Source organism: Xenopus laevis, chromosome 6L (assembly GCF_017654675.1).
Source record: "Xenopus laevis strain J_2021 chromosome 6L, Xenopus_laevis_v10.1, whole genome shotgun sequence".
Taxonomy (NCBI): domain Eukaryota; kingdom Metazoa; phylum Chordata; class Amphibia; order Anura; family Pipidae; genus Xenopus; species Xenopus laevis.
Window position 1 is genome coordinate 93773405 of NC_054381.1, and position 144179 is coordinate 93917583.

The 144179-nt window shown below is 40.5% G+C and overlaps 3 protein-coding genes across 20 annotated transcripts; 2 read left to right on the forward strand and 1 right to left on the reverse strand.

The window, feature by feature from the left end:
- The first annotated feature begins 22486 nt into the window (after nt 1–22486).
- rreb1.L (ras responsive element binding protein 1 L homeolog) lies at nt 22487–91109 on the forward strand. Of its 16 annotated transcripts, none has more exons than XM_041566279.1 (15): nt 22487–22873; nt 23778–23830; nt 34329–34388; nt 58636–58756; nt 63498–63608; nt 64178–64380; nt 66975–67064; nt 68093–68256; nt 75971–76115; nt 76299–76435; nt 79063–79252; nt 80145–82848; nt 83798–83962; nt 85662–86417; nt 87598–91109. In XM_041566279.1, the coding sequence occupies exons 3-15, from the start codon at nt 34377–34379 to the stop codon at nt 87858–87860; spliced, it is 5061 nt and encodes a 1686-aa protein (XP_041422213.1). In that variant the 5' UTR covers nt 22487–22873; nt 23778–23830; nt 34329–34376; the 3' UTR covers nt 87861–91109. The 16 variants fall into 16 exon arrangements, with proteins under 16 accessions (XP_041422213.1, XP_018123254.1, XP_041422217.1 ...); XM_018267765.2 differs by lacking the exon at nt 22487–22873 and adding an exon at nt 22907–23267; XM_041566280.1 differs by lacking the exon at nt 22487–22873 and adding an exon at nt 57659–57828 and having other exon boundaries at nt 23450–23830.
- Nucleotides 91110–101530: 10421 nt separating this feature from the next.
- ssr1.L (signal sequence receptor, alpha (translocon-associated protein alpha) L homeolog) lies at nt 101531–111923 on the reverse strand. Of its 2 annotated transcripts, XM_018266239.2 has the most exons (9): nt 111591–111923; nt 110234–110346; nt 109583–109676; nt 107687–107949; nt 107311–107387; nt 105813–105891; nt 103896–103989; nt 103569–103583; nt 101531–102486 (listed from the first exon to the last, which is right to left on the reverse strand). In XM_018266239.2, the coding sequence occupies exons 1-9, from the start codon at nt 111661–111663 to the stop codon at nt 102419–102421; spliced, it is 876 nt and encodes a 291-aa protein (XP_018121728.1). In that variant the 5' UTR covers nt 111664–111923; the 3' UTR covers nt 101531–102418.
- A 9319-nt stretch (nt 111924–121242) lies between these two features.
- On the forward strand, nt 121243–128018 carry LOC121394689. Of its 2 annotated transcripts, none has more exons than XM_041566289.1 (2): nt 121243–122718; nt 127455–128018. In XM_041566289.1, the coding sequence occupies exons 1-2, from the start codon at nt 122184–122186 to the stop codon at nt 127562–127564; spliced, it is 645 nt and encodes a 214-aa protein (XP_041422223.1). In that variant the 5' UTR covers nt 121243–122183; the 3' UTR covers nt 127565–128018. The 2 variants fall into 2 exon arrangements, with proteins under 2 accessions (XP_041422223.1, XP_041422222.1); XM_041566288.1 differs by having other exon boundaries at nt 121249–122718; nt 126132–128018.
- The last annotated feature ends 16161 nt before the right edge of the window (nt 128019–144179 follow it).

Sequence of the window (144179 nt, forward strand, 5' to 3'; positions counted from 1 at the left end):
TTTAACCTGCACCCAGGTGTTTGTTTGCTGGCTTTGAGTGCACCCTGCCTGGACTTTTCTAAAACAATGCAAAACAACAGCACTCCAAGGATTTTAAACAAGGTATGATGTCAAAAAAAGGTAGGTTTTCTTGAATCCTTATAAATGGTGCTTTCCTCAATTACGATTGTTGCTTTGTGATATCATTTCTGTTACATGACTCCCTGTAACTTGTGCATTATAACCCCCATTATAAACAATGAAGATATCAAAAGCACTCTGCCTTTTTCTCATGCTTTCATATGGTCATGTACTGTCAAACATCTTTCTTTTTGTCACTCATTAATGTCAGAGTTACACACAGTAAGGACAGTGCTTCACAACACAGACAGTGCTGTATTTATTGGGGCAGCCACAGGTCTTTGTGTTTTGAAATAGACCTGGGGCACTACAGAACCAGACAAAGGCATTGTTTAAAGGTGTTGTTTAAAGGTGTTTAACCTTTAGTATGGTGTAGAGAAGTGATCCCCAACCAGTAGCTCACAAGTAACATGTTCTCCAACCCCTTGGATGTTGCTCCCAGTGGCCTCAAAGCAGGTGCTTATATTTGAATTCCTGGCTTGGAGGCAAGTTTTAATTGTATAAAAAACAGGTGTACTGCCAAACAAAGCCTCAATGTAGGTTGACAATCCACATAGGGGCTATTAAATGGCCAATCACAACCCTTAGTTGGCACCCCAGGAACATTCATGCTAGTGTTTTGATAGAGTGAGCTCTAAAACATCTTCTATGTAAAATGAGCCCCCTATCAGATATATTGGATCTAACTGTCAATGATTATCTGACACCCAATTCCCAACACCCAACATAAAGAGAGAAAATGAAGAGAAACAGATGCTTAGAGGAACAGTGAAGATAAACGTGAGAATCTTATATTAGATTTTTATGTTTGCAATAGTTCCCCTTTACATAGTTTCCAGTTTGTAATAGCAGCAATCTGGTTGCTAAGGTCCAAATTACCCTGGCAATGATCCATTGATTTGAATAAGAGAGTTGAAAATGAATAGGAGAGGAAATGAGTAGAAAGATAAGTAATAAAAATTAGCTGTAACAATAAATTTGTATCCTTACAGGGCATGCTTTTTAGATGGGGCAAGTGACCCCCTTTTGAAAGCTGGAAATAGTCAGAAGAGGAAGGCAAATAAATCAAAACTATAAAAAAGAAAAAAATTAAGTCCACTTGAAAAGTGCAACAAGTTAACTTAAAGGTGAACCCAGGTCCGAAATTGCGGCGAGGCCACAAAGGCCCAGGCCTAGGGCGGTGAAATTATATGGGAGGCATGCTGCCCCGCTGCATCCTAAACTGCATTGGGAACTCAGAGTTCACCCACGCTAGGGTGCATGTGCATGCTTGGGGGGTGGGTGCGAGCTCGCTCATGAGGGGGTGTGCGCGGCTGGCGGATGCTAGAAGGCCCTGAGGCCTCAGGGCGTGGAGGAGGGAAATCCGGCCCTGGGTGAACCCCCCCTTTAAGATACAAAAAATGGCAAATTCCACAGATTTACACTTTGCAAACTTTTAGACTGGTCTAGTCACCTGTTGTAAACAATCAGGAGGTGGCAAAAAACAGCAAATAGCTCTTTGGTTGCTGGGGTTACTACACCTGGGCAAATTGTGTCTTTTATTACACATAGTGGTATGTATAATAAAGCATAATGCACCCCAATGTTTTTAAAAAAAATAAACATATTAGACATAACTGGGAATTAAATGACCTGTAAAAAATTGATGCTAATGTCAGTATATAGTCTGGTCCATAAATATTTGGATATTCATAATGTTCATAATGTTATTGTTGAATTGTAGTCTTCTCCTTTTCAAGGCTAAAAGTAACTGGTATGACAAGCTGACCAAGTGTGGATAGTTCCCTTATTATTTAATTAACAATTAAGCAGGTAAAATGTCTGGACTTGATTCCAAATCGATTCCAACCATACTGGATATTATTTTTAACATAACCCTGACATTGTGTAAAGAACTGGTCATGTTTTAGGATGCTCAGTGGAAGGCAGAGTCCAGCAACAGGTTGGTTACCTGTGGAATAAAGTTATTTTTAGAATGTACAACGATCAGAGTGTGATGTCACTTCTAGTTTGAGTGACATCACTTCCAGTTGGCTCGACACTTACTGAGTGGGTCAGGTGCAACTACATGGATATAAGAAATCAGGTACAGGTCAGGCGTAGGGTAAGCAGGTACGGGTTGGGTCTTAGTCAGGTACGGGTTGGGTCTTAGTCGGGTACGGGTTGGGTCCCTATCTACTCTATTGCGCTTCGCCAGGTCTGAGGTGGCGAAGGAAGTCTAGCGTAAAAGGTAGCATTCAGTACACTGCGCAAGTTAGTGAATTTGCGTAGTTACGTCGCTAGCGGAAATTCGCCTGGCGTAAGGGTGCGAATTAACACTAGCGAAACTACGCCAGCGTTCGTGAATTTGCGCAGTAACGAAAATGACAAACGCTAGCGAATTATCGCTAGCGTTCGGTGCTTCGGCGCTTAGTGAATTTGCCCAGAAGTCTCTAATGCTGGACTCCTGCTGCACAAATATGGCAGCCCCCTCATACAGGAATATGGGGCATCAGACAGGTAATGTAAAAGCATTGTGCAAATACTTTATGGCAAAGTTATAAGTTGCTTTCAAAGGCAATATTATGATAGATGTAAAAAAGAGTTTAATTTCTGGTGTCAGTATCTCTTTAACAGAGCTTTATAAATAAAGTTAAACATACATACATACAAGAGATATAGAAAATTGGGAGAAGCAGCTGGTATCATAGGAATCTAGGATTCGTATGATTTTCGGAACATGTGTGGAGAGTCCCGACATTTTTCATCCGGCGGAGATTGGTCGGTCGGACAGGTTAAAAGATTTCGGCTGCGGGTAATATCTCTGCATGTATTGCCGATCGTACGATTTTCAGAGGGAGACTGTCACTAGCTTTTGTCGGACATAACTTTCGTACGATTGCTGTCAGGGACAGAACATCGGCTGATCTGTTCTTTTGTACCTTATTTGATCGGAAAGGTTAGTGGCTGGTCGGGAGATGGGGAAGTACGATCGTACGTTGATTCGTACGATCTGAGGTTTTCCTCATGAGGCAACTTCGGGCGACTTCGGAAAACGAACCGCCACGTGTGATTAGCGCCTGCTTTTTTTTTTTCATTTTAGCCGGTGCAGAGTGAGGAAAGGCGTTTGGGTAGGTTGGTCGCCGCAAAGACGAGGCGATTAGTCGCCAGGCGACCAAATCTCCCCAAAACGCCCAGTGTGGCCTTACCCTTAACTGAAATATCATCCAGTTATTTTATTTAAAAGTTCATATTTTGGGGGAAATTTACTAAAGGGTGAAGTGACTAACGCTGGCGAAAATTTGCCGGCGTGGTGTTATTTCAGAACTTCGCCGATTTACTAAAGGGCGCTGGTGTAACTTCGCTAGCGAAGGAGATAGACTGTAGCGGTACTTCGCACCCTAACGCCAGGTGAAGTTGCACTCTGGCGAACAAACGTAACTACGCAAATTCACTAAGATTGAGATTTGACTGAACGTTACCTCTTGCGCAAGACTTGACTTTGCCAGCTGAGACCAGGCAAAGTGCAATAGAGTAGAAAGGACTTGGTCAAAAAATAGTTTACATTTTTTCTAAGTCCCAAAAAATGCTGGCGTCTTTTACTTTTTGCAAAAGATCGTTTTTTGTTTTTTTTTGGGTACCCGGCTTCCCCCCTACTTTCTTATGGCACATAAACTATACAGTCGGCACATGTGTAGGGCAATATAACAACTCTAGTTTCTTTTATTAAGGTTCCCTGGGCTTGTGTAGTGTAATGTATTTGCTGCAACATATATGTCCATTTAACTTTAACTTCCCTCCTTATGCAAATTAGCCAACGCTAGCGTAACTTTGCTTTGCTTGCTGCAGTAACACAAGCGCAACATCACAAGCCTTCGGCCCCCTGGACGCAACTTCGGATTTTCGTGAATTAGCGTTGTCCTGGAGAATCTACTGGGGGTAGTGGTAGATGGTATATGGTTTCTGGGTTAGTGTTGGTAGCATGTCTCACAGAAGCAGGAAGGGGCTCCCTGGGGGGAGGGGAACTAGCGATAGGGGTATGAAGTGTGGAACATGGCAAGGGTCAGGCCAAGGGCCATGGAAGTGATACAAGGAACTCAGTGGAAGGGGCGTGAGTTATGGAGGAAAGTCGTGCCTGGGGGTAACAACAGGTGGGCACCTCACTCCTTGTTATAATCATTTGCAGCCTTCAGCAGATACCAGGGGTTACAGAAATGTTATTGGTTAAATCTTGCATGTAGGGTTTACATTGGCCTTACTGATATTTGATGTTCCTATATCGGATGTTTATTTACACAAATGTATTAATAAACAAGCTGTAGTTTTGTCTACCTAAAGCAATTCATGTGGTCCAGCATGTTATTTTAATAAAAGGAGTGAGGTTGTATTAACGGGAAGGGCCTGTGAGATTGATGCTGCCCTTATTGTAGAATTTATGCAGTGGTACATTAAAAATATATGAAACGCTAGCCTCACATGAAATCATATACATAAACAAGTAAGACATGATTACAGGTTTGAGGACAATAGGATTGTGATAATAAGAAGGCAGCAAAAGCATTATCTGCTGCTGTTCCAACTAATTTAATGTATCAATGTGGTGGAGAGGATTGCAGAAGGATTAAGCCTGAAACAAAGGATTGAACACTGGATAAGAAGATTGGGGACCATGTGGACTAATATGATGAATTAGGAATATGGATTATGCAATTATCTAATTTTTACAATATGGTCCTGTTTCAACCTAATTTGCAAGAAATCCCTACAGTCCTCTTTGTTTTGTGCTTTCAGGGATCAAGGAACAAAAAGATGGCTATATATAGACAAGTACTTATAAGCTATATATAGACAAGTACTTATAAGCTATATATAGACAAGTACTTATAAGCAGTTATACTGTACAGGTATGGTATTATCTATGAACAATTTACGTTTATTTGTCAAAATTTTTCCCAGATTATACTTAAATCATCTCCATGAAAATATTATAAGAAACATGGACTTCAGAATGCTGGGGAGGTATTTTTTATACTATACTATATATGTGTAGAACAACTTATGATGACACCCTAGATTTTCCTCACAGATAGATCCAATACTGTGATTCTGTGACATACATCATGCAAAGTCGCAGTCACAAATTTGCATGTGTTACCTAATCCATATACAGCTGTAGTCAAGGCCAGGAAGGTTGGATTTTAGGAATGGGGAGCCTTTGTAGCTAAAAAGTTACAGAGGCTTCCAATTCCTAAGATCCAAGCCTCCTGATTGTCACTGTGGTTTAGTATCTATGCTGACACAAGCAAAGCAGGCAGTAGGGTGCTTGATTAAGTACTAAAGGGCACTACACCCACACCTTTTCCAAATTCCCCAATAATTAATAAAGTAGGCCAATAGCAAGAATACAGCAAACCCCCAGACTCAGGTGGTAATTTATTGTAATAATTCATTATTTGAAATCTGTTTTTAACATAATAATGATGATTGCTTATAAAGCATTCAGTAGTCATTCTTGTTTTTTTTTATCCTGGATATATTAAACTGAATCACTGAGCACTAGTGATGGCTGTTTCTGTGGGTTTATTTTGCTTTCCTGAGCCCTTATCTTTGTGAAATATAAACTGATCTTTTGGTTTTGAAAGAAATAAATTAATGACACTTGTCCCAGTCAAAAAGCAAAGTTTATATGGATTTTGAAATTTGATCAAATTTGCGGAATATGTCTGACAGAATCAAACCAATAAATGAGCAAGCCATCATTATTCTCTTACACCCCTCCCCCAATTACGCAATTACGCATTTAAAGATATTTTTATAAAAAAAGAATTGTGTGTTCTATATGTCTTAAAATCAAAACAGATGACATTTGGTTCATTCCTATTGTTCAGTGAGCAAGATAAGACCTATTTATAAACAAGGTATTAATTAGAATCCTAAGAGGTCTCTGAACTATCATCTTTGGGTGTGATATTAGCAGCACAGAATCCAGACGTCATGAGAAATGTGGTACAAGGTAACATAGCCTGTCTCCAGGCAGTCATATTGTTACACCTGCTAGCAGCTTATTGGGATATTCAGGAAAGGCTGGGTTACAAATTAGTCTGTTTCTGAAGCAGCCTGACATCTGAAACTGAATTGGTGTACATGCATCCAACTGAACACTGCAGCATAATAATCCAGCAAGCCATCTACAAAACCCAGATAAAGAAATGGCAATTCTATGTTATGTGTGTATAATTCCTATAATTCCTACATTTATTATAGCATATTAAATATGCACATAATCTGCATCTAAAGTCCTGAGAAATTCTGCATATTATATTATATCTCTCAGTCTGAAATCAGCAATAATGATACACCAAGTCTGCAGTCACAGGGCTGACCTTTAGATCTTCTAATACAGAGAAACATATCCAGTAAAACCTGTAAGAGACTCTCCTGCAAAACTTGAAGTCCAGGGGCAACATGAACAACAAATCATGCAATCAGCAGAAAAGTACATCATTCTGGCATCACTGTGTTAATGACAGACAAATAAATAAATAAATAGTGCAACTGCGTTCCCTGCACAAGTGACGCAGACCCCCCCCCCGAACCCTTCTGGTGCTGAAAAGGTGAGTGTGGGGGGCTGCAGCAGGAAATCCACCTCAGGGTGGCAGAGGGGGCAGAATCCCCCCTGTATAGGGCCAATGAAGTAATACCAGAAATCAATTATTTTCACATTATATTAATTATTCTTAATTAATGCAATAATAATACATTTATAAGTATTATTCTTCCCCACCGCAATCACAAATTTTCCCTGCTCGTGTTAAAAACTGACTTTATATCGCTCACTAAACAATTTCTGCCTTTGTTTCAAATAAAGCCACTGTCCAGGTGGCGATAAAAATTGGCAAAATTTTCTCTTTATTTGCTGACAATTCTGGCAATAATCTTTAGTAAACCTTGCAAGACAACTTACGTAACATGAATGAAAAAAAATCCACAATGACAGTGCTCGCGCTTTAGTAAACCTGCTCTTCCCTTTTTTCTGTCTCAGGTCATTATCTCTATCTATTGCACCTTAGTAAACACCCAAGAAGTCTGATCAAGAAGCTTTGTTCGGACTAGTTCAATAGGAATCTAGATTGTTACCCATAAATATTCAGACTGTCAGATGAGCAAAATGGGGAAAAAATAAGGAGAAATGGCATCCTGTGCCACTTTTGAGAACAAAAACAGGAAAAACAAAAATGTGTTGAATAGGGGTTAATACCCATAAAGAATTAAACAGGTACCCACAAAAGTCTTTGAAAAAATTGCCACGTCATGTAGTCAAGTCTTGGATTAGATTGTTTATCTAACTCCCTAAAAAATGGCCTCCAATACTTAGTACACTCTACGTATGTAAATATGTCACAGTAACTGCCCGAAACACCGGGGAAAAAATGACATACTTTTGACAAGTTAAGAGCTATGTTTATAACAAATCCCTTAACATCCCAAATGGACAAGCTATGTGTACACTGTGTATACCATTAAATATTTATATTATATAGTTGCCACCTGGCCTAGATGCGAAAATGGTGCCGATTGCCAATATTATTAATAGGAAAAGAAGTAAAAAAAAATATATATATATATATATATATATATATATATATATATATATATATATATAGGAAGGCTGGAATTTTTTTCCAGAAAAGGCAGAAACACTAGTTTAAGCAGTAAAAAAGATTTGGTACTGATCATGTGGTGGGCAGTATTTTTGCTTCAGCATGCTCCCCTGAGCCAGAATATATCTACATGTCTGGAATGTAAGTCTATATATTACGCTCTTTATGTAAAAGTATAAAAGGATATGCTGGATAGTTAGATTCCAATAATATAAACTAGCCTTTAGACTGCAGTGGCTACTGGAACCTCAGCCTATCACCAGAGGCAAATACATCTTGGGCCAAAGTTGTCTGCAGTAACTGATTTGCTTCTTCAATGTCTATCTTCCCCAAAGTTTAGGAAATGAGGTTAAGGGAAAACTTTTTTGTAGGTAGTTATAAGTATTATATGTTGTCTGTTTTAAAGTTGGCTAAAAGGGTTTGTTAAAAAACAGCTTTACTGATGCTCCTCTTAAACCAGGGGTGGGTATCATTATGCTACTTCCCCAAAAAATACAGTTGGATACGGGTAGCCAATCATTGCTCTGCTTTCACACAAGGGAATATAAACTGCAGTTTCCTGTCAGGTTTAGCTTAGTTGCTGAATGCTCTCCCACCTAATGGGAATTGGCTGACATTCTACAGGGCAAAGTTCTGAGTGTCACTGCTTGAAAAACAACCAGCTGGAATTGGAACGTCTAGCCGAGGCTAAAAAGGCTTTTGGGGATGTTTTCAGGAAATCAACACAGAGGAAACTTGCACAGGCATATTCCTTACATCTTTAGAGGTGTATAGTGCAATGGCAAAAACGTATAAATGTCCCATATAATCAAGCAATTACATATCATAACTTTATATTTACTCTCTGAGGCAGATTTAATTTTAAAGGTTATATTTTTGCTGTTATTTAAAAATATCAAGAGATAAAAACAAGATCTTGACTGTATCCATGATCAACTTCATTGAAAATTCATAGAAAAATGCTATTTTATTTTGTGATTTTTTTAACTGTGACTTTTTAGGATTTTCGTTAACCTATCATATTTTTGTTATGAACAGGTCCTGCCTTATAAGTATAGCAGCATGTGATTGTCACTTTGAAATTGTGGCTGTTATGAGATAAATTAATCTGACCCTACCCTACAGATTCCTATAGAGGCCCTAAGAAAGCTCACTCCTATTGGTTGCTGAATCTTAACTACTTTTACTTGTCTGAGTACTGCAGACAATAGAATCCCAGAAAAAGAACCCTTTATCTTGCCCTGGTAGCTATGTGATAAAACAAGTTTGGTGACTATGTCATATAACATGACTATACAGAAGTAAAATACTCCAGCAAAGAATTGGTACACTCAGATCCTGTGTCAATATATACATTATTATTATTATTATAAACAAACTGCTTTGGTTAAATATGTAAAATCACATGCCATGTCAAGGTCCCTCGCTGTACACAAATCATATACTCCCTATTGTATAAATTCTTATGTAGCCCCTATCAATGAGCTCTGTTTCCTATAAAGTGAATCATATGTAAACTATAGCTGTATTTACATTGGTACCAATATACATTTAGCGTGTATTGTCGTGTATACATTTCTGCATGTATTGTCTGACTTAGTTTACAGTATTGTATTTATTTTTATGAATGCCTTTTTGACATGTTCCACTCTGGCACTGTCATGTATATTATTACAGCAAGTGTACTTTAAGCAACTGAAAACAAATCTAATGGAGGGAAATATGGAGAAGCCAACACTCATGTTTTCTGCAGTTTCCCATACTTTCGAAATGTAAAGACCAGGGGCCACAGTGGTGATACTGGAGCTACAGGTTATAGTGTTAGAGCAGGCAACAAGACCGAAGCAAAGTTGAGACTGAGGCAGGACTAATGCTTGAAATAAGCTTTATAGTAGTACAAGTAGATAATAAGGCTGGTAGGTAGGCAGGGCAAACAAAGTAAACAAGTTAAAGGCAGGATAAGCAAGCTTGAGTGCACAGTAAAGCACACATAGGGTTAAGCAGTCTCTGAATCCAGTTCCAGGCAAGGTAAACTGACAAGAGTCCAGGTAAACTATAGAAGATATCTTTTTGGCTGGGGGGCCCACTGCAGGTCAGGGGAAAGTCCAGGCAGCACAACAACCCATTGGAAGAAATATCAGCTGGGGGGGGAATACACACTAGCATGAGCAGCAAGTATCAACAGACAACCAGGCAATGGAGGGTGTAGACAGAGGTTCTTTGGAATAGTAACACCAAAAATGAAAATGCTTTAAAGTAATGAAAATAGAATGTACTGTTGTCCTGCACTGGTAAAACTGATCTGTTTGCTTAAGAAACATTACTATAGTTCATATAAACAAGCTGATATGTAGCAATAGCGGATATTGAAAAAAGAGCTTTATGGCACAGGTTAAATAGTGGATAACAGATAACACCATTATGTTGTACAGAGCTTGTCTTCTATCTCCTGGCTGCCCTCCAATAGTAATGTTTCTAAAGCAAACAGCAGTTTTTCCAGTGCAGGACAACACTGCATTATATTTTTATTACTTTAAAACACTTTCATTTTTTGATGTTACTGTTCCTTCACAAGTTCCATGAACAGGGCTTGTGCTGAACATATTTATTGTTTTCAGTTTTCGTTTTTGTTATGTCTTAAGCTAAATAGGGCAAACAGGGAAAATGAATCTACTCCATGTTGGGACCTTGCAAGGTAGATAATAGATGCAGCGCAGTTTTGGGCCCCAGTTAGGGTTGCCACCTGGCCGGTATTTTACAGGCCTGGACAGTAAAAATGATGGTTGATCCCAATGTTATTAATAGGGAAAAAATACAAATATATAGGAAGGCCAGAATTATTTTTCCGGAAAAGGTGGCAACCCTAGCCCCAGTCCTTAACAAGGATAAAAACGGTAATATGGTGCAAAAACTGGTAAAAGGAATGGAGCAACTATGAGTTATGACTGTTGATGTTGCAATTGTTTTCTCTGGAGAAAACGTGCGTACAAGGGGACATGCATTAAAGGGGAAGATTTATCAAAGTGTGAAATTAAAGCTCACCACAGAAAAAATCACTCACTTTCTATTCGTTCTTATGGGATTTTTAGAAGCATATTTATCAATGGGTAAAGTCAGAGTTCACCAATTGTTCAATTCTCTTCTACAAATCTCATAGGAATAAATAGAAAGTGGGTGAATTTTTATGTGGTGTGCTCTTATTTTACACTTAAAATAAATCTGCCCCATAGAAAAGAATAAATAACCAGAAGAGATCCCTTTTGATGAGAGGAATAGGACGTTCATTTAAAGCGGGGTTGGTGATTTTTCACGTTGTGGGTAGTGAGGTTGTGGAATGCTCTGCTGGCTGATGTTGTGATGGCTGATTCTGTTAATGCCTTTAAAGGAGAAGGAAAGGTTAAAACTAAGTAAGCCTTATTAGAAAGGTCCCCCTAAATATAGCAGTAAACCCTCAAAGTAGTACTGTTCTGAGTCCTCTGTCAAAAGATACACTGCATTTATTTCCTTCTATTGTGTACACATGGACTTCTGTATCAGACTTCCTATTTTTATAACTATATAAAAATAAATAACGAAAACCAATTGAAAAGTTGAGTAGAATTGGTCTTCTTTAAGGGTGCTTCAAAGGAGAACTAAACCCTAACAATGAATATGGCTAAAAATGCCATGTTTCATATACTGGACTATATTGCACCAGCCTAAAGTTTCAGCATCTCAACAGCAGCAATGATCCAGGACTTCAAACTTGTCACAGGGGGTCACCATCTCGGAAAGTGTCTGTGACACTTACATGCTCAGTGGGCTCCGAGCAGCTGTTGAGAAGCTAAGCTTAAGGGTCGTCGCAAATTATCAAGCAGAAAATGTGATTGGCCTGCAATATAAACTTATGCTACAGGGCTGATTATTAAATTCCGATGCTTAATGCACTGGTTTCTGTGCTGTCATGTAGTAATTATCGGTATTAATTACTAATCAGTTTTATATTGTGACATTTATATTCTATGTGTACTGTATATTGTGAGTGGGTCCCTAAGCTCAGTAAGTGACAGCAGCACAGAGCATGTGCAGTGAATCAGCAGAAAAGAAGATGGGGAGTTACTGGGGCATCTTTTGGAGACACAGATCTTCCCTGCTAAAGGGCTGTGGTATTCCTGGTTTGGTACAGAAGCCCAAAACATAATGTACAATATTTCTAGCTGACTTCTTTAGTTAAGCTTTAGTTCTCCTTTAAGATGCCTTCTTGGACAAGCAAATATGCAAGCCTACAGGCTCATAGACATACACTATTTAGTGAGCTGGTGGGAGGGGGGAAATTTGTGTCTTTTTTTCAGCCCATATTAACAATGTAACTATGTAACCTTAAGATTGTATGTTTATTAAACAAAATATTTATATTTTAACAATATTTTACTATGTATCTCTTTCTTGTTCTGTTAAATTAATTGTACATATGGGCAGGTTATAATATTTAGTGGTCATGTCATGTTAAACAAAATTGTCCAAAATCTGGATCATAGATGGATGAGGTCCTAAGAGAACAGGAGTCAAAAAACTCTTTTTGGCCCCATATACAAGACAGTGATAAAAGATTGTATAATCGCCCAATATCTGCCTTTGTGTGGGCACCCTTAAATACAATGCACTTGCACTAGTTCACTCTATCATTGTTTCCTTTTATAGCTGTGCTCGGACTGGGATACCAGAGGCCCGAACCAATCTCAACACTTTAGAAATATACAGTACAGGTATGGGATTGGTTATCCTTTTACCTGATCCCAACTAACATATAGTTCATCTTTATTGAAGGCAAAACAATCCTAGTGGGTATGATTAATCTTTAAATGATTTTTAGTGGACTTAAGGTATGGTTATCCAAATTACAGCCCCCTTATCCGGAAAACCCCAGGTTCTGAGCATTCTGGATAATAGGTCCCATACTTGTTTTACATGTTCTCTCACTCTCCTTCTGTTTCTTCAATTCTCTGCTAAAGTTTCTTTGGCATTAGTCAAATGGATAATGCTCAGAGTCTATCTACCTTTGCTAATATGGCATATTGACATTTACATGGCCTTGACAGATTTTAGCTGGAGTATTTTTGGATTCAGATTTTTAGCAGCTTTGGAGTATAATAAATCTCTTTTCCTCTAAAAATTCAAGTTTTCCACTTTAAAAATTCGACCAGAAAAAAATGAGGTTGAAACAGGTCTTCTGAATTCAAATTCATTTTGCAGCACTAGTCCTTATGGAAATATAACAAGATTCCCCTGTTTTAGTGTGAACACTATGCTGAATTTACATTCAGGCTGCTCAAAGTTATTTCTGGCTTGGAACGGCACTGCATTTCTCTTTGTACAACCATAAAACTCGTGACACACTACTTTGGGACTGACGAAACAAACTGATGTTTGAGAAAGTATGTTTTAACACACAGAAAAGTAGTAGAATTTTCTATGTTTGCAGCATCAGAACAGTTTCGTTTGAAAACTTCTTCCAAGTGTGATTTTGTTTCTGCAGTATGAGTTTCTTTAAAAATATTTAGAGCCACATTAAAGCAAGAATGAGGGAAGCTTAGTTCCTGGTTACATTTTAACCTTTTACATAATCACAAAACAGAATCCACCTTACAATAAAATGGGATATAAACTAGAATTAGGGTCCAGGCAAGGCTGGTGGCATACAATGTATAAAATGGTATGTAAGTGCAGAATGTTGCTACAGACAAGAAGCCATGCGATATGGCAATACAGATACTATATCAAAAAATAACTTTTCCAGATCTGATCCATACAGGATCTACTTTGTTTAGCAAAAGGGAAATATTCCCTTATAACATGTTGGATGTCAGTTTATAACTTGAAGAGATGCAGCACAGCAGTCCTCGGACAAAGTATCTCTAGGAAGCACTAACATTGATGCTCACAGCAGTACCGAAGGAAGCACTGACATCATTGCCAAACAGAATAGATTGCAAAAAAAAGCTATGGAAAAAAACACTGTAACTGTCAGTGCTGGTCTTGACACTGCTGTGATAGAGCAACCACAGAAAAGCCTTCAGTGAGTTCTCACCTTTAACACTGCTGTGCTGTGATAGCATTTTTGTGAGTTTTTCTCTTAGCACCGGTGTGACAAGCTTCTCATATTAGTGCCTGTCACCACTGCTGTTGCAACTGTTCAGGGGCTGGTCAAATGAGGCAGGGTCAGGATAGCCCCTGCCTAGGACAATTCCCATCACAACATTCAGAACATTCTATTTCCACCATGAGCTTAAATACAAAACCATCAAAGTACCTTTACTCTCATGCAAATAAGAATGTAGGTACAGAGAGGTGTGTATGAAAGGCAAGATGCAGAAGGGGAAGCTAGTCGTACTGAGAATGAGGGCAGAGCAAGTGAGAAAACATTTTGGAAATAAGGTGAGGTTTCTGGTTCCAAAATTTAGGCAGAAGATTCATGAATTATATGTGTATTCACCTATCTATCAATCCTCTTTTATATAATATTTGCCATATAAATCAGTTTCTAGCATTTTATAAGATATTACATTATTTCAAATTATGCAGATAAAGGAGGAACAGGATTATCTTTTTGGCTTTGGGTTTTTTCATGTGATTAATGAAGCTCTGGCAGCAAAAGGTGCAGATGTATTGTTTATGTATCAGTCATTCAGAACTGTGTTCAGTTTTAGTTAACACAGCAGATAATTCTTCTAATGTCAATGTCCAGCCATAATCCAGTTACTGTATCTACTCAAAGAACATTGGTCCTTGGCCTTTTTATGGGCACAACCAAAATCTGAACTCACTGGTACTGTACCAGCTCATACAGTCATGCCAAAATGTAAGCACATTGGTACTGTACCCTATTCTAGGAGTTATCCCACATTTCAGCTGACTGGTATTGCATCATCTTTTAGGGTACAATGTAAATCAAAGTGTATGCATAGTATCAAGCCAAAATCAAATTCACTGATACTATACTTTCTTAGGGTTTATACAAAATCAAATCTCACTGGGTTTGTAAATCCACATTTATTCCAGTCAAAGTTCACTGATACTGTACCTTCTGGGGTCCAGTTAATGTCAAAGCTCACAGGTATCATACACAGTATATGTATGTATACCTGTATTTTTATAGTGCTTGTTATATTTGCACCCCTGTATATGTTTAATTTAAAAATAACAGATAAAAATATATGCAGTTATCAGACACAAGAAGAATGAAGTATTTAACCTCCAAATAGTATATCTTCTCATGAGATCAAGAATCAAATACCATTATTAATTTAAGGTGATGGCAAATAGGGTAGATTTGGTATTTTTAGCACTTAATTTTTAAAATCCCTGAAACAGCCCTCCATAGACTTGTAGGTAACAATCATCTCCCAAAAACTTGTTTGCAATATTTGTCTATTCTATGGGCAGTTTGGGGGTTATGTTAATGCTCTGTGACCTGGTGGTTAGGACTGATATGGGATGACTTTGACGTAGTTGGCCAGCTTAAATATATTGCAATATATGGACAAACAATCCCTGTTTTGTTTAAAGGGTAAGGCATTTTTTAGTAGCAGTATGCACAAAATGTCTCTGTCTTAAATATATTGATAATGGGTTGAGTGCAGAGGACTCTTGTATTTGACTATATGTATTTTGTGGTCACAGCCTCATTGCACCCCCGCCTAATGGTTTTAAAAAAAATAGTGGTGAGCACAACTTTCCCTTGTTTGTGGTTAGGACTGTTGCCTTGCATCAATGGGATCCTGAACCCAATGCTGACCTGCTCTGCAAGGGTTTTTTACCTCCTTCATGTCTGCCTAGGTTTCCTCCATGCAGGTAACTTGGCTCCTGATAAAATTTACTCTAGCGTTTGTGTTTTTGCGATTTGAACCCTAGATTGTTCCACTGGGACTGATGTGAATTACATTATTTGTAAAGTGCTGTGTATTATTTTAATGCTATATAAAGAAAAATCAATTTCCAAAGCATACATCAGGGAGTTTGCTGCAAACTATATTATAAAAGCAGGAGTGATGCAGGTTAGATACCCTTGATTTATGTAATTTACCCTCACGTTGGGGCATTAGCTTTACTTTGAAAATAAATATTAAAATATTTGCCGCCAATACATATAGCAAATTGGAGAAGCAAGTTTCTCAGCACTCCTTCTACAGTTGACTGGATCCGTTTGGCTCAAGTTCGTAATGAGTGGCAATGGCAATACAAAATGCTAACATGATTCTAGCCAAAATAGCCTTTGTATGCATGTAAACCATTTGCATTGTATTCAGCAACAAACAATGGAAAAGCTTAATGGACAGTCACATATTATTCTTTGGACCTTCTGCAGAAACCCATGCAACCAGTCTTATATAGTGGTCAGACGTCTAAACTTAATATATCACACTTATTGTTTGTAAGGTAAAAGATGGATTGAAGAGCTACAATCAGTGAAGTTTACTGAAAACAATAGCTTCTGTTATTATTTACCTGTAAATGTTTACACCATTGTTTTAAATCTTGGTGTGGTCATTTGTATTATTGTCTCTTACTGTGATAAACGAGTGCTACCAATAGACAAGAAGCTGGGCAATACTTATGTGCTACCATGGAAGGCAATATCAATGCCATGTATTTCAAGATGTATGGGTATAGTCAGATGACTGAGTGAAAGGAGAAGTAGCACTATAAAACTTTACCTTTGATCCAGTTATTTAGCTGTTGGCTGATACAAATGGAAGAGTGCTGTTTGACTATCCACATGGATGGCCAAATCACACAATTTCTGATTGTTTTGCTATGGAGGATATTATGTAACGGATGCCATGAGCCTAAGGTCAGGCTGGGTATGGATACCTCTCCAAAAGTTTACAAAATGAGCTAACAGAGTAACAAGGATTGTGTTTGGACTCCTTTGAACAGCATCAATATTTGCAACAACTGTGTCCATGTATGGCAACTGCACTTGTGACTGTGATAATAGAGCATTAATGAATCATTTATATAAAATTTAGGTTATGATTATGTACTTCCCTGGGTTCAATTAAGACTCACAGATGGGCAGCAGAAAGAGAAATCAATGGGCACAAGTTACAGTTGCCCACATTTATTTGTATAGTGTTAATCGTATGTATAGTTAAAAGTATGTATAGTGTTAATCGTATGAGTTAATTGTATGGAACTGAGGAGAAAGAGACTGACCATGCAAAGAAGTGATTTTCTGATTACCTTCTGCCCACTGGCAATTTTCTGAGTAGAGAAGGAAGAGCACATACTCAGGGATGTGGTAGGCATATACTTTATTTATAAAAGTTTACATTATAATTAGGGTTGTCACCTGGCCGGTATTTTATCGGCCTGGCCGGAAAAATGATGGGCCTATGGGCTTATTAATAGGGAAAAAAGATAAATATATAAGAAGGCCGGTATTCTTTTCCAGAAAAGGTGGCAACCCTGATTATAATAATAATGCAAATAATAATGATTATATAGAGAAATATTTCCTTTGTAAAGTCCAACATTGCAAAAGGTGGACATCCCCTTAAAATGATTGGAAGATAACCCTCAACTTTTAAATATGGTATATTTTCCTTGAAGCTATGTGTGAATTGGTGGACACACTTGGTAAATAGCTTCCATATGTAAAACAGGGTGATGCTGTCTCCCTTTGTAGTTCAGTGGAAGCTAGGGCGTGTAGAGTGGACAACTGCTCTGAAGTCTACAGAAACTGTTTGGTGTGTGTGTGTATATATGCATTGCATTCCTAGTAAAAGCAAAAGCAGCATCTAGCCTATTAATGGCACTTTCTAAGACTGTACTAGGCTCTGAAAAGAGCAATCAGTGCCAAACCTTTTCAGGTTAAACAGAGATGTTTACTTGCAGCAAGATATTTCATTTAATGCCAAATATATTACACATTTTTTATGTCTCTTTTTTTTATGTCTCTGAGAGTTATTAAAGGGTAAATTTTAGAAATGCTAGGCCACACAACCTAAACTTTCTTTACGACTGTTATACCATTTGCAGAGTGAAGGGCCTGTCTGTTTTTACCAAAGTTCTCTGTATTTTAGGAACAAAAAGAAATTGTACATACCAGAGCAGCTTCTGAACTTCACTGAGTTTAAAAGTGTTAATGGTGAAAATTTAGTTTAATTTCACAGATAGGGTTACCACCTGGCCAGTGTTTTTCTGGAAAAGGTGGCAACCCTAGTCACAGATGGGATTAAAATTTAAGCTTGGTTCTCTTAAACATTAGTCTACTTAATTTCCCCACATTATAAAGGATAATGAACATGGCTAGAGTATTTTACTTAATTTTCTTCCGTTAACTACATGCATCCAAATGAAGGGGTTGGGAAGGCATGTGAAACCTGCCCTGAGGCGCTTTTTAACTACAACATCCCATCATCCTTAGGCAGTCTCTGCTTGACAACGTGTGATGGAAGCTGTTGTTCAGAAGAAGAGCTGGAGGCAGGCATGTTAACATCCCCATTATAAAGAGAGTGTTGGATGGAATGTAACTCTGCATTTTGTGGGATGACCTTTAAGTGATTGGAGCAACTGTAACCTAACTACACACTACTGCTGCTACTACATACAAAGTCAGAGACAGTAGTTAAGAAATGTCTCTATCAAGTTTAAAGGAGGAAATATATTAATTTTGAATTAGACTGCAGGATCTGCTATACAGTTTGTCTCTGTATAAACGCCATGTCCTATTAGTGGGGACTAAGTACAGTCCTCTTATTCCTGATTTGCAGTTCATGGCCACTCTGAAATCATGTCCCCAAGGTTTTAAAGATGTTTTGTCTCACCTTTTTAAGTAGGCTAAAATATAAAACATAAATCATAAAAAAATATTCACTAACCATTTAAGGGGGTGGTTCACCTTTAAGTTAACTTTTAGTATATTAGAGGATGGCCAATTCTAAGCAAATATTCAATTGGTCTTAATTATTTCATTGTCTTATATTTTTTTTATTATTTGCCTTCTTCTTCTGAATCTTTCAAATGGGGGTCATTGCTCCCAGTAACAGAACAAGTGGTTCCTGGGCCCGGGTGTAGGCTGTGCACCCGGGCTCCCCACCCTCTGGATGCAATTTTCATAGTGGCCAGCATGTTGCATTCCACCTGCGTGCTTACATGCGTGCTTGGTGCTTACATGCGTCATTGTGAGGATAGGACCATACAGAAGAATTGAGTGCGTCTGGGCCGGTGCATCTCTGTGGTTGAACGGATTAAAACGGAACATAGGGGACCGCAGCCCAAAATGCCTGTGTGTAAGAGCATTTAAAGACTAAGTTCTTTGTACGCAGTATATCGCATTTAGTATAGAAAATGCTATGTTAAGGGAGAGAAATTTATTGTGGGTAAACAGTGCCATTTTCCCCCACACAGCAGCAGTTTTTCATAGTTTTTCAGTATAATATCAGGCAGGACCGCCATCAGAAATCGCAGGGCCCCATACGACAAAATTTCCTGGGCCCCCTGGGCTGCACAAACCGCAAGCCCCACCTACAGGTCCGCCCTCCCCACCCCCACAGGTCCGCCCTCCACCACACAGTAAAAAAACAATATTGGTTTTGGTGGCTAGGGTTCCCACATGTTAATAAAAAATAAAAAGATATTGGTGGTCAGGGCCCCCCATAAAAAAACATTTGTGGCCATGGCCCCCCCATTAAAAAATATTGGTGGCTAGGACCCCACATGAGAAATTGGTGGCCAGGGCCCCCCCCCCACATTATGAGAAAATTGGTGGCCAGGGCCCCTTAAACGTCCATGCCTTCCCGAAGTCAGCAGCTCTCAGAAAGATGGGGGGCCCGGCTAATCAAGTAAGTGTGGCGTGGCAGGGCCCCCTTACCCTCGGGGCCCCCTACAACTCTCCCCCCTGATGGCTGCCCTGATATCAGGCCCCCACTGAATGGCATGTGCTGTAACATGTGTGTAAATTGCCAATGCTAATTGGCATCAAAGTTGCATTTCCATACTCAGTGTCCATGTGGATGTTATAATGTCCATTGCCAGAATGGTGTTAGTGTGCAATTCATTACAACCATGTCAGTTGCATGAGTAGGTGGAACATAAAAAAGGGAAACCTGGATGATGGGGCATAACTTTGTGGCCCCAGGCAAAAAAAAAACTTTTGAGCCCCACTCATGTTTAGGGTAATGCCACACATGGCTGAAACACATTGTGTTGAAAAAAAGCAGGCTGAGTATCAGTCCCTAAGCTGCAATCAGTCCTTTACCTTGCCTGCACCCAGATCCATCACTTTTCATCCACCCACCTCATCTTTACTAGGTCCCTGTTGCTCCTCCTGTAGTTATGGCACTGCATTTCCTCAATGTTACATGCATATTGGTACTAGGCCCACGTTTCAAGGAGAATGTAAAGATGCAAGTAGCTTTATGGACAGTGTTTATATGCACACAATTACATCGTAAATGATCCCTCATTTGCTATACCTCTAAACTTTATGTCTATTTAAGGGAACATAAATGAGCTAAAATCTAATAATCCAATTCTCAGACCACACAAATCTATCTATCTTAGTAAATGCTGTTGTAATAACCCACAATAGTGAGCCATGAACCAAACAAATACAATCTATTCACACAAACTGAGACTTGATAAAGGGCCTCTGAAGCCTGAAACAGGTTGTGTTAAGTATCAAACTGCTTTGTCCTTGTCTCCCTATTATGCATTGTTGTCCATAATTGTATTTACATAGCGGTAGCTGCCATACTGCTTGATTGTGCTTTTTCCATAGATTTCTTTATAACTGCACCCAATTAATAATTAAATAGATAGTGCTGTCCTACTAAATTCTACAGTTAATGGAAGCATAGGAGTCCTCACAACAGAGCAAGAGTAAAATCAGATTTATTTAAAACAGTAGGGGGCAGATTAACTAAAGAGCGAAGTGGCTGACGCTAGCGACTTTTCGCCAGCGTTGCCACCTGCAGGGACATCGGCAATTAACTAACAGGCGCAGGCACCAATCCACTAGCAAACGGGGCCGCCACTAGCACTCGTTACTCTGCAAATTCACTAAAGTGCAAATTTTACTGAACGTTACCTCTTTCACCAGAGTTGACTTCACCACCTCAGACCAGGTGAAGTGCTAAAAAGAAACTAAATCTTCCTCAATCTTATCTCACTTACATCATATCCTGTGTGCTGAAAATGCATTAAAGTTCCAAAAACGCTGGCGACTTTTCCTTTTCTGAAGCGGAATTGCCTGCAAAAGTCCTGACAAACTTTTTTTTGGATAATCGGTTTTCTCCAGACATTTCCTAACATATGATTATATGAAACATTCATTTTACAGTGGGCTCGTGTGTAGGGCATTATATTACCTCTCTTGTCTTTATTAAGGTTCCCTGGACATTTGTAATAAAAAGTGGTAACTTCAAGCATTTGCACCATTTATAATAAAGACCTCCATACAACTTTAAATTACCCGCCGTATGCAAATTGACCTAAGTGCAAGACCACTAGCATATTTTCGCTAGGCACAAACGAACGCTAGCGCATCTTCGATATGAAATGCTTACACTGCTGAAGTAACGCTAGCGAAAAGTCACCAGCATTTGGCGCCCAGGGCGCAACTTCGCATATTAGTGAATTAGCGTGGTGGTAGCGAATTTGCGCCTGGAGAAGTGGTGCAATGTGTGCGAAGGGGTTGCTGCCGACAATTCGCTCTATAGTAAATCTGCCCCTAGGTATTTGCTCCTTTTGTGATCATTACAAGATGCCAGACTCACCATTAGATTTACAGTAATGTCAAACAATTAAATAGTTGTAAAACTACATTACCCAGCATCCTTTGTGGCAGTTCTCTGGTATATGACAAAAAAATGCAGTTCATAAGTAACTTTGGATTTAAGACCTTAAAGATCATTGGTTTTGGCACTCTTTGAACCAGTAAAGGCAATTGCAGAAAGGTGGGACATGGACTGCCTTGTCAAAAGGTAGGAGCTTCCTGACATAGTTGTGTTTAACCCGTTCCCTTTCACGCAGTTGTTGTATTTGCACTTTAAGGACAACTGTGCTTTGCATTTTGGCCCTGCAGAGGATGATGGGATGTAAAGTTCACATAAGAATGAAGGCTGCAGGTTAGTATTAAATATTCCAGTACATACATTATCACAAGTTATATATATATATATTTATATATAATCCCATTCATATTCAATGTAGCTGTAACTGATTTGTATACTTGGGCGTGAGCGCTGCACCTTGTGACATTTATTAAGAATATCAAAGTCATACTCCCTGAAGAATTAAAGTGGATATAAAAGAGTACGGTTCTAAACCACTGGTGTGTGTAAAGCCAATCTCCTTTCCTTGGAGATGTTAAAACATATTGTTCCAGTTGATGCATCTTCAGAACTTCCAGAAAAGAACCACAGGCTCAGTAGTAACACGTCCCCAGAAGATGAAGCACGTGATGCTTTCTTTATCAGGCCGGGAGGGAGATGACATAGGAGGGAGGGGGGTAATAAAGGAGCAAGTCAAGTTTTGTTTTTTTTTTCAGTCCTGGTGGCAACCTTTGGCACTTGGACCTACAACTTTAACAAACGCTTAACGAGATGCTGGGAACTGAATCCCAAGGTTGCTCGTCTCTGCCTCAACTTGCTCTACCTGTCTGTGCAGCTCCCCCTTCCTGCAGAAAACTTGAGAGAGGTCAGTGCATTTGTAGCCTCTTGCTTGTTGCTTCACTGAAGGAGCAATTGTGGCAGAGATAACACGAGCTGTAGCAGGCTGAACTTTGCACATCCCCGGCGCATTCCTGCGTTTACACAGCTCAGCAACATCCCCGCCCTTCCCAGCCTCACCTGCTCGGCCGCCTCCAAACTCCAACTCAGGAGGAGGTGCGACTCATTGACTTCCCACACTGTATCCCGCAGCCCCATCATTCTGGGACCACAGACTCCCCTCCCTCCTGCGCACTTGGACAGGACATTTGTTTTCTCTCGTGCTCTGCCTCGACCTTTAGAGCTGTGACATTTTACACACAGACTGCAGTAGGGAAGGACCGGGCTAGAGTTGTAGTGAGAGGAGGTTGACATGAAGGGCGTCCATCTTGCGCACACGGTGTAATACTTCACTTCCCGGTAACTTTTTTGTTAAAGGGAAAACACCCCCTACGAGCACGACTTTCTTATCAAAACATATGGGCAGCAGAGATAGCCTTTCTCCACACGCTTATCTGCCTATAGTTAAGGTATAGCTTTTCATCCTCTGTTGAGGTAAAAAAAACTCTCCTCCTCAGACTCCCAATGCAACACCGCCCCCACTGGGCAAATTGTCATGTAAATGAGACGAGGCTTTTTCTTTAAGCATCCCTCAGACTTTCCAGCGCCCTCGTTATAGCGAGGACTGAGGGCTGCGTGTTGCACATCAGTATCTACTCAGTAAACTTCCTCCTTTAGCAGAATTCTCAGCGAGCACCTACTATTACCATCAGGTATCGGCGGATGGATATCAATTACTCCTCATATATTAGTGGTAGGTAATGTCTTTTTAACAAGGTGCCCCCTTTGGAGGATGCAAAACAATGGCGTTAAGTGATAGGAGAAAACTTTTTCTAAAGTTGTGACCCAGGGCTGGAGGAGATGATGTTGCCTTTTTTCCCTCCCTCCCTTCCCCCCCTCCGCTCTCTCCCCGCCCTCTTAACTCTCCTTCCCCTTCCTTGTTAAAGTCTCTCTACCAACCAGCATTGAGCAGCAGCAACAGCAGCAGTACCAAGAGCAGCATTTTGCCTGCAGGACCTGATGCTCATCCATATTAAACCGTCTGAGCTCAGGAATCCAGCCAGATCATCTCCTCCTAGTGCAAAGTTTATTTTTAACTAGCAGATCCTGGATGGTGGTGCTGCTGCTGCTCTTAGCACTCTGGCCTCGCAGAGGAAGGACTAGCCAACTTTCTCACTGCCACACAAACTTTTATTTCTTTCGCTAGATCACTTTTTTTTTTTTTTTTTTGAGTGTAAACTTTTTTTTTTTAAATCCTGATTAGCAACTCGGTTATAGCAGGCAGCCAGGAGCTGTGATGAAGGAGTCTTTTTTAAGGTAAGGGGTGGGGGGATGGTTGTAAGTACTTTATGTGTGTGTGTTTTACTTTATAAAGATGGGTTTTATTTATGTTTTTAAAAGTTTCACTAAACTGAAATATAATAGTATTACAGTGTCATGCAATGCTTTACTGCTGCCTCTGGCAGAAAAAGGGGTTAAAGTGCAATGCAGGGGTCGAAGCTTCTCTTTCTGATAGTTGATCTCCCCTCCCTGTCCTTCTACGTGTGCTTGTTGCATCCACCATGTATCTCTCGTCGTTCGCTGATACCACTTGCTGTGTGGGAGAGAGGTGGGGGTGAGTGCCTGTTGTTGGCCTTGACAAACTTTCCAAACCTTGTATGTTGAGAAAGACTAGAGCAACCGAGCTTTCCCCTAATATATATGTATTACAGGTAAATAGGAAAACCGCAGTGTGTATTTATAATGATGGTTAGCTAGCATCTGTTCCTTGTGCTAAGTGGGGATCAGAGCTGGGATCACACGTAGCAGAACTAGAACTACTGTCGTCATGAGTACAGGAAGGAGTCTGGCATCGGAGTAGAGATGGGGGGTGGTATACTGAAACTTTTAGGGGCAAGCTGGAAGGACAGGTTTTTTTATGTCAACAGTGTCATGTCTGACAAAATTACAAACAAGCAAAGCATTTGCTTGCATCATGTCATAACGTGCCACATTTGCTATCCTTTACAGTATAGAATACTTTTTGTATATTCCAATAGACCTATATAAATTCCCTTTCACACAGTTGGGCATAATCTGTTGCATTGTCCAGTCCTTTTTGGGCTGTGGGGTGGTGCCTTCTAAACCTTTTCAGCTGCTCTCAGCATCCACCTCTTCCCGTAGACGCTCATTTATGTTATATGCTGGTCTTCCTTGGCTGATTTGTGTTGTTTAATTTAAGGGAGTCTAACTTGCGGCCGTCCACCAGTTGTTGAACAGCAGCTCGAGGACCGCTCGTTGGTCTGAAGTTATTTCATAACTTGATTGTATGGCTTCTGTATGCTCGTTTTTTTTGCACTGCGTATTGTTGCGAGTGTTTTAGGATTTCTTGTTTATATATTAATCTTTGGGTTTTTCATGATCAGCTTTTTGTGTTTTTTTAAAGGATTTCCTCCCTTAATGTATTATTTTAACTTAAGTTGTTAAAACTAGTTGAGACTCGTCTCTTAGGAGACTGCGACCTTAATGGTTGCTAAGAGGCAGAGTATTTTATTCCACTCCTCTGCCTCTCCTCCTTGATGCCTCAGCTTTCTGGGAGGGAGATGGAGACAGCACTCCTTTTTTTTTTTCCCTCTTTTCTTTTTGCTTGTGTGTAAACTCTTACTCATCCTAGTCATCATGCAGATTAGGATACGTCACAATCCTAACAATTCAGTTTGCCTTTGATGATTAGAATTGAAGAACTTTTGAAAAGCTTGAGGTGCTTCCTCCTCACACCCAGAAAGACAATGTGCTGTAGTTTGACTTCCTTGCATCTGTTACACTCATCACTTTGTTTGGGATCTATTTTGTGTGTCTGCGTGTGCTGTTAATTATTTAATGCGTTCACAATTTGCCTGTGCTCACTTCGCCTCTGTAAGGCATCCTTGATGGGTTATAAAAGGAGGAGGAGAAAGCATTTCTCCTGTCTCAGCAGATCTGTCCTCCCCTGCTCCTTACTGGTTAGGAGATAGAACTAGCCCAGATCCGGATGAGCAGTTCACATTCCATTACGAAATTCTACACGGCTTAATAGCCAGCACAGCAGCACCAACATACAACTCTATACTAACTTAGGGGAGGGAAGTGCTTCTGATGTAGGGTATTCACTACACTCTACAGCTTAACATCTCTTTTCTCCAAGAGTTTATAGGCATGTGATAAACCCTAAGTACCCCATACTGGCACCTATTAGGACGCGGTGTAACAAGAAAGGGATGCTAGCTTTCTCTTCAGTTATGGGTAAACAGATAAGGATGTTTCTGGAGTTTTCCTTAACAGATAGAAATAACCAAAAGTAAAACGAGTTGGAAATTTTAATTGTAAGATCATTTAAAAGATGTAAATTATAAGCTACATTTGTAAAATGTTGTCCAAGGTAGAGCTTGGTTGTGTTTAGTTCTGTACGGTTTGGGCATTTTCTATAACACTTTCTCCACTGCAGAAATAAGTTGCTCAGTTATAAATATAAGGCACTACAGGGCTCATTTAACAGCCAGAATAGAACATTGCATCAGTGCTTTCATATTCTAACGTGCAGTTGACTAATTAAATCTAAATGCTGATTGTTTTCTGTGCATTACAGTTACAGCAGTGGGTGCAGTTTTGGATATTTATTAGTAAACAAGCACCTCTGTATGCAAGTTGTATTCATGTAGTTTGCTGTTACAGTATAATGGTAACTATAATACTATGAAAGGATTTGCAGTATATATTTATATAATTAAGTGTTGGCTTACAAAAATATTGATTTTCCAGATAATAATAGTGGAGTTTTAATGTTGCTTTCTCTGGTTCAGCTGACACACTTTCTTCTTTTCGTGAATAAGGTACATCCTTGTTGCTACAGTTCCTCTGTTAGTACACACATTGGCCAAAGAATGAGGAATCAGAATGTAAACATTCCCTCAATTTCTTTTTCACTGCAATCCAGAATCACTAGTTATTTCATCAATCTGAATTGCAAAGTAGTTGAGCAACTTTCTGTTTGCAACTGTCTGAATGGAGTCGGACAGTCTGCAACTTTGGATGTAACTCTTGCTACCAAGGAAGTAACAGTAACTGTCATATAGTGAAATGCATATATGTTTTTATTTGTACCTCTTGTATACACAACAATGTACATTAAAACAATACAATACATTTAAAACGAAGTGGTAAAAACTTACAATCTAGACACAAATGAAGTTGGTGTATTTGGAACTACAGTTTTTTTATTGTTGTTTTTTGGGTCTTTTTTTGTAACTTATAGTTTTTGAATTATTTGTCTTCTTCTTCCGACACTTTCCAGCTTTCAAATGGGTCATCTAAAAAACAAATGCTCTCTAAGGCTACAACTGTATAGTTATTGCTACTTTTTTGCTCATCTTTTTATTCAGGCCTCTCCTCTTTATATTCCAGTCTCTTATTAAATGAATGCATGGTTGCTAGGGTCATTTGAATGCTAGCAACCAGATTGCTGAAGTTGCAAACTTGAGAGCTGCTGAATAAAAAGCTAAATAACTCTCAAACCACAAAAAAAAAAGAAAAATAAATTGCAAATTGTCTCAGAATGTCGCTCTCTACGTCATAGTAAAAGTTCATTTAAAGGTGAACAACCCCTTTAATGAATAAAGCTAAGCAAAGTCAAGTTTTTTGGGTGGTTGTATTTATTATCCCCCTTTAAAACAAAGGTGGTGCTTTGAAGGTCATAGGATACGTGTTGCTAAGCAGCTAGTCAGATGTATGCTAAAATTAACCCTGATATCTCTGCATAGAGTGAGGATGGAGTGGGCTCATATTAGACTAGAAAATGTTCTGGTCCATATCCCTGCCCTCTGGTCTTCAAACATCATTTTTGTATTTGCAAACTAAAAACTTGCTGTTTTTCCAGATGTTTATAATCCACTTCCTAGGTGTACCAGTTTAATATTAAAGCAAATATTTTTTTTCTCCCTTATTATATTTTTAATTTTCTTCTTTAATGCTACCCTTTATAATATACCCAATCATTATTTCTTGCCTTTCTCTAGAATTATTTACAGATTTTATAAATGGAAAACATGAAAAAAAATGTGTGATGAGGCCTATTGAATAAGGTGGTATGACCTCCCATTTAATACAGGATCCTTAACTGATATGTTGCCATGTATTGCCTCACTTTCGCCCTGCATTCCTAGTTTGTGCTTTGAAGCTAATTGGTTACATTGTAAAAAAAAAAACAAAAAAAAAAGCAAAAACTGATTTCCTTTTGCCTGGTTAATAATGCAGAGTACAGCATTTGCAGTTCTTCTTTGGAGCAAACTAAATGTCTGTTTTCAGCAAATTGCAACTCTTTTGGCAGAGAAAGAGTTAATTATTCAGTACCATCACTTTCATGGTGCTTGCATAGAGCTAAAAGAGAAGACTTTGCCCATCAGGTTTATTACCCAACAGTCTGAGACAAAAACTAGGAGAGTAAATCATTGTTCTGACATGTTAAGCAGTAAAAGGTGGGACAAAGGGTGGGACCTCTCCCTGATCCTGTTATCAGCCATCAGGTAAAGGATGTCTGTTGCACACAATAAGATGGAGGTGTGAGTAGAATTGTTCTCTGCGTAAACCACTCTTAATCAACACTTATATTCTATGGAGTTTATCAGATTTCCAAGAAAATATTTCTGATACCGACATGTTTAGCAGGGACTCATCATTGTCTCATAGTGATAAAGCAAAGCATCCAACTTTGATTTGTGTTCTTTTTTTTCTCCCCCATTTTCTTAAGATATCTTTGAATGAGTTCCAGTGACGGTGCACTTTAACAGTGTCACCTTGTTTATGCACATATTTGTTTCTTTTTATTTTGTTCTCATCACATGAGGAGCATGTTAGTATGAATTTGGCAAAGGTGCAAGAGACTTTTTGCCAAGATCATGCAAATATGCCTGAGATAGGTTATAAACAAAGAGGGTCAAAGTTGCTCTTTTCCCTTTTTTTACACCTGCAAATTATAAGACCCGTGAATTATAACACCCCATATCCCCCAACAAGTGAACAGCTGTCTAAGAATTCTGGGAGTAGCAATGCACACACACCATCTGGAGGGTGACAAACTTAACATCACTTATGTAGCCTACTGTTCAGGAGTTTGCAGTGAGTTTTTCCTGCTGCCTAATAGACAGCAGCATTTGTAGTATAATGGATTACCATGGTATGGTACCAGGAATGCAAAAACTCGTTATCCAGAAACCCCCATTTACGGGAAAGCCACCTCTCCATCTATAAGGGGTGGTTCACCTTCAAACAACTAGTTGTTTTCAGATAGATCACCAGAAGTGATTTTCTATTTTACATGTGTGACAGTTTTTCTAATATTGAAGTGTGATGTGTAATTTTTCACCTTCTGAAGCCGCTCTGGGGGGGGGGTCGCCGACCCTGTAAACTGTTCTAAATGGATACATTTAGTTGGTACATTTCTTATCTTTGTCCCTGCTTAGCAGAATCCCTGGGTTTCGCTACAGGCAGCTGTGAATTTGATACAATAGTTGCTAATACTCCTGAGATGCTGTTGAGAAATGTATCAACTCAATGTTGCAAAATTGTAACAGTTTATAGTCTGCATCTGCATTACTGAGCTACCAGACTCAACCAGAGACAGGGACATTAAAATTGGATTTTGGAAAAACAGTAAAAAATAAATAATGGAAAGTAATTGAAAAAAGTCTTTATTTCTGGGGAACAATCTAAAAACAACTGAATTGAAAAAAGTGTTTGGAAGGTGAACAACCCCTTTAAGCAAATAATTCTAATTGTGTTTTTTTTCAGTACCTTGCACTTGAGCCTAACTAAGCTGCATGAATCCATATTGGAAAACAATCTTTTATTATTATAATGTTTATATCATTTTTAGAAGACTAAGGAGTGGTTTACCTTTAAGACAACTTTTAAGTATGTTCTAGAATGGACACTTCTAAGCAGCTTTTCAGTTGGTCTTCATTATTTATATTTTATAGTTTTATAATAATTTGCATTTTTTCTGACTCTTTCCACATTTCATATGGGGGTCACTGACCCCATCTACAAACCAATGCTCTGTAAGGCTACATATATAATGTTATTGCTGCTTTTTATTACTCATCTTTATATTTAGGTCCTCCCCTATTAATATTCCAGTGTCTTATTCTAATAAAAGCATGGTTTCTAGGGTAATTTGGAGTTTGCAAACAAAAAACTTCCAGATGTTTATAGTCCACTTCCTAGGTGTACCAGTTTAATATTAAAGCAAACTATTATATTTTTAATATTAATTTTTAATCATCTGTAATGCTACCCTTTATAATGCTCTGTAAGGCTACATATATATTATTGCTATTGTAATTTGGACCCTAGCAACCAGATTGCCTAAAATGCAAACTGAAGTGCCGCTGAAAAAGTTAAATAGCTAATAAAAAATGCAGACCAATTACAAATTATTTTAGAATATCGCTTTCTACATCATACTAAAAGTTAACTCAAAGAGCCTTTATCTGGAAAAACCCAGGTGCCAAGCATTCTTGATAATAGATACTATACCAGTCCCATGAAGGCGCAGAATCTTTCATGTTAATATGTTTATTTTGTAGGTTCAATTAGGTGTTTTTTTGGCAGAATAATGTTTCTGAAACCCCCATTTTAGTGTGCCATGCACATAGGGTTTTTTTTAATTAGGAATATGGATGTTTTGATTGATTTGTTCAGCTGTCATTTTATGAGTTATATGAGATATGCTGACATATGAGCTAGAATATTTCTTACACCTTTCTTCTAGTATTTTGAGAGATTCAGCTGCAATGTTCTACTGGTTTTTCAACCTGTTAGCAGAAGTAAACTTTGGGCTGAAAAGGTATTTGATCAAACTGTGCTTCATTAAGTACTGTGAATGGGAGGGGAAATAAACTGCAGGTCATGCTGAGTTTGGGTTAATTGGTTATGGCTTCATCTACATTAATAAGCTGATGTAGAGGATAAGGATGGGGACAGCAGATATGATGTAATTGAAGATTAACAGTGGGTTGTATTATTGGTCTACGGCTTTCTATATTTTGCTTGCTGACTGGTTAAATAAAAATATAAAGCAGTTTTATTTTTTATGGGGGAAGAGCAGTGTCACATTTGGTGTGCATCCGAATAGAATGTGCACATCCCATCTATAGTTAATCTAGTCGCATCAGCTGTAACGCACACATATCTGTGCATATGTGTTTTCCTTGGCAGGATAGAAGCATTCCTGTGTACCTTGTTTTCAGTGGTGCATTAGCTTTCAGGTTAGGAGTTCTGCCATTAAACAAAGGTAGATTTCAGTGAAAAGGTGCTTCAGATAAAAGCAGTGGGTGACGGGTGGAGACTGTTTGCTCAGTGTGATTCACACAAGAAAAGCTGTAAGAGCCTATGTAGAGTTCCAGGGACCAGGTATTTGAATAACCTGACAGGGATTCACCTGCAGACTCCAGACTTTCATGGTTATTTTGCAGGTGGGGGAGGAGAAGCTCCACTGAAACCCCCCACAGGCATTGTGTGGCTTTCCTAAAAAAACATTGCAGATGGGGGGGGGGGGAATAGAACTGCTTAATGACTGATATTGCTGAGTGTTGTTTTCAATTTCCCAGTAGTTGGATTTTATATCAATTATATGTACAAAAATAGTTAAATCTTTAGATTATTTTAACGAATAGAATAGAAGTCCTCTGCAAGTTCTGTCTAGATTCTTTTTTCGGTTTAAAAATAAATTCTATATTAGCTTTAGATGGAGCACAGTCCTGCATCCTTTGCAGCCTGCTGCAGGCCACATGGTAACATTTAGAGCTATGAGTTTCCATAGCAAACAGAGCAGCTGAAAAGCATACTGTGAATGTACCTGCTTTCTGGTTGCCCAGGCTAATGATGCCTTGGGAGCCTTTTGTTCATGAAATTGAGTTTACATACTAAATGAAAGGCATAGAATATTATATCATTTTTGAATTACAAAATTTCAGAATTAATTGTTTGGTACCTGCATAGTTTTGGGCTTGTAGCTGTTTGCCTGTCTAAGCTAAAACAAGTTGCTTAGCTGTTGCTACACTACAGCTTTCAGCATTTTCATCCGTTACTGGCAGTCAAAGCTTGTGAGCAGACTGTATCATCACGAGTCCTTCCTAAAGTGTACGTGTTCTAATTTCTAAAGTTTATCAGGGGAAATAGTGTATACATATATAACTACATAAACCGCTGTTTAACATTTTTCGTAACAGTCTCTGTACAAAAGAAAAGTAGTAGTCATTCTGCTTTATAATAAAAAATAAAAACAAATATTTGAAGCCAGTCTGGACTAGCTGCCCAGAGCTCTTCTTTAAAGGGGGGGGGGGGTGAATATTTTATAAAAAGGTGTTGGAGACACCTTTATATCAGTGCTGCTCTATAGAGGCATTTTGCATAATTGTCCCTGGCTACCCTTCAATTTACAAACAATCCCCTCCATCTTCTATTGAAGCACAAGCTAGCTTCTAAAGTTGCAGTACTTTTGTGCAAGCCTAATTTGTTTTCTTTCTTTCTTTCTTTCTTTCTTTCTTTCTTTCTTTCTTTCGTTTTTTTTTTTTTTTTTTTAAGCTACCTTGGTAGGTTTAAACATATTAATGGAGATGGGTCGTATGGAGTTGTAAGATCAACAAAAAGTGCATGGGCAAGATAAAATCTAAATGCATTCAAGGAAGACATATAAGAATATTAACTGTATTTATTGATTTGATATCTTTTAATCCTATAGGTAGTATCACACGAGATTGTGCAAGTAGGAAATAAATGACGTGTTTATATGCACTGATGTTTGAAGGTTACACTCTTTGCCCTTGAAGTGAGATTGTCATAAAGTCTGAATGAAATTCACTTGTCACTGTAGTCCTTTCTAATGCTTGTCTTTGGGGAAAGGATGTCAGATAGTAGCGAATGATTTGTACCGCCTGCCTTTCTTCCTGTTTGGGAACTCATTTCCCTCTTTGAGGGGTGTTCTTTTTGGACTAATATCTTCATCCTGCGACAACACATCCTCAGTCCTGAGAGGAGGGCCCTTGCTCTGTGTATTTATTAACAATGCTAATTTCATGTGGCCTTATAACAAGGTTTTATCAGCTACCAGTGTATATCCTTGCACATATGTCTGTGTGAATGAACAAGGAGTAGTAATGAACCTGATGTTGGATGCAAAAAAGAATGTATTATTTATAATGTAAATAAAAGTAGTTTTTTTCTGCAATGCCTATGCATATGCTTACAAGTGATGTGTTTTTAAAAATGATGTTCACCTTCCAGGCACAATTTTGATTGTAGGTTTTTTGAGCTAGTACTCTAGGAAAGAATATGAGGATTGAAGTTGGACATTTGTGATTGTGTAATTTAGTAGCATCTTCTGTGTAAGTGACTTTGGTGCCTTTTTATACTAATGCTTTACATTTAATCAGAAAAGCTTATGTTGTGCTGGGTTGAAACTTGTTTGTTTCCATGACTACACTGGGGTTAACAGACCTGAACCTGTTTGCCTACCATAAGGGCAATACCTGAGCACACATTCCAACACAGAGATGTGTTTTGTAAATGTAATGGGCTTGGTTGAAAACTGATTTGCCTGCAAACCTTTTCCTTTACCATGTTCCAAATCTTTTTGTAGTTTTATTTTTGGGCAATCTGGGGGTAATTACCTGCCAGTAAGATGTGTGGGAGTGTTACTTTGCAAGCTTTCACTGCTTCATGTAAAATCCTCTGTGCAATACTGCAAGCCCCCCCCCCCCATCAGGAGCAGAGAGGTACAGTCCCTTCATGGGATAGTAGTGAGATGCTGGAAAGGCAACATACTCATTAGAGCAGTGATCCCCAACCAGTAGCTCGCGAGCAACATGTTGCTCTCCAACCCCTTGGATGTTGCTCCCAGTGGCCTTAAAGCAGGTGCTAATTTTTCAATTCCAGGCTTGGAGGCAAGTTTTAGTTGCATAAAAACCAGATGTACTGCCAAACAGAGTCTCAATATAGGTTGACAATCCACATAGGGGCTACTAAATGGCCAATCACAGCCCTTATTTTGGCACCCAGGAACATTTTTCATGCTAGTGTTGCTCCCCAACTACTTTTACTTCTGAATGTTGCTCACGGCTTCTAAAGGTTGGGGATCCCTGCATTAGAGCTAGGCTAGGGGACTCTCCTGCACACACTTTTTCTTGTGTGGCTCCTTTGAATCTGCCTGTTGGAGTTTTTTGTCTGATCCTAGGAAGGGAGGATTTGTGTGTATAAATATGCACGTAATTTACAGCATGGGGGTTCTTTTGTACACGCAACGCTCTGTTAAGGGTTGAGCAATGGTAAAATTTCAAGTCCCCCTCACAATTAAACTGCAAATGTTTGCACGCAAAATGGGCAGCAGGTAGACACTACTTACATTTCTAAATTACTTCACAGATGATATTTATTATTTTGACATTATAAATGCATGATATCAAAATGAAATGTTCTGTAAACGGGACCAATGCCATTGTGCTTTTCCATGTACAGTAGTTCTGTAAGGAGGAGCATGCAGACTGTTTCTCTGCAAACTTTGAAGTTCTTATGTTAGATATGTATCATTGTATTTGACAATATAGTTATGGCTATGCATAAACACTACTGCAAACAATATTAATTCAATAGAATGTCTGTTATTCTATTATTAATTTGTTTTTGTGAAAAAACAGTAAGCAAAGGCAATATGAAGACATGGCCTGGTGTATTAATTTTGAAAGTGTATCTATTGTGGGGATAATGAAATGACTGCTGGCTGCTAATGGAAACTAATGAATTGCAGAAATCTAACGTGACCCCCTCCGCTGATTGGAAAAGAAGGCTTTCACCGATGGAAAATCAGGTAAGGATTGACTGTCTTATTCTTTGGCTTCCCTCAGCCCCCATGTCAAATTTCTACTCTTACCAGACACGAAGAACTAGTGATAAGATAACGTTCCTGCTAGTAATTACCATTTCAAAGAAGTTTAGACAAAAGCCTTTTTTGATTAACATCTTTATTGTAGTTAAATTATCATGTCTGCTTGCTTTGGAGATGCTGCTAATCTATCCAACAGTAATTTAACTCATGATAATTTCCCCATCCCTTATGACAATATTTAGTTTCTCCTAGTTTTCTTTCACCTTTTAGTGCAGAGACAGATGCCAAGATTCAGGGAGGTTTAGTTGCCCGGCGACTAATCGCCTCTTCTTCGGCCGACTAATCTCCTCGAAAAGCCTTCCTGCCGGCTACAGTCTATATCACCGGTGGGATGGCACTCAGAGCGCTTCGTTTTTCCGAAGTTGCCTGAACTTGCCTTGTGGGGCGACTTCAGAAAACAAAGCGCTCCGAGTGACATCCAGCCGGCGATTTATATTCTAGCGGGGGGGAGGCAGTTCAGGGAGAGTAGTTGCCTGAAGGAGAAGCGATTTTTGTCGCTGGGCAACTAATCTCCCCCAGTAGCTTTGTGTGCCCCTGCCCTTAAACACTATTTCATTTCTATACGAATACAGGTATGAAACCGGTTATCTGAAAACCCGTTATCCAGAAAGCTCTGAATTACGGAAATGTAATCTCCCATAGATGCCATTTTATCCATATAATCCAAATTTAAAAAAGTTAGCGATGCACTGAATCCGCTATTTTGGATTCGGCCGAACCCCCAAATGCTTTACGAGAGATTTGGCTGAATACCGAACCGAATCCAAACCCTAATTTGCATATGCAAATTAGGGGTGGGAAGGGGAAAACATTTTATACTTCCTTGTTTTGTCATGCAATTTCCATCCCATCCCTAATTTGCTTATGCAAATAAGGATTTGGTTCAGCCAGGCAGAAGGATTCGGCTGAATCTGAATCCTGCTGAAAAAGGCCGAATCCCGAACCGAATCCTGGATTCAGTGCATCCCTTTTTCACTCTAATAATAGAACAGTACCTTGTACTGGAATCAAACTAAGATATAATTAGTCTTTTGGAGGCAAAACCAGCCTATTTGATTTATTTTATGTTTACATTATTTTCTCTTAGGCTTTAGGTATAAAAATCCAAATTACGGAAAGATCTGTTACCCAGAAAGCCCCAGGTCCCAAGCATTCTGGATAACAGGTCCCATACCTGTATTACTATTGCTTCAAGACTTTACACATCTGGGAGACTAGCAGAAGCAATGAGCACTTCCCTAAAGCAGAAATAATAAATGCTACCGATCATATAAAATAGGTTTATTACTGTAGGGATGCAAAACATAGCTGTATTGCCTCCATCCTTGTTTGCTGCAGGATCCTTTTATTTGTAGTTCATAATCAGGGCTGGGTCACAATTTTGACAACCAGTGTACACAGATTAGCCTGCGTATATACCAGCTGGATAAAATAGTACTTTCCATGACTTTGGCATACGTGGTGTTACTATTAGATGATAATCAAACTTCAAAATATTTGGAGTTTGTTCATTGCAACAAAACCTGGGTTTTATTTTCCATCTCCCTTTAAAAGGCACACAATAATCCTAGTTATGCAAGTCTTTATTTAAATGACCGTTGTCCTGAATTTGCATCTCCAGGTTCTGCAGATTTGTTTAATGTTTGGGGTTTATTTGGCTGTTTTGGGTATTGTGTGTCTTCACTCATGTTTATTTAATATGCAAGACCACTTGTTTTTATTTAAAATACATACAGAGCAGAGACTCTGCACTGTGCTTGTTATAAGAAACCTGTAGGCCTACAGGCTGAATGTGTCCACCAAACAATTTTTTTTTTTTTAAACTGAAATGTTTTTTTGATTTTCCAAAGAAAAATTCAACCACCAAACAAATTTTAATGGTTCCTAGCATGCCCAAAATATTCATGGCTCAAACAGTGTTTGGGTGAGAAAACTGATAAATGACAGAACAATCTAGATCTGCAGGAAAAACATTTTTTATATTTACAAGAGAAATTGTCAGCTTGCTCATATGCAATTACACCATTTATAGGATATGTTTATAGTGTACAGCAAAGAAAGCCTGCTTGTCATATGTCATTGGAAGTTAAAATATTATATTAAGTTTATTTATGACAAGTTTACCAATGTGCTTAACTCTTGCTGGTGCATCTAAGCATCCTACAACTTTGTGTAGAGCTGGGAAGATGCAGGTAAATCTTCCTCTGCTTCTTAGCAAAGAGATGTAAAAGCAATAGTCGCCGGACACATTTAAACCCTAGCAGTCATACATTTTTCCTTTCTTCTTAGTTTTAACCTCAGTTTAGAAATGCTGAGATTTTTCACATTTTGAAAGACTGTAAGGGTTAACTGTAATGTTAAGATGTAGGGAAAGAAAGAAGACGAAATAGTAACCAAACAGGCTTTAGTGCCTGAGGAAGTGAAACATGAGGGCCTGTGTAAATGCTGCTCACATAAGATGGAGGAAGTTGCTTCAATAGAAGCATCTCATAGCTGCCTGGAGGAGGAGGGGGATAGTATGATAAACTTGCAAAGGCCTCATTTCCTATTAAATTGTTTGTTGATGGAATTTCAGGTGAACCCGTTTGTAGAGATTAATTAAGGGTAGGACTCCACAAGCGTTTTAGTCGTGATCTGACGCACTGCGACAAAATGCATGCGACAAAAATAAGGTAAGTAATAGAATTGTCGTATGGCGCGTGTCTGCATCCGACAGTCGTGTCGCGTCGGATCAACGGATTACTATTTTTGTCACATGCGACAAGTCGCATGCGTTTTGGCGCAACTCATCGGATTGCGACAAAAACGCTTGTGGAGTCCTACCCTAAAGGTAAAGAATCCTCTGCAAAATCACATGAGAATCATTTCAATTTGTTTGTGCTTTTAAATATGGTATCATAAAAGAGAATGGAATATCTCTTGAAAAACTTATATACATGTATTTATGCACATAAAAAAAAAAAAAATATATATATATATATTATATATAAAAAAGCAAGAGAGACAAATAACTGTAAAATACATATTTAGAACATGGCCAGTTGTGTCACATTTACAGAAAGGGGTTATTAATCCCTGTGTAGCTAAAAAAACACCAATATTTTCATGCTGCTCAGCTGCTGGCTGGGCATCCTTTACAATTTAGAACAATATATTTCATACACACATATGCAATTTGACAATTGTTAGTGATATGGTGCAGGGGTTATGCTGCCCACACTATATATACATTTGCTATATATACATAGATAGATATATATATATATATATATATATATATATATATATATATATATATATATATATATATATATATATATATATATATATATATATATACAATTAGCAAACAAACCGCACAACCAGGTCTTGCATAAAGTGTCAAAAACTTATTTTAATATCGACGTTTCGGCTCCAAACTTAAGCCGTCTTCCTGAAGACGGCTTAAGTTTGGAGCCGAAACGTCGATATTAAAATAAGTTTTTGACACTTTATGCAAGACCTGGTTGTGCGGTTTGTTTGCTAATTGAATATTGATTCTTTAACCAGCACCTAGGCATTGTCCAATTCTTGGGAGTGCTCCAGATCGTGTACTTGTATATATATATATATATATATATATATATATATATATATATATATATATATATATATATATATATATATATATATATGGGTTTTATCCAGTTGGAAATTGGTAGGAGGCAGTTGGAGATTGGAGTCTGTTTCAGCTGTTAAAATGGGGGGGGGATAAATATATTTGGGTATCATCAGCATGCAGATGATCGTCAAAGACAAATACATGGATGAGATCTCCCAAAGACGGAGTGGACAGCAGACCAATTACAGAGCCTTGGGGCACCCCTACATTGAGAAATCTGTATTTCTCTCCCCCCCCTCCCCCGGGCTCCCATTTTACCTTTACTCTGTATCAATAGCCTTGTAAGATAGATAAACATCACCAAAGTGTACTTAAACTAAAAAAAAAAAATATTCTACTTTCTGCTACCCTTGCCCCTTATGAAAAATGCCCCAATACACACCTATGAAATCATGTTATTTCCATTTGGACTGTGTTATTCTAACTGCTTTTGGCCTGAGAAGAACACTGCATGTTTTTTGTTTGACATAAGCACAGCTACTTAAGCATTATGTGGCTGTGCTAATGTTCCCTTCTTTATAGCTGTACAGTGAGGTAGGGATGCAGATAAAAGTGATGGAGCAGTTGAAGGTCTGTGACTCTGTGTATTTGTTACTTGCTGCTGACTAAACAGTTCTTTCAGCTGGCAGTCGCAAAGCCTGAGGATTTCTGATAGTTGCTGGAAGGGTGTGGAGGAGATTGGGAGGCAGGGGGAGGGGGAGTCCTAGTCCTATGGGCACCAACTGTTACTTCTTCTAAGCTCTGTATCTAGAGAAACTGTAACCGTTCCATTGCTTTTTCGGTTTCTTACCCCAGACCTGTTTCGGTAACCCATTAGCCTGTAATAGTTTGAAAACCGTGTTACATTCACATATGTATGTGTTTTTTTCTCTGTTTAAAAGCTGGTATTCATTTTGAAAATGTTGTAGGGTGTGTTGCTTGGAGGAAAGCCACGTTATTTATTAGTGATAGTGCGTTGTGATAGTGCTTTACCTCTGTATTTGTGTTTGTATGGTATCTGTACACTGGACATGTGGGTGGCACTTTCTTATAATATATATGCTAGGGATGCACCGAATCCACAATTTTGGATTCGGCCGAACCACCGAATCCTTGGCGAAGGATTCGGCCGAATACCGAACCGAATCCGAACCCTAATTTGCATATGTAAATTAGGGGTGGGAAGGGGAAAACATTTTTTACTTCCTTGTTTTGTAACAAAAAGTCACGCGATTTCCCTCCCCGTCCCTAATTTGCATATGTAAATTAGGGTTTGGATTCGGTTCGGCTGGGCAGAAGGATTCGGCCGAATCCTGCTGAAAAAGGCCGAATCCCGAACCGAATCCTGGATTCGGTGCATCCCTAATATATGCATTGTGTTGTAATTGCCTCATACATCTATCAGTTCTAAATTTTGAGGAGAGACTAATGCTTATAAACATTCTCATTTATATATTGTTACATATAAATATGTCTTGTAGGATTTGCAGATGTACCTTGGCCATAGAGAGCAGTATTTTAGCATCCGCTCATATATTAATTCAAATATGCAGAGAAGGATTGCTCTTTGCAATGTATAATGTATCTCTCATCCTTTCCCTTCTGTGTAATGGAATGAATGGAAACAAGCCCTGCCAATAAAGAGGGTGTATATTTTGCTGCAAGAGACTTTGACCTTATCAACAAAGTGTGCTCTTTACTTATGTATACATACAGGTATATTTTAAATCTTGACTTCCTACATTGTTTATCTAAAAATGCTTCATTGTACATTTTATGGACAAATGTTTGAAGGACCCATCTAACAGGCATTTAAACATGTCTCTTCATCTTCTACAACTGTATGTTTATGACATTGTTTTTACTGAAGTTGTAAACCCAGTTCAGCCATGGGTTTTCTGCAGCCATTTTAGATGCTTGTTCCATAGAGATCAGAAAAACAAAATCAACTACTGTATATTTAGGCGTTTGTTTTCATCCAGTTCAACTCCCTGTAACTGTTATAGAACAGTCAGTGAAGTGAAGGTAGCAAGGAAAAATAATTTGTATGTTTGCAAGTGTGTCCAATATCCCTTGGGGTAGTGTCAAACTATAACACCCACAACATGCCATGGATTGCTTCCCATTGACATAATTGGCCCAGGTGCCATAGCCCTAATCCCTAAATGTACATGTGGGAGTTTGCCCATTTATCTGTGTGTCATGTAATTGATATGAATAGCAGAAGAGCATGCATTCACAGGTATACATGTGTCTTCATTTCTTTTCTTCAGAACACACACTCTGAAGTGTATTAACATTGGAGACAAACCTCACCTATGGAATTGTTGTCCATAGCAACCAATCAGCAGTTAGATTTGAACAGTCACCTACCAGTTAGAAAACAAAAGCAAAGATCTGATTGGTTGCTATGGGCAACATCACCGGTGATATTTGTCTCCAAGGTTAATAAATATGCCACTAACTGTACTGTACCTGTACTAAACTAAAATTGCTAGGCTACTATTTTATTCTTATATTATGTTATATGCATAACCTGCCTTATTATTCTTACACGCTAAGCTTGTTGACTGAGGTTTGGTGGGCTGTACTGGCTTTCACAATGCCACAAGCTAAGGTGGTTACACATGTATCGATTTCTTTGCCAGTTTGCTGATCCACTTTTAAAAGTAAAACCTAGTTCTTCCTGGCTGTGTCTTTTCTCCAAAGCAAGATGCTTTCAGGTGTGCAAATGTAACTTTGTGTGTGTGAGGTGCAACAAGAGCAACTGAATTGCAGTCACCTTGGAAACAAGCTACACCCTTTGTTTGCAGAACAAACAATGGTACCTTATAATACAGCACCAAACAGGCGGAACAAATAGAAGCTAAACAATTGTATAACTTGCAGGAGTGATAACACCATTCTTTAATTCCTTTACAAATGACATTTTGCATTCAAGAAAAAAAATTTCAGAGCATTTTGTATGTAGACTGGGAACACAACTGAGAGTTGGTTAAATTTTCAGACCATTCATTAAATAGAATCCATACAATTTCCTCTAAGTCTGTGAGCTATAGTTCAGCAGCATTCTGAACACCCTTAAAGGGGTGGTTCACCTTTAAAGTAACATTTATTATGTTATATAATACCAATGCTAAGCAACTTTTCCATTGGTTTTCATGATATATTTTTTATACTTTTATAGTTGTCTATTTCTTCTGATTCTTTGCAGCTTTCAAATGGGCGTCGCTGTCCACTTCTAAAAAAACAAATGCTCTTTAATGGCAGCAAATGTATTGTTATTCCTACTTTTTATTACTGATCCTTCTATTCAGACTCTTCTGTTCATATTCCAGTCTTTAATTCAAATCAATGCATGGTTGCTAGGGTAATTTGGGCCCTAGTTACCAGATTGCTTAAAATGCAAATTGAAGAGCTGCTGAATAAAAAGCTAAATAACTCAAAAACCTTCAATAATAAAACATTAAAACAAAATACAAATTATTTCAGAATATCACTCTCTACATCATACTAAAGCACTGCGTATCTTGACAGCGCTATATAAATAAATGATGATGATGAAATGATGATGATACTAAAATTTATCTCAAAGGTGAACAACCCCTTTAAGTGTAATGGTTCACTTTCTACTCTGGTGTTTGCAAGTAGCTCAGTAATATAGGTGGCTGACCTGGTCTACTGCTACTATTTGCTACATTAGTTGATACATTTCTCAACAGCATCATAAGAATACCAGCAACTAACATAGCAGTTACACTTCAGATAAAGGGTTTTGAACTGAAATCACCAATTTATCACTGTTTTAAATATATAAAGACTTTGTTGTTTAAATCATCCGTTTTTCATTTCCAAAAAAATCAATGACTGCAAATAAGTATCAAAGCTAGTTCTAATAGGCTTAAAGGAAAACTATACCCCTCAAACAATGTAGGTCTCTATAAAAATATATTGCATAAAACCACTCGTCTGTAAACCCCTGCTTCATGTAAATAAACCATTTATATAATAATATACTTTTTTAGTAGTATGTGCCATTGGGTAATCATAAATAGAAAATAGCCATTTTAAAAAATAAGGGCAGCCTGCTGGGATCGTACGATTCACGGTACACAAATAACATACCAAACAAACTATACTTTTTAGGTCACATGAGCCAATTAACAGACAGAGTTGTGTCTTTTGCTTCCACACTTCTTCCTGTTAGAGTTGTAGTATTTCTGGTCAGGTGATCTTTGAGGCAGCACACAGACAGATATGTAAAATAGCAAAATTTACTTAATATTCCAGTTTGATAAGATTCTTTAATATGCCACTTAATTTGATATAAACTATATGTTACTCAAGTATTCATTTTGGGGATATTGCTTTCCTTTAAGGCTGGGGCCTTCAAAGGGTTGTTTACCTTTAAATTAACTTTTAATATGATGTAGAGAGTGATATTCAGAGACAACTTGCAATTGGTTTTCATTTCTTTATTATTTGTGTTTTTGAGTTATTTAGCAGCTCTCCAGTTTGCAATTGTAGCAGTCTGGATCCATATAATTCTAGTAACCATGCATTGATTTAAACGAGAGACTGGAATATGAATAGGAGGGGGCCTGAATAGAAAGATGAGGAATTAAGAGTAACGGTAACAATATATTTGTAGCCTTTCAGAGCATGTTTTGTTTAAATGGGGTCAGTGACACCCACCATTTGAAAGCCAGAGGGATTTTTAGATGGGGTCAGTGACAACCCCCCCCCCCCCATTTGAAAGCTGGAAAGAGTCAGAAGAAAAAGGCAATTAATTAAAAAAACTATGAAAAAATAATGATCAATTGAAAAGTTGCTTAGAATTGGCCATTCTATAACGTACTAAACGTTAACTTGAAGGTAGAGTTGCCACCTGGCTGGTATTTTACCTTAGACTAAATTCTGTTAAAGGTAGAACATATCCCATAATGGTCAGTCTGCAGCCACTGAAGCTTGCTGGTGAAAATGTAACTTTGACATATGATGCTGACTGATTCAGAGTAGCTTGTCTCTTTTCAGTTGGATGTTGATGTGTTTTAGAGTACAGATATCACAGTTGGGAAGCATGTGCTTTCTTCACAGCTGCCTCAGTCAATGATATCTTTCTATTATACTTCCTTGGCAACATTACTTCATCCATTGTTACTTGAGACACATAAGCATGTTGAGCAGCCCATGTTACTGGAGCACTTGCTAAGCTTTAGAATCATCTACTTTCAGTATCCTTGTATAGCTCTATGACATTATTTAAATTACCTGTGTGTTCAGAATCAACCTTTCACTAAGCACCTGAAGGAGAATTTGACAACTACACTTAAATACTTTTTCCCACAGTAAAAAAGTGTGGCACAAGCATAGTGTGAACTTTAACTAAAAAGGACATCTAAGTGTAACTGCTTCAATCCCCACCTCCTACATTATATAGCAAACCGCTTATAAACACAACCTGTATCCTTGATAGTATGCTTTTAATTTGGGCAAAGTTGGAAAGGAGAGATGCTGTCAGAGCCGTAAAGGCAAAGTTCTGCTATCGGGTTTAGTACAGTTCATGCACAGGTTTCAGTAAACATTAACCATTATTATCAGAGCTCACAGTGTGCTGAATGGTTAGCAAAGAGAATGTGCCCAAAGACAGATGAAACAAACGAGTCCAAGGTCAAAGGGATGAGATACACGTGTGAGTGTGTGTGTTAACTCTCTACTGTACCACAATTATATTTTGTAGCAGTGTGAAGTTACTGGCATGGCAGTCGTATCCAAATTAGAGTTTATTTTACTTGCTGCACTTTTCAAATCTTCAAATCTTTAAATAAATATTCCTTACTATGAATAATAACTGGTACACAGACAAAGGGCAACATGCATTGTGCAGACATAAGCACCCTCATACCTGAGCAGTATAAACATATTTCAGTATTCTGGTATTTTTGTTGTGTGTCCACAAAGCCCTGTTGAGACTAAACAGTTCTTGATTTGTCTGGGATTCTAAAGAAAAAAAGCTGACTGTATGCTGCAGATGTGTTAGCCTTGCTTTGCAGTGTTTAGTTGCTGATACTGTTACAGGACTCCATGTAGCTCTCTCTGTTCAGTGATGGATTTTACCTTCTGTTGAACAGTGCACCGCTGTCACTCAGAGAGGCTCAGCAGGGCGGGACAGCTGTTGGCAGGTCACTGATTGGTCCTTGGGAACCACACGCTTGAAGGAGGGGGTGATGTGGCTGCAGTAACAGTTGGCCAATGTTCTTGCCTTGTACTTTGGCCTGCATCCTCATGCCTGAAGATTTGTAACACACAGGGAAAGAATCAGATTAGCAGAGGGAGGCAGAGAGATTTTGCAATAACCTGCTTACTTAGATGGACACCTTTTTGCATATGGGCCGTTTTTCCTTCTGTTACCCTGTCGTTATAAGGTTTTTTGTAGTGCAGAATAATATGTACAATGAGTTGGGTTTAACAAATGTACATGATACATTTGCATCCCCTTCATTTTGTGTCTCATAATAATGCCTCAGTAAAATATTTATGGCTTCAGCAACATGTGGTGAAATGTCTAATGATGAAAACAGGGGACCTGTTTATTTTTATTGTATAGTATAAATAAAACAATCATGCAACCTGTTTTCATGAAAGTTTTCATTATACCAATGTTTACGCAGTACAGTTGATATGGGGTATCACTATAAGATGCAAAATGAAAGTTATAGGAACTTATCTCATGAATCGTTTATATCCAACTCAATGTACACGAATATCCCATGTCCATCTTTTTACATTCAGGTACAGCAGTGAGGCTGTGTTGTCTGAACTATATATTTATTGTTGTCCATACCCCCACAGTGGCCAGCTGTGCTGATTTTTGACTGTTTGTGTGACATGATTTACATGTGGTGAACAACAGTTTCAAGATCGGGGACAGTAGAGGGAAGGGGTTTAAAGTTTTTTCTTAATTGCATTTTACTGGCTTCAGTGTCCTAGCACTAAACAATTTAAATATAGAATGTGTTTGTGACCATAGAATGTCCTTTCCTTTTTTTTTTCTTTAAATAAATGGATTCTAATTCATAGTCATTTAGGGGATGCTGGTCTCTGTTACTATGAGTGTCTTTTTTTTGCCTGTTTTGGGTATTACTAATTTACACCACTATCCATTTGCCAAACGCGTTGCTGCTCACATATTTAAAATCACACACACACAGGCACTTTTTGTTTTTCTTGAGAAATGTGAAATATATCTGCACAGTGAAATGATGTTTCATATGTGTGTCTGAATAGCTGGGTTTTTTTGTTTTTTTTAAAGACAGAATGTTGTAATATGTGAGTATATGGCCCAGTGAGATGTGAGATCCATCCTCCTCCTCCCTTGGTGATGTGGGAGAGTGATGAGACAGCAACCATCCATTTCACTGTAGAATTTCGAGCCTTTCCAAACAGACACTGTTTAGCCTTATGAATGGACCATTTGTTACTGTATGCACAACTGGTGGATTTAGCCAGCCCAGCATCCTACACTTCTTCATCAACTCATGTTCAAATAGACAGTCGGACTATGTGTCATATTTATTCTCATACATTGTTTTTTCCTATTTAGAGAACATTACAACAAAACACATTTTAAGTGTATTTTATTTTTCAGTCAAACATGAAGGAGATATTTGTTTATAATTTTATAAAAATAAAACTGAAAAATAAAGGATTTAGCTTGTTTGTAGTTACCTCTTTTAAGCCAAAAGGATCCTGTTAGTATAGCAATGTTACTAAAATCGGGCATCTGACAAATTTCCTGCAAATAGAGAGTCTTGCATAGGCATGTCTGGTGGTACCCATGGAAATGAGAAGGGATGTTTAAACATGTAACCCTTTAGCTCAAAGGCTTTCAGACTTTTTGGGTTTCAGCCCAAAAATGATTTTTATACAACCTGAGCACATGAAAAGGTCAGAGAATCATACAATGTCATGCAGTGACGAAAACTCTCTATAGTGCTTTGAATGTTCAAATAAGTCATAGTAATGATTCTTAATCTTATTCTGGCTGTCTGTCAGGGTCGAAGGTGATGTAGCCCTACTGTTTGGTAAGCGTTGCCCTTGCAGTTTAGAACTCCCGTTCTCTTCAAAGTCCAAATTATTTTGTACCCTAGAGCGTTCATATGGTATTTATGTTCCATCTTTTATGCCAAAGTGGTAGGACTTTGCAAAATAAGTACTTTTCCAATTGCATTGTAGTACAAAAAAAAATTTGCATAGTATTAGAGGTTAGTGCTTAAGTTAACCACTGATGCAGAGATTGGCAGCAGATATCAATTTTCTGTATATGACTGTATGGCTATATGTGCTACTGCATCTCTACATTTACGTAGTGGTAGAGGGGGTCGGCAAAGCCACTTTACAGTAAATACATACTAACCTTTGCAAAAGGTGACTATTCCCTTTATCAAACCTTTCTAGAGTTTATTACAATTGGCATTATAAATTGCAAAGGCCACATGCTGTACTGACAAAAAAATGACACAGAAGAAAGTATGACTTTTGTGTAATACAAACTGCCCCTATAAACAGGTGCTATGGAAGAGATTGAAACACCGGTGGCCATATTTAATAGGTACACACATGGCCTGTTAGAGATGCCTGCTTAATGACATTAACTAGTATGCCTAAACTGGCATATAAATGGCTGATAACCTCCACATGCCTCCTACTATTGACATGTATGGAAACTTGGTGTTACGCTTGTGACAGACGATTTTTGGTCCAAAAACCATTTGTCGGCATGGGCAACAGGAAGATTCAATTCATGTCAATGACAGGAGGCAGGGGTGCATTGAACATTTCTCCAGTGGCTGAAATATGCCTCTGACATATGCTTTACATCCATATATGTGATTTTTATTAGATTTTTTTAAGTTAGAATGTAGGACTGACCTTGTCATCTCTACATTCATTTTTTCTCCTCCTCCAGTGAATTCATATGTTGCTTGGTAGCTGCAATTCAAGGCTGTAGGCAGTTTCCTCTTAATTGTGGCTGCATTGCAAATGCCTTATCAGAGGAATGCTGGCTTTCCAGTGTTAACTTATAGAAGAGGGCAGGACTGACCTTCATTCTTTAAAACATTTAACATCATTAAAATCAAAACATTGCATAAATAAGTAGCTTGGATGCACATAATCTATTTTGTGATAGAGGGGAACTCCATTCAAAACTTTTTTTTTTGCATAATCAAAGATTCTAAGCAACTTTTAAATATGTAGTGTATAATAAAAAAAATCTTGCATGCTTAAATAAACTGTACATATACTGTACTTGTACTACTGTATAGTTTATAGTTGTAAAAACTGTGTGCTTCAGAAGCTGACAACTTTGCAGCTGTGGAATCTGCTGTACAGGATCAGCACTTGCAATGGTCTTCAATATACCCCAATACCACATCTGCCTGTCCGTGCATATGTGTGGCGGTTTTTGATAAAACGCAAAGTAAAAGCATGCATTTTCATGCTGAAATCTGCCTTGAATCAGCACTGACAAGTGGATGCGCTGAAGAACAGAAGGCAGTGGATTAGCAGAGAAAACACTGATGCAGAATTTTCAGACATCCTTGTTAAAATAATTATCTAGAAAACATTTTTGTGTGGGACTAATGTTCACAGTCCTGTATTTACACTGATTCCGGTTTAGTGGAGAAGGACACATTCACAGGAGAAGCAACTTCGACTTCACAAAGCTTCAAAGTACTTTCCTTTATTTCTTTCTCTCCCCATCACCCCTATCTTATTGACACAATTAATATGTGTGTGTGATAGCATATGGGTGTGAGAGAAGGTTCAGAGGTACACAGCAGACCAGATCTTGTACAAATGAAGCACACAATGCTGGCTAACCAGTTTGACAAGATTTTTGAAGCCATCCATGTAAAACTCTTGTTTGCTGCAAGGCATATTCTCTAATACTAACAACCATTTTTACTTTTTTGTTGCCCCCTTTCTTATTAGACTTATGAAATTTTTACTCAGACACAGGTTTTTGAAGAATGACTGGGAGGGGTACAGGATAGAAAACGCCACAAGAAGCAGCAGCAACAGCTGGCAAATAAAGACTCTGCTGTTTTAATGCTTAGGACAGAGAGGCTTTGCACATGTCTGTGCCCATCATTCGGCGGCATTGGATAAGTGAAGGACTCTTATTCTTCACACTTTCGATGCTAACTGGGCCAATAACACAGAATGTCTATGTCACAACAGCAAAGTTGTGGTCACAACAGGCTTTCGCATTTAAAATTAATTTTCTATTAAGGAAGCTTTTTTTCTATTAAGGAAGCTTTTGTCTATTTTCTAAATGGAGTAATGACAGTTATGACTGTGAAAGGTGTGTTTTGTAAATTAAAAATGTGTAAAGTAAAGAATTACTGTAACTACATATCCGTGCATATGCTAATTTACTGGCATCTCCATCCTCATTGAAATATTGAATAGAGAGGGCTGTCATGTATTAAACAATTCTGCCACTAAAGCATGGGCAATCTAAACTAAAGTTTTTTTTTAATGCAGCATATTTGTTCCAGTGGAGAAATTGTCATGTGTGACATTAGCTTTATTTTATTGGTTATATATGTATTGCAAAGGAGTGACCTTTAGGGTAATGTCACACCTGGAGATTCGTGGAGATTTAGTCGTCTGCCGACTAGTCGCCTCTTCTTTGGGGCAACTTATCTCCCCAAACTGCTTCTTCCTGTTTTCCGCCTGCTACAATGAAAAAATGCCTGTGGCATGGCACTCGCGGCACTTCGTTTTCCGAAGTTACCTCACGAAGAAACTTCGGACGACTTCGGAAAATGAAGAGCAGTGAGTGCCATGCTGCAGGCATTTTTTCATTTGTAGCAAGTGGAAGACAGGGGGAAGCAGTTCGGGGAGATTAGTTGCCCCAAAGAAGAGGCTATTAGTCGCCGTGACTAAATCTCCCCGAATCTCACAGTGTGACCTTACTCTTAGAGTGTCCTGCTTTACACTAATTGTTCAATCAACGACAGGCATTCCAAGCACCTGTGTTGTTAATGAGCCGTTCAGACAGAGGATAATTGATCCTGCTTTGCCCATAGGACACTGGCTCTGATCATTAATAAATCTAGTTGATAAATCAACTTTTTGTTGTTTGCAATAGAGCAATGGTGGCCATACACGGGCAGATAAAGCTGCCGATATTGGTAGTTTGGACCAATTTGACAGCTCCGACGGGTCTTCCCGATTGATATCTGGTCAAGATATCGATCGGGAAGGTTTGATTTTTAACCGACCGACCCGTCGGTGCCCCGTGGCGTATCGTAATTCGATCGTTCGGCCATACGGCCAAACGTTCGAATTACCCCCGATATAGCCATGCCGTTAGTGGCATATCGGGGAACGATGTCGCCAAACGAGCGGATCTTTGAGTCTATGGCCAGCTTAAGCGGCTCACAAGGAAGTGGATTCCTTCATGCTAGCATACAAAGTTGCCAGAAATATTTTCGCTAAAACTACATAATAACGGAGATATAAACTTCTATTGACAGTAGGTCTCTGGGTGCTAATAATTACACAGTCGTTCTTAGTCCGTTGATTATCGTCTGAAAAAACTGAGCCACAGATGCCCCAGTAAGGTCAGTACAATTAGCATGATAGCCTGTGGAGGGGTATTAGGAGAGCTGCATGCCTACAAGCTATCGTTCAGTGGCAAAACACTTTGCGTGCCATTGCTTTTAAATTTTAAAATAGTGGCAAAACTAAGGCTATTCCCCTGAAATAAATAAACGATACACAATAATACTGTGGTGCAAACTGTTATGCAATATACAATGCTTCTGGTACTTAAGAAACAACGGGGGGACTTAAAGGGGATCTGTCACATAAACAAAACTTTAATATGTTTCATCTTGCTGAAATAAGAAACGTTCTAAATATAATGAATTACAAATTCTGTACCATTTATGAAATAATCTTGTTACTCTTCACTCTCCCACTCTTAGCAGCCTGTCTCTCTTCATTCTGTCTTCATGCAGCAGGTGGAGACAGTTTTTGATTGACAGGTCTAATACATTCTTTGGGGGGTTGCACCCTTAACCTAGGTGCTAACTAGTGATGTGCGGGCTGGCCCGAAACCTGCAGGTCAGGCGGGTTCGAGCCCACTGCCACAAAACATCTTTGGTCCGCACCTGCAACCTCACACTACTGGCTTCTGGCCCCTGAATTTATAAACTTGGGCTTGCCCCACCCCTTTCGTTATGTCACTGTGGGGCGGGCTTGGGTCTATAAATAGAGGGGACAGAGCGGGCCAGGCCAGGTTCTGGTTGGGAGGGGGTGGGTTAGGGTCGGGTGCGGGTCGAGGGAAACTCAACCCGCTCATCACTAGTTTCTCTGCGTGCAGGGTGTTTGACAGTGTCTGTTATTTTGTTACCTTTTGTTTGTGCTGCTGTTGGTAACGTGAGTTATTCTGCTAAGAAAGGGAGTCCCCTAAAAGACGTAGAAGACCTACCTGTTAATCAAAATCTGAACCAGACCTCTGCATGAAGATCGCATGAAAAGTGACAGGTTGTGGAGAATGAGATACTGAAGACTAACTTGATTATTTCTAAAACAGTACAGCATTTTTAATTGATTGTATTTAGAAAGTGTCTTATTTCAGTGAGATGAAGCCTGTATTATTAAATGTTCATTTTCGCAATAGATCCCCTTTAAAGGATAGAAAAGAGAAATAGGCTGAGAGGGACGGTACTGGTCGACAGAAATCTCCAGCTGTAACTCATTACTTGCAGCAAACACACTCTTCCAGACAAATGAGATACTTGTGCTGGGACCCTGAGCTCAGAGAAATCATTGCCCTCACCACTTATACTATGCCTTCTTTGTACTTTGCACTTACATGAACAGATATGCAACATCATGTGCTCTGTAACATTTCAGTTGCCTGCATAAGCCCTCTCACAACCTCTGTTTCACTGCAGAGCACAGAATCTTCATGTACCAAACAAATTGAAGCATAACAGAGATTTAATTTATAACATTTGGACTATAGTCATTAATTGTTCTCTATTTGTGTTATGCTAGATTGCAAGCTCTATTGAATTTGTCCCTCATTTCCTCTTCCACCAGTTAATGGTTGTATTGTACAGTGTTGGTAAATGTGTGTTTAATAAAAATAATACAGTAACTGGGTTACACATAGATCAGTCTGCAACACTCCACATGAACCTTTGTCACATGTGACTTCCCTCTCCATTTTATTGCTTCTAGATAGTTTGTGTGACAGTAGCCTAGCATGACATAAATTATATCACCTGTTACTTACATTTAGGCAAGTAAAATGTTTGCTGAATTTAAACCTCCATCATGCCAACGCAACAACTGGGGATACTGTTAGTTGTAACTGGAGACCAACAAATTGATGGCTCCTGATGTAAAACATGCATGGATATTTTATGATCCCTTAGGAGTACAATGCTGCTGAATGCCAAATCAGCCATGTGTGCCTAGGTGCAGGCAGGACAGGATAATAATGCCAGCAAGGAGCTTATGACCGTGGCTTATTTATCTCCTGATGTCCCAAAGATGGCTGCCTGGAATATTTTATAATAATTAAACTTACAAATACATCTGACACATTGAATGTACAGAGAGGAGTGTGACAAAGACAGTAGTTAAGATTCACAAGGTGTTAGGTACAGGACGTGGCTGTGAATGAACCTTAACAAGCCATTTTCCTGTCCTAATATACGAAAAAATAAAGATTGTTGAGAGCTAACTGTTAAACATTTAATATAGTACAACAAACTAGGAGCTAGGTAGTGTGGCCTTGTCCATATGCACACTACTAACTGTAATTTTGATTAAAATAGCATAATCAATCTGGAGGAGTTTTTTAAGTATATTTAAAAGGTATCTTCACCCAAAATTTTTCGCATAATGAAAGTAAATTTAATTCTATGCAACTTCCAATATACTCGTAATTGAAAAAATTCCATTGTTTTTTGTAAATGTTATTGCTATTATCCCTTAGTAATTATATGTAAGGCATTATTCTGGGATCATTTGAGTGTCTGCACAAAATGCCCCCAAAAAAGAAACCCTCTCAGCTTTAATCAAATCCAAGGAAGAAATGTGTCTGTACAAGACAGGGATGCATCATCAACAGGACAGGGAATAGTCTGCATTCCATTGGCCTCTGTGATTAGTATCTGTGTTGTTACATTAACTCTTTGCTCAGTGTAGGTAAACCGTATTAAAATTTCTGTGTGGGTATACCTGCTATTTATGGTTTAAATAATTTCATTAAATAATTAATAACTCTGTCCCGCCAAAAAAAAAAATCACAAAAAACAAAAGTTTCTTAGGCTCAGTCACAGATGATCTCTCCTATCTGCCTATTCCCCATCAGCATGTTCATGATACAAGTATTGCACCTGTTATCCAGAATGCTCGGGACCTGGGGTTTCCCAGATAATGGATCTTCCTGTAATTTGGATCTTCATATTGTAAGTCTACTAGAAAACCATACAAACATGAAATAAACCCAATAGGCAGGTTTTGCTTCCAATAAGGATTAATTATATCTTCATTTAGATAATGTACTGTTTTATTATAACAGAGAAAAAGGAAATCATTTTTTAAAACGTGAAATTTTTGAATAAAATGGGGTCTATGGGAGACGGCCTTTACAAAATTTAGAGTTTTCTGGATAACGGTTGTCTGCATAATGGATCCCATACCTGTACATTGTTAGATGAAAAGAAAACAAGATGTCACATCTCTTTTTCACTTTCTGTGGTACCATTCATTTTGGCTGTTGGCCTTGAGAAACCGAACAATTGAAGGTGGCTTTACACATGTTTGGCCACTTGAATGTTACCAGCCTGTTTTGCCTGGGGATCATTTGATTGGATTATGTAGAGGATCAACCAGATTTTGACCACCGTTAATTAGGTTGACAGTGTTTCATATGATCTTATTATTTAGTTTGTTCTTCTAATACTGGAGCCTAGTGGCTGCATCTACTGTAAACGTAGAACTGGCAAGTAGAAATATGCATAGTTACCCAGCAGTTTCTGGAAGGTAATGAGTTAAAAATACTAGCTAAATAAAGGTGTGCTTGGAAGTGGGGGAAGGAGGTTCCCTGTTGAGTTTATCCTAGGTGTTAAATGGTCCAGTTAAACATTCTGCTTTGCTGCCTAGTTAGTTGTCTTGCTGCTTCCTGATGCTGAAAGCTTTCTGTTTTTGTGAGTGTAGTGTTTCACAAGGCCTAGTACTGACAAAAGGCTGTACATTTGCTAGACTCCTTTAACAGCCTTATCTAAAACAACCCTTGATTGTGTGATTTTTATCTTTTCATAATTTGTGGAACTGGTTATATTTATATCTAGTTAAAGACAGGCACATTATGGGGGTTATTTATCAAAGGTCAACTTTGAGAGTTTTGTATACATTGAATGAAAACTCAACTTGAATAGTTTCTATTTTAATAAAAACTCGAATGTTTGGTTCAAGTGACCTCTGCCATTTATTCCTACATGACCTTGACAGGTTTTAGATGGTGTATTTTCGGGTTCAAGCTATCTCCAGGGCTGAGATATAATAAATCTCTAAAAATTCTATATAAAAAATAAAAAAACATAGGGAAAAAAACGCTTTTTTTTTTTTAACCCGACAATTTAAATTTTGACCAAAAATCCACTATAAAACAAATTTTAATGGAAAACACATCTTTGTCCTTAATAAATCACCCCCTATGTGTATTTTAAGTAAGTGCCTGATTGTACAGCTAATAATATACAGTAAGTTTGTTAGTTCCCTAGAACTCTCTGGCATAGGGTGGTATGTTATGAGCAAAATAAAAATATCACGCGTATGTGATATTTATGAGACATCTATATTTTATCACAGTTGATGTGCTTGTTCTAGATAGCATTTTTTAATTCAGAATTAGCCAGGAACTTAAAAAAAAGAGCACCTGCTTTAAAGCAACAACAAAATAGATCGTTGAGCAACATGTTGCTTGCAAGGCACTGAGTTGGACATACTGTCTAAAAAGAAGTATGTGAATTTAGAATGCAACTAATAAGCAACCATGCTAATCCCAAAGAAGCGCAATTTACATTGGTTAAAATCTGGTGGGCAGTGTACATATTCTATGGCAAGTAGAGGGACTTCAAGTACCAGAAACCATCACTTCATAATGCAAAAATGCAAGTTAAGGGAGAGGTTGCATGACTCTGCCAGTCCAAGGGTGGAGTGGGTAAGTTGTCCCTGCAAGACAGAGGCAGAATTTGACGGGTATCATTTACTGCTGGTTGAAAATTCTGGTTGTTAAGGGTTACTAGACCTAAGCAATTGTTGTGCATTTTACTACATTACCTCCAATGGGTCTCACTAAATCCTGAGAATTTCTGCATGTTGTAGCCAAATGGCTTTATTTTTTGTATCCATGTTTCAGCTTGTTTACATTGCATTAATATTCAGCAAGCTAATGAGTAGTTTGTTTCAGTTTAGAGATATTATGTCGACATAGAGAGGGACTTTGTATGTTAAATATTGTATGTTTTTTATGCCTGTAGTGAGTTCACAAACTGGTTTGGGTAACCCTTATATTTATCACATTAAAATACTTTAAATATTACTTTAAATTCCAGTTTATTAATGTGACTGGGGTAACCCTTTTATTTATCACATGAAAATACTTTAAATATTACTTTAAATTCCAGTTTATTAATGTGACTGGTGTAATGTCCTGTCACATTAAAAGACTTACTGGATCTCTGTAGTTATGACTGAGCATCCTCATTGGCTAATTTGCAGGGTGTTAATCTCCCCAGAGTGCACTGGTTTTCACACATAACATCACTGAACACCACCCAGTTTACTTTAGGTGAAGTGCCTATTTCTAGGAACAGTATGAAAACAACCCTTAAAAAGCAACACTGTATTTAGACTAATTTTCTGTTAGACTTCTCATAGGTATAAGAAATGGAAATATGTAACACAGCTAGTTTATTGTCAGAGTTGCCATTTTAAGTTTATTCTGAGTAAGGCAAATTATATTTATTATATATTTTATGGTAAAAAATGATCCATTCTTATCTATTGGTTTCATCTGTGACCCAGGAAATTTCAAAGAGCAGAACAGGACACTATAAATATAAACATTTGTAATTTTTTTTTATTCACTTACCGGTAATGTCCTTTATATTAACAAAAAACTTGCCATAAAATTAAATATATGAACAAAAATAAGAAGATTATAACACACAAATAATGTCATTATGGTTTGCATGATATTTTTAAATAATTTTTGTCACATGTAAGGCTGCGGTAAAAAACTGTAGTTTGAAAAGTTAGCAATGGTATATATTGAGGCTAGGCAATGTAGCATCAATGAGATGGGTGTCATGTTTTGGTTCACATTTTTTATTTAATTATTTGCTTCTCAGTGTAGCACAGCTATTATAATTAACAGGAGTTTGCTTGCATAAGTTATAACATGGGTCCGTAATAGTCTGTAAGTGTCTGTGCACCCTTATGTAAAACAAAGACTGGATGCATGGTCAGAAACAATGTACATTAGAAAAAGACTTAAGGGTAAGGACATTCGGGAGATTAGTCGCCCCAGCAACAAATCGCCTTTTCTTCGGGGAGACAATCTCCCCGAACTGCCTTCCCGACGGCTATAATGAAAAATCGCCATCGGGATGGCACTCACGAGGAAACTTCCGGCGACTTTGGAAAACGATGGGAATGCAGTTTGGGGAGATTGTGGCCCCGAAAAACAGGCGATTTGTTGCCGGGGCGACTAATCTCCCCGAATCTGCCCGTGTGACCTCACACTAAGACTAGCACTCCCTTCTCTATATACTATGTTTCTTTACTTTTAACACATTGTACAAAGTGTTTCGGTCATCATAACATCTGGTCCTAATGATACATATTTGACTGTAGCACCTGTAATGTTCTCCCCAGAAAATGTATATTATATAAGCTCCCAACAACATGTTCTCTTTCATGGGGAGAAACAAGCAGGGTGGGTAACATGATAGAGGTTGGAGCAGACCACCCTGTAGTTATAGTAGGAGTCTGCAAACTTCGGCAAAACTACAATTTGCAAATAAATAGATACAGGTCACAGCATTGCACATATCTGACCTGTTTGCCATATCTCCCACAGTAGCACAAAGGATAGGACGGGTGTAAAAATATCTGCTAAATTGACCAAATTCCTCACAAGTATCCACCAAGTCTTCTATGGCCACAGAATTTATAATTTATGTTGTGCTTAGGTATAATTGCAGGGATCTTCAACCTTCTGCTGATTGGAGATGTATTTTATTAAGTTATTTAGCAAAATGTTAGCCTTATGTGCCTATGTTTGAATGAGCTCTCTTGTCTTATTACTGTGCCTGGAAGACGAAAGGGTGTTGGCCGTTTCACAAGGATACAAAGGGAAGGAAAGCATCTGTGGAGGCTGAGCTGCCCATGGTTTAGAGAGCTATTGCTACATCCCTCTTATAACCATTTGTTCTCTCTGAATATATAAGACAAAGTACATATCTATAGAGTGACAAGTGATCTGAAAGTTCCATTAGTTTTCTGTGTAAAAGGTTTTTATATTGTGTATTTTTCTTCACTTTCATCATCATCATCATCAGGCACTGCTCTTTCTTACTGCTAAACTTTCTGCCATACATCAGGTTTAACTTTAAAGCGGATTGTGTTCTTCCAGTATATTGTGCTTTCTGGCACCCATGTGTTAATTTCTTTGCCTTTCCCAGCCATTGTTAGTAATCCACAGATTACAGATCGCTTACAGTGTTAGTGTATTACTCTGCTCAAGATCTGAAAAGAAAAGGAGTTCTGCTAGCTGTATAGTCTTTGTTTCTGTGCATGGATGGGGGTAACCTATTGTGAATACATTTGGCACATTTGACATTTGATACACATAAGTTTAATTGTGTGTGTTTTATTTGAAGAAAATGTGTTTTTGTTTTTTCATTACGTTCCTTTGGAACCTGAAAATACACTAATACATATGAGAAGCACATGTAATATTACACAATATGTGCCACATGGGCTGTTACTGTTTTTGTGTTTTACTTTTGTAAATTTCTTCGCTGGACTTTAGAAAAATGATAATAATTTTGGAGTAAAACAGGAGTTTAACACTGTCAATCTGGTTGTCTTGGGCTGAAAGGAGCCACCCTGTTATTTACACATGATTGAGGGCTTAGATTTGAAAGTACTGCAGAAATTTGTATTGGTTAACATCTTCCCACTGCACAATATAGAATGTTTAATCTTGAGTCTTTCAAGACCATACAGGTTTCCTCACACTTTCTATTTTGCCCTAAAGCGCTTCTGAGTTAAGCCAACATTTTTCTATACACATCTGGGAAACGTGCTGAGATTGTATACATCTTTCTTTCTCTTTCCCTACACAACAAGCAATTTACATCTCATTTTAGGTTTCCTTCATATCTGTCTTCTTTCCATCCCTTCTCTCTCTTCCTCCCCTTTTGCACCCCTCCCCGCTTTCTAGAAGCAAAGTGATAGGCATGTGAGGAGTGATGAATAACAGAGGATCCCACCAGCTTTAAGAGATAAAAGGAGAAGCCATAGTGCTTCCATTTCCTGTATTTTCTAAAACAGAACTTTGGTGCCCATAATTCCCTTTAAGGGACAATACAATATTATATCCTGTTTAAGTAGGTAAGTAAGTAAGTTTTATCTTTCAAATGTCCCCTTGTTTTAATCTGCATATCTATGGGCGCTTCCTACCACATGTATACATAGACAAATGTGCACGGCTGCATGCACTTAACTATACCCTCATCGTTTTTACTGTCCTTAAATAAAGATAGACCTGTTTCTGGATATGGTGTATTTTCATTGTAACCTGCTCATTCAGCCATTCTCCTGTTTAAACCAGACAAGGGGAGAAATAGAATGGTAAAACAAAATTGACCAGCAAAAATGGTGTAGCCTATGATTCCTTGTTGATGTTATGAGTACTTTGTAGTACTTCTAGGTTTGATTAGTGTGGTCATCAAAAGATTGGACGCCTGCAGTCTTTTATTAGATCAGGCCTTGCATGATGCTTTTTGAGCACCACTGTACTAGACTAAACTACCACTGTCAAAGTGCTTTTATCCGCCTGTAACTTGAAGAGTTGTATGGGAAACAATCTGCCTATGGTACACCTGGCTTTGAAAGTAGCCCATCACCTAAAAACACCAAAATGAGTATCTGACTGGTGATTCACTGACCTACAAAGATATAGATTAATGGAGGGCACTCTATTATAATATTAAATGATTAAAATACAACTTTATTTAGGATCCGATTGTTCTTCATATGTTGTACAGCCAGCATTTCCTTCATACTTTTTCATTCTTCTTGTCTATTAGGAAGACATGCCTAAAAAAAGCCTAACTACTATAAATGCATTTAAAGGGGGGGATACGATTCTATTGCTGTTGCAAATACACTGAGCAGACTGTGTTTTCCCCCTCACAGGCAGCTGTGTACTGGTGCCCCTCTGGTGGAGGTATTGAAGGGATGTTGCCAGCAAACTTTTCAACAGGGCCCTGTCAGTTCCAAACTTTTCAGCAGCCAGGGAACAGCCTAGTAGTTGAAGGTCAGTTGGAAAATACTTCCTGTGAACACTTCTTAATCAGTGATATCACCTACATTTACAAGCTTTTCAGTTCAAGATAAACCCATCATGCACAATTGGCATATTTGCAAAGCAATTATCTGCATGGAGTTACAAAGACAAGGTGTTTGGACATAAAAAAATTGATTTTGTTTCAGCACCTCAAAATAAAATATAATATACTGTATAATATATTTCAAAGCCATATTGGTTGGGTTTTTTTAATCGTGGCTGGCTAAAGATGGCCATTTAAGTACCAATAAAAACATATGAAAACATATTTGGTTTTCGTGTGTGATTATTGGATAAGAAGAAAAGGACTCCAATACGTTGTTTACTGCAAACGGGGTGTTCCCAAAATGTATTCCATGGTGCTCTAGACACTTTGCAAGGATCAAACGTTTCGGGACCACATGGCATTTCCTTCATCACTGAGGAAGGGCCATGTGGTCCTAAACATTTAATCCTTGCAAACTGTCTAGAGCACCATGGAATAAATTTTGTGAACACGCCATTTGCAGCAAACAAGGCATTGGCGTCCTTTTCTTCTTGTTTTTGCTAGCGTGTGGCTAGGCCAGTGCCTATACCTTATCCCCTTAATTGGACTGTGAAATGATTATTGGATAATGCATTTGATATCAACGTGAATATGCATAGATTCATGTTTTGGCACCAACATCTGAGGAGAGGAACAGCCGAGCGAATGAATCCGCATTGGCTTCTCTCCGATTGAGAGGAAAACGCAGGAGGAGCGAAACTGAGCCTACACTTCCTATGCCATCAGCCTTAAATCCAAAAGCCCTCAATTGGGTGATGTCTGAGGATGCTGGGAACTGTATTTCACAGCAGTAAGGATTAATGCTTAGCATTCCTGTCCAGGATTTTCTTTGTGAGAGGTATTCTATGCTGTTTAGTAGGACTGTTGCATACAGGAAACATTTGAAATATAATCTTTACTATTCTGTCTTACTCTCAGATGCCATGCAGCCATAGTGACAGGTACATTCATGTTGGGAAGTAAAATAGAGAATAGCAGCAATAAGAAATGCATTGAAAGCAGAGACTAGTCTGTTCTTTGGATTGATTTGAATATTATTCAAGGGTGACAAAGCAGTGTGCCGTAGGGTGGTGGCACACGTGCAAATTATGGGGAGATTAGTCGCCCAGTGACAAATCTTCTATTTTTCGGACGACTAATCTCCCTGAAAGCCGAATTGATCCGTATGCCATCCAGCCGGCGATTCACATTCTCGCTGGTGGGAAGGTATTTCTGGTAGATTAGTCACCCGAAGAAGAGGAGATTTGTCGCTGGGCGACTAATCTCCCCAGAATCTGCACGTGTGCTATCACCCTAAATCTTTCAGCATAGCCTCCACTGTTTTTCTGGCCATTGCTGATTGTAGTAAGTTGTAGATAAATAGTAAACATTTACTGGTTACACACAAGAAATTAAAGTTTAAAAAATAATACAGGGAGTGACTGTATGTAATCTCTTGCCCATGTGTATAAAACCCTGGACTATGTGAACCAAACTTCAAAAATACCCTGACTCAAAACTTCAAAAATCATAAAGCTGACCTGAGTGTAAAACCCCCAGTTTGAGCATTTTGGGCCAACTAATACAAGTCTAAATAAACAGCTTAGAGAACACTCCACACTTACAGACTTCTCTTTGTGGCTCTGGTGCTTGGCCCCGAATCCATTGCTCGGGGTGATGCATAAGCAAGAATGCAAGACGGCATGCACTCCTTCTGATAACTTCTAGGGATTAAAACCTGATTTTATTGCATGAAGTTAAAAACAATCACGTCCTAATATGTCATGATTGATTTTAACCCCAAGTGGTTGGCAGAAGGAGTTTGTGCTATCTTCCATTCTCATTTATTGGGTACACCAGGTTTTACACTGGGAGGCCCATTTATCAAAGGTCAAATTTTGAATTCATGTGAATTTGTTTTACTCAAATAAATTCGAATTTACTCTTAAATTCGAATGGGAGGTTATTTAAAAAGAATTCGAACGTATAAAACTCGAACGAATATTACCAACTCCAAAACTGGAATTGAATTAGATTTGAATACGATTACATTTCAATCAAGTTTTTTCTCCGAAAAAAACTTGAATGTCCGGAAAGCTATTAACATCTTCAAATGGGTCACTGGACCTCTGCCATTGACTTCTACATGAACTTGGCAGGTTTTAGGTGGCGAATAGTCGATTCGAATTGTCCCAATGGCCAAGGTTTGATAAATCTCTATTTTCTAATTCGAATCGAGTTTGGATTATTCCCAATTCGAATTTGAGAGTTTTGACCAGAAAAAAATGATTTACTATTTGACCCTTAATAAATCTGCCCCTATGTGTAGTGGGTTCTACTGACCTGCCCTCTTCTAAAGATAGAAATAAAGATAGAAATAGCTGAGCAAATATCAAAGCGAGTACGTGTCACCACACTTAGTAGGAGAGCAAAAGGGTTATACATGTGATGAATGACTAGCAATTGTTTTTAAAACTGATGTTAAGAAATATATTGTAGGGTTCATTTCTAAATGTTATTATAGCAGAGAGGAGTGTTTGCAGAAAAACTTTTCATACTTTAGCTTACACAGTGGCATTTTGGGGAAACTGCAAAACCTTTATGGCATATAAACAGTTAATGGCTATTTAAGTAGAGACAAGCAGAAGCAGAAAGGCACCTTTGTCAGCTGTTAGAATTATTGGAGTTCATGGAACAAAAGGACTGGTGTCATTGCTGCTAGGTTAATTGGCACCCTTGTGCAGGGCAAACCAGGATGTTTAAACCTTACACTGCTTCACTGACTTGCTTGACCTATACTATGTGCATACTCTTGCACAGGGTTTTAACCCATGGCATGCCAGAGCTGTGGAGGGCACTTTGCAACAAACGGTTTCTAACATATCATTTGTACTCTGCATCCATGTATGTATATTTTAGGTGCAACGGGTGCTTGTCTCCTTGTCCTAGCACAACATGGTTGCAGAGGGCAGATGAACATTGTGTGTGCTGCAGTTTCATCTTCTCCATGACTCAGAGCTGTGACTGAAGTTAGTCAGGCGCTGCTTCCCTTCTCACTCCTCCCATCATTTGTGGCCCTCCCTGCATGCTCCTGTTTCCTGAACTGTTTATTTGCTGTGGCACTATCCAGCAACTTTTTTTAATCTTGCCTTTAAGTTCCAGGATGCTAATGCACAGCTTTTAGGCAGTATATTTTAGGCTGAGAAATCACCACCCGTGTCCTTTCTTGAAACTATTTGCAACTACACTCTTCAGGGCTGGTTAAAGCTGTAAAGTATTTTTGCTTAGTAAGTCCTTCCTGCTTCTGCTTTTGATTCTATTGGGATGTATAGATTGCAGGGTAGTAAAACAAGCACTGCAAAGAGCTGATTTAATGAGTACTTTTACACTAGCAGTAATCCAGTGTAATAAGTGCAAAGTACAACTGCCGCTATTGTTCAGATTTAGAAGCAAAACGTCGTTTTTTTTTTTTATTGTATACAACGCCCAGATTCATTAGAAAATGATAGGAAGGGGCACACATTCTACAGTAGAGGAGGAGGAATTTTTATGAAGTATGAGATGCCCAGAGTGTGTGGATAACGGCAACAGTCACATTTTCATCTTAATAAGGAAATACTTTTAGCAAATACCTTGTATGAATAGGAAGCAATCATTTAAACTGAATTTGTGTGCTTGTACCACACGCTGTATGATGCACAGACAAAAGCAAGTCCTATATCTGTTATCAGTGTATTTGGAAAGTTTGCTTACTTAATTATATTATTGTGTATTTTGACAAAAGCAAGTCCTATATCTGTTATCAGTGTATTTGGAAAGTTTGCTTACTTAATTATATTATTGTGTATTTTGACATATTTTCAACTTTCATTGATTTTTTTTTTTAATGAAAGTAGTATTTTGTGTCCAAACCATGCTAAAAAAAACCCCTATCTACTTTTTTTTATTAAAGTGTTTTTGATTATTATAAACCTAATGATCATTATTAAGTATTAAATAAATAAAGCCCCCTATTTGGGGTTAGGGATTAGGGGTGTTTTGATCAATACTGTTTTAGGTATAGCAGTGGTCGAAGTGCCTATTGTATCATTAACTTTGACTTGTAGTTATTGGCCACTGAAGACACTTTCATTGGTATATGTGGTTGATATTTGCTTTAACTTTAGCAACGGTAAACAGCTCTGGCCTAAAAATGCAGATATGTCAATAAATACTAATCTCCTTACAGAATAGCAAATGTCCTTTTTCTTTCCTTTCATCTTGTCTAGAAAAATGTCAAATTAAACTCTACTGTAGAACAGAGAATAATATTACTAGGTAAAACTATTAAAATTAGGGATGCACCGAATCCAGGATTCGGTTCAGGATTCAGCCAGGATTTGGCCTTCTTCAGCAGGAATCCGATTCGGAGGAATCCTTCTGCTTGGATGAACCGAATCAGCAGAATTTGTACTTGCAAATTGGGCCGGGGAGGGAAATCACTTGACTTTTTGTCACAAAACAAGGAAGTAAAAATTAGGGTTCAGTATTCCGCCAAATCATTCGCAAATGATTTGGGGGTTCAACCAAATCCAAAATGGTGGATTTGGTGCATCCCTAATTAAAATGTTTTTATGATTCAGCCAAATAATAATAATATTTTTAATAATTATAATAATAATATTTTTTATTTGCTTTGTTTTGTAGTGCTAGATAGAGCTATGGTTGATGCTAAAGTCTGTGCCTCCAACATTGCAGAGAAGATGACTGGAAAACAAGAAATGAAACCCATCCCAGAACCCTCAGCAGAAAATGGAGGTAAGAAGCCATTATCAAACCAGTACAGACCTGTCATGATGTAGAGACCTTTGTATATAACCCTTTCATTCATTTTATATGTTCTTTGTACAGTACTTCCAACATGAACACCTTATTTTGCATACACTGTATAAATTACAGTAGGGCCAATAATAAAAACACCTAGCAAATATTGACAGAAGTAAAGCTATACTTTCATCTTGGTTCAGTAGCAGCTATAGCATTCAATTCCTTGCCTCCAGTTCCACAAAAAATATGCATGGAAATTCTTTGTCTTAAGTATCCTTTAAATTGTTAATGTGCATGTACACAGTGGATATTGACTGAACACTAGGCCACCTCCAAAAAAGTTGACAGTTTAGTGTCTCACAGTGTTACCCACAGAAATACCTGACTGGCATTGATAAGGCAAGCTGGGAAAATCCTGCCAGCCAAGGACTTCATCAGGCTTTAGGTTGGCCAAAGATGTGGATCTTGCCTTGTGCCATATCCTTTGGAATGTATAGCATGATAACTCATGCTAAAAGTAACCATTCCCGTTAATCTGCAAGTGCCTGTTTGTTTAACAGAAAAAGAAACTGTGAGTGAAAAAGACCAACTCAAGGCAGTGAACTTAATGAATGGAGCAGAAGCCAGTGACCTATCCTCTGTTAACGCAATGATGACAACTGTGATGAGTGCAGCCAACATAGCTGAAAATGGTGGGAGCTTGCAGAACACTAAATCGCCAGCAAAATCTCCTGCTCCAAACAGGATTGGCAGAAGGAATCAGGTAAGGATTTTGAGGCTGACCTGTTGCATCAAAGCTCATAGCCATCAATATGGTGACTCAGAGCCATCAGTATGGTGACTCGCAAACCTTTTACCCTACAGATCTGGTAGGTGCGCATATGTAAAAGTTTAATCTAATATTTATGCATTGTATCTGGGCACAAGCTGTGTTAGTGGGTCTGTGGGCATCACCCTACCAGCAAGATCATTTGGTGAATGCCATTAAATACATATCTTAGATGAGAGGTGCACATTGATGCATGGATACACTGTCTACACTAAGCATACCTAGTGCTATTTCCACCACTGCTTTAAGGAGCCACCTATACTGGAGATCCAAATCCTGCTGTTAAACTATTGATTGATTACAGTATCTTTCATTAATTCTCCTTTTGCAGAGATCTTCTCATATATACCGAGATATGTTTTGCCAGGCTTATGAGCTACCTCATTCCAAATGACATTCAGGGTTTGGTTCTGAGGAACGAATAGCCTTGTATCCCCGATATCATATGAAGTATGAGCTTGTCCTTTAGCCATAGCTGATCACATAAAACAGCAACTATGATGATTTCTGTGGCAGTGTTCTTAGACTTTTCACATATAGAAAGCTACTTATTCTGTACATGTGAGTCAAATTATATCTTACAGTGCCTTCTTTCAATACTGTAAACTACAGTTGGGCTATGATCATCAGTTTACACAGCCCTGGCCTGCAAGATAAACACACTTCAATATATACATTGCAACATTTTGCAATGTTGTTTTATTGTTTTTTTTTATATCTTATTTTGGCAGAATTAAGGTATGAAATTCATGAAAGATATGTTATCCAGAATACCCCAGGTCCCAAGCATTCTGGATAACCAGTCCCATACCTGTACTGCACGTGCCCTTCCCTATGACGCGTGCAGATAGATATTCATTTTGTCTATCACTATATTTATATTGTATTTATATTGCTATTGTATAGTACAGCTTCCTTAATACTAAATAAGATGTTTAAAGCAAGAAAGAGATTGTGTTTTAGTGCCCTAAAGTAAGTAATTTATTTATCTGGGCTACTAGTTTAGCAGTCAGCAACCCACAGAACACAAATAACAACATTGATCTATTTGGATAGCTGAATGTCTGCTGAATGTAGAAAAAGGGAATGTATACTATTTAATTTAAATTACATTAGATATACAGGTTTTAAAATAGTGTGTATTGCCATTTTAACCATATTTCACCTATTCTCCACCTAGATACTGTTGGAGTGGTAGATTGTGGGCTGACTCTGCAACTTAAAAAAGCACTCTTCAGTTGTTTATTTTTTCATTTGTTTTGCTAATACGTATTCTAAAAATCCTTACTTTTTTGGGTGACCCATATACCTCCTAAAGCTGGGTTATCAAAGGAGTCTTGCATTTGCCATTATGGTATGCAGTTTACACTGTACTGGCATTAGGAAGAGTTTGGGCCATGGTTAATGATAAACTACTGTTCAAACAGTAATTGCTCTGGCTATTTCTATTTTGATGATGCTTCACATCAAGTTGAAGCAACAGCCATTCTCTTAAAATCTCATGTTATATGAACCCACGCCAGATTCATGTGAAGATCAGAGTCTCTGCTGACATTCTTTCATCTACCCTGTAAGCAGTGATATTTGGGACAAGTTACCCTCAGCAATCTATCAGCACAGCAAAGTCAACCATATAAATTAAAGGGGTTATTCACCTTTGAGTTAACGTTTAATATGCTCAGATATTTTGCAGTTGGTCTTGGGATTCTAGCAGTTACCTGGTTGCTAGGGTTCAAATTACCTTAGTAACCAGGGAGTGGTTTGAATGGGATATGATTGATATATTTATAGGAGAGGACCTGAAGAGAAAAATAAGCAATAAAAAGTAACAATAAAATTGTAGCCCCCCGGAGCAATGTTTTTTTGGCTGCTGGGGTCACTGACCCCCATTTGAAAGTTGGAAAGAGTCAGAAGAAGACAGAACAAAATTCAAAAACTATTTTAATAAATAAATATCTAAGTTGCTTAGAATTGGCAATTTTAAGACATACTAAAAGTTAAAATGTTAACAGTAATTCTAGCAATATATTATGCTTCTACTACTGTAATATTACTGAAACTTCAATGTGTAGTAAGCATCACCAGGAATTGATTCTCTAAATTTTAAAAGCTTTGTTGACCTTATAATATAGTATATTATGATATAGTGAAATTTTAACACAATTTTCAATTGGTCTTCATTTTTCTATATGGTTTTCAAATAATATAACTTGTTCTGCAGCTCTAAATTCAAAGCTAAGTGGTTACTAGGGCCCCCACTAAGCCTAGCAACCAGGCTAATGACAGGCAAATTATTTCTTCTGCAACTATAACATAAGCTAAACAATTAGGATCATCAGAAAAGTTGTTAAGAACAGGACATTCAATAACATACTAAAAGTAATTTTAAAAGTGAACAATCCCTTTTGAATAGCCTTTATTTACTGATGCTGCACAGGTAGTATACTACAAGGGTAGTATAACTTCTTGTTTGACATGATTCAATGAATAGGACTGAATACGCTGAACATTTTGCTTATTGTTTTCAGGAATCGAAAGAGGAGAAATCATCCTATATCTGCCCCTTGTGTGAAAAGAACTGCAATTCTCAGCACCAACTTACAATGCATATCCGCCAGGTATCACTTTTTATGCAATTCATACTTCAGGGCTTGGGGAGGTGGGGGTTGTCAATCCATAAGTGTTCATCAAGAAATTAACTCTTGTTCTGTGTGACTTCATTTCTTATTTAAAGTTTGTAACCAGCACACTAAACAGTGACTTCTCTCTATAGAATAACAGACTTGGTGACCATTTGTTTCTCCATCATTAAGTGGGTAGCAACGTATTGTGCATATACAGGCACCCCTACAGTAAGCTGCTGATTGGCCATATCTACAGTTTTGCCAAGCCCTCTAGCATTTCAGTTTCAAGTGCACCTAATGTAAAATGTATTTTGCAGAATGTTGTGGATTCTTTAATCAAATAAAGAGGGGCATGCTTCCACTGTGTAAATCTCATCAAACAGTTTACCAGAATACATGTATAGGCAAAACAATCCTATTCAGTTTATTGTTTAAAGGATTTTTTAGTAGACTTAAGGTATGGAGATAGAAATTACAGAAAGATCTCTTAACCAGAATAGCCCAGGTCCAGAGCATTTTGCATAATTGGTCCCATACCTGTAAATATATTGCACATTGTGGTCATGGTCAGAAGCAATTATAAAGCCCAACAATATGGAACCCATTACAAATTGGCATGTACATGTTCTTTGCTGCCTGTCTGGCAATCTTTTAAGGGCTACAACTAATATTGGGCAACAGAAATTTCACCAAATATTACACCTTTAATGGCCTTAACTGCACAAGTGTCAATGCTCATGCTGAGTGGTCAGTCCTGAATGTCCTACGTTAGTTCAGTAGTACTAACACAATAAACCTATTATTTGTATTGTTCTCAAAGTGAAATGTTTTTTTTTTTTGTATATCTTTTAGTTTTATTAATGTTTCCTGCTAATCAGTACAATTTGTATTAAAACTACTGCTTTTAGTGAAAATATTCCACTGGCTATCGCTTGGCTAGTATTTATTTCAGTGTATAACAGTCTGTTTCCTCAGACATCTCTGTATAAATTTAATTTGACTGAACATGTTCTTTCCTGTAGCATAATACAGACACGGGAGGGACTGACCATAGCTGCAGCATCTGTGGAAAGTCTTTAAGTTCAGCGAGCTCCCTAGATCGCCATATGCTTGTCCACTCTGGAGAGAGGCCTTACAAATGTTCAGTGTGTGGGCAGTCATTTACTACTAATGGGAATATGCACAGGTGAGTAGCAAGTATTGGCAATTTAACAATTCTCAAGTAGTTTTGACAACAGCTGTTTGGTAATTTGTATATGTTGTATCAAATTTTAGTGAATTGTAATTGTAATTTTAGTGAAAGCATTGGAAAGTGCCACAAGTAACTCTGGTCCCTTGATAATTGTCTTTCAATGACAGCCTAAATATGGAAAGAGGCAAAGTACTTGGCTCTCATGAACTCTGTACCTGTCTATCATAGTGTGTGCTTCTATATGTAGATTCAGCATACTGCTGTAACATTGTTATTAACAGTGGTGCAGATCACTCTTTATAAATGTAAAGTGTGATACAATTGCCTGCCATGTCTGCTTTATAAAGCATCACTTAATACATGTTTTGTTCCAAATATACTCTAAGCTTGACTGCAGCTTGCATTCTGTGGAACTTGAATGTAACTTCTTGATGACTGAATTGTATTACAATATATGAGTGTGCCACTATTTATGTAAAAGATCCAAGCCAAGCCAAGTGAACAGCAAAAGTATAACTACATTTGAACACTTAAATCAGCATGCCTTTTTCCCATTGCAATCTGCAACATGTGAATGTACCTGCAATGTTTTTTTCTAGAATTCCAGCATGATTGTGGGTGCCCACTAAGTTTCAACCACTATAGTTTATGCATAGTATTGGCATCTGTTTTGGTAAATTGCATTAAGTCACATATTTTTCCCTTCATATGTGCTTAAATATGAACTTTATTTAATATATTCTCCAACATACTGAAACAACAAACGTAGTAAATACAATCAATTAAATATTCTGCATCATTTGTGAAATAGTCAAGTTTAACTTCACTATTCCTCCCTAAGCATCTGTTTCTCTTCATTCTATCTTCTTGCGGCAGTTGGGTGACAGGTAGTCGTTGACAGTTAGATCCAATATATATTAAACCGATGCTGAGTTTGGGATAGTGAAGATGCACTTGATTATTTCAGAATCAGTACAGAATTTTTAATTGATTATATTTAGAAAATGTAGTATTTTCTGAAATTTATATAAAATTTAAATTTTTGCAATAGTTCCCCTTTAAGTGGAGTCACTTCTGAAGTGTGGCATCAGTATACATTATGGACCCTCTGTTTAGCAGATCAGGCTGAAAGGGTGCCTTTGTGCTCACAGCTAATTTCAAAAGGAGCATGAATGGACACAAGTAGCTTTCTAAATAAAGTCAAAACACACTTTTTGCGTATGTTTTAGCACTTAGCACTAGCGTTTGTAAATGAGCCCTTACAAGTTATACAGGTGAACCATGGGAGAAAAAGTTTTGCAGTCACCTCTTACTTAGCATTAATATGTTGACAGTTAAAAGCTTAGAGTATTCACAAACACAGGGACTTCCCGCTGTGCAATTGCTGGGAAGATGGGTCTGCCTTTTTTGTGTAATCATAGAGTACACCTTATTTTGAGCTACACAATGCTGACCAACTTAGAAAACCTTAATTGAGTAATTAGATGGAATAATAATTTTCATTGCATGGACCTTTGAAAAGAACTTCTAGTTTTAAGGCTTCTCAAATCGATGGTAAATAAGCCAAATGTTACTTTTTCTCAGCTGTTTTTGCAAATACAAAGATGTTTTATATCCCGCTTTCTTAACCCAGGTTCCCTGAGCCACAATCATGTTTCAGGACCAAGTGCTACAGGCTAGAATGAGATTTCTTGAAAAGAAAAAATTCTAGGTTTGAGCTACTTACAAAGAATTTTCTTGACATAGATTAATGATTCATCGCTGTCCACTTATGTTCTTTCTGACATGGAGTAGGTATTATAAATCACTGCCAAATGAGGCTGATTATAGTTACACAAAAGTGATACTATTGTCAGAATACAGTGTTATTACTTTGCCAAAACAATGTGTTATAATATTGTGGGAATGTATTTTATTGGTGAAAAAGTAACAGACGATTATTATTATTTTTATTGTTATTATTCATATCACATACCCTGTGTGTGATAATACAATTTACAAGAGTTTACCCCTACAATCACACGTTAGTGCCAATTTAATCAGAACTAAATAACTGTCCCATATACCTGTGAAATGTGGAAGGGCAGTTGACCTGGCTGTAAGTACAGGGATCTCTTTGCTTTTACATTGCACTAGTTGAATCACACATAGCTGTAATTGCAAGCCAATGTCCTGCCCTTTTGTACCTCCCTAGCCCATTTGCACACAGCTTACCAACCTGTGCAGTAAGTTGAGCCACTGGTATATGTCCCAGAAATTAGCGTCTTGTGGCGACTGCAATTACTCTGTAATTCTTTAAAAGAATTGTGGGCAAAGAAATGTGGCAAATTATACTGATCTAGAATGCTCAGGACCTGGAGTTTTCCGGATAATGGATCTTTCCGTAGTTTGGACCTTCATACCTTAAATCATTTAAACATTACATAAAACCAATAGAATGGTTTCTTCCAATAAGGATTAATTATATCTTAGTTGGGATCAAGTACAATGTACTGTTTTATTATTACAAAGAAAAATAAATAATTTTTAAAAGATTGGATTATTTGGATAAAATGGAGTCTATGGGAGACAGCTATTTTTAGTTAATATAGCTCTTGTTTACTTTGAGGGGTTACCTTGAACAGGATAGCACTTGCAAAGATGGTGTCCTACCTCAGCAGTAATGACATTGGGATTTAAAATTGTATATCTGTGCATCCAGAGTGGAAACTTGAAAGCGAATATTTGACTTTACCATTGAATAAGTAATTTATGTTTGTTTTTAACATCCAGTCAAACATACATCTTTTAACTGGGCTTTCACCTCAGCTCACACAACAACCAGAATCAAAAGAAAGAAAACTTGCCGGACATGTTTTTTACCCAACAGGCTGGAACTAGCAAACCGAGCCATATCCTATTTCATCCCCCTGCTCACGTTGAAAAGGTCATTTTCCTTTTTTTAAAATGTTGAGACAAACAAAATCAGAGCATCACTATGCATGTTTTCATGCTTGGGTATCAATTCCTGAAAAACCTGAAATTCGGCTCTTAAAGGTACCTTGGTAACTTGCTCGTTGCAGCGCCTGTGGCGAGTTTTTCAACTTGTTTCATTGGTGCAGCCCCCCTGCTTCCATGGTGCAGATTTGCCCATTGTTTATAAGTGAGCCAGAGAGAGTGACAATAAGGAGCACCTCAATAAATATATATTGGAATATCAGACTACCCAGAACAAGGTAGGGCCAATGTTTGGTGGTTTGTATATTTGTAGATCCAAAAGTGTAAGTAGGTCATCTGTGCGTGTCCATATTACATACTAGTTGGTTGTTTGAATCACATAATTCACTTTAAAAAGACCCATAATCCAATGGAACAAAATAGAATGATTGATAGGAGACATAAATCGTATAAAATTACAGGAGCCAGAAAACTAACAGTACTTTTTGATGTGCAATTATGTATTACTTTGTTTTGTAAAAAAAAAATACACTGCACAATTTAGACAATGTATAAAAAGGGGCCATTGTATGGTGACTGTATCCATTTAATGCAAACCTTTTCCTGATCATCTAAGCTGAATGTGCTTTGACTGTTTTCTGCAGTGTCCTGCTTCAAAATCTCATGTAATTAAGGCCGATTGTGCAGCCATTTTACCCCAAGGTTTATCCTTAGGCCATGAATAAGTGTAGCCACAACATGCCAGTAAACTTATAAAAATGTGTAACAGCACACCTCCGTATTGTATTAGTAGGACTCCAGCAGTACTCCAAGGAAGGCTTTTGTTTCTCTGTAGAGACAGGTCTTAGAAATGAGTAGTGTTTGTGTACAGGTAATGTATCATTTTAGATGAATGCCAGATATATGTAGAAATCTTTCTTATTAATGCAGGACCACACAAACAATTCCCACCCTCCCCTGGATTCTTTTTTTCCCAAAGGGTTAAGTGTAGTTGACGTTTTTTTGACATGATTCAGGCATGTTATGTGGCTGGTTCACCATATAACCAGTTCTGCCTATATGGAATCCTTTGCATGTTTGAATTTCGGACCTTTTTCTAAGGTAATGTGCATCACTCATTACTGGGTTTGTGCAATTCCGTGGTTGCCCAAGGGAGAAGCATGACTGAACTCGCTGGGTGGAACTTTGAATACAGTGCTGAGAAATCATAGACACATAGTGGAGAACACACTTTTTTCAACTGGGTTAGTCTTACAAGTTCTGTGACACATGGATCTTCAGTATGAACACCGTAAGGCAGGCTATGTTAGTTGGTACATATCTAATCAGCAATAGATGTTGGCAACTAATTTATTAATACTTGTAACTATTGACTTTCTAGGAAACAAAGTGAGAAATGAAGCTTTCAAATTTAATCATGTAACAAAATGGAGAGCACTTGTTTGAAAAGAATGAGAAACTTTTTTTAAGGTGAACTACCCCATTAAAGGAGAAATAAAGTGTAACTAAAGAAGTAGGCTAGAAATGTTGTACATTGTGTTTTGGTCTTCTATACCAGCCCAAGGCAACCACAGCCCTTTAGCAATAAAAATCGGGGCCTCTGAAGATGCCCCCAGTAATTCCCCATCTTCTTTTCTGCTGAATTACTGCACATGCTCTGTGCTGCTGTCACTTACTTAGCTTAGGGACCCACTCACAATATACAGTACACACAGAATAGAAATGTCACAATATAAGGCTGGTTAGTAATAATACAGATAATTGCTACATGGCAGCACAGTAACCAGTGCAACTAGCATCAGAATTAAATAATCGACCCTGTAGCATCAGCTTATATTACAGACCAACCTAATTTTTTGCTTCTCAACAGCTGCTCAGAGCCCACTGAGCATGTGAGTGTCGCAGACACTTTCCAAGATGGTGACCCCTTGTGACAAGTTTAAAGTCCTGGATCATTGCTGCTATTGAGAAGCTGAAACTTTAGGCTGGTGCAATAAGTTCAGTATATAAAATATGGCGTTTTTAGCCACATTCAGTTTTAAGGTTTAGTTCTCTTTTATCATAAGGCAGGGAGGGTCTGTGTTTGAAGTGACCATCTCCTAAAACCTTTGATTTACAGTATACTGTCAAACCACTATCAAAAAGTTAACAGAATAGCATATATAGATAATATACTGTTTGCCTCGTCTGTTTTTTTTTTTTTTGTTTTTTTTTTTACCCATTTGCCTTTCCTCCATTCTTGCAATACGGGGTTAACACGAATTCTTTCATAAGGCAGATATACATTGCCAAGTAAGTCTTAGTACCACATGGTTGTTACTCTTCTAACTTCATGTCCAACAGCAGCTGCCCTGACAAACACTGTTTCACTGTATGCAGCAGCCTGCAGCTGTTCAGGGTTCTGGTATCTCTTGGGCAAGGGGAAAGGGGTTTTTGACTCATGCTAGGATAATTCTAGAGAGTGCCTAAATCATTCTAAAACTCACCATCTTGCAACATATGTGATAAGCTACAAAATGCATTCTGAAATGTCTTAGGCATTCATTTTGCTCAGCGTTACGCCACTTAGCTGGAGAGATTTGTCTGTCTGTGAGAGGAAGGGGGAGCTGTTTGAGTAACTTTGTCCAGTCTAAACCTGTTAATTTCTTCAACACAGCTCATGTTTTCTGCTGGATGCTTTCTACTACAGAATCCTTTGATAATAGGCAATTTCATACATCAACATGGCTATTTAATTTTTTTTTTTCTATACTAAAGGGGTGGTTCACCTTTAAGTTAACTTTTATTGTTTTATAGAATGGTCAATTCTAAGAAACTTTTCAATTGGTATTCGCTATTTATTTTGTATAGTTTTGTTTTATTATTTGCCTTCTTCTTTTAACTCTTTCCAACTTTAAAATGGGAGTCACTGACCCCATCTAAAATAAATTCCCCGTAATTGTTATTGCTAATTTTTATTGTCCATCTTTCTATTCAGGCCCTCTCCCATTCATATTCCAGTCTCTTATTCATATCAATTCACAGTTGCTAGGATAATTTGGATTCTAGCAACCAGATTGCTGAAATTGCAAACTGGAGACCTGCTGAATAAAATGCTAAATAACTGAAAAAACAGATACAAGCTCTCCTTTAATTGTACCATTAATGTAGTGTTTTTCATCTTTATAAATCAATAACTTCAACGTTGTTTGCTTGATTGGACTCTGTAGGATAGGAAGCTGGACCTGTTCTGCAAATCCTTTTTAAAAATAAATAGGAATAATACTCTGAGAGATCATACGTTTAATGGGGCAAAACTAGACTATCCCAATAGACCAAATAAACTGCAAATGTAAACCTCTTTGCAGGCTGGCATATTAAATAGTTGATGAATGTAACTAAACATTTCACATAATGATATGTATGTATACTGTTCCTTGAGATATACGTTTGCATTATATTCCGTTTCAACTGGTTCTTTTGTTAGTCTGGCTCTCATTTGATATGTAAATAAAGCTGTTTTCTTGTGACAGGGCCAAGTCTGACCTGCATTTGGGTTGCATGTGTAGTGGAGCTTATTATATTTTATTCTGTCTGCTTTTTTTCAGTCATTAATGTACTAAATCAACCATGGTTACCCAATAATACATAACTTACTCATACCTCCCAACTGTCCCTTTTTCAGAGGGACAGTCCCTCTTTTGACAGCTCAACCCGCAGTCCCTCATTTGTACTGGAAAGTCCCTCTTTTCTCTGCACTGAACAGCCAGAAAAAGAAACAAAGTTTCTCACTTAATTGGCTTTTAGCAGAGAGCCCAGAACAGCTAACAGGTGCAAAGAAGATACTTTGTAACAATCTGAGACACAAAAACACAGTTTAGATAAGGAGAAATATTTTCAAACTTTCACAACCTGCCAAATTTTGTAAAACAAACATGGTAATTATGGGGGTGTGGCCACCTAAAGCGGTGTGGTCAAAAAATGCTGCGCAACGTGCGGAAAAAAATTTTTGTCCCTCTTTTTACTTCCAAAATGTTGGGAGGTATGACTTGCTGTGGAAAGGAGCAAGAAATATTTGGGAAGTAGGACAAGGCCTCAGGATATAACTGTCCCACAAACTGCACACAAATGATTAGCAGTGCAATTAAATCTTGCCAATAGATTAGCAGTGCAATTAAATCTTGCCAATATCCACCAATAGGCTGGCGCACAATAAGAGGTTGTAACTTAGCAGTGCCATAATGACATTCTTTTCTCAGCTGACAAGATTTCACTGGAACTACCAGGGGCTAAGCAAAATTTACATTTTTTGCAATTCTAGTTAAACCAGAGGCACAGATTTTGGAGTAGAGTGTATGATTATTGTTGACCTATATTGCACTATACGTCAGTGCTTCCATCAATGTTTCAAGTAAATTCCTGTTTGGTGGCTGTGTGGAGTTCAAACATGGCTGTTCTTGTCTTCTTTTTAATTTACTTTATTCCCATGAATATGTCATCTGTAAGATGCTTGAGATATGGCGAGCACAGAAGAGAAAAAATGAGCAATGCCAAAAAAGGAAACTTGCCTGAGAAATATTAGGCTTGAATGTCTGCTTTCTGTTCATCAGGCATTTAGCCTACAGACGTTTACTTCTTTCAATAAGGAAAGCTTATTCAGCATCTCTTAGGGCAGAATTGAGCCAATGATTAAATTATATCCATAGTGTAATATTTTGTATTTAGTGTGAAAGTTCTAGTTGAATTAATAACTCTGTATTTAAATGTGTTAACATGCACCATTATCGTTTAGGCATATGAAGATACACGAGAAGGACCCAAATGTTTCAGCTACCGCAAGTCCCCCATCACCCCAAAAACGAAGGAGGTTTACAACCAAAAGGAAATTAAGTACTGAAGTGGAAGCAGAAAAAGAAGAAACACCATCAGCAAAAAAGGTTCTGATTAACAATCTTATTCTCCTCTGCTTTTAAATGTAAAATGAAAGGTCATAAGTTGTTTTTGCCACTCTTGCATCTATCTCCCTGCCCAGCCTTGATGACAATAGTTTCTTATACATTTTGTGATTAAACAACAAAAGATGAATTTCTCATGTCATATTTCTTACTCTTTTGCTTTAGGTTGTTGAAGAGATTCAAGCTGTAGAGCCGACGAAGAAGATAGAAGATATTGTGCATTGCCCTGTGTGTGCTAAAGAATTTTCATGCAAATCAGATCTGGATAGTCACATGGAACTGCATCCTGAAGCCTCTCTTAAGTAAGGATTGTATATGACTGCCTTTGTGGTGTTTTGTTTTTGCCCAGTTGCGGATTGCAGGAGAGATACAAATCTGAGCATGTCTTGTATCAAGCCATATTCACGTTAAAGCAAGGAGTGTAAAGCAGAGTATAGCCAGAGTTTAAGCTTTGTATCATGCAGGCATGTATGCTATCTTGTATATGCCATGTTGTGTAAACAAGGCCACACCCCATCTCTTGTTCATTGGAACATTAGATAACAATATTTTCTAATATATAATTTTTAAATGGTGCTATATTTTAAAATGTGTATAATAGGTAAAAATGATTTGTAAGAGCTTTTAGGTTAATGTACTACTGATACGAAGACTCTGTTAGAGAACCACCATTTGGCTCTGCTTCCTGCTGCTTATATACAGTTTTAAGAGGGATAAAGTATATTTGTTTTAATAGTAGTCTGCAGGGTCTTGTTTTATTTTCATACATTTTTACATATATGGACAAGACTAAAGACATGGTTACCTTTTAAACAAAAATTTAAAAAAATGCTTCACTTTCAGTTCAGTGGCAGGAATGTTTGACTTATGCTAGAGCCTTGTAATTCCCTGTGTATGGGTCACACCAAAACAGTATCAGTGTGTCTGGAATGTAAGTGGCAGGATGCCCATTCTATAACCAGCAGCCTTAAAATAGGAGGCCCTAATGATATGGTTTCAGAGTAAAGGAGGATGGGTTATGTGTGCACACATATGTATTTTTATACTGAAAGATGATAGAAAAGGCTTTTGCATGAATATATGTCATGTGTTTGCTGCTGCTTGGTGTCTCTGAATCATGTGAAACAGTGATGCAGGAGAAGTGAATTGTTATGTGCTCATCTTGCCCTCACCCCTACAAATATTGCTCCATAGTGGTGTTGCCTGCCCAGATTATATGATTTTCCATGTTTGATACACTTGTTTTTCCTAGTTTATTTTATTTTATTTGTATAAATTTGTGAATTAGATTGAAAGCAAGAATACATATAAATTGCGTGGATTATGTTTTCAGCATCTTGCATACCAATAGCTTTCACAGTTTGATTTTCAAGACATGCAGTCAGTATAACGTCAACAGAATTAAAGTATATGATATCATCACAGACTCCATATGAATTTAAACTTAATTTGATTGAACCTAATGTTCTTAACTATTTATGCCATTACCTGGTAATTGGTTGAATAGCAAAACTTTCCTGACTGCCAAGCAAATGTTCCTAAAGCTCCCCATAGACACGACGATTCTTCTTGCCGAACGACCAATTTTAGAGAAGTCCGACCAATCCTTCTAAATTATCATGCGGTTAGTGGGATTCATACAATCGTACATCTTACTGATCTGTCAGTAAATCGATCTGCCAGGTCAAAAAATCTTTGTCGGTCCCAGTGCAATCTATCTATGTTTACAGGGCCAACCAGGCAGCTCCCTATGTTTTCCTGGCAAATTGGTCTTTTGAGTTGATGGTCAATTCATACGATCGTACATTCATTCCAAGAAAATCGTGGTCTTGCGATGAGGATCGGATCTTTTAAAAATCTCAACATCTATGGCCAGCTTAACAGTCAGGAAATTTTGAAACAAATGGAAATATTTATCAAACCTGATAACTGTGTCAGTTCATCAGAATGTGTTTGACTGCTTTGTGTAGTGAAACACATTCTGCCCTATGGAGTGATAGGCTCATGCAAGGGTAGCAAATACTGTTTGCCTCCTAAAACTGCCAGTTTGTTTTTTTTTTACTATTGCCCTCATTGTTATTGAAATAAAGCTTAGAATGTATATGGTTTGCAGTAAGATGTCTTTTCATGCTGGCTCTCCAGGCAATGGGTTTAAAGACACACCAACAGGTGTTTAAGTTGAAGCCTGAGAGGTGTTTTATTTCAACCCTTTAGGTACAGCTGGGTTTTGTCTCACCCTAAATGAGAAGGGACTGCAGCAATTAGAATTGTGACCTTTTTGGTAGGGGTTGGTACAAGTGTTGATAGAGATGTGTTAAAGCAAACCAATCCTCGGCACAGAAAGTTACAGAAAATAGCTAAGACTTGTTATTATTCAGGGTTATATTCCTTAATATCAATATGCTTTTTAGACATGCTCTTTAAGATGTTTTGTTGGACTTAGGTAATATATTAACGTTTGTGCACAAAGCAGTGAGAGGGAAATATAATGGTTTAATTATTGCATTATAAATCAAGTCCTAATCATTACAAATGCAGCCTATTCTTTTAAAGTAATTTACAAAAAAGCAATTATGGATATCACATTATTTAGGGAGAATATTTGGGTGTGTTCTTTTTCCAAACAGAATTTTAAGCCAAGCCTCCTTTTGGGCCTTTGCTGTTCTTAACTTTAGCTCTCCAAATCCTTCAATGGTCTTATGAAGTTCTTTTTTTTTATCCAAATGCTTTTTAGCAGTATAGTGAGGAAGAGGCTTGTGTGTGTTTCAGTCATTCTGGTGGTCCATTGTAACATGAACGTCTATGCTGAAACTTACCTTTACAATACCTTGCTCTGCAAATCATTCATTGTTATGTCCACGTGGCCCAGATGTCAATTTTTCTGCACTTAACAAGGTCCTTGTGCTATAATCTGATTTTTTTTTTGTAGGTGTGATATTTGTTGCATTTCATTCCGTACCCATCGGGGTATGCTGCGCCACAATGCTGTAATCCATAAAATGCTCCCTAAAGATGCATCTGGAAAACCTTTCATTCAGAATAACCCTAACATCCCTGCTGGATTCAATGATTTGAGTTTCACTGACTTTTCCGGCAGGAAGTTTCCTATTATTTCTCAGGTACAGACCTTTTAACAACAATCTCACTGTGGTGCTTAATGTTTTCTGTAAATCGTGTTAAACAGTCTGATCTATAAATAGAAGTGACCTGTAGTGACTGTGTAGATTATGGAACTCAGTGGTGCTTTTAGTGTGATACTGTTGAGGATGCTGGAAGTTGTAGTTAACATCTGAAAGGATGCTGGGAATTGTAATTAACATCTGGAAGGCAAAGAATGATATCGGTAAATATATCTATATTACAATCCACTAGGTAAAAACAGATGTCCTATGGCATAATGGAAACAGCCTATTAGTTTCACATTCAAGCCTGTTAATATATCGGGATATGTAGATTTACATCAAGGTCATTTAAAACTTAATTATTTGTAATTGGTATAAAATCAAGAGAGCTAATCTCATCTTTTAAATACATAATAAGCCATCTCCAGAAATGTAGTGCTGCTTGTGTTAAGCTGCTATTTAAAAACGAGCCAATACAAAGGAAGATGATCAGCTTTATGCTCTGTGCGATAGACTAGAGTACTACATGCAATGCTCTTTGGGTTTCTATAGCAGTAAAGGGCTTATCACCATAATCCCCAGTTCACATGGCTTTAAATGGCATCTGGAGAAAAAACCCTGGCCTGCCCTTAGTCCTAGATAGATGTTTAACCCTGTCGCTCTCCAGGAGAACTGCTGTTACCAATTACTATTGAACCATACAGTAAATTATTAGCTGTACATAAAAAATAGCTGCTGGAGTTTTGTTCACCTGTTCTCACTATGTACATATCGGTATGGTTTAATGTCACTTCACTGAGTTTTCTAATCTGTTTCAAAATTTATACACCAATATTCCAAGTGTTTATAATTAACTTTATCCCTTGTCCCTCTATCTTATTTGGCATAGGTCTGGTGTGAGACAAATTTAAGAAGATGCATCAGTGATTTACATCGCTTCATCTGTGAAACTTGCAATAAAGCATTTCCGATGATCTCTGCTTTGAAGCTGCACATGGAAACTCATCAAGAAGGCCAACTTAACAGTAAGCACAAGAATGAAGGTGCAACTGAGGTAGCTCAAGACCAGAAAGCATATATGGCAGCCCTGGGCCTGCAGCAAACCAAAGATGTCAAACCTGCTAGCCAGGAAGACCACATGCCAGACTGTTTTGAGGCAATGCGGCTAGAAGCTTTGAAGAGTAACCTATCTCAGGACATTGGTAGTATAAGCTTACTGAAAATGTCACCTATAGAAGCACCTTCTGTGTGTGGCTCATTCTCAATTTTTCCTCCAAGGAAAGAGGATGTGAAGCTGCTTTCCCTTCAGCCTTTTCAAAAGGGCTTTACCATTCAACCTGACAACAGCATTGTTGTGAAACCCATCTCTGGGGAGCTTGCTGATATTCAGCAGATATTAAAGATGGCCGCCTCAGCTCCCCCACAAATTAGTTTCCCACCTCTGGCAAAAACTTCACCTGGCAGCACTCAGCCTCAAGCCTTCAAGCACATGCCTCTACTGAAGCCAAAGCCACTGGTGGCCCCTCGTACAGTTGTTGCTGTCTCTACTCCACCCCAACTTGTAAACACTCAGCAGACATCACCAGGCTCTATCAGCCCAAGCCTTCCTCCCCCGCAACTGAGGAATAAGAGTGCAGTGGAATCTCCTACCAGCGCCATATTTTTACAGTCAAGATCTGAAGCTAATAGCGCTTCAAATCAGAATTCACAGTTACCTGATGCTTTGAGTCAGTGTGAGTTAAAAACTCAACTTGAACAGGACAGTATTATAGAAGCATTCATGCCGTTGGATTTAGACTCCAAAATAAAGCAAGAAGCAACTGAAGGTGATCTGAAAGCAATTATTTCTGGAGGAAACAACAAAAAAACAACCCAAGCAAAAAAGGTTTTCTATCCTTGTCGGTTTTGCGATCAGGTATTTACATTCTCAGGTCTTTTAAGGGCTCATATCCGCACCCATTTGGGTATATCACCATATCAATGTAACATTTGTGACTATATTGCAGCTGACAAAGCAGCATTAATTCGTCACATGCGCACACATAGTGGAGAAAGGCCATACGTATGTAAGATTTGCCAGTACCCTTTTACTGTAAAAGCCAACTGTGAGAGACACCTCCGTAAGAAACACCTTAAAATCACCAGAAAAGAAATTGAAAAGAATATCGATTATCTGTCTACAAACACAGCTGAAATGGTGGATGTACTCTGTTCGCCAGATACTGTTTGCAAATGCTGTGGTGAAGACTTGAAAAACTATCGTGCCCTTCATATACACATGAGGACCCACAACAATTTTCAGAAAAAGAAGCCATTCGAGTGCAAAGAGTGCGGAACTACATTTTCTGCTAAAAGAAATTGTATACACCACATACTTAAACAACATCAGAATGTGCAAGAGAAAGAAATTGAGAGTCATATTTTAACTGTAGCGCGTAGTCCTGAGCATATTCGATCAGGTCCCCCAGTTATGGCAGATAGCTCTTACCTTGATCGGAAGCCTACAGCATATATGCCATCCCACAATGGCTTTCTTCATGGCAGGGTGGCAAATTGTCCATTAAAACTTGAACCTAATACTGACTATACTGTAGATCTTGATGAGCCCTTGGATTTTTCAAAAAAGAATAAGACTTTCGTTGCTCTCCAAATCAAGCAGGAAAATGTCTATAGTCCACCTGCAGTCTCATATGAGGACATCATGGAGCCTATTGATCTTTCCATCCCTAAACAAGCAAGACAGGACATAGATGATTCTCCGATTCAACCAACAAATACAGTGACTCCACCTGTGTCTGCAGGACCATTTTACAACTGCCAACCATGCCCTGTTTCCTTAAGTGCCAATGAAAACACAGACAAAGCTACAGCTGTCATACATTCCAAATCTGTAAAAACCCCTTTGCAGTTGACCGTCCCAATCATTTCTCCCGCTGTTCTTAGTAGTGCAACGGTTCTGCGCCCATTGAGGCCTAAACCACCACCTCTCTTGCCAAAGCCTCCAGTGTCTGAAGAACTTCCTCCCCTAGCATCCATTGCACAGATAATTTCATCAGTATCATCTGCATCTGCTTTGTTAAAGACTGATATTACAAATCCAGCTTCTCAGGTAAATGCAAATAGTTTACCAGCCACTGACAAATCTGGGTCTTCCAAATCCAAAACGACAATCCCTCACAAAGAACTTGCTGCTTCTTGCAATGCTCCCCAACCTGCTGCAACCCTAGCTACTTCAAACAGCAATGATGCTGCGGTCATAGGAGCAAAAAAACGAGGGCGAAAGAAAGGAACAAAAAACAAGCCGAAAACAACTCCTGGTCTAGATCTTGAGTCTAGTGGGGAATTTGCAAGTATTGAAAAAATGCTAGCCACTACAGACACTAATAAGTTCAGTCCTTTCCTTCAATCTACTGAGGACCTCAAACATAGCATAGACCGAAATGGAACCAGCGAGGAAGACAGAGACAGCGGTGAAGATAAAAGAGGAAAAAGGAATTCCTATTCCAATTCCTTACAGAAAATCACCTGCCCATTTTGTCCTCGCGTTTTTCCCTGGGCCAGCTCTCTGCAAAGGCATATGCTCACTCACACAGGTAAGAACTTCCAAGGTAAAAAATATGCAACAATACAAAAAAGAAATTAATTGTATAATTATATCAAATTTGTGGCTGCCATAGGGCAAGATGTCTGACTGAGTCAGCAGCTTATTGATCCATTTATGGGGACCTTCCAACCCGACCAATATCTGGTTGAAAACCAAACCAATATGTACTTTCCTGTAGTTGTCTAGTAGTTGTCCTCACTGAACAAGCATAATTTCTGTGTTTGCATATTATAAAATAACTAGTTAAGAAAGCAGCATTATTTAGCTAAACTCGCTTCTATTTATCTGAATTTTGTAATAGGAAGTTCAATATAAAATGATACCAGTTGCACATCAATTGAATAGAATTCTCAAGTAAACATAACTTAATATTTTGATGTTTTTTATAAACTGGAGCACAGTGGCTGGTTTTGTGGTTCTATAACACATTGACAATTTGGATGTTGCAGTTATATTTCAACTCCATTGATACTTATTGGAGTTACCTGGTTTACAGACAAAGTTCAGGCTCCATAACTGTGTCTGTGTAATTTCATTGAAGTTATATAGGGTGCAATTTCCATTCTCCCTACACCCAAAAGGATGAAATAGAGATTGCAAGGTATCCATGTAATTAGGCAAAGAGAGGTCACATGGCAGCTTGAGAGTTAAGATTGGGGCATAAGATCTGCTAATGCAGATTTAGCTGTTAATTACCACCAAAACGCACAACTTGAGGAAGATTAAAGAAGAGTTGTTGCTTATAATGCTTCTATTGTAGCTAGCCTAGACAAGGTCTCTTGTTTCTAAAGTATATTGATTGCCCTGAGCTTCCCTCCTCCTCCTTTTGCTTTAACCCTTACTGCTGATAATTTGTTACCGTAAAGCCTGCATATTCCTAAAGCATTGTAAGATCTATTGCACATAGGCAAATTACAAACCTTTTTTTCCTGCTTCAGGTCAGAAGCCCTTCCCATGTGCAAAATGCGATGCCTTCTTTTCTACCAAATCTAACTGTGAACGCCATCTCTTACGTAAGCATGGAGTTGCCAACCTGGCCTTGCGAAGAAACGGTCTAATTTCCCTGTCTAAAGAAAGTGATGTTGGATCTCATGATAGCACAGGTAGCAGTTTTAGCTTGTTTAGGCTTTCTTGCATCTTTCTCTGGGATGTCCAGTCTGTGGTTCTCAACTCACAGCACCTTTGCATATTCAAAGGTTGTAAACAGTTGTAAATTGTATAGATGGAGGGGTGCAGGTTGGACGTTCCTGCCTTAAATGCAGGCTAAACAGTTAGTAAAAGCATTTCTGCATTCAAGAAGTGCAAACTTAATACTTTTGAATCCCACCTATTTTTTTCTGGGTGGGGTAGTGGGTGACTTCTGCACTATAACATAATAGACTCTGTCTTTGTCTTTTTTAGCATGTGGCAGGCACATGTTCTTCCTGTCATGGTCTGTGCTACTAATATGCATCCTCTTTCTAGAAGTTTTCAGTTGTGGGTTTAGAATTTTCAGCACTATTTGATCCTCTCTCATTTAGTATCTTTTATAATAGTCCAGACCTTTTCTTAACAATTTAATTGTTTTTAAAATGATCTCCTCATTTGTGTAGGAATGTTTTGATTAAGGCTCAACATGTGATTATCCGTCACCCAAAGGAAAAAAAAATGTGTTTATTTGAAACTTAATAGGGTAAGGCAACATTTGGTGGTCTAACTATTCTGCAATTACACCTAAACTCAGGATTTCGGTGCTACTATGCTGTTTTGAAATGATTCCAGGAGTTGTGGTTCTTCTATAGCTAGAGTGTCAAATGTTGCCTATCATTTTTAGGCTAAATAATGGATATTAAACCAGGATTTCCCACAAAATGTTTTATGACTCTTTTGCTAAACCCACCAGGCCATGGGATTAATAACATTGTTTTAGACTAGGGAAATCAAATTCCCTAGGATCACAACAGACAAAAATGGGAAATGTCTCGGGTACCTCTCAGTGGGTAATGATTGGTGTGTGTATTTATGCATCAGTTGTTTATCTGGGTTTACTTTCCCCTTGTCTCTAATAAAAACAGCTTGCATGGGTGATGATGTCATTCAGAGAATCCGAGGCAGCATACCCCCTTGTTCAGTAGTAATTTAATGAATAGGGCTTTTGTTGAACATACATTTTGCATATTGTTTTAATAATAAAAAATCTGTGTTTTTTGTAGCTACTCTTTGTTTGGTCCTTAAGAGGTGGATAATTAGATTACATACCTCCTTTCCCTTTTGTGACTGTAGCTAAGCAGGAGTCCATTATGCAGAGGGTTTCCTCGTGAGGCAACTTCGGATGACTTCAAAAAACAAAGCCCTCCCAGTGCGCCAGCGATTTAGATTCTAGCCGGCGGGAAGGCTTTTCGGGGGGATTAGTCACCCGAAGAAGAGTCGATTTATCGACGGACGACTATATCTCCTGGATCTTAGCGTGTGCCCTTACCCTTAGCTGTGCACTGGTAATCTCATTGTCTACCTTGCAAGGACCTAACATGGAGTAGCCTCAGTTTCCCTATTTGCCCTGTTTAGCTCAAGAAATAGCTAAGACCACAGAATTGTGTATTTTAAACAATAGTCAAAAAGTGCAAAATCCGTATTTACCAAACTCATGTTGTACGAGGGGTATACTGCCTCCTTAATTGAGCATTTGGGTAGGATAGACCCATAAAAATCCACTGAAGGACTGGATATGGCTTGTGCATGTCAGTCTAAATATGACTGCTTTAAACCATCTGGTACAATGTACAAACACCTTCATTAAAACCAAGGTACATGTTTTTGTTGCAGATAGCCAATCAGATGCGGATATGTCCTCTACTGAGCTTGATGCATTAGACCTGTCGTCTGTTGACAAAGATAAAACAGAAGTAAATCAAACCCAAGAGAGCAATCTTGCATCACAAAATCCACAAATGGAAAATGAGCCGTCGGATAACCAGAAAGAAACCAAAGTGGAACCAGATGAATACAATGCACAATTAGAAGATGATGTTGTAAGCAACAAAAGTCTTGATCTTAATTTAGCGAGTAAACTAATGGACTTTAAGCTATCTGCAAGTGAGCAGGCTGCCAGCAGCAATGGCAACGCCTGTGATGTTTGTGGAAAAAACTTCAAGTTTGCTGCTACTTTGGGGAGACACAAAAAGGCCCATTCATGTGAAAACAAGGGAGCAGATAAGAGCCAAGGAGATGATGACGATGATGATAATAACAGTGTGTTAACTTCTGCCTGCCAGCCTTCTCAGGGTAACGTTGTAGCAGAAGTTGAGGATATGGAGGAAGAGCACCCCATTGATCTAAAAGTATCACAATCTCCCATGGAGATTGAATTAGACTCAAAGAATAAGGGGGAAGGAGACCCTGCCTCAGCTGAAGAATGCACGGAAATGAAATCCTTGGAAAAAAGTGATGATGACAAGGAGTCCAAAGCTAATGAATCAAAGCCATCTTCAAAAGCTGATAAACGGAAAAAAATATGCACTGTTTGCAGCAAACGCTTCTGGTCCTTGCAGGATTTAACAAGACATATGAGATCCCATACAGGTAAGCATACTAAAATCACTATTGTCTCCTTCTAAGTTCAGCACAGGTCACTTCACATTAGATATAGTTCAGCACAATAAGACAGGATTACTTATAAAGAAACCTCTGTTCTCACTTAACATGCTATTTTTTATCATGGCACTATTTCTTGCCAGATCCATTCAGCCAACAGGTATTTCTATATTTAGTTTGGAAAACTGACATGGGGCTAGACATACAGTATTGTCAGTTTCCCAGGTGGCCCCAGTCACCTGACTTGTGCCCTGATAAACTTCAGTCACTCTTTACTTCTGCACTGATGTCACCCCTCTACCTTCTCCCACCTACCCTCTCTACAGAGAAATAATCATACTTTTGACCGGCAGGGAAGTAATGTGCATGCAATTGTGTTTTTCATTAAAAACGTTACAGATCACATGTACCAGCTACCTTGCTGCACACACCAATTGTTCTCATAATAGCTTTTGGACTACAAATACCACGACCATAAAAGTTATGCAACTTGAAGTCCTACATGAATTGGAAAACTTTACTGAGATTATATCTGTAACACTGTTGTGCTGAATATTTGTTCCTGTTCTGATACTTGGAATCCTGCGATTTGAAAAAAATAAAGACAATGTTAATTTTTTAATTGGGGGATAGGTTTCTTATTCAGTAAAGAAAGTAAAAATGTTTTTTTTTAACATGGTTTCAATCTCCTTAATAGGCAAAACAGACTTAAATACGGGCTATATTTCTGTAGCTAATGCTGACCTTTGAGTTCCAGGCAATATATAATCCTTGACTTTTTGAACTCTACTAGCCTATTGTCAAGTAACATAGTATTCTATATATATTCTGTATATAGAGTTAATATTATACCCCTTATTGTAAAGGCACAAGGCCAAAGTCGGAGTGCTTTCATACAGGTCATGGAACTCCAACCCATATGTAGTTCTTTTAAATTTGTGTGAAGAGTATGAGAGGAAGATAACTGTCAGCTTATATTTGAGTCTTACAGCTGTCAGCTGCTGGAAGTTGTAGTACAGTGACAGCTTGAGGACTTGGGGCTAGCCATCCCTGATAAAAAGCTTTAGTAAGACTAGCTTGAGTGGAATAGATGAAGGGTTCATCTGATGAGCATGAGAAAACAATTCCTTCCAGAAATATCATTTCATTCTCTTTCCTTTTTGTTTAGGTGAAAGACCATATAAATGTCAGACCTGTGAACGCACTTTCACTCTGAAACATAGCCTGGTTCGCCACCAGCGTATACACCAGAAAATTAAAGATTTCAAGGGCTCAGGGAAAGACTGTGATAAGGAGGACCGTCAGTCAAGGTGTGAAGAAGAAAGCGATGCAGACTCCATACAAAGCAACACACATCTTACATCTGATGAATGTGATACACCCACTAGTCTTAACAACCCGAACTTGCCAGAATCAAAAAGATCCTGTTAGGAGACGAGTGTGCGAGGAATTGTGCTAAACTGGGAACACATCTGGAGCAGCATCCTTAAACCATCTTCTTTGTAGATTTTATTAAAGAAAGCCAAGCACCCCCAACTGCAAAAGCTTTCAAGTAATTCAAGGAAAAAAATTACTTTCTAAGATTTTTACCACCTCAGAGTGTGACACCCAGCCCAGTATGGGAGCAAATTGAGCCAGTGATGTGGGAAATAACTCTGAATCCCTAGTAAGAATGATAACAGCATCATTTTTGAAGCAATATTTTTTTTATTTACAACTAAGAGAGTATGGCAAGCCATAACAAGTGCCATAACTTTTCAGCTAAATGCAAAAACTCTGTACTGATTCTGAGTGCCTTACTACTTTATTACATCTTTTGGTATCAAACGTATTTTTCAGTTTTCAAATATATATATTTTTTTTATTGAAAGAATATTACCTTAAAGAAATATACAAAGAGAACTGTTTCAAGTGAAGCATTATGATGAACTTGTATTTGTGTGACAGAGCTTGCCCTTGTAGAACACTGTTTCCTGTGGTGGAAGCCATTCAGGTCTACGGCAAATAACTGGAAGAAAGGAACGCGTGTTAATGGACACACAAGGAGGTCGCACAGTGGACCACTTCTGATTCCCCCTCACCGCCACCACCGTTTCTACTCGTGACCTCTCCTCTCTCTAGAATTCCCAGCTCATTTTAGCAATACAGGAATGAACTAAGAGAAGACTCATGCTGGATACAAACACACCAAAATTGGCATGTGCCGTACAACCAGGAAAAACAAAATCGCTTTCACATTTACTACTTGATTCCACTCGTATATTTTCTGAATTGTTCAGTTATTGTTCTACCTCCAGTGGAGCACAGTGGATTCGACCGAAACATTCTAACGAGTGGACATTAACTCTGCCCCCCCTTGCCTAGATTCTGTTTGCTTGAATTCAACAGCTTACTAGTCTCTGCATTTGCAGAACTGTTTGGGCAATATTTGCCCTTCAAAACTTGGTATTAATATATATGTATAAATATTTGTTTTTTTTTCCAACCCCCCAAGTTTTTGCATGGCACCATTCCTACCGTACTGTTATCAACCCTAGTCGCAGGGTGAGCCAATGCCTGTACGTGAACTCCATTCAGACTGTTCTGTGTCCTATAATTGAGGATCTTGTTTAGATCATCGCGGCTGCCTGACGGCTATTGAGAACAAGCAAAGAGTTCTGTCTTCCAGTATCAGTAATCATGCCTTACCTTTACCTTGGCCCTGTATGCATTTGGCCAAGAATGTCCTACTACTGGTAAAACTAGAGTCGCTAGAAACGAAATGTATAAAGAGACTTTTCTTCTGGGGTATTTTTGGGTTGGTGCTCGAGATGAGTCTATAAAATGATGTGTACATATGTGTGTGTTGGAGTATTTATATGTGTGTATAATCTACACACATAGATACAAAAGCGTGTGCAAATTATTTGTTACTATGATAAAAATGGACGCTACTGTAGCTGTGCAATTGCTCTTCTCAGTTTGTATCAAGCTCTCAAGAATGACATTTGTTGGACCCTGGGGTCCTAGCACTGCATTTTAGTTATCCCTTTGTCCAAAGTATTTAATAACACTGTGCTGTTCAGCCTTACTGTTTTGTTTTTTTTATTGTCTCCCTAGTTAAGCAATGCAATCAGAGGGCCATGCCTGTTTATTTATTGCACTGGCTTTGCCCATCTTGACAGTTATACTAGACCACGTTGTTGCAATTGGCATATATTGATTCACTGCACAATATTGGCAATAGGTAACAGGAGAAATCCTGTTTTAATGAACCTTTCCCCCTGCCTGGAGTATAGACTATTGTCTTTAAGCACAGCACTCTTCTCATGGTGAGGTTCTAGAGAAGCAGAAGGCCATCCCAAGACATCGTAGTTGCAGGGGGAAATATTTTGCACCCCATTTAACTCAGCATTAACCAATCAAGCAATATAAAGGTCATAATTTGAGAGAGAATTAAGTAAAGCATGCATGCTGTGTATTTGTTGACAATCAAATGATGCTAAAGACGGCACTGTAGCAGCTAGCAAACCTTTGCCATTGAGGTTTGGAATAACAGAGTTTTATGTAGATGAAAACTAATATATTACTGAATACAATGAGCAACACAAAAGTGCAAATATATTGACCCAAAAAAGCTATTTCAGGTGAATACACAAAGCAGATTGAACCAATGATCCCTTATTTTCTACACCAAATGTTCCTCTCAATCCCATTTGCAGACAGCCCTGGGTCTTTTTAAGTTTTAGATCACCCGTGCTACAAGGAGCATGTTCTGTAGCCTGCACAGCCATGGGACACACGTTAGCAATAGCCAATCTCCAGTAAAAGCTTTATTTAAATGTAACTGCACCCAGAAATAGAAGGTCTTCTCTTTTTTTTTATGAACATTTCTACACAAATGAGTTTGACTGAGAGGTGATAATGTTCCCAGCCACATCTGCCCCTTTTCTATATGAAGCTGTGAAATGTATTGTGTGTTTAAACTCTGGATGAATCTTAGTTTTAGCTTGCGTTTGGCCAATATTTTTCCCTTTTTTTATTTTTCTGTTTTCCTCTCAGGGCTTTGCAAAAATTAATCTTATGCGTTATTTTATTGTGTCACTTCTGTGTTTCAAATCAACTGCAAGAGATCTGTAAAACTGAGCTAATTGAATCACTACAAATAAGCACTTGACTGTGAATACAACACTGCTGGTATGTCGAACTGGCAGCTCACCCGCTGGGTGAATTACCGCTACTCTACCACCAACCGTCGGTTTCATATATTGAGGGGTGCTGTGAGCTGTAGAACACCCCAGCAAGAGAGCTGCTCTTCTGCCATACTTGCAGTAATGGGCCCTTCCCATGTCTGCCTATGTTCAGATAAATTGGCCTACACAACAGTCGGAATTCCAGTTCCACAATGATTTTTATTTTGTTTCCTTCCTGTATCTCTGCAGTGGATATCACTCTCCGTGATTACAGCCAATTTTCTCTAGCAGGAAATAATATGAAATACCTAGAAGCTCATATTTTTCTAAAGGGAAAGTAAACTGCTGCTATGCGTTATGTACAAGACTGGTCTATGCCACATGAACAGAGAATCACATTGTATTGGTACTTCTCCTTTTTATTCACTTGTACAGTACTTCCAAATTCAAAATGAAAGCTGTCCTGTATCAAACAATCTAAGCAATAAAATCTTATATTTAAAATTGACAAGGCTTCTGACTTTTTTTTCACAGCTAACACAGGTATGGGACCTGTTAACCAGAATGCGAGTTTTCAGGATAACAGACCTTTCCAGAATTTGGCTCATCATACTAGGAAATTGTGTAAACATTAAATAAACCCAAAAGGCTGGTTTTGCTTCTAGTAAGGATTAATTATATCTTAGTTGGGATCACGTATAAGGTACTGTTTTATTATTACACAGAAAAAGGAAATCATATAAAATCCTATTTTATCACATTAGTCAAGCAAAATTAACTTTAATTACACTATATACATTATTTGAATCTTGCTTGCTTCAGTATGGGATTTTAAAATTATAGCAAGCAGGTAGCAGCCATTTTGTGCACACTGTTATTAAGGCAAGCCTTGCATCATCTCAGAATCTTGTTTGTGCACCAGAATGGGGGACCATATGTCCATCCCCATGCGCTGGCTACACAATTAAATTATAAAGAGAACGGGGGAATGTGTGGAGAGCAGTGACATCTAGGAAGTGCTGAATGGAAAGTGAAAGTAATTGTCTGCCCCGCCTCTATGCCCAGGGCATAGAGGAGAGGCAGAACAATATTTGATTGACAGCTGAGATGTTTAAATGAGCTTACAACATCTTTGAATGCTGTAATAAAAAATAGAAATTGGATTTCATGTTTAATTTGAAGTTTTTATTATACAGATTTTTGTGCCTGGGTGACAGGTCCACTTTAAGAGCTTTTTGGATAACTGATCCCATTTCGGAGCTTATTAAATAACCCCTTAGTCTTCCAAAATGTAAAGCAGGCATATGGAAATTGCTGAGCACTGCCCCCACGCCAATAGATCTTGCTTACCATATTCATATCTTTTCACCAAACTGACCATATATCATGGGTGAGCCCAAAACAGTCTTTTGAAATATTTTAATGGCAGATTAACTTGCATCAACCAGTGTATCATGCCCCCCCCCTCTATAATCAATGAATTTGAAGTTTTTATTATACAGATTTTTGTGCCTGGGTGACAGGTCCACTTTAAGAGCTTTCTGGATAACTGATCCTATACCTGTAATTCAAACTGGAAGAACTGGTTCAGAAGAAGAAATCGAGCTTCTGGGTGAAGTTTGTGTTATCACTGCATAGTTATGCAACAGCAGTTGAAATGGGGGGGGGGGAAGCTGAAGGCACTTCATACCTATAGCACATTTGTCATTACAAAAAGATATACAGTGTCTACAAAAAGATGCTACTGACCGCACAAGCATGCCACTGAATGGGATGATCCTTACCATAGCGCTTATTTACTAATGATAGGGCAAAATCCACCATGTTTATAAATTTGTACTCCAGAAGCTCTAATACTGGGGCAGGGTGCAAACACCCACATTCCCCTCCTATATACAGTTCTCAGACAAACAAATTTGAGAGCTTCTTGAGAATGTTGCACCCCTTATTGCTCGAGGACTTGTGTCAAAGGTTTGGGCCTCCCTGCAACCACTTATTATTAAGTCATTTATGAAGGTCCGAATTTATCTCAATATCGGCTGCTACAAACTCCGATCTAACCCGCTCGGGTTTTTAATGCTTATTTATTATTACATTTTCCCCAAAATGACCTTTGTGGGAAAAACTCTGATTATCACGATTTTTTCGTGAATTTTTTCATGAGTTTTCAACTGAAAGCTCCGAAAACATTGTGAAATTGCCCGAAAACCCCGGCACAACTAAAAATCAATGGGACTGTTCCCATTGACTTTTATGCAACCTCGACAGGTTTGAGATGCCGTGTTTTTATACTTGGGATTTTTTTAAAAGCCTATTCTAAAAAATCACTAATTTTTCGGATTTCGGGTATTCGGAGCGTATTAAATAACCCCTTAGTCCTCCAAAATGTAAAGCAGGCATATGGAAATTGCTGAGCACTGCCCCCACGCTCATAGATATTGCTTACCATATTCATATCTTTTCACCAAACTGACCATATATCATGGGTGAGCCCAAAACAGTCTTTTGAAATATTTTAATGGCAGATTAACTTGCATCAACCAGTGTATCATGCCCCCCCCCTCTATAATCAATGAATTCAACTTGCCTGGTGAAAGCTTTTCTGAATTCTGCCAAACTCACTGAAAAGAGCTTCTTTATGTCCTGTGTTTGGGGTTTATTTTGAGTGAGCCTCAGTGGGCATGTGGATAAATGGTGAAACATTTGATACTCTGCATGTCCAGTTTTCTTTCGACTTACCTCTACTACACTATATGCTAAAAGTATCTGGGCACCTGCTTTTCAGGCACCTTTTAACATCAAGGACATAGCTATGAAGTTGCCCTTTTCTTTGCTTCTAAAACAGCCTCTACATTATACTCCTTTAGGGAAGGCTTCCCACTAGATATTGATCCATTATTGGGATTGGTCTATATAATTCATAAGATGTTGGCCATTGATATGGTATATGATGATATGGTGTGATTAGCACAAAAACAGAAATCCAATTCATCCCACAGGTGTCATGCTGAGTTGAGGTCAGGGTTCTCTGCCAGTCCAGATATTCCACTCCCATTTTTACAAACCAATTCCATATGGACTTTCCTATTGTCCTGCTGTAACAGGAAAGGGACTGCTGCAAAGTAGAAAGCATATTATTGACATGAATGTTATTGTATAATGCCAGTGTTAGCGATGATGGAGGTGACTTTGCCCAGATGGTGTCTATTGTCTATCTGGAAATGTTTATGGTTTTAGTTCAAAACATTGGATCTTTAAAACCAAATTGTGACTTTTTGAAAGTTACAATTTCTTACAAAAGAAAACCAGGACCAACTTTCTTTAGAAATTGTTTGTTCACTTATCAACCCTGCCCTAGGGCTGTTTTCAGTACTGCAGACATTAGGGTCATCAGGAGCTAATAAATTCAGTATGTTTGTGGGTGATGGGAGGAAATTGTACAATAAACAACCCTATGCAGATCTTGTCCTTGTTGAAATGGAACCTATGGGGCATAAAAATTTGTGATTTTTTTTTTTTCTATAAAATTGGACTTTTAAAAAATGAAGAATTTTCATAATTTATGAAACCCAGAGGATGGGAAAATGTGAATCAGAAAATCTGGCACCTCAGACCTGTCGAGGTTGCATATAAGTCAATGGGAGAAGTCCCAATGATTTTTTCATGTGCGCTGCAATACCCCGAAGCTTTCTGAGTTTTTCGGGCAAAAAGCATAAGAAATTGGAGTTTCAGATGAAAAATCCGAGAAAATTGTGAGGGAAAATCCAGAAAAATCAGGAAATTCAAATTTTTTCCTGCAAAGCTAATTTTCGGGAAAATTTTTATAATAAATAAGCAAAACTGGCGGCGCTCGATTTCTCCTCCCTGGCTAAGAAGGCATGGAGGAGAAATCGAGCGCCGCCAGACGGATCGTCGCCATGTCGCCTTTTCAGAAGAGGAGCGCAAGCGGAGTATCAGTAAGATATTTCTTAATAAAGTCTTTGCGAATGTAAAGTTAAATGTGTGCTGGTGTTTGTTTTTCGTTAAGGGCAAACTAATTTTTTATAAAAAATTTTTTCATGTTACTGTTCCTTTAATATGCTAAAAATGACTCCTACTTTTGTCCCTATGGGCCCAATGATCGGATCAAAATGCTGCCAATATGGGCAACTAATCACCCTGGAATGCTACATGTGCTACCACACTTAATGCCCCTATACACAGGCCGATTAAAGCTGCCGACAGACCGAGTCGCCAACTTATTGGCCTGTGTATGGGGCCACCCTCGATCGATACCTGGCCGAAAGTTAGCCAGATGCCGATCACGTAGGATAAAAATCCTGTTGGATCGCAGCCGCATCTGTTTGTTTATGCGGTCCCACGATCCGCCTGCCCATATTTCCAGCATTATGATCCGAACATTGGGCCCTAGGGCCCATGATCGGATCAGCCCGATATTGCCCACTTCAATGTGGGCATCTCAGGGAGAGATCCGCTTGTTTGGCAACATCGCCAAATGAGCGGATCTCCCTGTGTGTGGCCACCTTTAGAGTCTGTGTGTGGCCAGTAGTCCATGTGATAATTGATCCATGTTGTGATCCTATATAGCTCACAGTTCAAATAATAGATAATAAAATAGGGAAGATCATAAACATATTGCAAGATTAAAGTAAATGAAAAATCAGGATACCTGACTCCGTACAACGTGGCAGAGGATCAGGACAATCCATGTTGTGGCAGCCATGTGCCCATCTGTCCATCTGTTAAGCTAATCAATGGAACAGTTTATAATTAAATCAGAAACCTCTTTGTTCCGTTAATCCTTTTGGGAGCAAATCAAAATCCAATACAGTTCCCTTCCTAAAAAAAAAGTTTTTCAATCAAAACTGTATGAAATGTAATTGGCACTTCCAGTTCTGAATCAGGGCATTTCCCCCAAGATTGAGTACATTATATTCGATGTGACTCTTTAAGGTGAGGTGCATGGTGTATATAATAAAGCAAACTAGATTTTAAGGACACCATTATTGCACTGCATCAATAGAAATGTGGTACAGAGTGGTACTAGAATGCCCTAGGCAACCCAGCAAGACACATCGCTCCCCCCCCACCCTGGCACACACACATGCACAAATGAGCACGCACATGAAATCCATGGACAAGCATTCACATGCAGGCACGCCAACAATTGGGGACAACAGTAAAAGTAGCGATGTGGTGGGAACACAAAGGGGCTGAACTAGGGGTAGGGACAGAAGAGGTACATGCCTGCCACCCCCAACTGCACCCTGGGCATGTGCCTCTTCTGCCTATCCCTAGTTCTGGCCCTGATGTGATATAAACCCACAATCACTTTTTCTATAAAAATTTGATTTGAAAGGAATAAGAAAGGCACCACCAGTCATTATAATCACTTACTGTACCTGATATTCCAGGCTGGTGCTGATGTTAATAGAAAACTGCACCAACAGGGGGTACTTCTAAGCAAGCACCAATGCTTCTCCCATAGAATGAATTAGCTGTTTTGTTTTTGTTAAAGGGGTTGTTCACCTTTGAGTTAACTTTTAGTATGATGTATAGTGATATTCTGAGACAATTTGCAATTGGTTTTCATTTTTTTTTTTTAGTTATTTAGCTATTAATCCATCTGCTCTCTGGTTTGCAATTTTAGCAAACTGATTGCTAGGACCCAAATTACCCTAGCAACCATGCAGTGCTTTAAATCAGAGACTGGAATATAAATAAATAGGAGGGGACCAGAACAGAAACTTGGTTTATATACCTATATTCTTTACATTTGTCTGTTTATCCTTCCCTTGTTTAGTTACTTCAACATCCGGAAAATAAACTGAAGACACATAATACTCCATTGTAAGTGTTATAATTCTCTGTACCCTATTTATGTATTCGGCAATAACAGACGTCTTTGTTCAGTCCCTTTCCAAATAAAGAAGTGTTATCATCCACAAATGTATAATAATGATAAATACTCACAGAAAGCATATTTCTTTGAGAAAATACCGGTCTCAATGTCATGTGTAAAGAGATAGGTGTATGTGGGTGCAGCATTGTCCCCATACTTGTTCCTTGCATTTGCAATTATTACTGATCCTGAAACTGAAAATAGTTCTTATCTAGATTAAACTCCAATAAGCTACATAAGAATTCTATTTTAGCATCATATCAATTGCATTCAAGAATGTGAAATGCACGTGTATAAACTATTCACATCGATGGAACAAGAAAGCATGTCACTGGTCATTTTCACATATTTGATTTTATTTAAAAAAAAAAAATCAGTTTTATCCTGTTAACATGTGGCAATCGACTTAACAACTGGTTGCAGAAAAGAGTCAACACCTGCCACCAATGGCTGGAAAATGATTTATCCCCATTCACAATTGGATGGCCAGGTGGATTAATCAGGTCCTTATGAATTTTGGCCAAAATTGGCATAATTTCAACATATTATTCATATCAGCATCAATACCACCCTTCAGTTCAGATAGGTCCAGGAAATGATCAATTTGCTTCTTGATCTGTGTCGTGGGGTTGAAAGAAATATTTTATAGTGCTCTTTGTTACTTGTTTCTGTGCTTCAGCTAGATATTGAGATTGATCCCATATTACTGTGGCTTCCCCAATTAACACCTAAACCTGGAATCCTTATTCTGGGTAAGAAAGAAACACTATCATAACTGGCGCTCAAAAGTACCTCGAATGACGCAGAAACAACACATCTGTAGGTGATGATAAAGTACTCACTTTGCTTTACTTGGCTTAAGAAGTGGGCAGGGGCGTTTCTGGCGCCCTGGCTGCCCTGAAGGCAACATCCGATGATGTCACTTCCGGTTTACAATGACATCATGTCCTGGTTCTTAATGGTCAGCGGGTCCGGGTTGCGGATAAGGTAGTTGCGGGTAGGGTCGGGTAGCGGTTCCAAGCGGGTAAGAATGCAGGGTGCAGGTTGCGGGTACGGGTCCCAAAAAATGGACCCGGCAGGGCTCTACCTAGGGCACAAAGCTGGGGGGGGCGACAGACACGTACCTGCTCTGTCACCTACCCCATGTCCGGTCTTCTCTCTCCCGGTCTTTTTTCAATTCCACGAATGCGCTCGTGTTGATTCACGCTTCCGCGCAATAGCGACGTGTGCACACTTAGCCAGCACCGCAGCAACCTAGGCAACCTGGCCGGTCTGGCCCGGCTCTGATGGCATAGCAAATTAACTCCAGCACACGTATAATGTTTAAGGGATTCTTCCCGTGTTTAATGTTCAAGCCAATACTACAACTATTCGGGGGCATACCTCCGGGGTACGCCCCCGAAACGTTGTAGTGTTGGCTTGAACATTAAACACGGGAAGAATCCCTTAGGGCTCTTACACATGAGCGTTTTGACCTGCGCTCCCCTGCGTTCCGTTTTTTGGCGTTCAGCCGCAGGGGAGCGCAGGAATAGACGCAAGTCATTATTTCAAATGGGGCTGTACTCACTCAGGCGCGTGTAGGCGCCGAACGCAGGTTCAGACGCAACATGATGCATTTTTCCTGCGTTCGGCGCCTACACGCGCCAGAGTGAGTACAGCCCCATTTGAAATAATGACTTGCGTCTATTCCTGCGCTCCCCTGCGGCTGAACGCCAAAAAACGGAACGCAGGGGAGCGCAGGTCAAAACGCTCATGTGTAAGAGCCCTAAAGCATTCTACGTGTGCTGGAGTTAATTTGCTATTTCTGAATTGTGGAGGGGCAGTCCTCCTATACCCCAAGCACCGTGTATAATTAAGTGGAGAGGCCAGGTGTGCAGGTGCAATCTACTGCCTGAACCGGCTCTGATGGCAGCAGCTCCACTGGAAGTGGAATGAAAACAGCTAAAATCTCGTTATTCCAGTTCTGCAACTGATAAAGGCAGTGACCCACAAATCTATATGTCTTTTTTCTTAATATTGCCAAATGTGACGCTGAATTTAGATATTCTTATGGATCAGCATGTTTAGTTACACAGAGTATGACATGGTGAGAAGTGAATCGCTGAACCAACAGGGGGCGTCAGTATGGACTATGTGGTGTATTTGAGTGAAGTTTGTGTGAGGCAAGTGCAACATGCCAATATGCCAAATTGACAATCATTTGATTGTAATTCTGCCCATGTACAGTATCTCATATTGGTGCAGGATACTTACCAACTGACATAGATTAAACCTTAGATGCACCTTAAAGCTAAGGCACAAAGGAATCAGTTTTACATTTCCAACCCCTTTACTACAGATTTCATACTAGAGAATCCAGCAGGAACAGCTCCTATACCAGCTGCTTATAACCCTTGGCTGTGCGTGTGCCCTATACTGATATATGAACCATATTTCTGTAGCACTGCATCATTTAGGGGTCTCTATTTTTTACACAGTGCTTTCTTCCTACCAACTGCAATGGCATATGTTGGCTTAGTTACCCTACATGCAAATAACGACCCCAAATGCACTCACATTTCAATGCCTCGTGTTATAAAGAGTCAAATAGTTATTTACATTTCTATATGTCTAATTCTTACTCACATCTCCAAGCCTGAGACTCTCTGATGCTGTTGCACTATTTGAACACATGGTGGTGCTCTTTACTTTAATTGCCTTGTGTTTAAGGGAACCTCACTAAAACTACAGTACAGGTGTGGGACCAGTTATTCAGAATGCTCGGCCCCTGGGGGGTTCTGGATAATGGATCTTTCAGTAATTTGGATCTTCATTCTAGAAAATCACATAATTATTATATAAACCCAATAGGCTGGTTTTGCTTCCAATAAGGATTAATTATATCTATAAAGTTGGGATCAAGTACAAGCTACTGTTTTATTATCAAAAAAGGAAATCATTTTTAAAAATTCTAATTATTGGGTTAAAATGGAGTCTATAGGAGGCGGGCGCTTTCTGGATAACAAGTTTCCAGATACCATACCTGTACTTTTAACAACAGGCTATACAGGGTACTTATAAAGGGGTGCAACTGGAGTGGGAGGATTAGGACCCTATTCACATGCCTCTGCTGCCTTTTCTAACTGGCCAGTATATGCTGACAGCTGGGGGTAAGCAGCAGGAGGAAATCTGGTGGTAGTGAGTGGGTCAGGTGGAGTTCTGGGCAAAATTACCACATGGTCTAGTTATGGCCTATGATAATATGTTACAATATGCTGAGAATTCAAGTACAGTAACATTTGGGTGGAGTGAGCTTGCTATGTAAGATTAGGCGTCATTTACATACCAGAGCACAGTGTGCACACTGCAAATAACATACCTCCCAACATTTTTAATTACCATGTTCGTTTGACAAAATTTGGCAGGTTATGAACGTTTGAACATATTTCTTTTTGTTTTTTAGTTATTACAGTTTTGCTAATGAAGGTGAATTGCCCTTTAAGCTGCGAGTCCAACGTTTCCCAAGGAACCTGTTATCTTATATTGTTACTTATTTGCTTACATAGAAATTGTTACAAATCTTATCTTCTGCTGTGGCTGTTCTGGGCTCTGCCAAAAGCCAATTAAGTTAGAAACGTTGTTTCTTTTTCTGGCTGTTCAGTGCAGAGGGGACTTCCTCCAGTACAAACGAGGGACTGCGGGTTGAGCAGTTGGGAGGTATGAAATAATAAGCCACAATTGGCCATTTTGCACTTGGCATAGTGTTCTGGCAGTCTAATATTTTTGTTTCAAAGCACAGAGCTCCAGCATGCCCTTTGAATACAGCACTGACTGGGTTATCCAGCACTGTAATGGTGAGGGACAGGTTTGTTTGGAGGTGCAGGGTAAGGAGTGGCAGAGGGAGCAGGGTGCAAAAGGGCCTTGCCTTTATCTCCCACCCTGTAAAGAACTCATCTGGACTGCACAATCTGACACTGCCCTCTGCACCACCCAGAACTCAAGCGCACCCCGGATATCAGTAAATAACCAACAATATCTCTGTTGGGGTGCCCACATGTATGTCTAATTTTGTTATGATGCGTATTGCATATTTTCTGTTAATCCGGTGGTGGGTGTGTGCATGGGTGGGTGGGGGATTGTGTGTGTGTGTGTGTATGTCCCTAGTTCCTTGCACCTCTACTCATCAAACCATGAGAGAGAACTTTACTGAAGACATATGTATGGCAAGTGTGTGGGCTGCTCTTGGCATATGGCCAATCCTTGCTGATGCCAATCTGCCCATTTGAATTGGTGAGGAAAATCATGGCAGCTATTTTTATCTCCTCATGCCTTTGCCCATGAAAAAAAAAAAGTATAAAATAAAAATTATCTGAGCAACTTCTTGGATGTGCTGACAGGGAGTTGGCCCATTTTGTAATCAGCTGATATCAAGTCAGAACCTATATTTATTTGGTGTGGCCAGTAAAATACCAAGCACCGCAGCTTTTAGCCTATATTCAAAAGTCTGTAATAAGCACAGATCAGTGCAAAAATAAAACTGGTTATATAGAGAGGCTGTTCAAAATTAAACATGTTTCTATTATAGTTAGACATCAGTTCACTCCAGCCTTTCGTTCAGACTAGATTAGAAACATTTTTTATTTTGCACAGCTTATTTACCCAGTTTAATTTTTACTGTTCCTTAACACACAATAATGTGGCACCAGTTCATCTAGAATTGCCCTGCATTTATCATGCCTTTATACATAAAGCAGCCTAGACCTGGCCATTCTATACATACTAAAAGTTAACAAAGGTGAACTACCCATTTAAGGATACACTATGCAGGAATTCAACTGAATCTCAGATATATTTTGCAGAACACTTGGTGGGACACAGTCACGAGACCGATACTCCTCTTGGGTGGCAAAATTAAAATTCCCTGTTATATAGAATTTTTCCAGTGTTATTTGTGTAATTCCTACAGTAAACCCCTGAAGAATTCTATCACTTTCCTCCACATGACCAGGATCAATTGGCAATAAGAATAAGAAGCAAGTACACGGTAATACAAAAAACAGGGAGCTTTGATATTTATTGAAGAATTTATTCTTTTTTACACATAGGCAAACAATGTGCAAGCCAATTCATCCATTACAAAAAAAAAATAAAAATCCCCCTCAAAAAAAAAAAAAACAGCTTCCCATGTTTTTGATGAACTTTCTGATCTGCGTGGGCATTGTTTTCTCCCAAAATGCAATGCATCTTACCTTTAAAACTCTGCACAAATTCTGTACAGCAAATTATGTTTTCAGTCCCCTCCTGCCCCCCCCGTATTACAAATATCGGAGGAAAATTTGGCATAAATATGTGTGAAATGAAAAGTTTCACTGCTATGATAATAGCCGCACCACGTGGAGCTTTATGAAGCACTGGCTGGTGCATTCATGTGCTGCAGCCAAACTTTAGCATTACTCCCCTGCTAGTAACAATGACTAGCAGCAGAAAGGCTCCAATAAACAAGTGATCTGTCACACTGAACTGCTGGAATCCCAGACACGTAGATGGAAGTGAAAGTCTTTGAGGAAACACAATTTAGCAGAGACGTCCCAAATTTAGCTAAAGACATTTTCTGTGCATATATAAGAGGCAAGGAGCATATGCAAAAACACCCCATTCTGCCAGTAAAGCTGCACACATATCGGACGCTGGCTTTTTCACTGTAACATTCAAATGGTGACTTAATCAGGGATTCGACCAACAGTGTGTGTGTGTGTGTGTGGGGGGGGGCATGTAAAATCATTGAGAGAGAAAAACTGAATGCATGTTCAACGGGTGAATGTTTCATGGACTAGCCCTTCCTACTGGATGCTGCCAGCCTGGATTTAATCTGGTAACCGTCTTGGGTAGCAGGAGAGCAAAATTAGTGGACAAAAATTGCAGAGTGAAAAGTCTTTTTATTCATCGGATCCTGCCGGTCTTTTGGGGCCTCGCTTGCGGGGAGATCTTCTTGGGGAAGCCTTATCTGCAGAGAACAAAGAAAGCAATGTCAGTACGTGCCCCCATCAATACAAAGACTTATAAGCTTCTATGCAGTCCACAAAAAATGCATGTGGTACTGACATGGAGCCATTTATCTGGAAACTTGTAACCCAAAATGCTGCAATCCCAGTGTGTATTTAACTCTTGCCTTGCTGGATGTATAAAGCAATGCCTTGTAACTATGGCTTATATGCTCAGCTTAACTCCAAATTAATGGTACAACCATACGACTGGACCTGGAAAATGTCAGTACAAATTCTTTCTGGCACTGTTCTTCCTTTTGTGCAAGCACAGATATGTGCAAGTCAGCCAGAGTGCCCGGCATGATAAACTGAAGGAGAAGGGGTTGTTCACCTTTAAATTAACTTTTTGTATGAGGTAGAGAGTGATATTCTGAGACAGTTTGCAACTGGTCTTCATATTTTATTAGCGTTTTTTTAATTATTTAGCTTTCTTGAGGTTTGGAATGTCAGCAGCCATCTAGTTGCTAGGGTCCAATATAGCCTAGCAACCAGGCAGTGGTTTGAAAGACAGACAGGAATATAAGGAGGGCCTAACTAGAAAGATAAGGAATAAAAAAAGAACAATGCAGAGCTTATAGAGAATAGATTTTTGGCTGCTGGGGTCAATGACTACATTTGATAGCTGGAAAGAGTCCGAAGAAGAATGCAAATAAATAAATATTTAAAAAACAACGTATACCAAATTTGCTTAGAATAGGCCATTCTATAACATACTAAAAGTTAAACTGAATGTGAACCACCCCTTTAACTTTAAAAAGGAAGACTGGGAACAGAAGGTTTTTTTTTTTCTAAAGTGATGATGAATTCCTGTATGTGGCAGTATCACAGATTAATGGATAGAAAATATTGTAGTGTATCTTATCTTTCAGCATTCATTTATAGACTATTTATACCACTATACACAAATTCCCCTTCAGCCTACATGGAGCAGATAAGTGATGGCCAAGCTGAACTTTGCAACCCACAGAAAATAGCAGACAGGCTGCACCACCATAGAGAAGATCATTGCACTGCGCATAAGTGAAAATAAAAGTGATCTCACCTCGTCTACTTTGCACTGAAGCCGCAAGGAAGCAGAAAGAGACAGCAGCAAAGATTAGGAGAAAAAGATGGATAGGACAGATTATAATAAGAAAATCACAGCAAATACTTTAATCAGCTATGAATAATGAAGAGAGAAAGCTTTCAGGTTTAGGTATTGTGGAAGGGTTTATTACAGTAGTTTGCTAGCTCAGCTACACATCAATCTTTGTACAATACTACTCACTTTGAAATGTTCTATCAGTTTTCATTTGAATGACACAGAGGCCATAACAGTGCATATCAAAAGCTATAAAAACATTTATCATCAAAAGTCAAAGATACATACTGATCTGGCTTAAAGTCTCAGGGGGAATCCAACTCATATCCACATCATTTTGGTTAGAAGTGCCCATCTCCACTTTCTGAGCTGGTCTTTTTCTCTGCAGAAACAATAGTGGTAATCTTTATTTCTTATAACAAGCTAGAATTGCCCAAACTGTGTAGCTCTAGAAATAGCAATCATTTATAAGTCACGTTCATGGCAGTTTTAGGAAAACTTTATTTATAGAGACAAGAGCAACCTAAATATATATAATATACAGTTTGGTCATGTCTCTATGGGACCAAACTGTAAAATATATCCTAAACAGCGCGTTCCTACTTTAGAAATCGCCATTTATACCTAAAGAGCCGCACTTTCGCCGGAGCTCTGACTCCAGCCTGTTGCCCTTACGTCGGACTTCCCCCACTTGTTTGTTTATAATAGTCCAAGTAGAAGAGGGGGATGGTGGTCAGTACAAATTTTCAAACAACTTGTCTCCGATTCCTTAATGGTTGCTCTGTGCTGCAACTGCTACATATGGCCCAAATATAGATAAATTCCAGCAGCGATTACTGTAAACTAACTTTAATTCCGAGTAGTGGCAAACACAATGTATCCTGTAATTTATATCCTTATAAATGATGCTTAGGGATGTCAATGGTTATAATCAGAGATTAGTGATGTCATTTCTGCCATATGACTCACTGAAACTTGTGCATTATAATAAATAAAGTACCCCCTGTTGCAAAATATTAGGATATTAGAAGTCACCTCGGAGTTCCATGACCTGTATAAAAAACACTCGGCCGTATATGGTCATCAAACTCCTCTGTAAATTATAATATCCTTATATTTTACAAGAAGGGGTACTTTACTCACTATATATTTAGGTACATGTATGTATGTTACATACAGGCTCGAGTGACAACATGGAATGCATTCAATGTTTCATGTCACAGAATAGGAGAACTTCAGTCAACAAGGTCTGGTGTTTTTACATAGAAAATGTTGAGAAAGCAGTACTCTGCAAGCTTTAAAGGGGATTTAACCACTTCATAAAACCCTCTCTCTAGACAAAGGAGGTGATCCAATTCTAACTACGGATGTAAAAGATTCCTCCTTTTAGCAGCTCTGTGACTACCACAACCATCTGTATAATGCAGAATTTTCACTGGATGGCGCTATTACATCTTTGGGCTGGTCCTGATTTAAATGAACAGTGTTGCTTTGAATGCAATCTTGATGTTGGATTACAGCTCTCAATAGGCTTTATCCCTGCATAACATGATTTATCAATATATGGGTAAATTATGGAAGAGCACCAACATTTACATAATCATTAAGGGTTATGGCTACAGCAGGCAAGTAATCTCCCGTTGGCAATAATGTAAATCAGAGGTGGGAATGCATACACAGCGCATGTTCTTCCAAAGTAGCCCAAAGTTGCCTTGCGAAAAAACTTCAGGCTACTTTGCAAAACTGAAGCAATGTGTACATTTTCCCATCAGTGATTTACATTATTGCCAATGGGAAAGCATATGCAGAATACTAGTTGCCTGCGGTAGCACAGACTTATTATGGGCAACTGCATCTCCGCGTGTGCCATCAGCCTAAGGGTTGAAATTCCCTTCACACCAGGGAAAATGTTAATTGCCGGCACAATGGCATATGTTTCACTTTGGTTTTCCGAAGTCACATATATGCCATCTCACTGGCGATTCACATTCTTGCTGGTGGGAAGGCACTTCGGGGAGATTAGTCGCCCGCAGTAACTCTGTGTGTCACCACCCTAAGACTTTACTATGGGCTACAAAGAAATGTAGTCAGTTTCCATCAGGTATTGGAGAATTTTTGAGGCAAGGTCACTGAGAAATCACCATCTTTGTTTTTAAACATAATGACTGCATTCTTGCTACCAACAGATAATCTAAATAAACATACCTTTCTGGATTCCAGCAGCTGATGCAGACCAACAATCACAAGCAATCCAAGCCCACCAAGGAACATGTACATGAATATCCTAAAACAAAGCGTCAATAATTTGGTATTTTATGAAAACAATGGGGCCAATTTAACAAACTGGGGGATCAATGAACAAATCACTCTCTATATTTTATGCTCATTTTATGACTTTTTTTTACCCGCTACAGAAATCTACATTTACTTTTATCTTTGGCAATGTGAGTCATATATCCATGGATGGGTGCCACAAATTGCAAACCTGTGGCATTTTTCCATGGGATTTTAATATTGTGATGTTAATTAAAAACTGCAAAATAGTAAATTAAAAGGAAATATACGGTTTTTAAAATGGTTGGTGACCTTTAAAGGGATATTGTCATGGGAAAAATTTTTTTTTTTCAAAATGAATCAGTTAATAGTGCTGCTCCAGGCAGAATTCTGCACTGAAATTCATTTCTCAAAAGAGCAAACAGATTTTTTTTTTATATTCAATTTTGAAATCTGACATGGGGCTAGACATATTGTCAATTTCCCAGCTGCCCCAAGTCATGTGACTTGTGCTCTGATAAATTTCAATAACTCTTTACTGCTGTACTGCAAGTTGGAGTGATATCACCCCCTCTCTTTATCTCCCCAGCAGCCAAACAAAAGAACAACAGGAAGGTAACCAGATAACAGCTCCCTAACACAAGATAACAGCTGCCTGGTAGATCTAAGAACAACTCTCAATAGTAAAAACCCATGTCCCACTGAGACACATTCAGTTACATTGAGAAGGAAAAACAGCAGCCTGCCAGAAAGCATTTCTCTCCTAAAGCGCAGGCACAAGTCACATGACTGGAGGCAGCTGGGAAATTGACAAAATGTCTAGCCCCAGATCAGATTTCAAAATTGAATATAAAAAAATCTGTTTGCTCTTTTGAGAAATGGATTTCAGTGCAGAAGTCTGCTGGAGTAGCACTATTAACTGATGCGTATTTAAAAATTTGAACCAATTGCAAATTGTCTCAGAATATCACTCTCTAATGGTGAACAACCCCTTTAAGTAGAGCTAAACTTTTATTTTAAAAAGTCTAAATTGTAAGTAAATCGGCCCAAGTGTATTTATAATACTATTGCAGTAGCTGAAAGATGATATAGTGATACCTGTAGAAAACACCTCCTGCTAAGCAAACAGCATGGCAGCTCAGAAATATGTCAAATGAAATAGAAGGCCCTTTTTTGGATGCATAAAATGTATGCCCCTAGTTTAGCTTCTAGCTAAAAGAAAAAAATTAAAGAACTTATTGTCTACAGTATGTTTTAACGTTGCATGTGCCAATTGATTTTAGATAACATGTTTTTAAGTAAATCAAAATGTTTAGAGGAAAAAAACTTGAAGCATCCACTATTATATAAGTAACAAATTAATATTTTAGGTCACTATAATAAATAGTATAATGCAACACCAGCAAAAAGTGTTCAGTCAATGACTTACGTTTCTCCATCCAGACCATCCTCCTTCTCAATGATAGTAACTGTCTGATTGAAGACAGCATCTTGGAAAGCATTTCCCTAAAAACAGAAACAACATTTTTGAGCTTTTGGCCCTTGCACACGGAGGTTCAAAAGGCACCGGGGCAAGAAAACACTCCAAAATGCTATTAACTTCATTTAGAATGCATCTTTCCAGCAAAGTCAGAAGCAGGAATGATGCCTATGAATGAAACACTGCAATCAAACACTTTCTGAAAATTGCAAAAAAGAGGCACAATGCACTGGAATGTTTTACTTCTACACACAATAGAATATATTTTGGAATTGTTTTCCCATTTTAATGAAGAAAAAAACAAGATTGCAATCTAAAGCCTTACATTTGCGTCTTTATAGTTCAAATTGATGACAAGTCCAAAAGGACGTCCTCCCATGGGCTCAGCAGGAATGAAGGAATACTCAAATGTGGCCTGTTTTTGTGGGGGGACAACCGTGTTTAAAGGCAGAGCTGTAAAATTCTGAATGTAGAACTGGTAGTCCTGAGGGTATCTGAATGAGGCATCCAGTGATTCAACGATGAAGTTTTCAGGCCCCTTGTTGGTAAAGCCCACCAAGAACTTAACAATATCATTTGCTGGGAAATCTAAGGGAGAAATAAAATTATACAGCATTAGGTTGAAAAACAAGTTTATTTATGCCAAATATGGACAAATGCCAACATCAATAAAGAAGTTCAGCACAAATTCCTGGTTGGACGACAACCCCACACATATGCTAAGAGTGCCATCGTTCAAATGCTTCTTCAGCGCCCCATATATGGACCAATAGCCCATTTAATTTGGTTGTAAATGACCAAGCTAGATTACCAGTTTGCTATGTCTGCAAGCAGATTTAGGCTCCCATCATAATCAGTAAAACAGGGATGTACAAATAGATACAACAAGAACACCTGCATTCAAAATAGAAGATAATCAACTTCAGCACAGTGCTGCACTTCAGCTATATTGTCAGAGAACAGAAATAGTTAATCAAATTCTGCTGTGAATGTTTCATTCATTTATATTGCAAAGTTGTGTAGAAAGACGTTCTCTCATTATGCAAAAAATAAATAAATAAATAAAAAATTAACCAACCAATAGATGGAGATTTTAAAGCAATCAGATGGATAGTTTGCCAATTACACGTGCACTGGAGAGCTTATGGGCAGGGTGTTGCTCAGTGTTTTATAGCGTGTTTTGAAAAGTTCAACTTCCAAGGTTGTTTAAACATGTGGAACAGTTGCAAAGTGTAGCTAGTCATTGTTCATTTAGACTATAGGTACACAATTAAATTGGTTGTTCACATTTTCATTAAATTTTAGTATAATGTAGAAAGTGATATTATTGCAATTGGTTTTCATTTTTTATTATTTGTGGTTTGAGTTATTCAGCTTTTTAATCAACAGCTCTCCAGTTTGCGGTTTCAGCAATCTGGTTGCTTGGGTCCAAATTACCCTAGCAACCATGCACCGATTTGAATTGAATGAAGTGAACCACCCCTTTAAAGACCAGAATAAGTGTTTACTTTTCTTTCTTTAGTAACTGGAGCTCATTTTAAAGACTACAAAAAAAAAATCTTAAAGGGTAAATTCACCTTTTAAGTTAATTCTGAGAATGCTATAGAATGGCCAATTCTTATTTTCTAAACTTTTTCCAGCTTTCAAATCAGGGTCACTGACCGACCCCTATTTAAATACCCAAGAAAGTATATTGCTCTGTGAGGCTACACATTTGTTACTTTGTTGCTGCTTTTTCTATTCTTACTTATGCCACTATTCATATCCCAGTGTCCTAAGGTAATTTGACCCCTAGCTGTGTTTTTTTTTAAACTATTAAGTCCAACTGCACATTGTCTCTGAATATCAATCTCTACATCATATTAAAATGTATTTTAAGGTGAAGAACCCCTTTAATGTATGTGGAACATAGAAGTATCACCCTTACCTTTTAGCACTTATCAGCACTTATAAGTGTCATCTGGATTATCCCCTGGACCAGGTCCTTTTTAAGAAAGAGTTGAACCCTTTCCAAAAACCCTAAATAACCAGTTAATGCCGGTGTCTTTAAGAAAATCCCATCAGTTGATTGTCCCTGACTTAAACATACCTTTAAAAAGTGGGCTAAATGTCCACAATAGATTAAGAATAGTCTCCCTTTAAAATACATACAACACAGAAGACTAGACAAATTACCTTATGCTATCTCAGAGGAATATATGATGGCAAAACTTGATCTCACCTTCGCCTTTTACAAAAAGAATAGTGGTATCAGCATTGGGGGAAGCTTTGGGCTCTCCAGAACTTAAGTCTTCCTCTTCCTCTTTTTCTTCTGTCTATTTGGCATACACAAAAAAAACATGGTATCAGAAAATGTAGGACAACAGCAATAACAATGTTTTATTGTTCACATCACAAAAGATTATGAAATATGTATAAAAGTAACAGTGGACTATAAAATATGACCACAAATCTAGTTATATTGTACATTTCTCTTACTGCCAAAGCAGAAGGAAGACAGAAGTTTTGGGTTAATAACCATTCAGGTGCAGAAGTTCAGTAGCCACGAAATTTGTGACCTGCGTATTAGAAGGAGTCACAAATGTATGTGTTATTTAACATCAGTACAATTCATTTTCAATCAGGGCAAGGACACTTGCTCTGGCCTGATGACAAAAAACTCATCACGTGGAATCACGGGTGTACACACGTGTTGGGTAACGGTCACTGATGTATTTACTAGTGACAAATGTATGGCACACTGACGCACCCAGTATTCCAGGTGACTTGTTTAAATAAATGGGGAGCAATTCTAAGCATTAAATATCATACAGACTATATATTACTATGTTTAGGAGTGTGTTTACCAATCTCAGGGGTATAAAATATTTACCAGGTCTGTTGTATCATCCTCCTCAACTTCAGCTTCATCATCATCCTCCTCTACTACAGAATCATCAATTGCCTCTTCATCTTCCGTGGCATCTTGGGCAGCAACTAGAGGACCTGGATAATTGTAAAGAATTAATTGTGGTTGAACAGTGTGGAACAGTAGTGGTAATATATATTCATGCACTGAGCTGAAGGACACACTTTAAAGAGGACAGTAAACTGAAAGGCATCCAAGAATGGATTCAGAATATACTGGATAACCAATCCAAACAAGGAAATGGCAATACACTTAACCAAATAAAAACAAATGTTGTGAAAGGTATTAGAAATCTATACTCCATTGCATTGCATGCTTGGTTGCATATTACTATAATTAAATATTTGCCACAAATGACCCATCAATAGCAGAATATATAGGCACCATTCTTAGGATACTGCCACATGAGGCAATCAGTCACCTTCTTGCACCTACTCCATGCAGCCAAAACCTTAATTCCAAGGCACTGGAAACCAGTGTAACCTCCAATGCATCTAGAATGAATCCACCAATCAAAATAAATATATTGAAACATCTATCTATATATATACAGACAGTATATGAGAGGGGCCTGGGATTAAACTAGCCTGAAAGCCCACCTCACTGCCCCTCACTAATGTACAGACATTATATGGAGGGGCTGAGACTAAATGAACATGGGAGTCCACCTCACTAATGTACAGGCGTTATAAGAAGGGGCCTGGGATGTAACTAGCCTGGAAGGCCACTGTCTCCAGTCACTAATGTACAGACATGATAAGGAGGGGTGTGAGAATGAATGAGTCGCGGGCGCAGAGTGACACGTCAGCCAGAGGCGGCCCGGCCTGTACAATGGGAAGAGGTACACCGCGCACAACAGCCTGGGAACTACATAGACATGTGCAGCCTTTGACTCCAATACTCTCCGCAAGCCCCGAAATAACCCGGCTCCTATTAAGAGATGCACACAGCACAACTCGACCAAACTTCCTCGCAGGCGCAGCTCTATTGGCACAAACTACAATGCCTGGCACAAGCCGCAACTGTAGCTGGATGAAGCCCCGGTTGTTGGGCCGCACAAACACCTACACATACACCTACAGAGATTAAGGGTGAGCTCGGGCCTGCAAACAATTTACGGGAAGTAGTATAACGCGCACACTTGTGTATATGTATCTATATACAGCTCACACACACGCACACTCAGCAGTCCAGTAACAGGAAGAGACTAGCGTACAGGCTACTATAGAACTACAACCCCCAGGACCCACTTAGCGATACAATTTGCCATTGCCAGCGCTTGCCCAGAGCCCATGGTTTTACGGCTGCGCTCCAACCTCACCTTTGCTGTTGCCGATGAGCGTGATCGGGAAGGCCAGGAGGACGAGCAGGAACAGATTACGGAGGGGGGTCATGACGAAGGCCGGGGTGCGTGTATGTGTGTATGGAAACCTTCACATCCAAAAGAAGGCCGATTGCACTCGGCCCCTCCTATCTACCAGATCCGTTTGCTCAATGAACTTGCGCTACGTAGCCCCAAACGCTGGGCGGGAAGTGGGAGGGAGGAGGCAAATAAGACACGCCCACGCCCGGCTGGGACAAGGAAGACGTGGCTTATGTGAACCTGACACTTTTCGCCGTCTTGACAGCGCTGGTTAAAGAGGTGGAGCCTAATCGTGCAGGGAAGCTGAGTCTGCATTAAAGGCCGCCAATGAAATTACCAAGCCAAATAAATGTCGTAACATTTAGAAACCTTGTTATGATTGGCTGCACCATCCGCCATGTTTTACTTGGGCAGAAAATTATGATGGCCACATTGTTCAACCAACCTTCTGTTTCTATGAATAGTCATACGGCAGTGGCGTAACTAGACTTTGTGGGGCCCTCCTGCAGAGGCACTTTCCTGGGCCCCTGATGAAGAATTTGGGCGTGGGACCTGATTGGGTGCAACTGGTCCACCATTTTAACACCAGCTGTGCAGAGCTGTCAATTTCAAAGTAGGAGAGATCAGCAACATTTTCAGACTCAATAGTGACATTGGGAGAAACACAAGTGCGCCTGAAGCTACTGACTACTCACAACAAGTGTACATAGCTCAGATTACATCACTGAGTGTATTTGCGCATGCGTACATATAATTTTGCCTGCAGAAATCTGGGGGAATTCCTATTAGACTGGGGGAGGGCAAAATCAGGTAACTCCTTTGAAAATGGGGCGTAGACAAATATGGCTGTGCAAGTATAATCACTGTAGATATGGCCGATAAGTGCTCCATTAATCCCAGACATGCCAAAAGGATAACTTAAAAATGACCAATGAGGACTTCATTAATTTCACGCATGCCAATAAGATCACTAGAAAATGTCCCATAAGCAATTCATTAAAGCCACACATGCCAGTAAGATCACTGAAAATGGCCAATGAGCACTCCATTAAATCCTGAGATGCCAGTAAGATCAGTGAATAGATTGAAAGTATTACCTTACACTTGATGCTACTGTTATTAATAGGACAGAAATATAAAAATATAGGAAGGAAGGGAATTTGACTCTTAAAGTCCATTTGCTAACCCATAAGTGTTGGTACTGCTGCTTTTAAAGATATCCTGTTCATATAAATTGGAGCTACATTTTTGCACTATGCAGTAGGCTAAAAACTTCCATTTGTGCCATAGTTGTCAAAGAGGCCAAGTTGATAGAAGGAAAAAATGGGTCTCCATGAAGTTGTATATTAACTCACCACATAAAGGAAGTGGCCCAGGTGCACCGTCTGAGCCCTCAGCATAGGGAGCGGACAACCGTGAGTAAATCTGGAGCAGGCACTCAAATAAAGGCAATCTTCCATCAAATTGTTGAAATCAAATGCATCAAATTGTTGAAGTAAAAGAGATTTATTGTGCCCTCTCTCTTACGCGTTTCATGTTACAAACACTTAATCAGAACCTATGATTAAGTGTTTGTAACACGAAACGCGTAAGGCAGAGGACACAATAAATCTTTTTTACTTCATTTCAACAATTTAATGGAAGATTGCCTTTATTTGAGTGCCTGCTCCAGATTTACTCAAAGAGGCATTGACTGCTTGGGCAGCTAAAGCAGTTGTGGGTAGGAAGCTCAGTAGCTCACCACAGATTAGCACAAACAATAACACTGCTGAAGAAAAATTCCCAGCATCCATTGAGAGCCACAAAGTGCACAGTTGCCATCTTAAAGGTTAGAATATATGTGGAATTGTCCTGATGACTGGGACTGAGACTTCTTTCAAATGGTTTGTAAGTTTTTTTAATTTGGAGCATACATTTTTATAACAAGAAATCACATCAGCAGTCTTTTGAAGTAGCTTAAGAACAAGAGTCAAAACTTTTTGCTGATATTATTAAAACTACAAGTCAATTCATAGCCAGGATCAACACAGTGATCATTTTAACTAAATTCAATTCACGGCAGCAATTCATTTTGTCACTCAAAAACCTTCTGAATCCATTAATTAAATCGCACAGGAACAGGTTACCTTTTGCTCTCCTGTCTACCTCCTAGTATGCTTAGCGAGCGGGCCCTCGGGTGGACTTCCGAGGCTGTGTCCGGGGTCTGCACAAGGCTGTCCCTGGCACAAGAAGACAGGCACAGGCTTTGGGAACAGGGCAGGATTATGGGTTCCCGGTAAAAGGAGACGCTTGAGGTACTTGAGTTCTTCGTCGATCTCTTAAGGTGCCAATAGTTCTTCGCAGACGAGCTCTGCTGGGGGACCAGAGCCAGGCTCTATGCTGATTCTCTCCCGCCCTGCTCTCTAGGTTCATAAAAAAAAAAATCCAAGATGGCTGTGCGTTCTGCTGTGGAACGCACGGCCCTTCACCAGTAGCAGGAGAGGTGCCGGCAGCAGGGAGGCAAAGCCGGCGGCGCGGGCGTGGCTTCAGTAAAATCCTTTCCGGCCCCTCTCCTCACGCTCCCCCCCCCCCGCAGCTGCGGGGTCTGCTTCCTCGGTAGTTACGCCAGTGCTACATAGTTTTCCCATCACATTCAAAGATCTGCTAAGTTGTTATACACTACGAAATCCAATCACAGCTACAGTGCAACATGAGAGGCATAGGCCCAGCAGGAAACAACATCCAGGAGCCAATCTCACGATTAGATGTGGCAAGTTATAGACGATATATGTGGAACAGACCTAAGCTGGGGCCCAGAAACGTTACCTGCTCGCAACGCTGACAGACTGTTCACAGGAGGCCAATGTGATAATATCAAACTTCGGCTTTATTGAAACAATACACAGTGGTGAAACATACCTCCCAACTGTCCCTTTTTCGGAGGGACAGTCCCTCTTTTGACAGCTCAACCCGCAGTCCCTCATTTGTACTGGAAAGTCCCTCTTTTCTCTGCACTGAACAGCCAGAAAAAGAAACAAAGTTTCTCACTTAATTGGCTTTTAGCAGAGAGCCCAGAACAGCTAACAGGTGCAAATAAGATACTTTGTAACAATTTTGAGACACAAAAACACAGTTTAGATAAGGAGAAATATTTTCAAACTTTCATAACCTGCCAAATTTTGTAAAACAAACATGGTAATTAGGGGGTGTGGCCACAGAAAGGGGTGTGATCAAAAAAATTGCTGTGGGAAAAAAAATTTTGTCCCTCTTTTTACTTCCAAAATGTTGGGAGGTATGGTGAAATTGTGGTGGGTGTACTGCAAACACCGGGCACTTCCTCAGAGTGTGTACTGCAAACTAACGCGTTTCGTGCCCCCAAACACCGGGCACTTTCTCAGAGTGTGTGCTGCAAACGAACGCGTTTCGTGCCCTTCTTCGTCCACACGGTCTTGTTCCAGTCAACTCTGACTCATCTCCATTTTCAATTGATCTACCTGTTTGCACACTCAGAATCAGAAACAATTTAACGAGAGGGTGGTTTGAAAAAATAATTTTTACTTTTTGTTCTAAAAACATTTTACATGGACAACGCCTTACAACACATGGCATAATTTATACAATTAAAAAAATAGCATAGAATATCAACCACCCATTAGTTATATGTAGCAAGCAAGAAATCAGCAAGGGAGCGGATACACCTACCAGAAAAATGAGAATGTACGTTTTTAAAGTTGCATAAAGGCAAATAAGGTGATATAGTACTCAATCCAGTTCAAATTACACTATTAAGGGATAAGTTAGGTTAGGGGGTTGTTTACTAAACCTCATACTTATCTGGTCGGCCTTTTGGGGATTTTTTGAGATTTATTAAACCCCGAGGCTGCAAAAAGCCTGAATACAAAAATCTGCCATATCAGACCTGAGATCGAGGTCCTGTAAAAGTCAATGGGAGAGGCACCAATCTCAACTTGAAGATATTATGATTTGTGCTGAGTTTAGCCTGAAAATCCAAAAAATTTGGGGTTTACAGGCAAAGAAAACTAAAAAATCGCGCAATTTGGCAAAAAAGTCAGAAAAAAATTGGATGATTTGGGTTTTTCATTTGATTTTATCGTGGTTTTTTCCCTGAATGAATGTTTTTTTTCTTAATAAATAAGGTCAAATCAGGCATGGGAGTTTGGTCATGTTTTTTTAAATAAAATATGAGAAATATTTGGAGTTTACTAAATAACCCTCTTAGAGTTTCATACTGACTCCGATTCTGGTTCTGCAGTTGGATCTAAAGAGGGTTGGGGCATTGGCACTATCTACCTTGTCTTGACTCATTCAACCCACAGATTGGTTCCTATGGGTTACTGCCAGTTGCAAATGGGTTACTGCCAGTTGCCCTGTGTTTATAAATTAATCCCATTCTGTTATTACATAGGGGTCTTATACTGACCATTGGGTTCTCATTTTTTTCTCTCCTCAAATACCTAATACACTAAATCAGGGATCCCCAACCTTTTGAACCTGTGTGCAACATTAAGAAGTAAAAAGAGTTGGGGAGCAACTCTAGCATGAAAAATGTTCCTGGGGTGCCAAATAAGGGCCATTGGCCATTTAGTAGCCCCTATGTGGATTGCCAACCAGCATTGAGGCTCTGTTGGGCAGAACACCTGGTTTGCCAAAACTTGTCTCTAAGTCAGGAATTAAAAAATAAGCACCTGCTTTGAGGCCACTGGGAGCAACATTAAAGGGGATGGAGAGCAACATGTTGCTCACGAGCTACTGGTTGGGGATCACTGCACTAAATCAAGGACTCACCAATCTCTTACATAAAGCAAAGCCAATAAATTTCAAAATCAAATCTTGTTTCGTAGCTTTCCTGTACCACTGCTTTCCTACTGAAAATGGGACTGGTTGGAAATGCAACAAGAAGATTGAGGGCAACAAAAACCCCTTGGAGGATGCAGGCCCGGATTTGTGGAAAGGTCACCAAGGCCTGGGCCTAGGGCGCCAGGATTTTAGGGGGCGGCATGCTGCCCAACCACACCCACATTGGTTCAGAAAAACTGAGGATGTGCAGTAGACACGATAGTTTTATATATTTCCTATATAATTAAGATAGGCCCTGGTATTTCAGGTACACAGAGGCCCAATCAGCCCACGCAGAAGCCCAAACAGCCCCCCACCAGCCCACTAAATACTGACTTCCTATGGCACCTTATAGCAGCCCCTCTGGCATTTGACCGAACCCACAGAGTGCCAGTACTGGCCTGTCGCCAATACCCATTGCTTTGGTCTCAATGAAAATTTGCGTGAATAAAAGGGAGGGGCCTAGGGGTGCCCACTAGGTAAATCCAGCCCTGGGAGGATGGTCGTTGGGCCTACTCTAGATTTCAGAGACTTTGAGCTAATTTTCAACAAGGTACATTGATGACGTGATGAAGACTGCTCTCTTGGCTGCTGTTTCTCTAGAACCATATATAACTTGACTATTGATTCAACATGTCAGCCAAAACAAGCACTAAGAATTATTTGGCAACATGTATCAGTGAGGGTCATGAGCAGGTAGTTCTATCCAAGGATTATTCTATCCATGTTCAAGCGATGAATAGTTTGTAGAGCATTAAGACCATTTTAGGGTGATATAATAATAGCAGTTATCCTTTGGTCCAATTTGAGTAAAATACTTTTTCTGAGGAAAAAAAATTTCTCTAAAAATTTGTGTTTTTAAAAACATTTCTGAGATTTATTAAAGGGGTGGTTCACCTATAAGTTAACTTTTAGCATGTCATAGAATGGTTAATTTTAAGCAACTTTTCGCTGACCCCGTCTAAAAACAAATGCACTGTAAGGCTACACATCTAATGTTATTGCTAATTTTTGTTACTCATCTTTCTATTTGTGCCCTCTACTATTCATATTCCAGTCTCATATTCACATCAATGCAAGGCTGCTAGGGGAATTTGGACCCTAGCAACCAGATTGCTGAAATTGCAAAATGGAGAGCTGCTGAATAAAAAGCTGCTGTAAATACAGCGAAACCTCAATTTTATATCCCCTGATTTTAAGTTTTCCCTTATTCCACACCATTTTTGTGGTCCCACCAATATATTCTGCATAATACACCTCCCCCAATTTTACATTTTCCTGGATTTTACAACATTTTTTTTCTGGTATCCTGAAAAATGCAAAATGAGGGTTCTGCTGTAACTCAAAAACCCCAAATAATCAAAAATGAAAAGTAATTGTAAATTGTTTCAGTATATCAATCACTACATCATACCCAAAGTTAATTGTAAGGTGAACAACCCCTTTAAGTGTAAAAACCACAAAAAACGGAGCCAAGCAAAAGCTGTCAAGATCCAATAGACGTCAATGGGAGCTGCACTGTTCCTATTGGACCTTCTTTTTAACCATATTTTAAATTCATATTTTTTTTTGCTAGTAATTGAATGAAAAACTCAAATTTTTTAGGTTTAGAGATACATTTTTTTTCTGAATGTTTAGTATTTTTTTTCACTGGTGCTTTTTATATTCATATATTTTAATAACTTTTATGGCATTCGTGGTTTTAGAGAAATGGAGTTTAATCGTGGTTTCAAAAAGCTCTAATACCACTTAAATTGAACCTTTAATGAATGTTGGCCAAAGGTAGTCATGAAGTAGTGATAGGCGAATACATTAGCATGAAGCAAATTCATGGCAAATGTCCGCGTTTCGCCGCAACCAAATTAATCTGTGAAACTGCAGTGACAATTCGCTGGAAAAAAATCGGGTGTGTCCAAAAAAAATTGTTGTTGTGCATCAAAATTATGGGGACTCTCATTGACTTTAATGCATTTGGACCAAATAGTCGTGCGTATAAAAATTGACACTCGCATCAAAATAATTTTGACGACCATTGACTTAAATACGTTTCACAAATTTTTCGCTGTTTCGAGAATTTTTGGGCAAAGATAAACTGCACAGATTAGCCCATCACTATAATGAACCAATACCTGCTCTCTATATATACCCCCAAATCTGCCCCTCAGTCTAGCTAAATATTATGCCCATATGAACCAGTTAACATGAATACAAAAAAATAAAATGTAAGGAAGGATTTTAATTGCATTTTTATGATACTCGACAAAAATATAATCCCACAATTCAAAGAAAATGTATTTTATAGGACAGACACCTCATTATATCCCTTCTAGTCAATTTTCCACACGAAATGAGACAAAGCCTCAGTGTGTTGCAGAATCCTGAGGCAGGGGCCCAGGGAAGTGCATTGTAAGTAGCACTTCCATTATATTTAAATACATTTTGATTTAGCCTTGAGTGCTTCCACAATTTTCCCTCTAATGCAGAATCCTGAGGGCCTTAAATGCTGGAATAATGAAATTTATAAGAGGGCAAAAGAAGAAATAAATGAAAAATCAATGTGCTGCGTATATTTATTGCATAAGCAGGCATGCCACCAAACAAAGATCTTTTATTTTGCCTAAATGTATCCTCTTTCTGATCTACTGATTGGCACCAAGATGGAAATAAAATGTCTTGTCAATATGATGCATTTGCTTAACAACGCAAGCAAACTGTTGCTTTTCAGCCCTTGTCCCAAATGCTGGTTTTCGAATTAAAAAAATAAAATAGGAAGCAATAATTATTTGTAGCTAAAATTATCCGCAGGACCATGGGGAAAGAAACATTAGTACGTGAGCCTCATCCCAATGCCAGGCTTATGGAGTAGTATTATGAAAGCAGTATAACACACTACACAAGCCATACCTTTTTTTTAAAAAAAAACAAGACACCCTAAAGTCTGTGAAAAAGGCAGATTTGCTGTAAATTGATGTTGACTCAATTATGAATGGTAACTTCTCGCTTTTTTTGAAGGCAATATCTTTTTAGTAACCACTCCAGGGACTTCTGTGCAACTCAAGATGTTAAAGTGTTATATTCTACTAAATTCAGCGGATTAAAGTACAAAAGGGCAAGGATAAAAATAAACAAGTTTATATTTAAGAACTTTTCTTCATTTAGAGGCAATTTTACACATTCTGTTGATGTTCCTCATGAGTTGGCGGTTGGCATAAAAATTCCATGTATTGTTGTTTCAAAAGTGGATTATGCAGAGCTGTTTTTAAAGGAATAGTCTGGTATAAAAATAAAAACTGGGTAAATAGATAGGCTGTGCACAGGGTCGGAGGGGGGCCCTGCGACAGCAGCCCTGGTGGGCCCCCCTCCGGGTCTCGTGCCGCCCCCAGCGGGGGCTGGGCCAGCACAAGTGCCGGGTTCCCAACAGGTTTTTTCCCGGTGCCACACTAGCCCACACTAGCCCAGTCCGACCCTGGCTGTGCAAAATAAAAAAAGTTTTCAATATAGTTTGTTGGCACATGGGTCATAACTGTTGAGGATCAATTACAAACTCACTGAACAATTATGTCTCATGTGCCCCCCCCTATAAAGTCACTGGAACTCATAAACACTGGGCAAATTTGACCCTTGGCAGTAACCAATGGCAACCAATCAGTGATTAGCTTTTTTCAGCCAGCTGCAGGTTGAGCAATGAAAGCAATCATCTGACTGGCTGCAATGAGTTATTGCCCAGGTGCATATTTGCCCAGTGATTATAAATGAGCCCCGCTGACTAACTCAGAATTAGAGAGCTGAAAAGCAGGAAGTAATGTTCTGTTATGTCATGTTAGACATCCAGTCACTCCAGCCTTTATACATTTGCCTTACTAACTATATTAGATACATGTTTTATTTTGCACATCCTATCTATTTACCCATTTTTTATTTTTACACTGAACTGTTCCTTTAAGTGCAAAATGGGCCAAGCAGCTGTAGATGGGAAGAGTGTGGGACAGTTGGGCAATATATTAACAGTATAGCAACACAGTAACAGTAACAATTGTTAGGAGACCTGGGACTGTATTTCAGCAACACCTGAAGGACCTTATGGTTGACAGTCCTGTATAGTATATAAATATAATATTTTATAATATAAGTATTGCCCTAGAATCCACCACAACTAAAGACAGACCTGTGCTTATTAGTTTATTTTATCATTTTGGGTTTCACCACCCCTGTCGCCAACATGGTTCTCTAAAGGCCCCCATACAGGTGCCCATAAAAGCTGCCGACAGACCGAGCCAGCAGCTTATTGGCCCGTGTGAGGGGCCATCCGACAGGCATCCCCGATCGATCTCCGGCTGCAGGGGCGATCCTGGCCCCTTTGCTGCCTGAGGCAGCAGCAGTTGCTTCTGCCCCCCTCCCCCAGAAATTCACTCTTAAAGTACCAGGAGCAGCATTTTTGCTGCCCCTAATACCTAGTGGGGCGCTGCCACCTGAAGCGACAGCCTCAACTCGCCTCATTAGTAGAAGCACCCCTGTCCGGCTGAAGGTCAGCCAGATGCCGATTGGGCAGGGTAAAAAATCCCGTTGGATCGCAGCCGCATCTGTTCGTTGATGCGATGCCACGATCCGACCACCTGTATCGCCTAAATTTTGATCCAATCGTTGGTCCCTAGGGCCCACTATCGGATCAGCCCAATATCGCCAACCTTAATGCGGGCATATCAGGGAGAGATGCACTCATTTAGTGAATTCACCAAACGAGCGGATCTCCCTGTATATGGCCACCTTTGGGGGAACGAGGTCTGCATAAGGCCGATGTGAAGTTAGGCAGGGTCCCTTCCCCCCCTGTAGATGAGAACGTGTAGTTTCGGTGCCTCTCAGCCCCCCCCCCTGCTGGGGGTAGAACAATGGCCCAGGACTTTCGGCAGGAAAAAAGGGGGCGGGCTGGAGGGCCGGGCCAGGGGGCTGTAAGCCAGGAAGGGGTTCTTAAGGAGAGGCAAAGTGGCAGCAAGACAGATAACTTTGTTTTTTCTTTCTAGAACACTTACCTGAAGCTGCACTGAAGCGTCGCTGGAAGATGGAAGTGAAGAGGGGAAGAATCGGTGCGCCAAGAAGGAGGGTCCTGCGTCCTCAGAGGTTCCGCGAAGAAGGTGAGGCAGCTTCGGTCATCAGCTCCGGAGCCAAGAGGAAGGTAACGTTCTCTCCCCAGGGAAGAAGCCCCTGCAGGATACGCAGAAGGGAGGACGGCATCATCGCTGGAGGGGAAGGTAGGAGCAGCCGGCAAGAAGACGTCGAAGGCAGGTCGGAAGAAGACGGCAGAGGCGCAGACCAGGAAGTGCGTGAGTCATTGCGAGACTTCAGTGACGTCACTGCGGCTGGAGGTAAGCTGGAGGTAAGGAAGCCGAGTCGGATCACACCGCCGAGAGTCCGGTAAGAGGCAGCAGGCTTGGGGGCAGCAGGCTTGGGGGCTCAAATCCTGGGACACACCAGGGGCGCCACAGGGACCCCACCCCCACCAACCAAACCCCTAGGGGCAGCAGAGCCCCTAGGCAACCAGGCCCAGCAGCGGGAAGGGGGGAAGTGGAGGGGGGGTAGGCCCTCAGGGGGGAAACCACGCGGGGGGGCCAGACTCGCCCCAGAGCAGGCCCCTCCGCTTCACCAGCCCACATTGAGTTCCCCAGTGGGGGAGGGAACAGGGACAGAGACCCCTACGGCTCAGACGAAGGAGAATGGGGGATGGAGGCAGAGTCCACCCCAACTAGGCCCTCGTACAGGCCCACAGGCCCATTTACCCAGGGGGGAAGGGGGGAGAGTTCCAGGCACAGGGGAACAGGGGGACACAGGCTTCCCCAACCACCAAGCCAGAGGTCCCAGCCCCATTTGTACAGGGGTGACAATTTCGATAACTGGGAAGAGGAGGAGGATTCTTGCTATGTCGTCGACGAATATGATTATGAGGATGATGTGGAATTTTTTCCTGCAAGCAGGCAGTGGCATAACCAAAGGAGACCTGTGAGGGATCTGCATTGGGAAGACACAGGTCATAGTACTAATCGTGTGCCGAGTTTCTATTTTAGGAATAGAGAAGAAGAAGAGAGTTGGTTGCAATGGAGAAGGGAGAGAGAACAGAGGCAAGAAAGGGAAGCAGAACCTTCAAGATGGCAAAGAAGAAAAGAGAGGCCATCATCCAGTGCAGCTGGGCAGTCAGAACGAAATGGTGATGCGGTTCCTGGTCCAATCGCTAAAGTATCTACACGAGAGGCTACTATGGGTAAGTCGAATTTACAAAAGAATGTATATTCTGATATGGACTCTAATTCTGATGGGTCGGATAGTGAAGCAGAAGGGGGAAAGATCATAGCATTAATTAAAAAATATTTTAAAGGTAAAGTGCAGGAAAAGGGGGTAGAAAAAACAAAGGAAAGTACGCAGTCTATGGTTCCAATTGGGGCAGCAGATACTTACGCATGTGCACTTACTGCAACTGCAGATCATTTGCCGAGGAAAGTTAGGAAAGATATTGAGGCTGGAAAATTTGTCGATATTTATGACATAACGAGGGAAGCAGTACAGGCAAATGAGGATGGAGTGAAACAAGAGGAGAAGGGGAAGAGGAGTAAAACAATATTTGAATGGTTGAAGGGTTTTTTGGTCTTCGCAAGTGTGTACTTAGAAAGAAAACCAGAAGAATGCTTGAACATAATAAAGTATATAGATACAATAATTGATACATATTTATTTTACAAAGGTTCTTCCTGGTCAGTCTATGATAGGGCTTTCAGGAGAAAGATAGTGAGTAGCAAGGTTTTGTCTTTTGGACAAAAGGATATAGACTTGTGGACAAGATGGGTGTCCAAGGATAATAGTTCAACTGGCAATAGCTATAAAGCACCTTATGCAGTCAAACCAAAAAATATATGTTTTGCATACAATGAGAAACGGTGTACTAGGGGCTATGCTTGCAAATTTAGGCATGTATGTTTGACATGCGGATCCTCTCATGCGGTGAGCGAATGTAATAGAAAGAAGGATGGGCAGGCAAACAGGCAGCCTTTTCGAGCGGCTTACCAGAAGAGCGGAAACGCCAATTCAGACGGGCAGGCTAAGTAAGGCATTAGCAAGTTACCCGGATAAAAAAGCAGCATCTTTTCTAGCAACAGGTTTTTTAGAAGGTTTTAAGATCCCAGTTTTACATTCCCCTCCCCCTAGCAAAATTTTTAAGAATTTGAAATCAGCTAGTCGTCATACAGGAATATTAAAGCAAAAAATTGACAAGGAGTTAAAAGCAGGGAGAATGGCAGGTCCATTTGAGGTTTCACCTATAGAGGGGCTAGTGGTGTCACCTCTAGGAGTAGTCCCAAAAAAGGAGCCAGGAAAATTTCGAATGATATAGCACCTTTCACATCCGGAAGGAGCATCAGTTAATGATGCTTTAGATGAGGCACAGTGCAAAGTACAGTATCAGTCGTTTGATGAGGCTTTAGAAATAGTGAAGAGTCAAGGAAAGGGGGCTTTGTTGGCAAAGGTGGACATTGAATCTGCATTCAGGCTTTTACCCTTACATCCAGAAAGTTTTAGGCTGACAGGTTGTCATTTCCAGGGAGCATTTTATGTGAACCTATGTCTACCCATGGGTTGTGCAATATCTTGTTCATTCTTTGAAACTTTCAGTACCTATTTGCATTGGCAATTGTATAAAAGAACAGGCAACAAAGCTATAGCTCACTATTTAGATGATTTTCTGATCATGGGGCCCAGACACTCGGAGACTTGTCAAGACACATTATTAATATTTTTGCACATGTTGAAGGAATTGGGTGTGCCAGTGGCAGAGGAAAAAACGGTGCATCCAACCACAAAGTTGACTTTCCTGGGTATCGAGATAGATACAAGGGCCAAAGAATGTAGGCTCCCTAAGGAAAAGGTAGTTAAAACCAGGCAAGCAGTTAGGAAATTAGCATCAGCGGCTAAAGTATCACTAAAAGAAATGCAGCAAACTCTAGGCTTATTGAACTTTGCATGCAGGATAATACCAATGGGCCGCATCTTTAACAGGAGGTTGGAGAAATCCACATCAGGGATTAAGAAACCATTCCATAAGATAAGGGTCACAAAGGATTTGAAAGCGGATTTGAGAGTGTGGAACAGTTTTTTATCAAATTTTAATGGTGTGAGGTTATGGGTAACAGAAGCACAGCTTAATCAGCAAGTAAAGTTTCTCACAGATGCGTCTGGCAACGTGGGTTTTGGGGCTTACTTGGCAGGAAAATGGTGTGCAGGCAGGTGGCCACAAGCTTGGCACGACAAAGGTTTAACAAAGAATTTGACATTGCTGGAGTTATTCCCAATTTTGGTAGCACTAGAGCTATGGGCCGAAGAGTTGAAGGATAGGGCAATTAAGTTCCTTTCTGATAATATGGGAGTGGTTCATGCTGTGAATAACCTGTCATCAGACTCAACCCCAGTAATTGGGCTTCTAAGACATCTTGTATTAGTTTGTATGAAGTTCAATATATCATTCAGAGCCCAGCATTTGCCCGGGATAGAAAACACCATAGCGGACGCTTTGTCCAGGGAAAAGTGGGGGATTTTCTTTAAGCTTGCTCCAAATGCAGAAAAATCAGCTCATGTGTGCCCTGATAATTTGTGGCAGCTGGTGACCCCCTTTTAGAAGAATTGTGCGAAAGGGCTATATCTGAAAAGACTCTTTCCAGCTACAAAAGGGCATGGAAGAGATGGCAGCTATTCTGCAAAAGCGGTAAGAATGATCAAGGCATTAAAGATCTGCTATCATTTTTAATGGTTCTGTATAGAGAAGGAAAGTCAAAAGCAGGAGCCATCACCACATTAGCCGCAATTTCTCATTTTTCCATAACAAAGGGTAGACAGGATATAACACATGACCCATTAATTAGGAAAATAATGAAGGGATGGGCAAGAGTTGAGGGTCCCAGGGTGGATTAGAGAGAGCCCATAGTGGAATACAGGTTAAAAAGGATAATGAAGTCACTTGGGAAGGTGTGTTCAGACCAATTTGAATACATTTTGTTTAAAGCAGCTTTTGCATTGGCATTTTGGGGAGCCTTTAGGTTAAGTGAATTGGTTCCTCCATCCAAGAAGGCAACAGATAAAGGCTTAATGCATCTTCACCAAAGTTGAGAACAGACAGGACGCTGAAGCAGAATTACTGCTGATATGCTCTTTTATTTTCCACACAACATGTTTCGGACAGCATATGTCCTTTTTCAAGTGTTCGGATGCAGGAAGGAAAGCTGCTAGTTTACATTCGCAGATCAAAAACAGATCAGTTGGGTAAGGGCACATGGGTCTGCATAGGAAAAACGTCAGGGATAACATGCCCTGTCAAGGCCTTGCAGGATTACATGAGGGTGCGCCCAGCAGAGGGGCAACTGTTGTTAATTCACAAGGATTCAACTCCCATGTCAGCATTCCAGTTTAGACAGGTGCTAAAAAAGGCAGTAATTGCGAATGGATGGGATCCTAAGAAATTTGGATCACATTCCTTTAGGATCAGGGCAGCAACGGAGGCAGCAATGAGGGGAGAAACGGTGGATAGGATAAAAAGGATAGGGAGATGGCAATCCAAGGCATACAAAAAATACATACACCCCATAAATGTAGCGGAGTAGTGAACTTAATCCGTCTTCTCATTTAATTTTGCAGCAAAAGTTAAGACTACTTGCAACATTTTGATCATAGGCCACTCATTCATTTTTTGGGCAAGAGAACATACAGCAGGCAAGCAGTTGGGGTTACCAGAGGAACACATGAAGATTGCATGGCAGGGTTGGAGAGGTATGAAGTGGGAACAAATGAGAGGTAGGTTGCATAGCACAATACAAAAGTACAATTTCATACATTTGGTGATAGTACACGCAGGGGGAAATGACCTTACGTCAAGAAAGACCCCGGCATTAATAGAGGACATGAGGAAGGACCTTGAAGAATTAATGGCAGACAGCAAGGTAGGGGGCGTGGCTTGGTCAGACATTATACAGAGAGGCGAATGGCGCGGAGCCATTTCCCCCCAGGGCATTGAGAAAGCCAGGAAAAAAGTAAACAGGGACATGCACAAACTCATGTGTTCCTCTGGTAATGGGGTAATTAGACATGACAATATAAGGTATCGGCAAACCCAGCTTTTCAGAAAGGATAAAGTACATTTGACGGAGGAAGGTTTGGATTTGTTCTGGGCAAATATCAGGAACTTTATAGCGGAATCGTGGAGGTCGCGGTAGGATTAGGTGGGCCATGGAAAAAGGATAGGTAGCACCCTTCCCTCTCTTTTCCATTGGGTGGCGTCAGTGCGGCTCCAGGAAGATGGATGGTTTTCAGTGAAGTGCAGGCCTATCCTTGGGAAGTCACGAGTGTGGAGCAGACTTTGACTGCACGGTCTTGTCTGAGTCATGCGAGAGGCTGGGTTAGCGCCAGTATTGCACATGATGGGGGAGCAGGAGGATGGGCTACTCGTTGGTCAACAGAGGGCGCTCTGCCCCATGATCCCTGCTCCCTTAAAACGTTTGGTTACGGTATGGGCAGCAGTCCCATGTTCTTCACGAGTATAGGAGCCGCAGCTGGTGGTCAGGGTGTACCTAGTCCTTTTAATATAAAATTGTTAAATAAAAAATGTGACCTCCACAGATTTTGCCACCATAACAAGTCTCTGTGTTTTTATTAGGTCGGTGGTAAACACAATCGAAAGGGGGTAGGGGGATCCTTTTGCCTAGGGGGAACGAGGCCTGCATAAGGCCGACGTGAAGTTAGGCAGGGTCCCTTCCCCCCCTGTAGATGAGAACGTGTAGTTTCGGTCCCTCTCAGCCCCCCCCCTGCTGGGGGTAGAACAATGGCCCAGGACTTTCGGCGGGAAAAAAGGGGACGGGCTGGAGGGCCGGGCCAGGGGGCTGTAAACCAGGAAGGGGTTCTTAAGGAGAGGCAAAGTGGCAGCAAGACAGATAACTTTGTTTTTTCTTTCTCCCACCCTCCCAGCCCAGGTCAATAGAAAGAAGTATACGAAAGACGCTGCTCCAGGGTTCTCGCAACCGATCGCCTTGAAGGGGTCAGGAAGGAATTTTTTCATCAGGCTGCTAATTGGCTGAAAGCACCTGAGTTTTTTGCCTTCCTCTGGGGTACCATTATCTGTGTTGGTCAAATAGGTACTCCCATGACACAACTGCGGCTCCTAGGTTTTGGCGTCAGTGCGGCTCCAGGAAGATGGATGTTTTTCAGAGAAGTGCAGGCCTATCCTTGGGAAGTCACGAGTGTGGAGCAGACTTTGACTGCACGGTCTTGTCTGAGTCATGCGAGAGGCTGGGTTAGCGCCAGTATTGCACATGATGGGGGAGCAGGAGGATGGGCTTCTCGTTGGTCAACAGAGGGCGCTCTGCCCCATGATCCCTGCTCCCTTAAAACGTTTGGTTACGGTATGGGCAGCAGTCCCATGTTCTTCACGAGTATAGGAGCCGCAGCTGGTGGTCAGGGTGTACCTAGTCCTTTAAATATAAAATTGTTAAATAAAAAATGTGACCTCCACAGATTTTGCCACCATAACAAGTCTCTGTGTTTTTATTAGGTCGGTGGTAAACACAATCGAAAGGGGGTAGGGGGATCCTTTTGCCTAAGGGTCGACCACTGCCATCAAAAAGTCCTTGCAGATCAGCAGCCTCTAGAGCTGCCAAAAAGGTATCACTTGGGAATTCTGACTTTGGTATTCCCCAGGGAAATACACCACCCAGACAGCACCAGTATCCACCATATGTAGCAAGTTTCCAATTAAAATAAATATGACTGAGAGTTGGTTGAGCAAGATGGTGAAAGTAGGGCAATATAGGAAGAGTAACACTTTCCATAAAACAATGATTGATCAAGGTATGTATTCCTTTTTGCTTTTAGCAATATTCATCTTCCCAACGGGGATCCTGTGATGCTGGGAGCCAAGGTCACCCTGTGAAGGCAACTGCAAGCAGGAAAAAAAGCGGTTAGCCTTGCTGTTGAATGTAAAGGGTGAATAACAAGGGGGCAGATAATCGTCTCATGATTTCTTACCCTTTGCTCGCGGGCACGGAAATGCTAAAATATGACATTTGTTGACATTTTGTGCATGTAATCTGGATCTGAAATGAAGTCAGATCAAATTGCTTTCTGATTAGCATACAAAGTGCAGGACATTTCCTTCACGCTTTATTGCAGAGTGAGATTGAAATGAAAGCCATGGTTGATATCATTTAGAGAGCGCCCACCTGTCCCACTGTGCCGTACAGCTACGGTACATAATAATGCACAAATGTTTCATGTTTATCAAGATGGGCTGGTAACCGAGGCTTAGTTATTGCTTTTCCCTACAACAGTGGCCTCTGCCATAAACATATCGAGCATACCTCCCAACATTTGAGAACAAGAAAGAGGGTCAAAAAGTTGTGCCGCGAGCAGAGCGGTGATGTTTGACCATGCCCATTTTATGGCCACTCCCCCAGAAGTCACACCCATTTCACAAAAACACACCCCTTTTCCTTTTCTCTGTCAGACTATGAAAAGGCTTCCAGGTAGCCTTTATATGCTAATGGTTGTGTTTTCAGCACCATGTGAACTCTGTGTGTTGTGAGGGAAATACAGTAAATGCTTGATCTCTACATATCCTATAGTTGGGGGGTATGAATATGAGATGCTACTAAACAATGGAACATTATGTTTAATTAAGGCCACAGCATGGAAAAAAAAATCCAGGAAACATTCTCCCTGATGGCATGGGGGAACTAAAAACCTAAAATAAGATCTTGTTTCCAGACCCGTGAATAAGAAAACATTTGAGGTCCTTTTACAAAATCCTCGCAGAACTGTGCTTAAACTGTATTTTAATTTTACCACTTCATTTTCCGAAGTCGCCTGAAGTTGCCTGAAGGAAACTTCGGGCGACTTCAGAAAACTAAGTGCCGCATGTGCATTGCCGAAGGTGATTTTCATTTTAGCTGGCGGATGGGCAGGGGGAAGGCAGTTCGGTGGGATTGTCACCCCGAAGAAGAGGTGATTTGTCACTGGGGCGACTAATCTCCCCGAATCTGCTCGTGTGGACTGACCCTTAGAAGTCTCCTCTTCTGAAGCATTAGAAGACCCGAGAGCTGCACAGCGCAGCGGGACATTAAACTGACAATCTGGGACAGTGGGATGGGCTGTCAAATGCAAGACTGTCCCGCGAAGACTCACAGGGACAGTTATGGCCAGGACTGGTCTTACCAACTGCGGGCCCAATTGGAACTATTTCGGTGGGGCCCCCTAGACAGAGTTTTGTTGTCTGGCACAGGGTTCCAGGGTGGGTGGCAAAAAGTCACTGCCTTTCCCTCTATCCCATAACTGCTGCCAGTTGGGGACAGTGTTCCCTCTAATTTGTTTTAGGTTATGTGCACAAAAAAATATTTTGTGCAACTTTTAGCGACCGCTGTACAGATGTGTGTACAGAACCATGGATTATAAAATAAATTTCTGGAGTTCAAATAAAAGACACACAGCACAGGTATTCATTTTCACTGTATACGTAACCATGGAGTGCATAATTTAAAAACTACAATAAAACCTTCCTGTTGTAGGAAGAATACCTATGCTGCCATAGTTTTATGGGATCTCTCTGTACAGACTATGAGCAAACTTAGGGGCTGTTTCTGCTGAATTGTGCTTAGTACAGGGAATACCTATGCTGCCATACAGGCCCGGACTGGCAATCTGCGGGTTGTGGCAAATGCCAGAGGGGCTGCTATAAGGTCCCATAGAAAATCAGTATTTTTGTGGGCTGGTGGGAGCTGTTTGGGCCTCTATGTGGGCTGATGTGTACATGAAATGCCAGGGCCTATTTAAATTCTCAGTCCGGGCCTGCTGCCATAGTTTAATGGGATCTCTCTGTACAGACTATGAGCAAACTTAGGGGCTGTTCCTGCTGAATTGTGCTTAGTACAAGGGAATACCTATGCTGCCATAGTTTTAAGGGATCTCTCTGTACAGACTATGAGCAAAATTAGGGGCTGTTTCTGCTGAATTGTGCTTAGTACAGGGAATACCTATGCTGCCGTAGTTTTATGGGATCTCTCTGTACACACTATGAGCAAACTTATGCTGTACCTACTAATATACACCATATTGTACCCCAGCACCCCTGCTGGAGTCAAATACACCAGACAAGCCTGGAAGAGAGACACACAATGTGCTGGCTCCATCAACGTGAGGCAGAGAAGGTAAATGGCTGCAAAAAACTATAGTGTAGCAGTAGCATATATATAAATATAGTGAATACTGTACCCCCTGCTGTCATTTATATAGATTTTATAAGTCACAAAGCACTTTTATATGCTCATGTAAATCCTTGTTTGTTCTCCCAATAGTTCCACTTGGGTCACATGGATGAGTGTTGTGCAAGGCTCTATATAGATGTGGGCTGGGGACGTCAAACCGACAGTATCCCAATTTAATTTAAACTATACTGTAAGTATACCCACAGGGCGTTTATTTAAATAGAAGGGAGAACTAATTGCCCCAGTCATTCCTATACATGCACTGACGTATTCATTGGGTTTGTGCCAGTGATGTGCAACCTTAGGCCCCGCCTGCCCTGTCCTAGGCCACTTGCACTGTGGCCAGGGCCCCCATTACAAGTTTAAAAAACACATTGGTGGTCAGGGACAGAACTAGGGGAAGGCAGAAGAGGCACTTGCCAAGGTGCAACAATGGGGGCAGTGGGGAGCGGAAAGGTCCAATTAAAGTTTTATGCCTTCCCCTAGCCCAGACTTTCTAGCTCCGCTGCCTCACCTGACAGTTATGAATTATACAAGTAGGGGGAATTATCACCGATACAAGTAGGGGAGTTATTATCACTGATACAAGTAGGGGGAGTTATTATCACTATTACAAGTAGGGGGAGTTGGCCTCAAATTCACTGAACTCCCCTGGTAGAGAGATGGGCAGTGCGCTGAGTCCAGTCAATAGATCTATGTAAAATACCAGCTCGGGAGATGTAACATGTCAATTTCAACTGCAACTCACACATTCAGCTTGAAAAACATTCTACTTCAGCAGCAACAGTGCCGTAGCCTAGCACTGCTGTAAACTGCTGAAATAATATCTGTACAACTTGGCTCTGATCACTTTAGCCAGTATCTGACCCTTGCATTATTGGACGGGTTTAAGTGAGAAAGACACAGGGCAGGGTAACGTTTGTGTCCTATAGCAGGACCAGGCAGGGCCACTATAAGGCTTTACTGGGCCTGGGGTCGGCACTCATGCCCCCTGAATACAGGCACAAACAGTCAGCTGTATAACTGCCCATATTGCCCCGGGAGCAGATATACTTGCGTCTGTGTGTGTATTATACAGACAAGCACAGAGCATAATGGGGTTAAATTGTGTTCTTGAATAACAACTTCCATAATCCCAACATACACTTAAAAAATAAAAAGTAACACATTAGCAGCAGTTTAATTTTTTTTATCTCAGTTCAGCACTGCCATAAAGCATATACTATTGTGTGTTCTATGGCACATCTGCATGCACGTGAGTGTATTTATGCTGCAGACTTGCACCAATCATAGCGCAATCAAATGATAAAATCTATTGTTATTATGTGCATCCATCTGGGAATGAGCAGGCGAGGCAGAGCGAATACAGTTTAGCACTGGGCAGCAGGCAATGTTGTGGTTACAGTTGCTATGCAGTGGTGTCACAATGCTGCCTGCCGTCTCATCACATGTCATTGCAATGATGAGATAACTGTCGCTATTGTGATGTCATAATGGTAAGAGCCAGTAAAAACTGGTATCACCCTGCTGGAGTCAAATACACCAGACAAGCCTGGAAGAGAGACACGCAATGTGCTGGCTCCATCAACGTGAGGCAGAGAAGGTAAGTGGCTGCAAAAAACTATAGTGTAGCAGTAGCATATATATAAATATAGTGACTACTGTACCCCCTGCTGTCATTTATATAGATTTTATAAGTCACCGAGCACTTTTATATGCTCATGTAAATCCTTGTTTGTTCTCCCAATAGTTCCAGTTGGGTCACATGGATGAGTGTTGTGCCAGACACTATATAGGTGTGGGCTGGGGATGTCAAACCGACAGTATCCCAATTTAATTTAAACTATACTGTAAGTACCCGCAGTGTGTTAATTTAAATAGAAGGGAGAACTAATTGCCCCCAACAGTCATTCCTATACATGCACTGACGTATTCATTGGGTTTTTGCCAGTGATGTGCTGAGATAAAAAAAAATTGAGATAAAAAAAATAAAACTGCTTCTAATCTATTACTTTTTATTTTTTTAAGTGTATGTTGGGATTATGGTAGTTGTAGTTCAACAACACAATTTAACCCCATTATGCTCTGTGCTTGTCTGTATAATACACACACAGACGCAAGTATATCTGCTCTCGGGGCAATATGGGCAGTTATACAGCCCCCTGTTTGTGTCCTATAGCAGGACCAGGCAGGGCCACTATAAGGCTTTACTGGGCCTGGGGTCGGCACTCATGCCCCCTGAATACAGGCACAAACAGTCGGCTGTATAACTGCCCATATTGCCCGGGAGCAGATATACTTGCGTCTGTGTGTGTATTATACAGACAAGCACAGAGCATAATGGGGTTAAATTGTGTTGTTGAACTACAACTTCCATAATCCCAACATACACTTAAAAAAATAAAAAGTAATACATTAGAAGCAGTTTTATTTTTTTTAATCTCAGTTCAGCACTGTCATGAAGCATATACTATTGTGTGTCCTATGGCAGGATCACATCTGCATGCACATGAGTGTATTTATGCTGCAGACTTGCACTGATCACAGTGCAATCAAATGATAAAATCTATTGTTATTATGTGCATCCATCTGGGAATGAGCAGGAGAGGCAGAGCGAATACAGTTTAGCACTGGGCAGCAGGCAATGTTGTGGTTACAGTTGCTATGCAGTGGTGTCACAATGCTGCCTGCCGTCTCATCACATGTCATTGCAATGATGAGATAACTGTCGCTATTGTGATGTCATAATGGTGAGAGCCAGTAAAAACTGGTATAATCCTGCTGGAGTCAAATACACCAGACAAGCCTGGAAGAGAGACACGCAATGTGCTGGCTCCATCAACGTGAGGCAGAGAAGGTAAGTGGCTGCAAAAAACTATAGTGTAGCAGTAGCATATATATAAATATAGTGAAAACTGTACCCCCTGCTGTCATTTATGTAGATTTTATAAGTCACCGAGCACTTTTATATGCTCACATAAATCCTTGTTTGTTCTCCCAATAGTTCCACTTGGGTCACATGGATGAGTGTTGTGCCAGGCTCTATATAGGTGTGGGCTGGGGATGTCGCGCCAACAGTATCCCAATTTAATTTAAACTATACTGTAAGTACCCGCAGTGTGTTAATTTAAATAGAAGGGAGAACTAATTGCCCCCAGTCATTCCTATACATGCACTGACGTGTTCATTGGGTTTGTGCCAGTGATGTGCAACCTTAGGCCCCGCCTGCCCTGTCCCAGGCCCCACCCACAACACCCCACAGTAAAAAAGGCCACTTGCACCTACTTAAAATTTGTCTGCATCTCTAAAGTGCATGTGGCCATGGCCCCCATTACAAGTTTAAAAAACACATTGGTGGTCAGGGACAGAACTGGGGGAAGGCAGAAGAGGCACTTGCCAAGGTGCAACAATGGGGGCAGTGGGGAGCGGAAAGGTCCAATTAAAGTTTTCTGCCTTCCCCTAGCCAAGACTTTCTTGCTCCGCTGCCTCACCTGACAGTTATGAATTATACAAGTAGGGGGAATTATCACTGATACAAGTAGGGGAGTTATTATCACTGATACAAGTAGGGGGAATTATCACTGATACAAGTAGGGGGAGTTGGCCTCACATTCACTGAACTCCCCTGGTAGAGAGATGGGCAGTGCGCTGAGTCCAGTCAATAGATCTATGTAAAATACCAGCTCGGGAGATGTAACATGTCAATTTCAACTGCAACTTACACATTCAGCTTGAAAAAATTCTACTTCAGCAGCAACATTGCTGTAGACTAGCACTGCTGTAAACTGCTGAAATAATATCTGTACGACTTCGCTCTGATCACTTTAGCCAGTATCTGACCCTTGCATTATTGAACGGGTTTAAGTGAGAAAGAGACATGGCAGGGTAACGTTTGTGTCCTATAGCAGGACCAGGCAGGGCCACTATAAGGCTTTACTGGGCCTGGGGTCGGTACTCGTGCCCCTTGAATACAGGCACAAACAGGGGGCTGTATAACTGCCCATATTGCCCCGGGAGCAGATATAATTGCGTCTGTGAGTTTATTATACAAACAAGCACAGAGCATAATGGGGTTCAATTGTGTTGTTGAACAACAACTTCCATAATCCCAACATACACTTAAAAAACTAAAGAGTAATACATTAGCAGCAGTTTTATTTATTTTTTCTCAGTTCAGCACTGTCATGAAGCATATACTATTGTGTGTCCTATGGCAGGATCACATCTGCATGCACATGAGTGTATTTATGCTGCAGACTTGCACTGATCACAGTGCAATCAAATGATAAAATCTATTGTTATTATGTGCATCCATCTGGGAATGAGCAGGAGAGGCAGAGCGAATACAGTTTAGCACTGGGCAGCAGGCAATGTTGTGGTTACAGTTGCTATGCAGTGGTGTCACAATGCTGCCTGCCGTCTCATCACATGTCATTGCAATGATGAGATAACTGTCGCTATTGTGATGTCATAATGGTGAGAGCCAGTAAAAACTGGTATAATCCTGCTGGAGTCAAATACACCAGACAAGCCTGGAAGAGAGACACGCAATGTGCTGGCTCCATCAACGTGAGGCAGAGAAGGTAAGTGGCTGCAAAAAACTATAGTGTAGCAGTAGCATATATATAAATATAGTGAAAACTGTACCCCCTGCTGTCATTTATGTAGATTTTATAAGTCACCGAGCACTTTTATATGCTCACATAAATCCTTGTTTGTTCTCCCAATAGTTCCACTTGGGTCACATGGATGAGTGTTGTGCCAGGCTCTATATAGGTGTGGGCTGGGGATGTCGCGCCAACAGTATCCCAATTTAATTTAAACTATACTGTAAGTACCCGCAGTGTGTTAATTTAAATAGAAGGGAGAACTAATTGCCCCCAGTCATTCCTATACATGCACTGACGTGTTCATTGGGTTTGTGCCAGTGATGTGCAACCTTAGGCCCCGCCTGCCCTGTCCCAGGCCCCACCCACAACACCCCACAGTAAAAAAGGCCACTTGCACCTACTTAAAATTTGTCTGCATCTCTAAAGTGCATGTGGCCATGGCCCCCATTACAAGTTTAAAAAACACATTGGTGGTCAGGGACAGAACTGGGGGAAGGCAGAAGAGGCACTTGCCAAGGTGCAACAATGGGGGCAGTGGGGAGCGGAAAGGTCCAATTAAAGTTTTCTGCCTTCCCCTAGCCAAGACTTTCTTGCTCCGCTGCCTCACCTGACAGTTATGAATTATACAAGTAGGGGGAATTATCACTGATACAAGTAGGGGAGTTATTATCACTGATACAAGTAGGGGGAATTATCACTGATACAAGTAGGGGGAGTTGGCCTCACATTCACTGAACTCCCCTGGTAGAGAGATGGGCAGTGCGCTGAGTCCAGTCAATAGATCTATGTAAAATACCAGCTCGGGAGATGTAACATGTCAATTTCAACTGCAACTTACACATTCAGCTTGAAAAAATTCTACTTCAGCAGCAACATTGCTGTAGACTAGCACTGCTGTAAACTGCTGAAATAATATCTGTACGACTTCGCTCTGATCACTTTAGCCAGTATCTGACCCTTGCATTATTGAACGGGTTTAAGTGAGAAAGAGACATGGCAGGGTAACGTTTGTGTCCTATAGCAGGACCAGGCAGGGCCACTATAAGGCTTTACTGGGCCTGGGGTCGGTACTCGTGCCCCTTGAATACAGGCACAAACAGGGGGCTGTATAACTGCCCATATTGCCCCGGGAGCAGATATAATTGCGTCTGTGAGTTTATTATACAAACAAGCACAGAGCATAATGGGGTTCAATTGTGTTGTTGAACAACAACTTCCATAATCCCAACATACACTTAAAAAACTAAAGAGTAATACATTAGCAGCAGTTTTATTTATTTTTTCTCAGTTCAGCACTGCCATAAAGCATATACTATTGTATGTCCTATGGCAGGATCACATCTGCATGCACGTGAGTGTATTTATGCTGCAGACTTGCACCGATCACAGTGCAATCAAATGATAAAATCTATTGTTATTATGTGCATCCATCTAGGAATAAACAGGAGAGGCAGAGCGAATACAGTTTAGCAATGAGCAGCAGGCAATATTGTGGTTACAGTTGCTATAAAGTGGTGTCACAATGTTGCTTGCCGTCTCATCACGTCATTTCAATGATGAGATAACTGTCGCTATTGTGATGTCATAATGGTAAGAGCAAGTAAAAACTAGTTACATCCTGCTGGAGTCAAATACACCAGACAAGCCTGGAAGAGAGACACACAATGTGCTGGCTCCATCAACGTGAGGCAGAGAAGGTAAGTGGCTGCAAAAAAACTATAGTGTAGCAGTAGGCTGGCTTAGGACTGAGGTTACTGCACAAGGCAGAGGTTTAGCCAAGCATTGCAGTGGCCGTTCGAGGCCGGCTGAGGACTGAGTTGACTGCTCGAGATATAGATTTAGCCAAGGACGGCGGTAGCCGCTCGAGGCCGGCTGATGACTAAGGTGACTGCTAGAGGCAGGGATTTAGCTGAGGACAGCAGTGGCCATTCAAGGCCAGCTGAGGACTGAGGTGACTGCTCGATGCAAAGATTTAGCCAAGGATGGCGGTGGCCGCTCGAGGCCGGCTGATGACTGAGGTGACTGCTAGAGGCGGGGTCCAGCCAAGGAAGGCGGTGGCCGCTCGAGGCCGGCTGATGACTGAGGTGACTGCTCGAAGCATAGATTTTGCCAAGGACAGCGGTAGCCGCTCGAGGCTGGCTGAGGACTGAGGTGACTGCTAGAGGCGGGGATCCAGCCAAGGAAGGCGGTGGCCGCTCGAGGCCGGCTGATGACTGAGGTGACTGCTCGAGGCATAGATTTTGCCAAGGACAGTGGTAGCCTCTTGAGGCTGGCTGATGACTGTGGTGACTGCTAGAGGCAGGGATTTAGCTGAGGACAGCAGTGGCCATTCAAGGCCGGCTGAGGACTGAGGTGACTGCTCGAGGCAGAGATTTAGCCAAGGATGGCATTGGCCGTTCGAGGCCGGCTGAGGACGGAGGTGACTGCTAGAGGCGGGGATCCAGCCAAGGAAGGCGGTGACCGCTCGAGGCCGGCTGATGACTGAGGTGACTGCTCGAGGCATAGCTTTTGCCAAGGACAGCGGTAGCCGCTCGAGGCTGGCTGGTGACTGTGGTGACTGCTAGAGGCAGGGATTTAGCTGAGGACAGCAGTGGCCATTCAAGGCCGGCTGAGGACTGAGGTGACTGCTCGAGGCAGAGATTTAGCCAAGGATGGCAGTGGCCGTTCGAGGCAGGCTGAGGACTGAGGTGACTGCTAGAGGCGGAGATCCAGCCAAAGAAGGCGGTGGCCGCTCGAGGCCGGCTGATGACTGAGGTGACTGCTCGAGGCATAGATTTTGCCAAGGACAGTGGTAGCCGCTCGAGGCTGGCTGATGACTGTGGTGACTGCTAGAGGCAGGGATTTAGCTGAGGACAGCAGTGGCCATTCAAGGCCGGCTGAGGACTGAGGTGACTGCTCGAGGCAGAGATTTAGCCAAGGAAGACGGTGGCCGCTCGAGGCCGGCTGATGACTGAGGTGACTGCTCGAGGCATAGATTTTGCCAAGGACAGTGGTAGCTGCTCGAGGCTGGCTGATGACTGTGGTGACTGCTACAGGCAGGGATTTAGCTGAGGACAGCAGTGGCCATTCAAAACCGGCTGAGGACTGAGGTGACTGCTTGAGGCCGAGATTTAGCCAAGGAATGCGTGGCCGCACGAGGCCGGCTGTTGACTGAGGTGACTGCTCGAGGCATAGCTTTTGCCAAGGACAGCGGTAGCCGCTCTAGGCTGGCTGGTGACTGTGGTGACTGCTAGAGGCAGGGATTTAGCTGACAGCAGTGGCCATTCAAGGCCGGCTGAGGACTGAGGTGACTGCTCGAGGCAGAGATTTAGCCTAGGATAGCAGTGGCCGTTCGAGGCCGGCTGAGGACTGTGGTTACTGCTCGAGGCAGATATTTAGCCAATGATTGCAGTGGCCGTTCGAGACTGGCTGATGACTGAGGTGACTGCTAGAGGCGGGGATCCAGCCAAGGAAGGCGGTGGCCGCTCGAGGCCGGCTGATGACTGAGGTGACTGCTTGAGGCATAGCTTTTGCCAAGGACAGCGGTAGCCGCTCGAGGCTGGCTGAGGACTGAGGTGACTGCTAGAGGTGGGGATCCAGCCAAGGAAGGCTGTGGCCGCTCGAGGCCGGCTGATGACTGAGGTGACTGCTTGAGGCATAGCTTTTGCCAAGGACAGCGGTAGCCGCTCGAGTCTGGCTGATGACTGTGGTGACTGCTAGAGGCAGGGATTTAGCTGAGGACAGCAGTGGCCATTTCAGGCCGGCTGAGGACTGAGGTGACTGCTCGAGGCAGAGATTTAGCCAAGGATGGCAGTGGACGTTCGAGGCCGGCTGAGTACTAAGGTGACTGCTAGAGGCGGGGATCCAGCCAAGGAAGGCGGTGGCCGCACGAGGCCGGCTGATGACTGTGGTGACTGCTCAAGGCATAGATTTTGCCCAGGACAGTGGTAGCCGCTCGAGGCTGGCTGATGACTGTGGTGACTGCTAGAGGCAGGGATTTAGCTGAGGACAGCTGTAGCCATTCAAGGCCGGCTGAGGACTGAGGTGACTGCTCGAGGCAGAGATTTAGCCAAGGATGGCGGTGGCCGTTCGAGGCCGGCTGAGGACTGAGGTTACTGCACGAGGCAGATATTTAGCCAATGATTGCAGTGGCCGTTCGAGGCCGGCTAAGGACTGAGGTGACTGCTAGAGGCGGGGATTTAGCCAAGGATGGCATTGGCCGTTCGAGGCAGGCTGAGGACTGAGGTGACTGCTAGAGGCGGGGATCCACCTAATGACGGCGGTGGCCGCTCGAGGCCGGCTGATGACTGAGGTGACTGCTCGAGGCATAGATTTTGCCAAGGATAGTGGTAGCCGCTCGAGGCTGGCTGATGACTGTGGTGACTGCTAGAGGCAGGGATTTAGCTGAGGACAGCAGTGGTAATTCAATGCCGGCTGAGGAGTGAGGTGACTGCTCGAGGCAGAGATTTAGCCAAGGTAGGCAGTGGCCGTTCGAGGCCGGCTGAGGACTGAGGTGACTGCTAGAGGCGGGGATCCAGCCAAGGAAGACGGTGGCCGCACGAGGCCGGCTGATGACTGAGGTGACTGCTCGAGGCATAGATTTTGCCAAGGACAGTGGTAGCCGCTCGAGGCTGGCTGATGACTGTGGTGACTGCTAGAGGCAGGGATTTAGCTGAGGACAGCAGTGGCCATTCAAGGCCGGCTGAGGACTGAGGTGACTGCTCGAGGCAGAGATTTAGCCAAGGATGGCAGTAGCCGTTCGAGGCCGGCTGAGGACTGAGGTGACTGCTAGAGGCGGGGATCCAGCCAAGGAAGACAGTGGCCGCTCGAGGCCAGCTGATGACTGAGGTGACTGCTCGAGGCATAGATTTTGCCAAGGACAGTGGTAGCCGCGCGAGGCTGGCTGATGACTGTGGTGACTGCTAGAGGCAGGGATTTAGCTGAGGACAGCAGTGGCCATTCAAGGCCGGCTGAGGACTGAGGTGACTGCTCGAGGCAGAGATTTAGCCAAGGATGGCAGTGGCCGTTCGAGGCCGGCTGAGGACTGAGGTTACTACACGAGGCAGATATTTAGCCAATGATTGCAGTGGCCGTTCGAGGCCGGCTGAGGACTGAGGTGACTGCTCGAGGCAGAGATTTAGCCAATGATGGCATTGGCCGTTCGATGCAGGCTGAGGACTGAGGTGACTGCTAGAGGCGGGGACAAGGCAAGGAAGGCGGTGGCCGCTCGAGGCCGGCTGATGACTGAGGTGACTGCTCGAAGCATAGATTTTGCCAAGGAAAGTGGTAGCCGCTCGAGGCTGGCTGATGACTGTGGTGACTGCTAGAGGCAGGGATTTAGCTGAGGACAGCAGTGGCCATTCAAGGCTGGCTGAGGACTGAGGTGACTGCTCGAGGCAGAGATTTAGCCAATGTTTGCAGTGGCCGTTCGAGTCCGGCTGAGGACTGAGTGGCTGCTAGAGGCGGGGATCCAGCCAATGACGGCGGTGGCAGCTCGAGGCCGGCTGATGTCTAAGGTGACTGCTCGAGGCATAGATTTTGCCTAGGACAGTGGTAGCCGCTCGAGGCTGGCTGATGACTGTGGTGACTGCTAGAGGCGGGGATTCAGCTGAGGACAGCAGTGGCCATTCGAGGCCGGCTGAGGACTGAGGTTACTGCACGAGGCAGGTATTTAGCTAATGATTGCAGTGGCCGTTCGAGGCCGGCTGAGGACTGAGGTGACTGCTCGAGGCAGAGATTTAGCCAAGGATGGCATTGGCCGTTCGAGGCAGGCTGAGGACTGAGGTGACTGCTAGAGGCTGGGATCCAGCCAAGGAAGGCGGTGGCCACTCGAGGCCGGCTGATGACTGAGGTGACTGCTCGAGGCATAGATTTTGCCAAGGACAGTGGTAGCCGCTCGAGGCTGGCTGATGACTGTGGTTACTGCAAGAGGCAGGGATTTAGCTGAGGACAGCAGTGGCCATTCAAGGCCGGCTGAGGACTGAGGTGACTGCTTGAGGCAGAGATTTAGCCAAGGATGGCATATTTCCGTTCGAGGCCGACTGAGGACTGAGGTGACTGCTAGAGGCGGGGATCCAGCCAAGGAAGGCGGTGGCCGTTCGAGGCCGGCTGATGACTGAGGTGACTGCTCGAGGCATAGCTTTTGCCAAGGACAGCGGTAGCCGCTCGAGGCTGGCTGATGACTGTGGTGACTGCTAGAGGCAGGGATTTAGCTGAGGACAGCAGTGGCCATTTGAGGCCGGCTGAGGACTGAGGTGACTGCTCGAGGCAGAGATTTAGCCAAGGATGGCAGTGGCCGTTTGAGGCAGGCTGAGGACTGAGGTGACTGCTAGAGGCGGGGATCCAGCCAAGGAAGGCGGTGGCCGCTCGAGGCCGGCTGATGACTGAGGTGAATGCTCGAGGCATAGATTTTGTAAGGAACAGTGGTACCTCTCAAGGCTGGCTGATGACTGTGGTGACTGCTAGAGGCAGGGATTTAGCTGAGGACAGCAGTGGCCATTCAAGGCCGGCTGAGGACTGAGGTGACTGCTCGAGGCAGAGATTTAGCCAAGGATGGCAGTGGCCGTTCGAGGCCGGCTGAGGACTGAGGTGACTGCTAGAGGCGGGGATCCAGCCAAGGAAGGCGGTGGCCGCTCGAGGCCGGCTGATGACTGAGGTGAATGCTCGAGGCATAGATTTTGCCAAGAACAGTGGTACCTCTCAAGGCTGGCTGATGACTGTGGTGACTGCTAGAGGCAGGGATTTAGCTGAGGACAGCAGTGGCCATTCAAGGCGGCTGAGGACTGAGGTGACTGCTCGAGGCAGAGATTTAGCCAAGGATGGCAGTGGCCGTTCGAGGCCAGCTGAGGACTGTGGTTACTGCACGAGGCAGATATTTAGCCAATGATTGCAGTGGCCGTTCGAGGCTGGCTGAGGACTGAGGTGACTGCTAGAGGCAGGGATCCAGCCAAGGAAGGCGGTGGCCGCTCGAGGCCTGCTGATGACTGAGGTGACTGCTCGAGGCATAGCTTTTGCCAAGGACAGTGGTAGCCGCTCGAGGCTGGCTGATGACTGTGGTGACTGCTAGAGGCAGGGATTTAGCTGAGGACAGCAGTGGCCATTCAAGGTCGGCTGAGGACTGAGGTGACTGCTCGAGGCAGAGATTTAGCCAAGGATGGCAGTGGCCATTCGAGGCCGGCTGAGGACTGTGGTTACTGCACGAGGCAGATATTTAGCCAATGATTGCAGTGTCCGTTCGAGGCTGGCTGAGGACTGAGGTGACTGCTAGAGGCGGGGATCCAGCCAAGGAAGGCGGTGGCCGCTTGAGGCCGGCTGATGACTGAGGTGACTGCTCGAGGCATAGATTTTGCCAAGGACAGTGGTAGCCTCTTGAGGCTGGCTGATGACTGTGGTGACTGCTAGAGGCAGGGATTTAGCTGAGGACAGCAGTGGCCATTCAAGTCCGGCTGAGGACTGAGGTGACTGTTCGAGGCAGAGATTTAGCCAAGGATGGCATTGGCCGTTCGAGGCCGGCTGAGGACAGAGGTGACTGCTAGAGGCGGGGATCCAGCCAAGGAAGGCGGTGACCGCTCGAGGCCGGCTGATGACTGAGGTGACTGCTCGAGGCATAGCTTTTGCCATGGACAGCGGTAGCCGCTCGAGGCTGGCTGGTGACTGGGGTGACTGCTAGAGGCAGGGATTTAGCTGAGGACAGCAGTGGCCATTCAAGGCCGGCTGAGGACTGAGGTGACTGCTCGAGGCAGAGATTTAGCCAAGGATGGCAGTGGCCATTCGAGGCCGGCTGAGGACTGTGGTTACTGCACGAGGCAGATATTTAGCCAATGATTGCAGTGTCCGTTCGAGGCTGGCTGAGGACTGAGGTGACTGCTAGAGGCGGGGATCCAGCCAAGGAAGGCGGTGGCCGCTTGAGGCCGGCTGATGACTGAGGTGACTGCTCGAGGCATAGATTTTGCCAAGGACAGTGGTAGCCTCTTGAGGCTGGCTGATGACTGTGGTGACTGCTAGAGGCAGGGATTTAGCTGAGGACAGCAGTGGCCATTCAAGTCCGGCTGAGGACTGAGGTGACTGTTCGAGGCAGAGATTTAGCCAAGGATGGCATTGGCCGTTCGAGGCCGGCTGAGGACAGAGGTGACTGCTAGAGGCGGGGATCCAGCCAAGGAAGGCGGTGACCGCTCGAGGCCGGCTGATGACTGAGGTGACTGCTCGAGGCATAGCTTTTGCCATGGACAGCGGTAGCCGCTCGAGGCTGGCTGGTGACTGGGGTGACTGCTAGAGGCAGGGATTTAGCTGAGGACAGCAGTGGCCATTCAAGGCCGGCTGAGGACTGAGGTGACTGCTCGAGGCAGAGATTTAGCCAAGGATGGCAGTGGCCGTTCGAGGCAGGCTGAGGACTGAGGTGACTGCTAGAGGCGGGGATCCAGCCAAGGAAGGCGGTGGCCGCTCGAGGCCGGCTGATGACTGAGGTGACTGCTCGAGGCATAGATTTTGCCAAGGACAGTGGTAGCCGCTCAAGGCTGGCTGATGACTGTGGTGACTGCTAGAGGCAGGGATTTAGCTGAGGACAGCAGTGGCCATTCAAGGCCGGCTGAGGACTGAGGTGACTGCTCGAGGCAGAGATTTAGCCAAGGATGGCAGTGGCCGTTCGAGGCCGGCTGAGGACTGAGGTGACTGCTAGAGGCAGGGATCCAGCCAAGGAAGACGGTGGCCACTCGAGGACGGCTGATGACTGAGGTGACTGCTCGAGGCATAGATTTTGCCAAGGACAGTGGTAGCCGCTCGAGGCTGGCTGATGACTGTGGTGACTGCTACAGGCAGGGATTTAGCTGAGGACAGCAGTGGCCATTCAAAGC

Coding starts and splice junctions, on each gene's coding strand:
- rreb1.L (XM_041566279.1), top strand. Junction 67,065..68,092: donor TTACAATGCATATCCGCCAG/GTATCACTTTTT, acceptor TCTTTCCTGTAG/CATAATACAGACACGGGAGG. Junction 86,418..87,597: donor ACATATGAGATCCCATACAG/GTAAGCATACTA, acceptor CTTTTTGTTTAG/GTGAAAGACCATATAAATGT.
- ssr1.L (XM_018266239.2), bottom strand. CDS start 111,663: ATGACCCCCCTCCGTAATCTGTTCCTGCTCGTCCTCCTGGCCTTCCCG. Junction 105,892..107,310: donor GATGGTCTGGATGGAGAAAC/GTAAGTCATTGA, acceptor GCTTTGTTTTAG/GATATTCATGTACATGTTCC. Junction 103,990..105,812: donor AGCTGCTGGAATCCAGAAAG/GTATGTTTATTT, acceptor TTGTTTCTGCAG/AGAAAAAGACCAGCTCAGAA.
- LOC121394689 (XM_041566288.1), top strand. CDS start 122,184: ATGGAGGCAGAGTCCACCCCAACTAGGCCCTCGTACAGGCCCACAGGC. Junction 122,719..126,131: donor TACACGAGAGGCTACTATGG/GTAAGTCGAATT, acceptor TTAATTTTGCAG/CAAAAGTTAAGACTACTTGC.